We start from the raw sequence: 138677 nt of genomic DNA on the forward strand, positions 1-138677 counted from the left end.
ACCGCGCCACTCGGGCCGGAGGTCGCGGGCTCAGAGGAGCTCCTGGAGGACCGCGCTCTTCTGAGGGCTGACTACACTCGTGGCGGAGTGGGGACGTGGGGAATGTGTTACCATTGTGAGCCCACAAATAATTATTTATTCCACACCCCAAAGTTGGAAGTGACCCTCCTGTTCAAGGATGAAATCAAAGCTGCCTAGCCAGAATGAAACCCAACAAAAAAGATACGTAACGCTTTTCCTAGGGTGTGCTAATTATGGATTTTATTAAAGGTTATTCAGTTTCACAAAGGAATGAACAGTTTGTGGCTGGCGGGTCATCGCTGTCCAACCATGATTCACATGCTCTGGCCCCATGCAACTCCGGGGATGCCCGCCCACCCCACCCCAACAGGACCCAAGCCAGGGGTGGGGAACAATATAGCTGAATGCATCAGTCAGGTAGGTACCAAACTCAAACCACAATGGTAAAGGGAAATAAAAGTAGCAAGAAAATTACAAATTCAAAGGATACAAGTCATTTAACTAAATTCATAGCAACTGGAAATAAAATGGTATTTACCAAATACTCAGCAGTCTAAATATTATGTGGAAGATTACACATTTGCTACCCCAAAAATGATCTATCAAACAGTCAACACTATTGTAGCAAAACAACTTATTTTGGTTCAGAATTCTTAAAATCACTCCCAATTTTCCATGATCTTCCCAAGACAACTAATGGCCCACTTAAATTTATGGCCAAACCAAACCAAAAATCCCTGGAATCTGGAATTTGCAACATCTAGTAACTCTGAAAAAGGTTTAGTATATGTTTCTGTGTTTACTATCATAGACTACAGGAATAGGCACTCAAATTTCTAAGTGTGGCCAAAAAAGCAAAACTCACCTTCGACATTTTAAAAGAAGTCATTTTAGTAATTTACAGTGGCTTTTTCTAATCTTCCAAGGATGCAGTAAATAGTCCACCAGCTGAGATGACCTCCCTGCATTATTTCATGGAAATGATCAAAACCTTTATCTAAGTCAAGACAATCACCAAGACTTGGTCTCAGGTAGAATCATCAATTTCTTAGCACAACTCTCTCTAGCTGTAGTAGCAGCTACTGCTTGAGGACAACATATAAACTCAAGGTATACTCTCCACACATATAAAAAGATTCACAAGTGTTATAGACCACCCACATTTAAATTCACTTCCTTTCTAATAAAAGGGATGGAAAGAACTCAAAAAGAGAGGAGGGACTTTGAGCAGCAGGTGCCTAAAGACTTATTCTTAGAGAACTCTAGGATTATGAATTTGGACAGTTGTTTTTCTCCAGCCAAAGCCCCGAGGTGAAGAAAATGCAGGAATTAAGATTTAACATATTGGCTAGGTGCAGTGGCTCACACCTGTAATCCTAGCACTCTAGGAGCCCAGGCAGGAGGATCGCTTGAGCTAAGTTTGAGACCAGCCTGAGCTACAATGCCACTGCACTCTAACCCAGGCGACGGACACTCCAAAAAATGAAAAAAAAAAAAAAATTTAACATGTTAGCTTTCGGAACTATAAAATACCTCCAGGTATATGTAATTTTTTTTCTGGAGAGAGTCTCAGTCTGTTGCCCAGGTTAGAGTGCCGTGGTGTCAGCCTAGCTCACAGCAACCTCAAACTCCTGGGCTCAAGCGATCCTCCTGCCTCAGCCTCCCCAGTAACTGGGACTACAGGGTGCACCACCACATCTGGCTAATTTTTTTGTTTTTAGTAGAGATGTGGTTTCGCTCTTGCTCATGGTGAGCCACCATGCCTAGCTCCAGGTGTATGCAATCTGAAATTACAAGTAGTGAGTTCTCAGAAAGCATGTGAACACAGTTAATGTTGCAATTAAGTGAATGTTCTGAAGATAAGCAGAGATTAAGCTGTGATATGTTCTGAAGACAAGAACATGAAGGGGCCCAAAGGCTTTGGGACCAACTGTGCTTTGAGGTCACTGATGTCCAAATAATGAAACACACCTCAGTATGTATCTAGTAGAGCATAAAGTAGAGCTCCAAACACTTGAGGAAGAAGAATCACCCTTCACCCATTGCAAATAGCGAACACATCTCTATTAAATGTCAAATTTTCAATTTTGTATACTGTTCAGAGTATTTTTTTAAAGGCTTAACTCAGTATTACCTAACAGAAAAATCTCATTGATTCTACTCGGTATTTATCATCATTTTGGAAAAAGCTAGGTTAACATTTGTATTTGCACTTCTTGTGAAAATGGCTGCCAAAACGTTTAACCCAACACACCCAAACTTATCAGGGGTAGTGTGGCTTAATAGGGACAACTACCTGGACCTGTTGCTCCTTTAACTGCAGCCAACAAACATGTACCAAGGTCTCTCGAATGACTCTCACAACTACAGCAATTACAGCTGATTTATAGCTGTCTGTTCAGGCAGGTGTCATGCCTGCAATTTTTGTTCTTAGTGTTACCTAAACCTAATATACCTATATTCCAAATTTCTTAACGTAAACTTATTTTTAATTGTGTGGCATGCTCTTTCTCAACAACACAAATCAGTGAGGTTTTACTTTATTTTTATTCTTTGATTACAATGAATAAAGTTCAAGACAAAACATTCCAATGTTAATAAAAATAGTATCAAATGTCAGATTTAGCTTTTAAATAAAACTTGAGGTGCTGCATTGAAGGTGGCTCTGTAGTGTTTACAATTCAAACCTGCCAAGATAGACCCCAGATCTACGCAGGTGGGTGTCATTTCAAACATCCTCAGATCCTGGCCACAGATACATTCATCTGTGAATAAGGTATTGAAACACTAATTTTGAAATAATTCTACATTTAAAAGGTCAATATTAAGCCATTTAAATTTACTTTGTTATTTTCTAGAATCTGAACTACTTTCAAGAGACTCAAATGAGATTAACACAGAGTTAATCTTCAATATTAATTATCAATTAGTTCTCCCAGTGGAAAGAGTAAGGCTGTGTCAATATACAGTATTTCTGCTGTAACCTAAAAATCTCATATTATCACTTCTCCTGAGATAGACTTTATGTCAGGTCCCAAGAGAGGAATTGTTTCCAATGAATTATACTATATTCTCAGGACTGATTCTAGAACAACTGGTTTCATGAGGCCGATGTCACAGACATAAACAGGTAAAAAAAAAAAAATTTCAAGTGACTTATGATGTTTTACACGGATTTTAAGAAAAAAATTAAGAGGCACATTTAAGTTTTAAATATAGAATGATTATAAAAATTTCAACTGAAAGGACAATTTAGCAATTCAGATTAAGCTCCTAGAAATATAATGAAGACAAAGCTATACATTCAATAAAATATGGAATCTGAGAAACATTCATTTATCCTCTAGCCATAGTTTCAATGATTAATATTTTCTGAACCAAGAAGCGAAACATGGTTTGCGTCAAAGGGTGTTATTTCTGTGTGTAAGGTGACCTACACCTTAAGTGACATTTTCTGAATGCCAAATACTGTAACCTCCAAGTATTTTAATGCCAAGATGACAAATATTTGAAATCTGGATTGTCCTAGAAAATCTAGTTAATATCATTCCTACAGTTACAGCAGTACCATAGCTGAGAGCTCTCCCTACATTTGTTCTATTAAGAAGGAACTGTGATTTTTTCCCCCTCTTTTCTTTAGTATCTCTTCCAGGAAAGTGTGGGGGGGGTGTCAAATAGCACTGATTGAGGTCCCAGCAGTTGCCAAAAGTCCTATGTAGATAACTTTGCTACCTATTCCTTCCCAAGAAGCTGGAGACAAAGGGAGTTGTAGTGCTACTAGAGCAACAATTTCAGGATCCTTCAAATGAAATATTAATTCATAATTACAGGAGACAGTGGTTCTGCAGTAGGTCTATGCTGAAAAAGTCCAGTTGTTGGAAAAATGCTACTATGAATAGTTAGAACATAGAAGCAATCCATCAGCAAAGGAGGACAAGCAGCAGAAGCTCTAACACAAACTCACTCACATTAAGTTTTCTGGTTAGTTTTTTTCCTTCGAATCCCTTTTCTTCAGTCCTGTTGTTCAGCCAGCCCCCACAGTAGGAATGGTAGAACATTTAGCATAAAAGCTTTGAAGGGTTCTATCCTACTTCAAAAATACTTTTGCTTAAAAACACTTATATAGCCAATGATTAGCAATTAAAATGTGAAAATAATTAACTACTTAGTAGTTAAACTCTGCTAATTATCAAAAGTTATGGCCTACTGGGATTAGCAGCATTACAAATGCAAGTCATACTGCATTTCTTAAGCTTTTTCTGAATGCTTAACAGATCTCTTTCAGTGTTAATTGCACTTAAAACACATCTGGTTTTTTCATTTAATCTCTGAAATCTGTTCATTTTTTCCCTTCATTTATAAAAAGAGGAAAGGGGTCAATTTATCATTTACTATATAGCTATTTGAATTTGATGAAGATTTCACACAGATTTGTGCATCAGGTATAAATGGAGTTGCATACAGCTGCTTTCTGGAGCAGATTAAACTTGTCCTTGTGACAGGTCAGAGCTTGGACTGCAGTGGCTTCAGGTGCTTATAGTAAGATTCATGGACCTGCAGGGAAGGAAGAGATAAGAAATACTGATAAAGAGGTTGCCAGGTTAAATAGCATACTTTTTTCCTTTATGGACAGGGTTTTGCTCTGTTGCCCAAGCTGGAGTGCAGTGGTGTAATCATACCTCACTGTAACCTTCAACTCCTGGGCTCAAGCCATCCTCCTGCTTCAGCCTCCCAAAGTGCTGGGATAACAGGCATGAGGTGCTACACCCAGTGGCACACTTTTAATTGAGAAATTAGCTGTATCTTATTTGGATCTCGATTTAAAGAAATTGTTAACAAAAAAACAAAACAAGAAAAAAGAAGAAAAAATTGAGCCAGTTGGAGAAATCTAGACATTGGGTATTTCATAATATTAATTATTGTTAATTTGATTAAGTGTAGGAATAGTATTGTGGTTGTTTTTAAAGAGTCTTTATCTTTTAGAACTACATATTGAAATATTTATGGATAAAAGTATCTGATGTCAGGCCAGTGCCATGGCTCACACCTATAATCCTAGCACTATGGGAGGCCGAAGTGGGAGGATCACTCAAGCTCAGGAGTTTGAAACCAGCCTGAGGCAAGAGCAAGACCCTTTTTCTACTAAAAATAGAAAGAAATTAATTGGCCAACTAAAAATATATAGAAAAAATTAGCTGGGCATGGTGGCGCATGCCTGTAGTCCCAGCTACTCAGGAGGCTAAGGCAGCAGGATTGCTTGAGCCCAGGAGTTTGAGGTTGCTGTGAGCTAGGCTGATGCCAAGACACTCTAGCCAGGGCAACAAAGTGAGACTCTGTCTCAAAAAAAAAAAAAAAAAAAAGTATCTGATGTCTTGGATTTATTACAAAATACTTCCCAGGAGGTGGGGGATGGAGCTGAAACACAAATGGCTATGGGCTGATCATTGTTGAAGCTAGACAAAGGGTACATGGAAGTACATCATGGTACTCATTTTTGGTACAAGTCTGAAAATGTTCAATTAATCATCAGATATTCAAGGTATTAATAATTAAAACCTTGCCTATTGCAGGAATGATCAGTTCCCTTCTGAATCTATTGGTCAAGTAAAGTGACTCTCAGTAGTGGCCACAATGCTTTGAAAGCTTTCACAAGTGAATCCCTTTCTAGAGGTCTTTCTTGCTTCAATATTTACATGAAGAATTTAAAAAGGTAAAATGACTTTTTTTTTTTTTACCTCTGCTTTGTTCAGTGGGGATTTCTTGGCCCACTCAAACAAGTTCTCATACACATTCCCATCATAGCGGCCAAGCACAGAGCCAAGGGTCACATCCTGGAAATCAAAGGCATCAACCAAAGCAACAGCATTGGGGCGAATGAGAGTGAGTAACTCCTTTATACGCTGGTTTACTTGGGTAATTTGAGACTCTGTCATGATGTTCCCCTAAAAAAACCAAAAATAACGTGTATGTATACAGATACAACTATCATATAAAGTAGATAATTATTTTTCTTTAAAAAAAAATTAAGACTTTTCCTTAAAAAATACTGACCTGAAGAAAATCCCCTGCCTTCTGACTGATTCCATATAGAGAATACAAGAGACATAAATTCCTTAAGACAGCTTGAATGGATTTATCTTGAATTTTCAGGAGTTTTTCTGAAAAGAGCTTAACTACCACATAGTGGCAATGTGCCTAGATTAAATGAAACACCAGAGTTTGAGAACCTTGGGAAAAGACTCAACACACAGCGACTAGGGCTTCTGCACTGAGAAAATGGGGATGCCAATGCGGGAAGAGAGAGGACTACCACTAACCTCACTTGCTTGAACGAGGTCAACAGAAGTTAGGTTCCATGCTACCTCCTTGCTTTTTCTGTGAATCACTTCAGTTTGAAGGTTTTTCGCAGCAATTTCTACTAATCTGTTAAGAAAACAGAAAACTGGAGGTCTGAGGAAATGATCAACAACACTCTTACCTTCCAGTCCCTCAGGACCCCAGCCCCAAGGCCGCACGTCCTAGCTCTGCAGGTGAGCTTACCTGGCGGCACGAAGTTTATATGCTTCAGTTAGGCTGTCAGGGCTGTTGATATCCACCACAGTAGGCCAGACTGCTACCTGTTGTGGCTGGATGCGCTGACTGGGCAGGTCATTCAAGTACGACACCATGCCACACACCAACTTTCCTGAGTGTACCTGGTCATAACTTTTCATCAAGAACCTAAAAATCACCAGTACACATGCTTTTAGTAACTCTACTCTTGAAATGACTTTAAGGGAGGGGGGGCATGGGCAATATAAGTAATCTTAACACTTGTACCCGCATAATACGCTAAAATAAAAAAATAAAAAAAAAATAAAAAGAAAAGAAAAAATTAGCCAGGCATGGTGGCACATGCCTGTAGTCCCAGCTACTCGGGAGGCTGAGGCAGTAGGATTGCTTGAGCCCAGGAGTTTGAGGTTGCTGTGAGTTAGGCTGACGCCATGACACTCATTCTAGCCTGGGCAACAAAGTCAGACACTGTCTCAAAAAAATAAATAAATAAATAAAGAGTAGGATGGAGGCAAAATTGGGTGTTTCAGGGAAAAAAAATATATGTATATACACACATATGGTAAAGAGAAAACACAGGAAGAGGAACTCATGAAAAGGACTGGAACATTCTTATGAACAGGTAGTAGCAATTGTGAATTTGATTCTCACCTAGCTGTCTGTAGCATCATGACAGTGTTTTCTCCCTCAAAGGTACAGGTTGGGGTAAAAGTGACATAAATATTTGGAAGACCACTGCAATGAGAATAGCCATGCCCACCACAAGCCATCCGACATGCTTCGATAGCGGCATTTGTGGTCCAAGAAGTGAAGGCCTTAAGCCCGGCTGTGAGTGCGTGAAGCTGAGGAGACAAGCACAAGTCAGAACATCTGTGAAAACAGCATCCCCCTACAGCAGCACTGGTCACTGTCAAAACCAGTTGCCACACATGTAAACTAAAGCAGCACAGTTTTCTGACTGGGCTAAAGAATTAATAGCTTTCCCACACCCATTTGAACTGTTCTACTTGGCAAGAAAGCCACCACTTATGTTCCTTTGATTGACAAATGACCAACATGGCACAATATTTCTGATAATACTTAAAAACAAAAACCACATATCTTCATAGCTGAACCATTCTTGATTAGAAAAAGTTCTTAGAATATATAATTCTTTTCAGGCAATATCAACATTTAGTTTTCTCTGGACATTATCCCACAGGCAAAGATGAAACAGAAGGGTGCTCACAAGTGAATGAGACCAAACACATACCTCAGGCAGTTCACTCAGGTCCCCCTGGCCAATGCCTTCATTAATCCGATGATAGGTCTCCTTCATGTACGCTCCTACAAACTGGAAGGCATAGGCAGTAGCCAGTAGTGGAAAGAGTTTATACTGCTGGGTTTGAAAATCCAAAATCTGTGGTTCTGGTTCACTAAATTATACAGTGAAAGGGGGGAAAAAAAGCAAATCCTTATACAGAACTTGCTGTGCGTCAGGCTCTAGTCTAAGTACTTTGATATATTAAGTTATTTAATACTCATAAAGACCCCGTGAGGGAGAGACTATTATCCCCATTTTACAAATGGGGAAACTGAGAGGTTAAGAATCTGCCTGTGGCCGGGCGCGGTGGCTCACGCCTGTGATCCCAGCACTCTGGGAGGCCGAGGAAGACAGATTGCTCAAGGTCAGGAGTTTAAAACCAGCCTGAGCAAGAGTGAGACACTGTCTCTACTATAAATAGAAAGAAAGTAATTGGCCAACTAATATATATACATAGAAAAAATTAGCTAGGCATGGTGGCGCATGCCTGTAGTCCCAGCTACTCGGGAGGCTGAGGCAGGAGGATTGCTTGAGCCCAGGAGTTTGAGGTTGCTGTGAGCTAAGCTGACACCACGGCACTCACTCTAGCTTGGGCAACAAAGTGAGACTCTGTCTCAAAAAAATAAAAAAAATTCACTCAAGGCTCACATTTAAAAGAAAAAAAAAATAAATAAAAAAAATTAAAAAATAAAAAACCAAGTCTCTTAACCTCACAAGAGGAAGGGAAAAGGTCTAGCACATTAGATGGCTAAATAAACTATATTTTGGCCACAATCTTGGAAAAGACCCAATGCATAAAGTTAAATATTTTTAAATGTAAGAATTATAAAGGTATGCCCTTACATATTGATTTACTGTGTAAGAGCAAAAAAGAGTATCAGAGAGGAATTAACTGTGGCCATGAACACAAAAGGGTATCAAATTTATTGCTACTTTCACCAGATAGAATTTATACCTATTAATAGTAATTAGAATTTTTAAACTGCCTTTAGTGTGTTGAACATTTCATTTATAGAGCTCAAGTAATAATATTACTATTTTGCTTAAAAGGTTAATAAGGTAGCTGGGTGCAGTGGCTCACACCTGTAATCCCAGTACTTCGGCAGGCTGAGGCGGGAGGATCCCTTGAGGCTGGGAGTTTAAGACCAGCCTCAGCAACATAGCAAGATCCTATCTCTACAAAAAAAAAAAAAAAAAAATTTTTTACTAGCACTCTGGGAGGCTGAGGTGAGAGGATTGCTCAAGGTCAGAAGTTCGAAACCAGCCTGAGAAAAGAGCGAGACCCATTTCTACTAAAAATAGAAACAAATTAATTGGCCAACTAAAAATATATAGAAAAAATTAGTCGGGCATGGTGGCACATGCCTGTAGTTCCAGCTACTTGGGAGGCTGAGGCACAAGGATTGCTTGAACCCAGGAGTTGGAGGCTGCATTGAGCTAGGCTAATGCCACGGCACTCTAGCCAGGGAAACAGAGTGACACTCTGTCTCAAAAAAAAAAAAAAAAAAAAATTAGCTGGGCATGGTGGTGAACGCCTATAGTCCCAGCTACTTGGGAGGCTGAGGCAGGAGGATCACTTCAGCCTAGGAGCTGGAGGTTGCTGTGAGCTATGATCATGCCACTGCATTGTAGCCTGGGTGACAGAACAAGACCCTGTCTCAAAAAAAACAAAAAAAACAAAAAGTAGTTATTCTTGTCTTTTCTCTTAAGAAAAAGAAGAATGGATACTAAGGTGCAAGGCCAGTACACTGCCACCCTATCTAATTCTGCATGGCCAACGCACCTTCTCTATCCACATTAGGGAATTCGGGTAAATGAATGGTGTCAAAACTAGGTCTTCAGTACTGAGCCCATCTCAGACCCCACCCTTACCCTGGCTTGATTTCAGACTGGCGCCTCACAGCACTATATCGGATGGCAATGGTGCAGGCTTTAGACAAAGACCGAGCGGCTTCTCCCACAAGGAAGGACCTGACAAACACCATGGTCCCGTAAGTCAGCTTGTTACTCAGGGGTTTCACATACGTCCCATCAGGCCTCACCTGGAAGAAGAACACGGCATTGATGCTTTCTTCTGTTAAGCCCATGGCAGTTTAGTGGTTCTCAAAGTGTAATCCCTGGAATAGCAGCATCAGCATCACCTAGCTCTGAAATACTAAATCATATTTCCGACCCTGACCTACTGAATCAGAAACTCTGTGGGGTGGGACCTAGCAATCTGGGTTTTGACAGGCCTCCCCATGACTGTAACACATGTTAAAGCTTGAGAACCACTGGTTTAGCACACCAGGGTATGTTCTCACCCCAACTGCTTCAATTTCACTATCATAATAAAAGAAGCCTCAGAAGTAAAAATATGTTATACTTTCTAAAAGAACAGACCCTGCTAGCCCTATTGTTACCAATAGCCACTACAAGCCCCGTTTGATGCTTCTGCTCTATTTTCTGTCTAAATATACCTGGGCATACTTCATCAGCATGTTTTCTCTGGGAATACGGTAGTTGTCCATCTTGAGGTAGCCATTATCCATCTCATCATAACCAAATTTGGGGCCGATGTCTCCGACAGTAATACCTACCACAGATGAAAGGAAAGTCACAAGATGTTTATGCTCTGGAATTCTTGGCCTTCCCTCCTGTCCTTCAGTTGTGCATTCCACTTTTCATAGAAGAAAGTGTTCAGGTTAATTTTCATCTCGACATCAGATGAACAAATCTTACCTGGCAAAGGCTTATGGGTTCCCATTTCACGAATAGGTACAATGAAGGCATGTAATCCATAGCATTTCCCCTTCGTGATGAGTTGGGCAAGAACTATTGCATGATTTGAAGTCTTTCCAACTGTAACATCAAAGAGAATGGGAAAGAGAAGTGAGCAAATGTTCTTATATTTTCAAAGGGTAGAAACAGAAGAGGGGAAAATGTATATGTTAAATATAACACTAGACCATATCAATAAATTGTGTCCAGAAAGCCTTTCTGCTGATAGTATTACACCTAACTTTCACAAAGTTCACTTAAGCTGACAGTAACTAAAATTTACTAAATTTTGGCAAAGCAATTTTTGTTTAAGGAAAGATCACTTTACTTTCTTTTACTTATTTCTCATGTATTTACATAAACAAAACCATAATTTTTTACAGTAATCATAATACGGTTATTCTAAAATTTTCTTTATGTAACTCCATCTGAAATACATATCCCAAGACAATAACTCAGAATGGAAAAAGATAAAAATGTCATAAAGCTATTTATTTAATAAAGTAAGAATTTGAGGCTGAGCCCGGTGGCTCACGCCTGTAATCCTAGCACTCTGGGAGGCCGAGGCGGGTGGATTGCTCGAGGTCAGGAGTTCAAAACCAGCCTGAGCAAGAGCGAGACCTGTCTCTATTATAAATAGAAAAAAAATTAATTGGCCAATTAATATATATAGAAAAAATTAGCCGGGCATGGTGGTGTATGCCTGTAGTCCCAGCTACTCGGGAGGCTGAGGCAGTAGGATTGCTTGAGCCCAGGAGTTTGAGGTTGCTGTGAGCTAGGCTGACACCACGGCACTCACTCTAGCCTGGGCAACAAAGCGAGACTCTGTCTCAAAAAAAAATAAAATAAAATAAAAGAATTTGAGAGCCGAGCATGGTGGCTCATGCATATAATCCTAGCACTTTGGGAGGCCAAGGCAGGAGGATCATTTGACGCCAGGGCAGGAGTTCAAGATCAGCTTGAGCAACAGAACAAGACCCTGTCTCAAAAAACAAAACAAAACAAAACAAACAACTCAAACGCTGCTTAACAATATGAAAATGACTACTCAAACAGGGAATACTAAGTTATTTTAAATGGTGACTATGGAAACCATGGTAATACATGGGAATGAAAAGCAGAGTAAGGATAGCTGTCACTTTTGTGCTCTGTAAAATGTATAAACATACATAACATGAACCACAGGAAAATGTGAAGTACCTTAAAATGGTTTTAAGAGTTAAAGGTTTTTTTCTATATTTCAAAATGATATTCTCATATAAGTTCTAAGTTCTGAACAAAACCTCATAATAAATCTTCAAAACATCTCATAAATGCTGAAAAATTCACTTACGCCCACCAGGCCACCACTTAATAGAAGTCACAGTAGGACTGTTGAGAATAAATTCTTGGGCTTCAGGGTCATAGGTAGCTGTGGTTTCCAAGCCTCGAAGATGAGTTCCTTCAGAGATAAATTACATTTATTTCAGATAAAATATGGGGAAAAAATAAGACACAAGGTTAATATTTCCTGCCCAGTCCTTTAAGCTCTAGTGTCTCAGAGAAAAAACAAAATCTAACAACAAAACATTTGTAGATGAGCTACAAATGGTTGATAATCAAGATACTTAATTTCCTATACTGTCAGTTTCCCATTAAGCTGAAAATATAAGCATCATGCCTGTCCTGTTTCTCTATTTCATTTAGAGGATTCTAATATTTATTTAGATCAACCAAAAGAAAATGTAAAAGCAGTTTAGAATCATATTTTTATCAGATCACAATATATGAATTAACAGGGAACTTAACTGTCCTTTTAAACCCATCTCTAAGTTGCAAGTATGCCAATTTCAACTCTCATGTATTGTGTTTATCACATCAATTCAACATTCTAGAATTCTGCACTACTGAGAAGAATAAGATAACATGATAGGAAGATACTTCAGCTGAAGTTCTTGTAAATTGAGAATTTCTTTCAGAATGATCATTAGAATGGAAAAATAAAAGCTATTTTATAAAAAGTGTAACTATTATGGGGGAAAAGATCTAGAAAGTGACTTTTTAAAATTACTAAAAGTCCAAAAAGGTCCGAGTTCACCCTATAGATTTCCAATACCAGGCCTTCACTTAGCCCTAGCTGGTTCTTTAGTGTGACAAGCAAGGGTTTCCAGCTGCATATATTACTGGAGAGGGACAGGATTTGTGTCCTAAATTCTAGTACAAATATGCCAAAGTTCTTTGAAAAGAGTTATAGAAAATGCTCTGGGTGGCAAACTCTATAATAATACTGAAGCAAATGAGAACCTTTTACCAAACTGCTTTGATAACACTAACCTCTTAAAAACTAAAAACTCTGTGAAACATTAGAAACTTCCAGTTGATGACAGAAATGGCCAATTTATGTGTGATGTACAACCTCCATTGGAGAGGGAGTCAAGAAACCAGACACATAGACTCCTTTTACCAAAGCAGCAGCTTTTACAGAAAAAAAGATAACATATTAAACAGAACAGATAAGGACAAAATGTTTTCAAAAGCACAACTGAACCAAATAGTATTCCACTTTGAGTCTTGTGAAAATCCTGTAAAATACTACTCAGCACCCAATAAGAAAAAGCAGCTGTACAGACATAAGGAACAAATGGCAAATATACATCGAGCCAGTTTTTCTGAAACCTCCGAGCAAAGAAAGAGAAGCCAGAAGCAAACGAAGCAAACACAGATGCCAATGCAGAACAGGTGATAAAAGGAACAGCTGCCACCTCCAGTCCCATGTAGGCTCATGAAGAAAGGCAGTGGGGGATGGTAAGATAAACGAAAGGCAGTAGATACAGACTTGAAACCAACCGCCTATATTACTTGTCTTAACTTTTCTAATCTCTGGCCAAGCCACCTTCAGAACTTTACTAGATTTACTGAATTAAAGTACAAATAACTTCAAGGCACAAAATGTTGCACACTTTGGTTATAGTAAGATACTCATTTCCCTCAACCAAGACAAAGAGATGCATACTATTAATTTATATTTATATTTCCTCTGGAATTTGTAGAAGTTCCTTAAGGTATCATTAGTGATAGTAACAAAGAATACTAAATGCACAGATTCTATACAACTTCAGTAAAATTGAAAAACCACTTGGCAAATAAGGCCTGACTTGCAATTCTTGACCTATGAAAAAAAATAATCACATCACTATGATAACATAACCTTTAGTTTCCACTGACCAAAGCAATGTGTGTAAGCCAAAACCTGGACTCTGCAGAGAGAGCTCATTTAAACACATCACAGAGCGGTGACATGCCATTGCTAGCACACAGTGGGCACTCCATACATACTAAGCTCAAAGGGACCCACCCAACCCAGAAGGTAGACTGAACACAGCATACCATGACCCATCTCTGTCTGGGCATAAGTGCCAATGATCTCCAAGTTCCAGGCGGGCATGAAGAAGCGCTCTTGCTGCTCCTCAGTTGCCTGGTGAAGCAAGGTAGGCAGGAACATGCCCAAGTGGAGATCCAGAGGCTCAGGCCGCCCTCGGTGCACAAAGCTTCCAATACCAAGGATGGGCATTTGAGAGAAGAGTCATCGGGTGTGAGAGAATCAGCAATTTAAACAGATGGAGCAAGGGAAGGAGAAAAAAAACTTTCTGTAAGTATGAATTAGTTGCATGCACTTTATCATGATAGGAGCACCACCCCTTTCTGTATTACTTTTAACTCTGGACAATTTCCATTCTTCCTAAGGTGGCAAGATTTCCAATACCAGGCAAATCAGAGATTGGCTACTGATTCCAAAGCCTAAGCAGCAACCATGTGTGCAAGGCAGAGGATTCCAACCTAGCAATTAAATCAAAGGAAATAAATTTGAAAAGGTTGTACAGAATGGAGAATTAAGGGGTACAAGGATTTCCTCTGACAAGAAGGTGAGACATGAGAACACTGTAGTTCTCTCAAAGTGACAATATGATCCCCCAGACTAAAGCTTTTCCTAGATGCAATTTCAATAATGCTTCTAAGCCGGGCACGGCGGCTCACACCTGTAATCCTAGCACTCTGGGAGGCCGAAGCGTACAGACTGCTCAAGGTCAGGAGTTTGAAACCACCCTGAGCAAGGGTGAGACCCTGTCTCTACTGTAAATAGAAAGAAATTAATTGGCCAACTAATATATATAGAAAAAATTAGCCAGGCATGGTGGTGCATGCCTGTAGTCCCAGCTACTCAGGAGGCTGAGGCAGCAGGATTGCTTGAGCCCAGGAGTTTGAGGTTGCTGTGAGCTAGGCTGATGCCATGCCACTCTAGCCAGAGCAACAAAGTGAGACTCTGTCTCAAAAAAATAAAAAAATAAAAAAAATTAATGCTTCTAGGCTATGTTGTTTTGTCCACAAAACATCCAGCATAGGTCCACATTCCTCATATAACTCCAATAATTGTATTCAAATTCATGTCAAATATTCAGCTATGCTCTACTGAAATAATACAAAAATTGGCAGTGCTCTTCATCCCAATAATTTATTTCAGAAATTAAAAAAATGCAACTTCTAGGTAAGACCATAAGAATTACGAGTTACAGACTCATGCATAACAAGCTCTCTATTACAATTATATAGGAATTATCACTAATGATAATAAATACATTGGCTTTAGTTATTTTAAATCCACTTTTTTGGGTCATTCTTTTCCATTTAAAATCTGCAGGTGGCTGGGCATGGGTGGCTCACGCCTATAATTCTAGCACTCTGGGAGGCCGAGGTGGGCGGATCACTCAAGGTCAGGAGTTCGAAACCAGCCTGAGCAAGAGTGAGACCCCCATCTCTACTAAAAAGAAAAAGAAATTAATTGGCCAACTAAAAATATATAGAAAAAGTTAGCCAGGCATGGTGGCACATGCCTGTAGTCCTAGCTCTTTGGGAGGCTGAGGCAGAGGATTGCTTGAGCCCAGGAGTTTGAGGTTGCTAAGAGCTAGGCTGATGCCAAGGCACTCTAGCCCAGGCAACAGAGTGAGACACTGTCTCAAAAAAAAAAAAAAAAAAAATCTGCAGGTGCCTTAAACTTCTGTGTGGATTTATTTCTAAGGATAGGAAATACTTCTACATGCTTTTGTATTTTTCCATATTATTAGTATTTTTTTTTTTAACTTCCAGCTCCAAATCAGTTAACTCTATTTGCTCTTATTATTCTATTTAGTTATCTTAGAAGTGAGCCTAAGTAATGCTTCAGTTTTTAAATTTCTCAAACAGTTTGTTCCATCTAAGGTAAAGAGAAAAGTAACCAGGGCACAGGCAAGGGCTGATCAATGACTTCTTCCATTCAGGGGGCTGTGCTTGCAGCCAACCAATCACAAAAATCAAAGAATGTGTGACTTAATCTCTCATTTTACAGAGAAGAAATTAAGGCTGAGATGGATTAAGTGCCTTATTCAGGTAAAAAATAAATAAATAATGGCATAACAAGGACAAGACCCTTGTCACTTAATCCTGTATCCTAGTTGGGGAAATGATGGTACAAGTGCAGCATGGGCTAAGGACTCTGATAAGAACCTAAAAAGACATGCCAAAAAAGCCAGAGCTGTCCATGGAAGCATCAAAAGTGGAAATCCTGCAAGACGTTACAAGTGGTGGCAACTGGAGTACTATTTTTACAACTTCCTATGACTCTACAATCATTTCAAAATAATTTTTTTTTAAAAAAATAGAGGAAATCCCAAGCAAAACACATTTCATGGGGTGAGAGTGCCTTTCAATCACAAATAGGAATCTCAACTGTCCCCAGTTATTTATTTATTTTGAGACAGAGTCTCACTCTGTTGCCTGGGCTAGAGTGCCATGGAGTCAGCCTAGCTCACAGCAACCTCAAACTCCTGGGCTCAGGTGATCCTTCTGTCTCAGCCTCCTGAGTGGCTGGTACTACAGGCATGCACCCATGCCTGGCTAATTTTTTCTATATATTTTTAGTTGTCCAGCCAACTTCTTTCTATATTTTTAGTAGAAATGGGGCTTTGCTCTCGCTTAGGCTCGTCTCGAATTCCTGAGCTCAAACGATCCACCCGTCTCAACCTCCCAGAGTGCTAGGATTACAGGCATGAGCCACCGCGCCCAGCCTCTCCCCAGCATTTAAAGACTAGTAGTGGCCAGGCATGGTGGCTCATGCCTGTAATTCTAGCACTCTGGGAGGACAAGGTGGGCAGATTGCTCGAGGTCAGGAGTTTGAAACCAGTCTGAGCAAGAGCGAGACCCGTCTCTACTAAAAATAGAAAGAAATTAATTAGCCAACTAAAAATATATAGAAAAAATCAGGTGGGCATGGTGGCGCATGCCTATAGTCCCAGCTACTCAGGAGGCTGAGGCAGAAGGATCGCTTAAGCCCAGGAGTTTGAGGTTGCTGTGAGCTAGGCTGAAGCCACGGCATTCTACCCGGGCAACAAAGCGAGACCTGAAAGGAGAAAACTCTAAGTTGGACTGAAACCTGAGGTCAGCCACTTTTAGTGCTGGCTATTAGTGGCTATTTAGTGGAAGGCTATTTTGCTTGATTAGAAATCAGAACAATCCCTGGTGAAAGGGAAGGCCAGGAGGAAGCGCTCATGAGATCATGGAGGTTTGTGTCTGTGTGGTATACCATCAGGGAGCAATGACAAGTGCTACAAAATAACACCCAGTAGGGCAGGGCATAAAAATAGTATAATCAGAGACCGTACTGAGATTGAAGAATGTTTTCAGGAAAAAAATGTCTCTTGTACCTAAGATAAGGATTAATCAGAAGTGGATGAAATTGAGAAATGTTACAAAGGGAAAGTGGCCTGGATAGTTTTTTGACTTAACCCTAGTATTTGTTGTAAAAAGTTAGTTATGTGTGATAAAGATATTATTTTTAAATAACTTATTGTAAAATTACAAAGCACCAACAATATGTTATACTTGGTGAAGCACTAGAGTGAGTTCTTTTAAAACTGTAACATCAAAAGGCCTTGCCAGTCTCTCCTTCCAAATGATACAAGGCTGGAAAGGCTGGCAATCAATACTGAGGAAAAACAATTAGATTAATAATATATGAGAAAGGAAGAAATAAAAATGCATCTCTGTAGACAGCATGGTTATAATCCTAGGAACTCAACAATGACAACGAAATACCAGCAATAATAAATGAGAACAGCTGCGGCTACAAGGAAAAAGAATTGACTGCATCCTTGTCCATTAGGATCATTCAAGTGGAAACCCCAGCAAAGAGAAAGACAGTTTACGAAAGTTATAAAATATCTTATATTTGTTAAATAACTTAGCTCAGACTATTAAAGATTTAAGAAAAAACATAAATACCAAATAGAATGAATAAAAGAAGATATGAATAATATGAAACAAACAGCTAAATTCTGGCTGACAGTAATAAATAAAGGTAACACTTCCCAAGAAAATAGAAGGCTTTAATGTGACATTGATTTAAAACTCCTGTAGAATATTTTTTTAGAACTTGACACATTGAGATCGGAATTCATCTAGAAGAATAAGCAGGCAGGAATACCAAATATGTGAATCTTGAAATGTAATAATAGTGGGCTTATTCTATCAGATTTAAAAATATCTTACCAAGCAACAATGAGCCAAAACGTACAACATTAGAAGAAAAACAAAGAAGAAACAAACATATCAATGTAATACATTTAAGGTTTCAGAAATAAATTTAAACTACTATAAAACAAACCAGAAAGAACATAATGGGAAAAGAGCCACTATTTAATGAACTTTAGAAATCCAGGAAATCATATGGGATTCATTCCCACTCCATCTCATACACAAGTGAAAGCATTAAACATAAAACAAACAAAAATATTGGAAGATAATTATCCAAGTTATGAGAGGGACAAAATTTATACCTATTCAGAGAAGGATGAGTTGAATACACAGGCCCAAACACTTAAGAAAGCAGAAGGTAATGGTAAAAATATTAGACAGATACAATATTATCACATAAGGTCCATATGCAGAATCTATTTAACCAGTACACAAAGGGTAAAAGACCCATTTTATATATAGGAAATGTAAACAGTAAATCAAAATATGTAATAACATCCAAGCTAACTAGCAATGGAAAATTAAAACTTTAATTCTTAGATATATATTTAAGTAGCAAAAATAAGGTGGCCATGTTGATCAGGCTATCAAGATACAGAAAGAGCAGCTGTTAAATTTATTGTAAACTGGCTCTGTGTTTCAGGAAAAGTCTCAAACTATGCAGCAAAAACTGTAAGATGCTCGTTCCGTTCAATGCAGTAATTCATTTCTGAGAAAGATATTTCAAAGTCATAATCCCAAGGAATATAGTTTTCATAAAGAAGTTTATATTTTTTTCCATAATAGTGGGGAGATTGGAAAAGTCCAAGTCTCCAAGGGAGCAAGTTTCATGAGAAGTCCAATAGGGAAGAGAACCGCATGGGGAAAAAAGAACAGGACACTATATAGTATGGAGAAGGAGGGCGGTGAAGATAAGGGAAAGACAGACTGATGACTCACAAATCAAGTTTATCCTCTTTCCAGTTTCAAAGAAATAAAGGTGCTCTTTATTTAAGTGTGTTGGTTTTTTTTTGAGATAGAGTCTTACTCTGTTAGCTAGAGTGCACCCAGGCTAGAGTACAGTGGTGTCATCATAGCTCACAGCAACCTCAAACTGCTGGGCTCCAGCCATCCTCCTGTCTCAGCCTCTAGAATAACTGGGACTACAGGTGCACGCCACCATGCCCGCCTAATTTTTCTATTTTTAGTAGAGATAGGGTCTTGCTCTTGCTCAGGCGGGTCTTGAACTCCTGAGCTCAAGTAATCCTCCCACCTCACATATTTAAGTATTAATGATGGGAATTTACAAGTATACTGTATCATCTTCAAGGACAATGACTATGTATTATATAAGCTCTATATTCCTAAATAAATAATAATAGACAACAAGGCAGAAAGAATCCCTATGAAGTGGCCAGATCATGAAATGATCAAATATCTGTGAAAAGCAAACATACTACCAGCTTTGTGACCTAAAGAAACATGTCAGGAAGATAATGCGGGACCAGATTCCACGAGGCTGTTCCTTCAGCCCTGGAACCCCAGGGAGAGGAGCCCTCCGAGGCTCAAGCCTCTGCCTTTGATTAGGGCTCATAGAACCAGAGCAGGTTATGTGTTGGGATTTCTTTGCGTGTCTTTAGAAAAGGAAAGACACTCCAGAGGGAAGAGATAAAACTGGTAACCAAGCCTTTCTGCACAGGATAGGAACCTAGAATGAGCCTGAGCAACAGAGTCTCAAGTCTCAGCAGCTACCTAGAGGTGAAAGAATCCCAAACTCAAAGTTACAGCTAATTCTGTGAGAATGCTTTAGACAATCATTGTTTGTCAATCAATTTTCCAAAGTCTCAGAATTTAAATAATTAGATCTCATTCGGTACAAGTTGCTTTATTGCCAATCTCCTTGATGTTGAAGGACTTTTTACATATTCTACATAAGGCAATACTGTCTGTCTGGCTGGTCTGACCAAAGTGGGTTATCAAAACTCACTAACATTAGTGTCACTAAAGTTGGTAAACAACCCTACACAACCCCGATTTGACTGGCTTATTATAATAAAAAAAATTTTTTAAAGGCAATACTGTCATATGATGCAAATTAACCAACAAATTGCCTGGCTTCCATGGAAAAGAATAGTCAACAAAGAACACCAAAATGAATTAACCAAATTCCAACAAGAAGCGAGACCTAATCTTACAACATTGCTCTCTAAAGTAAATTACAACTACAGACTAAACTACAAGACAAAGTTGGTTCAAATATAACAAAATATTCAAAACAAGAAGGATTAAGGGAAAGAAAAGTCTAATAAATGCAAATTCATATAAAGCAACATTAAGATCTTAGCCCAATTTCTGTTCTCCTCAAACCAGTAAAATTCAAGACTTCATTTCTTCCTCTCTCCTTTTAAACTTTAGGGCAAATATATTTATGATGTACTTTATAGAGACAGAGGCATTAGACCAACAAGAGATATACACAACAGACCCATCAGCCTCAGAATATTTCACATCTTAATCTTATGCCTCCTGTGAATAGCATGATTTATTAAGTCAAATAAATCTAACAATGATGAGTACTAAAGCAAAAAAGGGTTCTATACCACAAAGCTATTTCAAAATTATAAAACACACAGACATAAATATACATTCAAGAGAGGAAGATGACATGAAAGAATGTTATCTTTCTTCCCTTAGGAAACCTCTCTTCAAGCTTGTAATTTCAGCATTGGCCTTCCAGAAGCTAAAATCTTGGGTGTTTAGTAAGGTGTTTGTAATGTCAGACCATTACCAGAAACTGCAGTTCCCGTGGAGAGTATAAGAAAGACCATTTTCCTTAATCTGATTCATAAACCAAAAAGCAAATCGAAGACAAAATGAAGTTTCCCTGATACTTACATCCCTTCCTCTTTCCCTTTTACTCCTCCCATTTTGATAATTAGATATGAAGCCGGGCAGGTGAAATCCAAAATACTCAAACTCACCAATGGCCTTGTCTATGAAAATAAACCTATTTCACATTAAGACCAAAAGCAAAACTTTTTGAAACAAGTCAGGCTTTTAAGGAACAATTTAATCAAGAATTACTGGCAGAGTAATTAATAGAGTCCCTGGGCACATATGGAAAAAAATGTACAAGACGGCTGGAGTTAGAGGAAAAAGAATTATAGAGTTCTCCAAACTGCCTTATAACCCTGCTAGTAGGCAATGAAAAAAAGTAAGACATGTAGCTGCCATCACCATTTGCCTCCATTAAAACCCACACCTTTAACTTTATTAAAGCAGAGAGGCATCTTCCAGATACTGCTGAGGCATTAACCCTCTGAAGAACTGCCAACAGTCTTCAATAAGTAGAGCAACATAACGGGTGCTTTGCTACACTTTAAGCCCTAACTTTCCAAACTGTTCAGTGCCCATTAAAATGGAGTATACGTAGCAATGATAAATCGCTTTAAGAAAAAATATGGAATGCCGTTTATAGGCCAGAACTTTGGACCAGTTTATGGTGAAACGACCCAGGAGAAAACGAGAAGCTGAATTCTGATTGAACAATTTTAAAAATAAAATCCCGAATATGTAGCAGCACACAAAAAATCAAATGTCAGGAGTCACTGTTAATTGAAGTCCTCAGGTGGGTTACCCAGGGACCGTCAAATGTGGACTAACCGTGGCCTATTTCCGTCTGGGCGTAGGTGCCAATTATCTGGAGTCCTTTGGATGAAAGCAGCCATTTCTCTTGCTGAGCAGTGGTGCCCTGATTCAGCAAGGTGGGAATAAACATGGAGTAATTGAGGCCCACAGGTTCCACAAAATTGACCAAATGTAGTCTACAGGAGAGAAAAGAAAAGGATCTCAGCCTTATTCTGGAAACTGTATTCTATCAACCATCCTTAACAAGCAGCTTTGGCTCTCAAGATAAAGATTAGGAAAATTTAAACCCGTTTCTTATGAAATTAAATGTAAAAATTTATTATGTTGATACCTAGAAAGCCAAAAGCAGAAACTGGTATCTCCTCTTCCTTCAATCATTACAGAGTGAGCCAGAATGCCTTCTGAAAGTCTACACTTAATTCAGGAAGCAAATTCTACAAGGTTTAGCCTAAAGACCTCTTTTGTTTTTGATTTTGTTGGTATTTATCTGCTGGTTTAATTGGCTGGATTTTTTTTGAGTGTGTGTTTTGTTGTTGTTTTTGCTTTATTTTAGTTTGGAACTCCACAGAACACTTATTCGTAGAGTTGTTAACAAAAGCTCCTAAAGAAGAATAATTTAAACTATCTTTCCCTAGATAATCTAAGCAAACATTCAGAAAGTAAATACATATCCAGGGCAGAATCATAGGTCTCTAAGGGTCTTGAGCATTTACAGATGGGTAAATAGGTAACACAAGTGTATTAAAAATTTATCCCTGATGGTCAATGAACATTACTCCAGATTATGGGAATTCTATATCACATTGAAATTAATTCAGTCCTCAGCTACCTTTTCATGAAATAGAATCCATGAAATGGTCAAAATGCAAATTACGCACACTAGTCAGCCTGAGCTATGCTGTGTCATAGGTTTTACTGGGTCAGTTGTACAAAATATATCTCATCTAATGAATCTTCATGGCTTCTCACAGAATGACTAGGAAGCAGTGTCACCATCAGGTTATCTAGGCCTCTACAACGAATTAATTAAAGAATTAAAGAAAAGAAGGGGTGGGCTGCCATTCGGATTCTGGGCCGGGGTGGGGGGGTTGGCTTGAAACCATCCTACAACCTTAAAAGAAACAACAGTAAACACAACATACCCTCTTCGTTTTCCTATTTCCTAAATAAACACTACACAAATTATCCCATTTTCCTTTCTAATACAAATCATAATCCACTTGGAAACAAAAAACTCTCAGTGAATGCTTTCAGATATGACTATTTCTAATTAACCAAAATTAATTAATCATGACAGTTTCTACCAGAGGGAATGACATCTGTGCCCTATGTTCTGTGTAAAAATCAACAGAAGCTGCTCTCATTAGTATCAGTAAAAAATGTTTTCTCAGTGCCAATAGTTAGTTGTCAGGCACAAGCTCAGGGTAGGAAACCACTTTTCAGGGATGCCAAGGACAGACTTGTCCAAACATCCAAGAGATGACTGACTAACCAACACATAAAATGCCCTGAGATTCTAGGATTTGAGGGAATTAAGATAAAGGAGTAGGCCGGGCGCGGTGGCTCACGCCTGTAATCCTAGCTCTTGGGAGGCCGAGGCGGGCAGATTGCTCAAGGTCAGGAGTTCAAAACCAGCCTGAGCAAGAGCGAGACCCCGTCTCTACTATAAATAGAAAGAAATTAATTGGCCAACTGATATATATAGAAAAAATTAGCCGGGCATGGTGGCGCATGCCTGTAGTCCCAGCTACTCGGGAGGCTGAGGCAGAAGGATCGCTCGAGCCCAGGAGATTGAGGTTGCTGTGAGCTAGGCTGACGCCACGGTACTCGCTCTAGCCTGGACAACAAAGTGAGACTCTGTCTCAAAAAAAAAAAAAAAAAGATAAAGGAGTAGTATGAACAGAGCAGCTGAGTCAGTTTCCAAGGAATTTAGGTAAGCAACAGCTTATTCCTGTAGTATACAAGTTACACATGTCGCAAAATGCACATCTCACTGAAGTGGGCACCAACAGCCCACTTCAGTGGGCTGATGAGATAAAGAAGTAAATGTAGAAACCACTCTCAAAAGCAAGAGTAACGCAGCATTCCCTACAATCACGTCTTACCTAAAACCAAGAAGTATTTAGACATTTGCTATTTCCTTTTGTTAAGTATATAAAGAGGAAATAAACATACAATTTCTGAGAAATAAAAGCAGTAATGTAGGTACTAAAAATGATAGAAATATAACACACTCACATTCTCATAAGGGAACTGAGAAGGCTGAGTAATTTCATAAAGTACTCTAAGGCTTATAAAATGATATTAAAACATGAATAATTCTAGGAAACTGAGAGTGAAAATGTGACATAAAATAAAGACTACCAAACATTTCTATTTCTACTTATTTATTTATTTTTTTGAGACAGAGTCTCACTTTGTTACCCAGGCAGGAGTGAGTGCTGTGGCATCAGCCTAGCTCACAGCAACCTCAATCTCCTGGGCTCAAGCAATCCTCCTGCCTGCCTCAGCCTCCTGAGTAGTTGGGACTACAGGCATGTGCCACCATGCCCGGCTAATTTTTTGTATATATATATATTTTAGTTGGTCAATTAATTTCTTTCTATTTTTAGTAGAGATGGGGTCTCGCTCAGGCTGGTTTCAAACTCCAAATCCATCCGCGTTGGCCTCCCAGAGTGCTAGGATTATAGGCATGAGCCACCATGCCTGGCCTTATTTGATTTTTTTTAAGAGTCTCACTCTGTAGCCCCAGGTAGAGTGCAGTGGTCTCATCATAGCTCACTGCAATCTCAAACTCCTGGGCTCAAGCAATCCTCATGCCTTAGCCTCTCTTGTAGCTGGGACTACAAATGCACGCCATTTTTAGTAGAGACCGGGGTCTTGCTCTTGCTCAGGGTGATACTGAATTTCTGAGCTCAAGCGATTCTCCTGCCTCGGCCTCCCAGAGTGCTAGGATTACAGGCCTGAGCTACCGTGCCCAGCCTAAATACTTATATTTTTAATAAAAATACTGAAGTGTTTTTTTCAGGTCAATGAAAATCAACTCAAGAACAAAATCTGAGTGCTTATTTTTAAGTTTGGCTTAATCCCTTTTAAAGATTCTTTTCAAGGAACCCAGCTTTAAAAACCTAAGGAGGATAACAAAAACTATGACTGATCCTCATTAGAATTTCAAATTACTTTTAAGAACATTTTACAGTTTTCTTATTGTTAGCATAGTATAGTTATGACAAAATTACAGGAAAGATCGGGAAAACAACTTTAATGTTCCTCAAATAGCATGGTCTCATTTTCTCATGGACTGGAGAACAATTCTTTTACTGTTTAAATTGAGAAATTTCAAAGTATTTTACTAATATTCAATCAACTTCAAAATATTCTCATAAGTTTTATTTTGTGATAGGAGAAATGGAAGAGAACAGTTAATGCCCCAAATCCTCAGAAATATTACTGTGTTTCATCAATTCTAGCATTCTCTTCCATTTTACCATTTAAGAAATCCAGTGCGGCCAGGCATGGTGGCTAAGGCCTGTAATCCTAACACTTTGGGAGGTCGAGGCCAGAGGATCGCTCAAGATAGCAGTTCGAAACCAGCCTTAGTAAGAGCAAGACCCCATCTATACTAAAAATAGAAAGAAATTAATTGGCCAATTAAAAACATATAGAAAGAATTAGCCAGGCATGGTGGTGTATGCCTGTAGTCCTAGCTACTCAGGAGGCTGAGATAGGATTGCTTGAGCCCAGGAGTTTCAGGTTGCTGTGAGCTTGGCTGATGCCAAGGCACTCTAGCCTGGGCAACACAGTGAGACTCTGTCTCAAAAAAAAAAAAAGAAAAAAAAGAAATCCAGTACATCTCACAATTAATGGTATGTCACAGTTAACTGGCAGCATTATCTCTTTCTTAGTGGTACACAAAACACTGGTGTGAGTTATAATCGATGAGATTGGATAATGAAGGCTTTGACTCAATGGCATACAGTAATTGCCAAGATTAATTTACACTACCCTTCTCTAACTTGATTGCCTTGTATATCCTAGGCACATTGGAAGGGTGTCAAAGGGTGTGTTAAAGTTTGTACTTTAATACTTCACAGGAAAAATGACACAGAAACAACTGGCTGGTGTCCATGGATCTTTAACCACATAAAGGACTTTGTTCTATTTCACTGTGACTTCATAAATTAGGAACAGGTCTCAGATTATGAAATCTTCTACATCAGTTCTGAAATGCATTGTACCACCCACGTAAAACCAAACCACACAAACACAAAAACCCTTTTCTTTCTTGTCATTTTAAGAAAGTATGGAATCTTAACTAATTTTTAAAAGTTTACAAATCCAACTCAGGCCATTTAGTAACATAATATTCTAGGAGTTATTCTACCCTCAGTATTTCCACAGCAATGAGTTACAAACTTTAAAAGCCAAAAAGAGCATTTGGAAGTTGGTGAGTACTCTGATTTGACCTACAAAAAATAAATATTTTTATAACTAAAATTCAATGGAGGCTGGGCGAGGTGGCTCACACCTGTAATCCTAGCACTCTGGGAGGCCAAGGCGGGCGGATTGCTCGAGGTCAAGAGTTCGAAACCAGCATGAGCAAGAGCGAGACCCTGTCTCTACTATAAATAGAAAGAAATTAATTGGCCAACTAATATATATAGAAAAAATTAGCCGGGTATGGTGGCACATGCCTGTAGTCCCAGCTACTCTGGAGGCTGAGACAGTAGGATTGCTTGAGCCCAGGAGTTTGAGGTTGCTGTGAGCTAGGCTGACGCCACAGCACTCACTCTAGCCTAGGCAACAAAGTGAGACTCTGTCTCAAAAAAAAAAAAATTGAATGGCGTTTTCTGGAATATTAAGGACCAGAGTAAACCATTTCATCTTCACAATAACCAAAACAAATTGAAAAGAGATACTAAATGCACTAAAGCCAGTGACCATTAATACTAGAAAGGCAGAACATGTTCCATTTATCTTGGTTCTTGACTATACATCATTCATATGATTTAATACTTATTGGAATTCCTCTAAAATGTGGAAACCTAAAAGAAGAAATGCTGAGGAATAAATAAGTATAAGAGATGCTATAGGCCAAAATAATATTTTAATAAGTTTACATAATAACAGTGTGTTTATTTAGATGAAGGCAAAAAAGTCCCTATTTTTCTAATTGAAAAAAAAAAAACAACGAAAATGAATGGTCTGAAAAAAAAAGACATACTCAACACTAGGACCAAGCAAGTTTTTATGAGGGCTCTCTCATAAAAATAGCCACTTAAAAATTGTCACCAATTCAAAAATACAGGGTTCTTATAATACTTTATATTGACTCTGAGGCCTGAATGAATGTTCTTTATCCATTCCCTTATGTCCCATTATTTTAAACTTGAGATCTATCCTATCACATGATATAATCCGCTAGTCCTCAAATATATTTAAATGTTTGGTCTTGCAATAGAAAAAAAATCCTTCCAAATTCAGAAATTTAGCAGGTCTCCTTATATATAAAGAGCAAAGTCATTTTGTATGTAAATCACTCAAAACTGAAATGCACAGGACAGAAAACAAATGTTTTATAACATTCTTGAGACTGAATTCTTGAGAACGGAAAACTCCAGCACGGTCATTCACTATCATCATTCTACAAATATGTTATCCCATTAAAAGGCTTGGATACAAAAATAACCACATTATTTTCCATACATATAACCTTAAAGTGTCATGAAAATACACTAGTTTTAAGTCTTCAAACGCCAAGCACAAAGACAAAAGGCCATCACAGCCTGCAGCTTCAAAGTTTGGGCTTACAGCAGTTGTTCGGTGCTGAGGCATACCTACTTTTTAAACCACATGATTTCATCAGGGTCTGCGATGCCAAACTCCCTCATCTTCTTCACCATGTTGGCACTCTTCCGAACTGCCACCTCGTAACGCTGGCTGCGAGAGAGGAAGTTCAAGTCCTCATGCTGGAAGTCTGGGTCGTTCAGAATCAGGTTCTCTGGAAGGGAGTTAAAGGACATCAAGAGGAAGACAGACATTCACGTCTCCGTTACACCCTCCCTGAATCACAGCGAGCTTCAGACCTCGCAAAGGGCGATATCCTCCCCTCCCAGCCCACAGGCTGCCCGGCTCGTTTAATGCTGAGCAAGAGCCAGCGGCCCAAGCCCCACAGCGCCCCCCGACTCACTGACAGAGTCTCAAGCATGAAGGGGGAAGGAGGCCTCGCCGGTCGCCCTCACCGATTTCCCGGCGGCGCCGGGTGTTCTCGGGGCTGCCATCCAGGATGTGTGTAAGCAGCTCCGGATTGAAGCTGGCGGAGTCCCGCTCCCTGCGCAAGTCTGGGTTCATGGTGACCGCCAGCGGCAGCAAAGGAGACAGCGACGGCAGCAGCAAAGACAACCAGCGTCCGCACCTCCACCGCCCGCCCGACCCTAAGAACAGCCCTAAGAGGAGCGAGTCCCCGCCCCCGCCCCCGCCCGCCCCAGCCCGCCCGGGTCCGCCCCAGCCCGCCTCTTCCTCGCAGCTGCCGCTCGGCACGTGACCGACCGCGGCTCGGGCAGAGAAGGAAAAGGTGGCCGCGCCTTGACCGCTGCCGGCCACGGGGCCTAAGAATCCTCTGCTCCCGGACACTAGAGGCCCCCGAGCGGCCCCTCCGGAAAGGAAACTTGTAAAGGGTTAAGAAATTGCCCCGCGGGAAGCGGGGAGGAGTGAAGCTATTTTGCTATCCCGCCCCTCCCCCGTCACGTGATCACTCGGGCGGAAAGAGGGAACCTGAACCTCAGGCAACGCTCAGAACAGGTTGGCTGGGGGCTTGGGAAGGGGCGGGACAACGAGGCTGAGGAGGGGCTGCGCCTGCGCCTTGGGACTCGCCCTCCTCAACACTTCCGGGTCGGTGCGCAAAGGCTTCCGCGGAAATGAGGGGGGGAGGGGACTCAAGGGCCCGGGAGCGGGTTGAGAGGGCTGTGAGCCATACCGACTTTCTAGAGGAGGTCGTTAGGATTTTCCCAAACTCTTCCAGACTGGGGGAAAAAAGGGACTGGGACCAAGGTCGCATTGGGGAGTGGCTCCAGTTACCTTTTGTTAAGGTAATGGCGTCCGCTGCTAGAGGCGTGGGTTGCTGGGGCCTGGGTGTGGGATTGCTGGCGCTTCCTTGTGTTTGTAGGGAGGACGTAGACTTTGAACGAGACCGAGCTGGCAGTGTTTCTCTGAGATTTCTCTGTCATCTGTCATAGAAACCAGACTTTTTTTCTTTCCCCTGATCCTGGCAGTTCTTAGAAGTCTTGGAGGCCAGACTTTTTTTGTTTTCTCTATAATTATCATCTCCATTAAAGTGGGAAGTGCATACGTTATTTTAAAACCTAATGTGGGAGGATTTCTAATGAAAAGCAAGAATTCCCCATCCTCGGAAGCAGTCAGTTTTCACCAGTTCTGTATTCAGATATAATTCCTGAGAAATAGCTAAATAAAATACTTAATTTGCTATTTCTTGATTTGTTCGTTTAGTTACCATTTGACTTCATGCCATGATTGTTAGGATACAGCACACTGCAACATCTCTTTCTTTACTAAACTCTGCCTAATTTGCCTTTGTAACTTCAAACATGCTTAATCACCTGCTCGTTTTTCTAGTAACACTACTGGGTATAAGGTAAGATGACCATTCACCTTGGACACAATTTAAGGACGCGCAAAAAAAAAAAAAAAACCTCAAGATTAACATTAATGCGGCACCTTTCTTTTTTTCTTTAAAGAGACGGATCTTGCTCCCCCAAGCTGGAATGCAGTGGCATGGTCATCGCTCCAACTCTTGGGGTCAAGCAATCCTCTGGCCGTAGTCTTCCCATAGGTGGAAATACAGGCATGTGCTACCATGCCTGCCTAATTTTTAAAATTTTTTGTAGAGACGGAGGCTTGGTCTTGACCTACTGGCCTCAAGTGATCCTCCTCCCTAGTCCTCCCAAAGTGCTGGGATTATAGGTGTGAGCCAGTTACCCTGGCTGATGCAACATTTTTAAAAATTAAAATTAATGCAGAAAAATCCATGACAAACAAAATACCAATATTTTAGATGAAGACAAGATCATCATTGCTGATTTTTCCTTTTGTCTCAGGTTCCAATATACTGATAGTGTTTTTTTAATGCCCCCCCCAGGCATTTAGATTGGTTACTGTTAATTTCATTCGTCTTGTCAACAAAAGCTGGCACTCCAAATATAACCAACATAAGTTGTTCTTAAGACAAAACTGAGTTTATTCTTTAAAGGAGAACACTGCTTGGCAAAGTTTTGGCACTATCTCAGAGAGGGGAAGGTAAGATCAGAATTTGTTGAGAATTGGAAATTTGGTTTAAGGCAGGTCTTTCAGTTGAAGGTCTTGAGTAAGATTAGGTAAGAACCATAGTCCAAAATTGGTGCAAATGTCAAGGTAAGGGAATTCAGAGACTCCCAGTGGACAAACTGTTAATGTTCAAACCGTTTGCCTAGGCTAGTCAGTTTAGGAAGAGTAAGTACTGACAATGAGAATCTATTCACCCATGTGAGAAATATTTAATATTAATAATGTCCCATGGCTGGGCGTGGTGGCTCACACCTGTAATCCTAGCACTCTGGGAGGCCAAGGCGGGAGCATCACTCGAGTTCAGGAGTTCGAAACCAGCCTGAGCAAGAGTGAGACCCAGTCTTTACTAAAAATAGAAACAAATTAATTGGCCAACTAAAAATATATAGAAAAAATTAGCCAGGCATGGTGGCACATGCCTGTAGTCCCAACTACTCAGGAGGCTGAGGCAGAAGGATTGCTTGAGCCCAGGAGTTTGAGGTTGCTGTGAGCTAGGCTGACGCTATGACACTCACTCTAGCCTGGGCAACAAAGTGAGACTCTGTCTCAAAATAAATAAGTGAATAAACAGAGTTATATTATTTACATTTTTAAACATTTTGTTGTGGAAAATTTGAAACATAAAGGGAATAATGTAATGAACCCCATATATACTCTCACCCAGATTCAACAATCATCAACCATACCTCCACCCACTCCCCTACATTAATTTTAAGCAAATCCTATGTCATATCATCTGTAAATACTTTCAGTATATATCTTTAAAGAGTTTTTAACAAAATCTCAATACTGTTATGACACTTGGTAATATTAACAAAAATTTTTTAACTTCATCACAGATTCAATCAATAATCAAGTTTCCAGTCAGGCACAGTGGCTCGTGCCTGTAATCCTAGCACTCTGGGAGGTTGAGGCAGGAGGATGTCTTGAGACCAGGAGTTCAAGATCAGGCTGAGTAAGAGTGAGACCCAGTCTCTACAAAAAATAGAACAAAATTTGCCAGGCGTGATGGCATATGCCTATGGTCTCAGCTACTCGGGAGGCTGAGACAGGAGGATCGCTTGAGCCCAGGAGTTTGAGGTTGCTGTGAGCTAGGCTGACGCCACGGCCACTCTAGCCCCAGCAACAGAGTGAGACTCTGTCTCAAAAAAAAAAAAAAATAAATAAAGAAAGATTCATATCCAACAGCTGCAGCTGCAACATGTGTGTGGACCTTTTTGGACCCAGATTTAGACAAACCAACTGCCACTTTCTTTCTTTCTTTTTTTTTTTTTTTTGAGACAGAGTCTCACTGTGTTGCCCGGGCTACAGTGCTGTGGCATCAGCCTAGCTCACAGCAACCTCAAACTCCTGGGCTCAAGCGATCCTACTTGCCTTAGCCTCCCAAGTAGCTGGGAGTAGCTATTTTTAGTAGAGACTGGGTCTGGCTGTTGCTCAGGCTGGTTTCGAACTCCTGACCTTGGCCTCCAAGGCCCGCCTTGGCCTCCCAGAGTGCTAGGATTACAGGCGTGAGCCACTGCACCCAGCCTTCCAACTGCCACTTTCTATGAAACAATCTGGGAAACTTGACTTTTTTTTTTTTTGAAACAGTCTCTTGTCTGTCACCTGGGTAGAGTGCAGTGGCCTCATCATAGCTCACTGTAACCTCAAACCCCTGGGCTCAATCCTGATTCAGCCTCCCAAGTACCTGGAACTATAGGCATGTGCCACCATGCCCAGCTAATTTTTTCTATATATTTTTGGTTGTCCAGCTAATTTCTTTCTATATATTTTTAGTTGTCCAGCTAATTTCTTTCTATTTTTAGTAGAGACAGGGTCTCCCTCTTGTCCAGGCTGCTTTCGAACTCCTGACCTTGAGTGATCCTCCTGCCTCGGCCTCCCAGAGTGCTAGGATTACAGGCATGAACCACTGCGCCGGCCTGAATCTTAAGCCTCTTTTATTGTATAGGTTTCCCTGTACATCTTTTTTTTTTTTTCTTAAGACTATGTCATTTTTCCTGTGGAATTTTCCGCAATTTGGATTTTATTATTTCCATGATGTCATTGAGATGTTTCTTTGTATTTTCTGTGACCTGTTATTTAGATTTAGAGGCTTTATTGGATTCAGACTTATGGTTTATGCTAAAACTACTCCCTATGGCATGGCATATTTTCCATTTTAAAGCATCACTCTGATTGTTAGAAAGAGAATGGATGTTAGACAAGAGTAGAAACAAAAAGACTTGATAAAGGCTTGAGCTGGGGTGGTGATCAGGGAGTGAAGTCAATAGACTCACTACCTAGTTTGAAGTTGTGGGGCCAGAAAGGGAGTGGTCCTTTTACCCTTATCATAAAGGGTCATGACCAACAGACACCCCTATAGCAAAAGACAAATTAACGAAAGTATAACAAATTTATCATGTACTTGTGAACAAGAGTCATACAACATACGAAAACTGAGCTGGGCACAGTGGCTCACACCTGTTATCCCAGCACTTTTGGAGGTCAAGGTGGGAGGATTGTTTAAGTCCAGGAGTTTGAGACGAGCTAGGGCAACATATCGAGACCCCATCTCTACAAAAAAAAAAAGAAAATTAGCCAGGCGTGGTGGCACCTGCCTGTAGTCCTAGCTACTAGGGAGGCTGAGGCGGGAGGACTAGTTGAGCCCAGGAGTTGGAGGCTGCAGCAAGCTGTTACTATGCCACCACACTCCAGCCTGGACAAAGAGTGAGACTGTCTCTCTTAAAAAAAAGAATACTCAAAGGGCCGGATGGTTGACACTTAAATACCTTCTTTGTTGGGGAGAGGGAACTCGGGGAGAGGGAATTCGGGGGAATGTAGGCAATTCTTTGAGGGGTAAATGAGTATTAGGGAGAATGAATAGACTCTGAGAGACAGAGTCATTTGCAAATGATTCTTTTTGTAGGTTGAGCCTCCAATAGACATTATTCTTGCATTCCTCAGTGGTTTTTTTTTTCTTCCTCATATATATAGATAGATAATTTTTTTTTCTTGAGACAGGGTTTGCTCTTTGCCCAGGCTGCTGTCGAACTTCTGGGTTTAAGTGATCCTCCTGCTTCAGCCTCCTGAGTAGCTGGGACCACAGGTAAGTGCCAACATGCCTCGCTCAGGCTTGCCTTCTGAAATAGATAATGAGATTTTTTTTGGGCAGGATGGAAGGCAATTGTATTCCTCTTTGGGGGTCTGGTTTCTAGGTAGATGAGGAAACTTCAGAAAACAGCACAAGAGGAAGCTTTGGGAGAGCCAGATTGGGAGGGAGTGTCAAGAAGACCTTCAGGCTACTTTAGTTCAACATGTCAAAGAGAGACATATTTTGGGGTGTGGGTTTTGAGCCCCAGCAAGGTAAAACTGACAGAAATTTGTGATGGATTGGATGAGCCGTGAGAGAAAGGGAAGCATCAGGAAGGACTTTTAAGATTTGAGCAGATGTAAGACTCTGGTGCTGCTGGGCCTTAGAAAACAGGACCCCAGAATGAAGGCCTCAGAAGCAGCCTCAGAGCGAAACTTTTGAAACTTTTTCTCTGACCTTCTCCTGCCCTCCTGCCTCTCCTCCATTCCCCTCTGAGGCAAGCCATAGAAACTAGAATCCCTCTTCCCCAAGGCAGGTGATAGAAACCAGAACCCCTTTTCCCTAAAGCCAGCCATAAAACCTAAAAGTGTTCTGTGTAAAAATTGGCCATAAAAGAAATTATCTGACCTACTTTGTTTGACTGTAGGGCATAAGACCCCCGTTCCAGAAAGGATCCTGCCCCACACCCAGAAAGAAGGAATGCCTGCTCAGAGAGGCCAGAAGGAATCTAGACAGACAGGCCTTGCTGGGTCTCACCACTCAGTCTGTAAACATTAGATCATACCCTTTTGTCCAATCGTATTTCTATTCAGCTGTTCATACTTTGTTGAACCTATGCATAAAAATGGACAATTCCCCTATATCTTTGAGTCTTCATTCTGAAGGCTCCTGTGTATATATACACGTTAAATAAATTAGTATGTATTTTCTCTTATTAATCAGTGATTTTTCAGTGAACTTTTAGGGGGCCAGGGGCCTTGGCCCTGCTATTAGGGCCAGAATTTCAGGTGGCATTAAAAATCAGAAAAACAAGGCCGGGCGCGGTGGCTCACGCCTGTAATCCTAGCTCTCTGGGAGGCCGAGGCGGGCGGATTGCTCGAGGTCAGGAGTTCAAAACCACCCTGAGCAAGAGCGAGACCCCGTCTATACTATAAATAGAAAGAAATCAATTGGCCAACTAATATATACAGAAAAAATTAGCCAAGCATGGTGGCGCATGCCTGTAGTCCCAGCTACTTGGGAGGCTGAGGCAGAAGGATTGCTTGAGCCCAGGAGTTTGAGGTTGCTGTGAGCTAGGCTGACGCCACGGCACTCACTCTAGCCTAGGCAACAAAGTGAGACTCTGTCTCAAAAAAAAACCAAAAACCAGAAAAACATAGTCCAACTGTGCCTATTTCCTCTCCTTCCAGGACTCACCTAAATGGAAAAGAACAGAACAGATGTCCGTGGGCCAGGGCTCTCAGTAGATTCTAGGAAGATGGGAAACACATGGAGCCTAGTGGCAGAATTAACAGAGCAGAGGAAGCCACTATTTCAAGTTCTGGATAATAAGATTAGGGACACTTTTGTCATTGTGACAGGAAAGGCAGATGTTAATAAGTTTGTAGCTAAGAAGCGGTGAGGAGGCGAGTTTGTAGCCTTTGTGTGTGACTCGGTTTTTCCTCTTTGAAGTTCTTGAAAACCCTCTGCCTTGGTCTCTGGAAATTTTCATGCTGTGTTGAAGGTGTGGGTCGTTTTCCATTCATCCAGTTCTGCCCTTTCAACTACAGACTCAAGTCTTTGTTCAGCTCTGTAAAACTTGCTATTACTGTTCTTTCTTTCTTTTTTATTTTTTTGAGACAGGGTCTTGCTCTCTTACACAGGCTAGAGTACAGTGACATCATCATAGCTCACTGCAACCTCAAACTCCTGGGCTCAAGGGATCCTCCTCCCTCAGCCTCCTGAGTAGCTGGGACTACAGGCACACACCACCACGCCCAGCTGATTTTTCTATTTTTTTGTAGAGACAGGGTCTTGGTATGTTGCTCAGGCTCATCTCAACTCCTGGCCTCAAACAGTCCTTCTGCCTCTGCCTCCCAAAGTGCTGGGATTACAGGCATGAGCCACCACACCTGCTCCTATTCCTTGATGGTTTTGGCTCCTCTGTTTTTCCCACTCTCTTTTTGGAACTAATTTATCATGTTTTGGGACTCCTCAAATGCATAGCTTTCTCACCTTTTCTCTAATTTTTATTTATTGGGTTTTTCAATCTATGCACTGGGAGATAGTCTTGATATGATCTTGTAATTTATTATTATTATTTTTTTAAATCTTATTTGGAATTTCCAACAGCTTTTTTTTTTAATTTATTCTAGGAAATATCCTATTTGTATTTTATGGCGCAATATCTTCTTAAATGTCACTGTGGATGCCATTAATGATTTCTCAAAGTTCTGTTCTATTCCCCATGTTATTTCTGTTTCCTCTTAGATCAGTTCTGCTGTTTATTTATCTTGGCATTTTTCTTTCACACTGTGGTTTCGCCTGAATACCTGGTGATCCTTGATTGTCCATACTGAGAAATGAGTCAGCACTAAGGCCCTGGGCACTTTCAGACAAGCAGGCCCCAAAGTGTGGATGACAGGCCTCCACGTGGGGGAGGCACCAGCGTCCAGGATAGTTTCTTATTTCTTCAAAGAAAGTTGTCTTTAGAGCAGTATCTCTGTTTTGACCTTTGGCTGCCTGCTAATCTCTATGTCAGCTAATCTCCTGTTTCTGTGCCCCGTGTCACCCTTGCCCTCCATCAGATCTGTCGACTCACATCCCAGCCACCCCCCCACCCCACCCCCAGGTTCTGCCACACCTTCCCACCCATTCCCTATTGTGATGACCCATGCCCCTTTCTTTTCTCTTTGCGGTTACATTTCTTTCAGTGGGACCTTGAGGAAGAAAGACAAGCAAATGTTCAGTCCGGAGGTGAGGTCACGTCACAGCTACTTAAATGGCAGAGCTGGGACTAGAACACAAGTTTTGTACTTCCTGTTTGCACTGCCTTTAATAAAGTTAGTGCTTTGAAAGTTGAGGATGTCATTGGAAATATATGTATAACACAGGTTCTCCTTCTGCTTAAAAAAGAAAAAAAAAAGATGGACTGAAAAGAGACAGTGTCATCAGAAATGAAAGTGGCATGTACAGAGAGCACCAGGTGCTCCGAAGGCCACTCTGGGGAAGTTTGTGACCTTCCGAAATGTACTCTGCCCCTCCATTGATAAATCAAATAAGGACTTTAGCAGGTGAAAGAAAACAGCGCTTTCCAAAAGGCAAATGGTATTTGAGCTCTACAAGAACATACATTCTGGTACTTGGTTGTGTCTAACCATGACACCTTGGGCCACAGGAGCCTCCTGTGCCCTGTTTAGGAGCTGAGGTGGGACCCCTGAAGAGCAGGGTGTGGTCTGTCTTATTTTCTTTTTTTTTTTTTGGAGACAGAGTCTCACTTTGTTGCCCAGGCTAGAGTGAGTGTCATAGCGTCAGCCTAGCTCACAGCAACCTCAAACTCCTAGGCTCAAGCGATCCTACTGCCTCAGTCTCCCGAGTAGCTGGGACTACAGGCATGTGCCACCATGCCCGTCTCATTTTTTTCTATATATATATTAGTTGGCCAATTAATTTCTTTCTATTTATAGTAGAGATGGGGGTCTCACTCTTGCTCAGGCTGGTTTCGAACTCCTGATCTTGAGCAATCCTCCCGCCTCGGCCTCCCAGAGTGCTAGGACTACAGGCGTGAGCCACCGGGCCGGCCTGTCTTATTCTCTTGACTTGGCTCGGCGCCTGCCCTGGAGGAGCTGCTCAGCAAATCTTTGTTGAATGAACAAACGACTAATTGACAGCAGACTCTTCCAGTTGTAATATTCTAGAAAGTCAGCTGTTCTTAATGTAGTAATGATAGTGGGTATACTCAGCTTTAAATAGAATAGGCTTAGATGAAGAGGTAAACTTGGCAAGTTTTCTTTTTATTTTGAAATAATTTCAAATTTACACAAGAATTGCAAGAATAGAACAAAATTTTCTTTGTCTTCTGTGACTTTAATACTTTTGAAGTATATAAGCCAGTTGTTTTGTAGAATGTCTCCTAATTCAGATTTGTCTGATATTTTTTCATGATTAGATTCAGATGGCGAATTTTTGGCAGGACCACGACAGAAGTGATGTGCCCTTCTAAGTGCATCATATCAGGAGGTCTGGGAAGTTTTGTGGTCTTGTAAAATATATATTTGGTCAATAACCAAACTCAGTTTCTCCCACTAGACTCTCACAGCATGCTTCTGACACCAGATATGTGGGGATTTGTCCCCACCAGCAAGCAAGCAGTCACTTCTGTAGCAGACACCAGCCGGGTGTCCTTTAATTCAATTATTTTCTGATACTATCTACCACCATGCCTGGCTAAGTTTTTAAAATTTTTTGTAGAGTCTCTCTATGTTGCCCAGGCTGGTCTCAAACTCCTGGCCTCAAGTGATCCATCTTCACGCCTCAGCCTCCCAAAGTGCTGGAATTACAGATGTGAGCCACCAGGCCTGGCCCTAAGAATTGCACGAACAGAACAAAGAATTTTCTTGCAGAAAAGCTCACAGAACTAGGGAAACACTTACCTTTACCACTTTATTATTGATTATAGGGGCCAAGGGAAAACTCTTTGCCCTCTGAAGGTTTGCTGAAAATCACTGACAGGAGACAGATTGATTGGAGAAAAGGCATACACATTTATTTGATCATAGTTTTACATGACAGGGGAGCCTTCAGAATGAAGATCCGGGCCAGCAAGGTGGCTCATGCCTGTAATCCCAGCGCTTTGGGAGACAAAGACGATTGCTTGAGTGTAGGAATTTGAAACCAACCTGGACAACATAGCAAGACCTCATCTCTACAAAAATAAAAGAAATAATTAGCTAGCCATGGTGACGTGTGCCTGTAGTCCAAGCTAGTTGAGTGGCTAAGGCAGGAAGATCATTTGAGCCCAGGAGTTCAAGGTTACAGTGAGCTGTGATTACACCATTGCACTCCAGCCTGGCTGACAGAGTGAGTGAGACTTGTTCTCTAAAAAAAAAAAAAAAAAAAAAAAGAATGAAGAAGACCCCAAAATATAGGGGAACTTGTTTGTTTTTATGCTTAGGTTCAATGACGTGTCGATAGTTGTGTGGAAATATTTTTGGACAAATAGGCTATGATCTTTTTTCTCTTTCTTTTCCCTTCCTCTGCATTGCCTTGAAAAAAAGAGTACGATCTAATGCTAGCCAGGGAGGGGAAACCCAGCAAGGCCTGTCCGTCCAGATTCTTCTTGGCCTCTGAGTATATGTTCCTTCTGTCTGGGTGTGGGGCAGTACCCTCTCTGGAATGGGGGTCGTATGCCCTACAGTCAAACAAGGTAGGTCAGATAATTTCTTTATGGCCAGTTTTTACATAGAAAGGTAGAGGGAAAGTTAGAGTACTACTATTTTTAGGTTTTATGGGTAGCTTTGGATAAAAGGGGTTCTAGTTCATATGATTCGCCTTGGGGAAGAGGGATTCTCCCTCAGGGGAGAATGGGACTGAGAGCCAGGAGGGCAGAGAAAACCCTTTTGCTTCTGAGGCCTTCACTTTGGGGTATTGTTTTCTGGGTCCCGGTATTCTAAAGGATATTAGGAAAAACACAGATGAAGAGACGCACAGGGCAAGGTTATGTGGGAAGTGGCGCAGAGCTTCCATGCCTTCCCTGGTTTCACCACCCTCTAGGATTCAGCCATCCCGAAGCTCTTCAAACCCTGTCTTGGTGGGTTTTTATGGAAGCTTCGTTATGCAGGCAGGATTAATTAAATCTTTGGCCATTGATGATCAACTTGACCTCCAGCCCCTGTCTCCTCCTTGCAGGTTAGGGGGAGGAATGAAAGTCCCAAGCGTCTTACCCTGCCTTGGTCTTTCTGGTGACCAGCCCCATCCTGAAGCTACCTAAGGGCTGCCAGCTACCCGTCAAGTGTAATCCCAGCACTTTGGGAAGGCCGAGGGGGGAAGATGGCTTGAGGCCAGGAGTTTGAGACCAACATCAAAAGATACTTACCACTTTGAAGATTTCAAGAATTTTAGGAGTTGCTTGCCAAGGAACAGGGTGGAAGACCATGTACATATTTTATAATATCACAAGGTTCTATTTGCTAGGTTTTTCCACTGTGAAGTAGTAAAGTGGACCATTTCCTTTGCAATTCATAAGTATCTGTGGGGAGATACATTGAGACCATGTAAATGCCCCGTTCTCATCACACATTTACCCGGTACTTTTACCATCCACTGATGCCTTTACTCTGGTGATTACAAAACTTTTTAAGGCACAGTAAAATAATCCTTGTATTTGGCAAGATTCATTTGATTGAGATTACATTTGAGATTTGTAATAATTCCACGTGATGGAACCTTTTGAGGCCATGGTTCAAAGCGTGGGGTATAACTTGAGTTTTAATGTTCAGCATTCACTCATTGGTGCAGTGTTGGCTAACGAAGAATTGGAACTTTAAAAAAATTTATGAAGTTTAAATTTACAAAATGTATGCCCCCCCACCACAAAGAGTTCATCCTACTGTATAATTTAAAAAAATAAACATGAATTTAGTGATGCACATACTGACAGCTTAGCTTATAATGTGTGTGGTGCTTGAGAGTGACAAAATCAATTTTCAAAAGACTGTCAAGTTTCAGCTTTGTGCTAGACTGGATGGGATTGTTCCCTGTGGTCCCAGACAGGAACCATTATATATTTTTTTTCTTGGTTATCTTTTGGTTTGTTTTGTTTTTGCTTCTCTGCCAGAGGTCACTAGGGGTGTCTCATTTCTGGCAGGAATAGCTCTGTTCCCTGGCCACAGCCAGGCAGGACCTCTGCCTCTAGGGGGCTGGCAGACAGCTGAGCCTTGGCCACTTGTTCTGAGCTGTGCACACCAGCCCTGTTCTTGGCCTGCTGCCTTCAGATGCCCTATCGCACACTGACCCGCAGCGCTGCTCGCTGGTGTCTTCACTGCAGGATAATGAAACCAATTGCGCAAGATTCTAGGTTCTGTTAAACTTCTAGACTAATGCTATGTCATCAGGTTTCTGCAGGGATCTGAGGATTATTTAATTACTGTTTATCTTTGTTCCCATTGCTCCTCTTGCGTGTCCTATCAAGAAATAGTTGAAGGCTAAGGCTGTCACCTTCAGGATTCATTTGTCATTGAACTATTATTTCTGGGTTCCCAATTCTCTAACATTTTAAAGAAAATCTAGGGTAGGAAAAATTGTTACGGATAAATTAGAGAATATTTGGGGCCATTACTAGAAAAAAAAAAAAGGAGGGGGCACTTCTACAGTGTGTCTTCATGTAGATGATTTCTCTGGTATGTTTATATTATATTTCGTTTTGTTAAACATACCAGGTCTCCCTAATGGAGTGGTGGGAACCGTCCTTCTGAGCAGCTTACTGTGGCTCTACTTTTTGGCAGGCGGCTGCTCAGCATGTGGTTTTCTATAAAGACTTAGAAAACAGTCACTTCTTTCATTTCTTCTCATCCCAAGGAATAAGCTGCATTTTTTGAGGAGTCCTGGGTTTTCCTGTCTGATCATGGGGGCCAGTAGCCAGTGTTCCCGGGGAGCCTTTCTGTTCCCAGCGGCCTGTCTCCTAGTGTGTCTTGGAGGTGCCTCTTCCCACAGGAAGAGTGGTCGCTAAAGGAAGAGACGTCTTGGTTAGAATCCTTTTCCTCGCCCCAAAGGGTGAAGCTTTCCTAAGCCTGCTGAGCCCATCAGAGTTTCAGAGTGACTAATGCCTCCCACCCACCCCGCCCCAGAGTGGGCTCCAGGACACGTGGGCTTTTTATGGAGTGTTCTTTCATAAGAAAACACACACACAACACACACACACATGCATACGCATACTTACAGGCTGGTTCCTTGCTTTTTTTCCCAACAGTATATCTTGGGGATCTTGCCATATGAGTGCATATAATGTCCCGTCTTCTTAAAAAGTCTGCTGAATTTTGTTGAATTGTTATTACATAAATTATTTAGCCAGTCTTCTCTCTACCCCCCTTTTTTTTTCTTTTTTTTTGAGAGAGAGTCTCACTCTGTTGCCCTAGCTAGAATGCCATGATGTCAGCCTAGCTCACAGCAACCTCAGCCTCCTGGGCTCAAGCAGTCCTTCTGCCTCAGCCTCCGAGTAGCTGGGACTACAAGGATGTGCCACCATACCCAGCTAATTTTTTTTTTTTTTTTTTTTTTTTTTTTTTGAGACAGAGTCTCGCTTGTTGACCAGGCTGGAGTGAGTGCCGTGGCGTCAGCCTAGCTCACAGCAACCTCAAACTCCTGGGCTCAAGCGATTCTGCTGCCTCAGCCTCCCGAGTAGCTGGGACTACAGGCATGCGCCACCATGCCCGGCTAATTTTATATATATATTAGTTGGCCTATTAATTTGTTTCTATTTATAGTAGAGACGGGGTCTTACTCTTGCTCAGGCTGGTTTCGAACTCCTGACCTCGAGCAATCCGCCCGCCTCAGCCTCCCAGAGTGCTAGGATTACAGGCGTGAGCCACCGCGCCCGGCCCAGCTAATTTTTTCTATATATATTTTTAGTTGGCCAATTAATTTCTTTCTGTTTTTAGTAGAGATGGGGTCTCGCTCTTGCTCAGGCTAGTTAGAACTCCTGACTTTGAGCGATCCTCCCGCCTCGGCCTCCCAGAGTGCTAAGATTACAGGCGTGAGCCACCGTGCCCAGCCTCCAAAAAATTTAAAAAAATTTTAAAACACTACCTGCTGGAACTAGTCTTCAAGATGTTGCTGGTCTCATGTGTCTGTTAATCTCTATCTTGTGGTCTGCTTGGTTCATTAGGAATCTTCAAAAATCAATCTCAGTTATTTGGTTGCAGGAACCAATGATGCTGCCAAAGCCTGGGATCTATTACCTGCCCTGGGAGGTCAGCGCTGGCCAAGTTCCGGACGGGGGCACGCTGAGAACATTCGGCAGGTGAGAATGGCTGCTTTTTCACATGGTGGAGGGTTCAGATATCTTCCCCCCACCCAAAAACACTTAACATTGTTTTACAACTTTCACTGATTATTAGAAAACATTTAAAAATTATATGTTCATTGAAAAAAATATAGACAATCCATAAAAGTTTAAAGAAAGCAAAGATCACCTGTAATCCCATTGCCCAGACAAAGCCCTTTGCCGATTATCTTTATACACGTCTCCATGTATGTGTGTGGGTGGGTGTGTATACACCCTATATATGTTTATACATACACACCATGTTACTCATATATTATTACGTAAGCAATTATCCTCAAACTTAAAATGACAACAAATGTTTGTTATCTAATGGTTACTCTGGGTCAGGAGTTTGGGGGAGACTTAGCTGGGTGGTCCTAGCTCAGGGTCTCTCCTGGCACTGTCATCAAGCTGTTGGCAGGGGCTGCAGTAAGTGAAGGCTTGCCCGGGCCTGGAGATCCACTTCCAGGGTGGCTCGGTCACACGTTTGCCAAATTAGCACTGGCTCTTGGCAAGAAGGCTCAGGTCCTGACAATGTGGATTTCTCCACAGGGCTGCTTGCGGGTCCTTGTGAACACAGCAGTCTCTCCCAGAATGAGTGAGCCAAGAGAAAAGCAGGGTGGAAGTCGCAGTGTCTTGTATGAGCTAGCTTCCGAAGTCACGCTCAGTCATTTCTGTGGTACCCTGCTGGTTACACAGGTCAGCCCTGTCCAGCGTGGTAGAGGACACAGGAATGTGAATGCAAGGAGATGGGAATCATGGGAGATCATGTGGGAGATAGTGCACGTACATAAGGAAGTATTTTAACCAAGATGAGAGCCTATTGTATTATTAATACTATATTGGGCCGGGCGAGGTGGCTCACACTTGTAATCCTAGCACTCTGGGAGGCCGAGGCAAGAGGATCGCTCAAGGTCAGGAGTTTGAAACCAGCCTAAGCAAGAGCAAGAACCCTGCCTCTACTATAAATAGAAATAAATTAATTGGTCAACTAAAAATATATAGAAAAAATAAGCTGGGCATGGTGGCACGAGCCTGTAGTCCCAGCTACTTGGGAGGCTGAGGCAGGAGGATTGCTTGAGCCCAGGAGTTTGAGGTTGCTGTGAGCTAGGCTGACGCCACAGCACTCTAACCTGGGCAAAGAGTGAGACTCTGTCTCAAATATAATAATAATACTATATTGTACCATTTGTTTACTTAACTGTGTATGGTAGACCTAGTTCCATGTCAAATGTATAGATGGACATCATAATTTTTAATAGGCCCATTTTATTTCGCCATGTAGGTATTCCATAATTTATTTAGCCATCTCTCTATGGATTTTCAAGAAAGACATCAGTGTAATTTGGTGGAGAAAGGATAGTTATTTCAGCAAATGGTGCTGGAACTACTGGATATTCTTATGTGGGCCGAAAACACCTTGATCCCTACCTCACAACATACAAAAAAATAATAATTGGCACTGTGTCACAAATGTACAAACTAAAACTATAAAATGTCTAGAAGTACACAGAGTATCTTTCCATCTTTGAGACAGGCAAAGTTTTTGTAGATAAGACACAGTAAGCAAAAGCCATAAAAGAAAAAAAAAAAGTGGACATCAACAAAATTAAAAGCTTTGCTTATCAAAAGATACCATTATGAAAATTAAAGGTAAGGGGAAGAAAATTAAAAGGCAATTCCCTCCTAGTCTACGATGTACACTGAAAATTTTTCTCTAATTTGTTGTTGCCATTTTTATTTCTCTTATCAGATTGAGGCCGAACATTTTTTCATGGATTTATTGTCCTCCCCAAACCTTTTGAGTTTCATGGTGGGTCTGTCTGTAGGTAGACATTGTCACACTTCCTCCGCCCTCCAGGTTGTGCCTCTACGATGTGGCCGAGTCCAGAGTGAAGCTGACAGCCCAGCACGGATCCGATGAGCACGAGCTTCTGGTCTGCACCAAGCTGGTGGAGCCATTCCAAGCCCAGGAGGGCTCCCTGTACGTCGTGCTGGGGGAGCTGGAGCCCCAGGAGGGTAAGCCGTGGCCTCACATACGCTTTTCCACGCTGGGTCCCACACTGGGACAGCCTTTTGGGTGACTCAGTTAGGAACGGATCTGGCTTATGACCCAGCGGGGAGTGTCTCACAGGGGTTAACATTTCTTCTAAATCAGCCCATCCATTCAAGGAATCTTGGCAAACAGACATGATTCCACTCATAGCGGACCTGCTGTGTGGTGCCAAGTCAAGGAGTTGGGACAGTGGGCGAGAAAGAGGAGAGAGAAACCGCGCATTGCTCAAGGCCTACAATGCGCCAGGCCTGGCGTGGGGGGGTTTGCTCGGATCCTTTTGAATTGGCTCATCACCCTTTTCGTGTGAGTCGTCTTATTGCTGTTTCATAGATGAGAAAACCAAGGCTTGGAGAAGACAGGGCCGCAGCGCCAGGGTAAGAGAAACAGAACGCAGGGGAAGGCGTACGTACAGCAGCCTGGGGGGATCTCTCTGGCGTGCAGAGTTGAAGGCCTCCCCCCCACTCTGTCTCTGGCCGTCCTGAAGGCTGGGCTGCCGGGCTGGGAGGTGCCACCGAGCCCCAGAGTCAGCGCCTTGCTCTGCTCCTGTGGGGCTTGTCACCCACATCCCATTTGTGTGTGTCACTGCCTCCCCTCCTCTCTTCTTAAGCTTTCACTTCTCCCACCCCATTATCAGAGTACTACGTGCTCACCGTAGAGAATTTAAAGAGGGTAAAGAACCAGAAAAGGTCACCCATAGTCCTCCTCAGAGGCAGCCCCTGTGACTCATTCGGCACATTGCCTCCTAGTCCTTTCAACGCCAAACGGTCGGTATCACACTGTGTGTTTTATTTGGTTATTTTGGCATAACATTATGTTACAAGCATTTCCCCATGTCCTTTTAAATATTTTTGTAGATAGACTATTTAATGTGTAATATTTACACATAATATTTACTGTGTAATAATTTATAGGCTAGATGTGCCTCCTAATTTATTCAACCACTGAACACTTGTTTCCATTTTTGCTCTTATAAATATATTGTACATGTAGCCGGGCGCGGTGGCTCACGCCTGTAATCCTAGCACTCTGGGAGGCTGAGGCGGGCGGATTGCTCAAGGTCAGGAGTTCAAAACCAGCCTGAGCAAGAACGAGACCCCATCTCTACTATAAATAGAAAGAAATTAATTGGCCAACTAATATATATATAAAATTAGCCGGGCATGGTGGCGCATGCCTGTAGTCCCAGCTACTCGGGAGGCTGAGGCAGCAGGATTGCTTGAGCCCAGGAGTTTGAGGTTGCTGTGAGCTAGGCTGACGCCACGGCACTCACTCTAGCCTGGGCAACAAAGCGAGACTCTGTCTCAAAAAAAAAAAAAAAATATTGTACATGTATTGGTATATTCAGTCCAACAGAGTATTATGAAGCCATTAAAAATGGTGTTATAAATCTGTATCTATTGACATAAAAAATATTTACAAGCCAGGCACTGTGGCACACACCTGTAGTCCCAGTTACTTGGAAGCCTGAGGCAGGAGGATGGCTTGAGCCCAGGAGTTCGAAGCCAGCTTGGACAACATAGTAAAACCCTATCTCTAAAAAATAAAATAAAATTTAAAAAAAGAATAAAAACTATTTACAATATATTACTAATAAAAAGCAATTTATAAAACAATATTTGTTATATAATCCCATTTTTCTTTCTTTCTTTCTTTGTTTTTTTTTTTAGAGACAGGGTCTCACTCTGTCACCCAGACTAGAGTGCAGTATCACAGTCACAACTCACTACCACCCTGAACTCCTGGGCTCAAGTGGTCTTCCCACCTCAGCCTCCCAAAGTGCTTAAATTACAGGCATCAGCCACCACACCCTGCCCCATTTTTCTTTAACATTTATTTTTATATGTACATAAAAGTTTGAAAGATTATTTACCAGAATGTTAATAGTGGTTACTTCTGGGTGGTAGAATCATGGGGTTCTTTATACTTTTCTTACCATTTTACAATGAAAAAACATTGCTTTCATAGCCAGAGAAGGAAAATAGTAAAAAAAAAAAAAAAAAAAAAAAATTACTGCTTCAGTTACAGCCTCACACACTAATCTTTGTCTATTCTCTGATGATTTCTTCTTCAGTGTAGTTTCCTAAAGTAGAATTGCTAGATTAAAGGCTAAAACACTTATGTTTCTTGATTTATACTATCAAGTTATTTTCTAAAAGTCACAGTATTTTGTTTTGTTTTGTTTTTTCTTTTTTTTTTTTAAGACAGAGTCTCACTTTGTTGCCCAGGCTAGAGTGAGTGCCATGGCGTCAGCCTAGCTCACAGCAACCTCAATCTCCTGGGCTCAAGCGATCCTCCTGCCTCAGCCTCCCCAGTAACTGGGACTACAGGCATGCACCACCATGCCCAGCTAATTTTTTTTTTTTACATATATATTAGTTGGCCAATTAATTTCTTGCTATTTATAGTAGAGACGGGGGTCTCGCTCTTGCTCAGGCTGGTTTCGAACTCCTGACCTCGAGCAATCCACCCGCTTCGGCCTCCCAGAGTGCTAGGATTACAGGTGTGAGCCACCGTGCCCGGCCCACAGTGTTTTTAACTCTGGACGAAATGCACCAGGAAAAAAAAAGTAATTAAATGGTGCTTACTTTAATTATATTCGATTTAATAAAAGTTAATCTTTATTCAGCCTTAAGCCCTTGAGCTCCCAGAGTCCCTGCCCTCGTGATTGATTTGGGAGAGGCATGGAGGAGGGATGGCGTGGGAACAAAAGGCCTTTGCATAAATGAGTCCCACGCTCCCTGCAGCACCCGATCCCCGCAGCCTCTCTCCTGCACTGCCGCCCACAGCAAGTCCGGAACCCACTGTCCAGGGTGTGGATCTTTAAGTCCCAATCGCAGGTACAGGGAGAGGCTAATACCAAGATGAGACAGCAGAGCCTTGAGTGGACATTTGGAATTATTTCTGTGAAGAAAAATGGAAAACACTTTATAAATTCATCCCATATCATTAAAAATTTAGTATTCGGTCACAAGCATACACAAAAGTGGAATGGTATTAATAGAATGAACCTCCATTTGCCCATCACTCGGATTCAGCAGTGATCCACATTTGACTAATTTGCTCACACCTCGTTATTTATTTTGCTGGTGGACTTTAAAGCAAATCTAAGACATTGTTTCACTTTACCCATAAATACCTCTGTGTGTATTTCTAGCATCACCTCAGTGCCATTACCCAGTGCTCATCTCCAACGCCCAACAAAATTAATAGCTGTTCCTTTATACAATCTACTGCCGTGTCCGTGTTCAGTCTTTCTCAGTTGCCTCAAAAAAAAAAAAAAAATGGCGTTTTATAATGTTTAGTTTGAATTAGGATCCAAAGTCTTCACGTTGCATTTGGATCACATACCTCCAGTCTCTCTTAATTTGTAGCAGTTCTGCCTGCCTTCATTTTGTTTTCATGCCATTTATTTGTCAGAGAAGTTGGGTCATTTGTGCTAGAGAATGTCCTGGAATATGGAATTACTGTTCATGTCCTCCTGGTTGCACCACCCCTGCCCCCCTTCACCTCTAGTTTGTCCTGCCTTTTTGATATGGGCTATATTTCAGGGAAACCAAATGGGTGTTGAGGGAAAATTCTTTAGAGAGGAATCACAGTGAATAAATACAGGAGAGATGCTTAAATTTGAAAGTTACCACTTTATAAGCCCTGAGGAGGCTGGGCGCAGTAGCTCACGCCTGTAATCCCAGCACTCTGGGAGGCCAAGGCAGGTGGATAGTTTGCAGTCATGAGTTCGAGACCAGCCTGAGCAAGAGTGAGACCCTGTGTCTACTGAAAATAGAAAAAATTAGCCAGGCATAGTGGCATGTACCTGTAGTCCCAGCTACTCAGGAGGCTGAGGCAGGAGGATAGCTTGACCCCAGGAATTTGAGGTTGCCTTGAGCTATGATCACGCCACCACACTCTAGCCTGTGGGACAGAGCAAGACTCTCTAAAAAAAAAAAAGCCCCAAGGAAATAACAAACCCAAGCAACGGTCATCGCTGGCTGCTAAAGTCGTTAGGTGGAATATTGATGGGAGGGTTGTATTGGAGGGCGCAGCCAGCAGCTCCAGGGCCTGCACAATCAATGACAACATCACAGCGGTTGGAAGAACAAACACCATGTGCTTCCAATGTAACCCATGGAGAAGACACAAACAGCACCACCTCTGGAGTATTCTTGCCAAAAAAAAAAAAAAAATATGGAACCTGCACCTAATCAAACCTCAGATGCCGCAGGCTTTCACGGGCACTGATTAGTTTACTTCTTCTCGTTCTTTGTATCCCAGCCTGTTTTTTGTTTTCTGTTTTTCCTTAAAATATTTTTTTTCCTTGATTTTCTAAGTAATGTGTGCTCCTGGTTCGCAGCTGGCGCAGGAGGCGAGGATGGGCATGTGCGGGTGGAGGAGCATGGCGCTCGCCGGCCGCACTGACCCCTGGCCGGGGCGGGGGCACCACGTGGCTGCTTTAAACCGCCCTGAGCCAGGCCCAAAGTCCTGTATGGACACAAAGGTCGATCAGACGTGGACCCTGCCCTGTGACCAGGCTGACGGTCCTGATCGGGGACAGGAGAGAGAAAGGCCGCCTAAAGTCACCTTTCTGAAATTTCTGCATGTAAGATGACCAGAAAGGTAAAGAAATACCAGCCACATGATGAAATTTCTGGGATGCGTCAGCAATTCTCCTGGCACCATCCAAGGGCCAGAGGGCGTCCTGTCCACTGTCTGGGGACTAAAGTTTTGGACACATCCCTTCCCCAGAGGCTCTCATGTCACACCTGGTCTGAAGGTTACTGGACCACAGCAGGTGGCTGCCCTCAAGCTCTCGCCGTGAGTCTCACCGCCTTCCGGTTTTCTCCCACCTGCCCTTGTTCCCTGCCCTCAGAAACCTGTCTGCGTGGCCTGTAACTTTCCTGAATCCCGGTGTGGCCCCCGGCCAGCGGTTCCTCCCGTGAGGAGCCCACTCAGGTTCCGAAGCCACACACCCCACTGAGCCCAGAGGCAGGGCCAGGATCCTGCTGGCACCTCAGGTTTGTCGTTGCAGTCATCTCCCCGTATTTCCTCATCTCTTGCAGCCTGTTTCGCCACCGGCACCTCTGCCCCACTCCTGCCTCCCACACCCGCCGCCACGCCTCGGACACGGCTCCCCCGGAATCGCCTCGCCTCCGCGGCCCCAACCGCACCGTCTGCTGTCACTCTTTCTGCCTCTGCCTCTCCTCCTGCGCCCTTCACCCCGCCAGGACCGGCGGACCTGGGACTCCTCGGCTTTGCCCCCTCTTTCTCTCCCTGGCCTCGCTGGGCCTCACTGCCATTTCATCTGCATCTCCCCAGAAGTTTCCCCCTGCCTCCCATCGCTCCTGCCCGGTGAAGCTGCGGCCTCCGCCTCTCGGGTCCTGCCGACTGTTGTGTGCAGAAAGACCACAACGCTCCGTGGAGTCGGGGCACGATGATTTTAGGCTCTCACTGTGCCCCCCCACACACCTAGAAATGCTTCTGTATGTCCTCGTCAACCCCCTCCCAGGCCTGACCACAGCCGGTTGAGGCATTCACCTGCCACGTAAGACCCCCACTTCCTCTCCTCCCTGTCCCTCTCAGCAATTTGCCTTCCCTCTTACATCCCAGCTAACCCTGAGGCCACAGGCGGCGGCCCCTCCTCCTGCAGTCAGACTCCTCCACGGTCTGAGAGGAAGAGGGGTCCCTTGGTTACCACTGGTTCTTCCCTCCAGCAGGAAGGTGCTCAAGCCTCTGCTGTACTGAAATTATAATGCCAGTAATGAGTCATCTGTGCTGTGTCCCCACTGACTGGCATCACCTTCCTTCCCTTCCCAGGCTTCCTCAAAGAAGGTCCGTCCCCATATCGCCCCTTCCTCATCCTGCTCCCGCCTCACCCCGGCGGCGCGTGCCAACTGCGCTTTGTAACCAGCTGCAGGCCCTTTATCTTTGCAAGAAGAAACTCCCCGAAACGACCCTCTCTCCAGCTGTCTCAGCCATGGACTCCATTTCCCCTTCCCCAAAGCCCTTCCAGCGCTTCATTCCTTTTGCAGATGGACTCACAGCTTTGCCCAATGTGTCCCTTGACGTCATCGTATTTCTAAAGCTCACTTCCACATTTGATAACTTTTTTCCATTCCCAGGGAGAAGAAGCAGCATATTCCACAATATAAATCTAGAGAGGAGGGTTTCCCCAGGCTGCAGGGGGCGAGAGCTGATAGGAATACTATCAGGAAAGTTCTGTGACATTGAGTCAGATACCTAAGAACATCTTCATACAGGAAGTTTGGAAACATTTGACATAGGACCCTATTTTGAGATTTTAACAGCTCCCTCTGCAAATTAGAGCTCTCTCATCTCGTCCTTGTTCACCTGTGCTGCAGCTGCTCTGTGACATCTATTTAGGGCTGTGTGTGTCAGTGACAGGTGAAGATTGGGCAAATGATGCCCCATGCGATGAGAGTCATCGATCTACACCAATCAGTAGGTCCAGGTATTGTCACCAGCCCTCTCCTCTCTAAGCCATGCAGTTTCTGCAGGCTAGCACTGGGGCTGACGGAAGCTGATGACACATACGCCACCTCGTGTTTCAAACAAGTTCATCTTCCAAGGCCAGCCTGTGTAGCCTGCTGGAATCTAGGCAGTTTGACACTCTGAATTCTGCCCCCCAGGCTGTGTTAAAATGAAAACTGGCCTAGACTAGAAGGAAGGGTGGGCATAGACTATATCTAATAACCAGAGAGCCTCTGTCTCAAACTGCATGAAGAGAAGACAGCATAACATTCTAGAACATTGGGTTTTTTGTTTTTGTTTTTTTTTTATTTAGAAAACCAAGCTGTTTATTTATTTTTTTCTTTTACTTAGTTTGAATTCTGGAATGTTTTATATCTTTTTTATTTAGAAAACCAAGCAGTTTATTTTTTTTCTTTCACTTAGTTTGAATTCTTGAATGTGTTATATATATATATATATATATATATATATATATATATATTTTTTTTTTTTTTTTAGAAAACCAAGCTGTTTGTTTTTTTTTCTTCTAGAACATTGAATGTATTTATCAAAGTGCCCAGAGAACAGAGAACATGAGTGAATTTTTTTTTTAATTTTAAAAAAATTTTTTAAAAAATCATCTGTTAGGGCAAACCCTAGATGTCCTGTTTGATGCCACCTGAACATTGACAAACCTTTCCATTATGTATCATGTCACCACCATGTCTCCTAGAAGCCCTCTGAGCCCCCGTCCAGGGTGGGGTGACTTGCCTCACCTGGAGCTCAGTCCCTCAGATGTACTAAACATGAGTGCCTCTTTGCCCCCATTTCCAGTGACAGTGGGTCCCAAGATGCCAAGGGGGCCCTTCCCTCAGTACAGCTGGAGAGCCAGGATGGTGGTTGAGAGCCTGCTCAACCCTGGGCACTTGGGACCTAGTAAGAAGGTAGCCAGAATTAGGGTGGCCAAGGAGGGAAGTAGAGGGTACATCTTCCTGGCCCTCCCTCCTTGGAGAAGTGGAATTTTCAGGCTATCTGGTAATTTCCACATGTGTGCCTGCAGTGTGTCAGCCCCACGGTAGACAAATTGCCACCATCCCATATGCCATCCTTCCTGCCCCCACCTCTTGTTGTCAAAACTCAGGACTGAGGCCTGTAATCCTAGCACTCTGGGAGGCCAGTGTGGGAGGATCGCTTGAGGTCAGGAGTTTGAGACCAACTTGGGCAAGAGCGAGACCCTGTCTCTACCAAAAATAGAAAAATTAGCCAGGTGTTCTGGCGCCTGCCTGTAGCCCTGGCTACTCGGGAGACTGAACCAGGAGGATTACTTGAGCCCAGGAGTTTGAGGTTGCAGTGAGCTATGATGATGCCACTGCACTCCAGCCTGGGTGACAGAGGGAGACCCTGTCTCAAAAAACAAAACAAAGAAACACCTCAGCACTGAGCAAGTTGAGGGAAACAGCTAGAATGCACCTGTGCAGTGCGTTGCTTACCCTGGGGTCGTGGTGTTTGTGTCTTTCAGATGGAGGCCCCGTGGTGAAGGCCCGAGTCCTGACCTGTGTGGAAGGGATGAACCTGCCCCTGTTAGAGCAAGCCATCCAGGAGCAGAGGCGGTACCAGCAAGAGAGGAGCACTGGCCCACAGGAAACGGCAGCCACCGATGACACCCCCGACGACTGCTCCTGAGGCCAAACCCACTGGAGCCATGGGAGCTGCACAGAGGTGTAGGCGCTTCCTGAGTGGCAGCCTTTGTCTGGAGCCAGAGTAGAGGGCCGGGTGGATAATCCAGCCCCTTCCCCTAGTTTGGAATTGGCCCAGAAATGAGAGCCCAGAAAGGCCTCTGAACCTGACGCCCCCACCCCCAGGAGACTGCAGGTGGCTGAGCTCCAGGCACTGGGGCTGTGCCTCGTGTGGGGTCATGGAGAGTTCCAGAAGGTCGTCGTGAATAAAGGCCCAGTGGGCGTGACCTTGCGTTGTGTGCACGTGGTGCAGCGCCGGCTGGGGCCAGGAGGGGGAGCCGTGGAGCAGACAGCCCGGCCGTGAGGCTGCAGCCGGATCAGGGCTTCTGGTGAATTCCGGGCTGGGGCCTGAGGGGAGGGTTCCCAGAGCGGCTGGGGGGCCCAGGATGCAGGGCGGGCGCCCCCGCCAAGGTGCTGCCCTCAGAGGCGGCCGAGCATCGCCAGACAGGCCGGGCCTAGGCCCCGGGCTCCGACCATGCGGCCTAGGGCAGGACTCTGGGTTCAGGCCCTTCCCAGCCCCTCATCTGGTCCCTGGGCCCCTGGGTGGCCCTTCCAGGCACACTTGTGCCCCCAGAGCCTCGCCCGGCTGGGCCAAGGCGGGAGCTCAGGCAGGAGAAGTCTGGGCCCTCCTGCGCGCTGTAGCTGGTCACAGGGGCAGCTGGCTGCTGCCCGGGCACTGAGCAAGAAGCCAGGGGGTCCGGACTGGGCTGGGCAAGGGGCAGCCTCAGGGGGTCCTGGCACAAGCCCGGGGAGCTGGGCATCCTGGCAGGGGCTGGGCAGGGTGGCATGTGGGGGCAGTAGGGGGTGTGGGGTGGCGCTGGGTGTGGGGCGCAAATAGCCGGCGCCATCTGTTTCCCAGGCAGCTCTGCCGACATGGATGTGTTCCAGAAGGTCGAGAAGATCGGAGAGGGCACCTATGGGGTGGTGTATAAGGCCAAGAACAAGGAGACAGGGCAGCTGGTGGCCCTCAAGAAGATCAGGCTGGATTTGTGAGTGTGGGGTCAGCCCGAGACACCCCGCCCTGGGTGCCCACAGCCTGGGAGTTCCCCCTCCGTTCACTCCTCATCTCAGGGTTCACACTCAACTTCTTTCCTTTTTCGGCTGCTGCCCAGGTATACTGGCGCGGCCACAAAGGTGCAGCCCCCGCCTGTCCTCACTTCGGTTCACCTTTGACCTGGGCCCTGCTCTGTGGAGCTTGGAGGGTGAAAAGTATGGGCCCAGGAGCACAGGTCCCCAACGCCAGGGACAGGCCACCTGCGCGGATATTAATCCCCCTGGCCGGAAGTGCCCTTCTTGGCTCCTGCCACCACACCACGGCTGGACCCTTGTTTCCTGCAGGGAGACTGAGGGTGTCCCGAGCACTGCCATCAGGGAGATCTCCCTGCTCAAGGAGCTGAAGCACCCCAACATCGTCAGGTGAGTTGGGGAAGGAGGCAGGGACGCTGGGACGGTGAAGGCCACGTCCTGACCGCCACCTCCCCGCCAGGCTGCTGGATGTGGTGCACAGTGAGAAGAAGCTTTACCTGGTGTTTGAGTTCCTGAGCCAGGACCTAAAGAAGTACATGGACTCCACCCCAGCCTCCGAGCTCCCCCTGCACTTAGTCAAGGTACAGAGGGGAGGCCGGGGAAGGAGAGGGGACTCCCCAGGCAGCCAGGCCCTGCTCAGCCAGATCCCCCTCATGTTCATCACTGCAGAGCTACCTCTTCCAGCTGCTGCAGGGGGTGAACTTCTGCCACTCTCATCGGGTCATCCACAGAGACCTGAAGCCCCAGAACCTGCTCATCAATGAGCTGGGTGCCATCAAGCTGGCTGACTTTGGCCTGGCTCGGGCCTTTGGGGTGCCCCTGCGCACCTACACCCACGAGGTATTGCGGGACAGAGAGGAGAGGAGGGCAGCTGAAGGAGTGTCACCTTTGCACTCAGCCACCCTGAATGATGCTGTTTTCTTGCCCCACAGGTGGTGACGCTGTGGTATCGTGCCCCTGAGATCCTCTTGGGCAGCAAGTTCTACTCGACGGCCGTGGATGTCTGGAGCATCGGTTGCATCTTTGCAGAGATGGTAGAGAGGGAGACGTGTGTGGCCACAAGAGGCCACAGGCAGGGTCCCATGGGGGATGTAGGGGCTTCACTGATGCTTCTATTAGAGGTGGATTAAGGGGTGTATGGGACTGGCTAAAGGACTCAGGAAGCCAGCCTTATTCCAGAAAAGGCTAGAATTCTTTGCACAGCCTTGGGAAAGATATCTTGACAGTCCCTCCCTGGCTCTGGTCACTTATGTGGTGTTGGATCCTGTATGATAGAGGGGGTGGACCCCATACTTTCTCTTCTTCCCCCTTCAAGGTGACCCGCAAAGCCCTGTTTCCTGGTGACTCCGAGATTGACCAGCTCTTTCGTATCTTTCGCACCCTGGGGACACCCAGTGAGGCCACGTGGCCTGGAGTCACCCAGCTGCCTGACTATAAGGGCACCTTCCCCAAGTGGCCCAGCAAGGGGCTGGAGGAGATTGTGCCCAGTCTGGAGCCAGAGGGCAAGGACCTGCTCGTGGTAGGTACAGGTGGGCAAGAAAAGCCTCCTAGTTTTAGCTGCTGTTCCAACTAGAGTGTCCCTTTCGTCAGCCAGCCACTTGTATAACCCTGGCTCTTTCTGAGCCCAAGCTGGTCTCTTTCCTGGCCCTTGTAAACGATTGGTCTGTCGTTGGGTGTATTGATTGTTCGACTTGGAGGCCTTCCCAAAGATAAATCCAATGTTCATCTTCCCTTTTAAGCCTTCTCTCAGCTGGCGGCTGTGTCTTCATGCTGTGACACTTGCCCTTTCCCCCCATTGCTTGTGTCTGGTTATCCCCTTGTGGGCACTTCATCTCAGCTGCACGCGTCCCCCGGCAGGGCCACACCTCCCACTGCCTTGGTGTCCCCAGGGCCTCCCACGTCTTCACGTGAGGCTGTTCAGGACGGGCCATTCCCCACCACCTGGGGGAGCGTACTGGCCCCTGCCACATCCTCACTCACCCCTCCTGTGGCACCATCTTGACCCCTTGGGCTGGCCCAGGCCGACTGCCCAGAGGATCTGGGGCAGAGCAGTTGTTCGGGCCCACACAGTCTCCAAGGCACGTTCCTCCCCTTAATCTAGTGTTGGGTGGGAGGAAGCTCAGCGTGTTCATCTTCAGGCATCCAGCCTTTCAGAAGTCCAAGTGTTGGCCAGGCGAGGTGGCTCACGCCTGTAATCCTAGCACTCTGGGAGGCTGAGGCAGGCAGATTGCTCCAGGTCAGGAGTTCGAAACCAGCCTGACCAAGAGCGAGACCCCGTCTATACTATAAATAGAAAAATTAATTGGCCAACTAATATATATAGAAAAAATTAGCCGGGCATGGTGCCGCATGCCTGTAGTCCCAGCTACTCGGGAGGCTGAGGCAGAAGGATTGCTTGAGCCCAGGAGTTTGAGGTTGCTGTGAGCTAGGCTGACGCCACGGCACTCACTCTAGCCTGGGCAACAAAGTGAGACTCTGTCTCAAAAAAAAAAAAAAAAAGTCCAAGTGTTGTCTGCCAACCCGATGGCAGCAGGCAGTGTGGACTTCCCGCCAAGGCTCTTGTAGTCCCGCCAGGCTGCTCCACGGTGGGGGGTCCTTCCACATGCTGCGGGTTCAGGGGCTCTAGGGCAGAGCTGGGCGAGCCTGGGCACTTGCAGCGGTGGCGCCGCCTCCTCTCCCCTGCTCGCTGGATTCCCGCCCCGCTGCAGGTGTGCTCCCTGGACAGGTTGGGCCCTGCTTCCCGTGCACGAGGGATGTTGTGCTCTTCTCAGCCAGAAGCAGGGACCAGAGCCCTCCCCAGGGAAGGGGGACTGACTCAGCCGCAGTCGCCTGAGGAGACCTGGGTGATTCAGGGCCGGACTAGATACTCTTTGTCCTCAGCTTCTAGGAGTGTTCAGGACTGGCTTGAGAGCTGGGAGGCGGTGACTGAGTGCAGTTTGGGTTTGAGGACAGCCACTTTGGCACTTGGGGCCCTCCCCTGGGACCTGGGGGTGGGGTGTTCCTGTCCCCACCCTGGCCGCACTCAGCCCAGGCTCTTTCCTCCTCCTTCCTCCCAGCAACTCCTGCAGTACGACCCCAGCCGGCGGATCTCAGCCAAGGCCGCCCTGGCCCACCCATACTTCTCGTCCCCGGAGTCCTCCCCGGCCGCCCGCCAGTGTGTGCTGGAGCGTTTTTGCCGTTGAGAACGTCAAGGCCCACCCCTTGGGTCCTCCTGGGCAGCTGCTGCCCCAGCTGACTCCCCTCCCATTCCCGAGGGGAGAACAAATCTGGGAGGGAGCGAAGCTCTAAGGCATTTGGCATCAGCCAGCAGAGGGCCGAGCGTGGGTTCGTTCTGCCTGCAGGTTACAGAGTTTTGTTGTTTGTTGGGTTTGATGGTGCCGGTCCAGAATAGGGGCCCAGATGGTCCATGCATGAGGGGGTACGCTAGAGACCGGTCCCCTGGCACTAGAACGATAGGTGCCGTGTGGAAAGCAGGGGCCTGTCTGGCTGCTGGCTGCAGCTGCAGAGCCAGACCCCGAGGAAGGGGCGCCCCCTGCTGGCCATTTTGGATTTAAAATGTTTGGGGGAAGAGTTGGGTCCCAGATTAAACAGGAGGGAGAGAGAGGGCGTTCTTCTGACCCCAGGAGAGGTCAGGGCATGTGTGACTGTTCTAAGGAGTTGTCATTTCACCTAAGATATGCTTATGTTGCTTTGCTTCTGGCTTGACAAACAGAAAATAAACGGGATACGTCTCTGAGTTTTCTGGCAGTGTTCTGCTCATGGGGGACACCTGGGCTTATCAACAAGGGGGACATTGACAGAGGGCCGGAGACAGACCTGGCCTGAGGCAGTGGGGAAACTGAGAGGGCAGGGAGAGGAGCCCGGGTGTTCCCTGATCTCTTTCTGGGACCCGCCACCGCATCCCTGCCCAGATCCCTGGGAACCACAGCCCTCCGGGAACACTGTTTCCCAGGCAGGCACGTGGGCACGTCCATTCCCCACCTGCGGATGGGCCCAGGCAGTGCTGCCCTGAGCTCACACCCCGGACAGATGACAGATGGATCCTGCGTCCCCAACGGTGAAGGAGACTCGGCCCAGGGAGAATCCGTTTATTGGGATCACTGGGTGGGGGAGGGGGAGGACAACACGAGCTGCTGCTCTCCTGGTCTGGGGGTGGGTCAGGCACCAAGGCTGGGGGAGGCCAACACCACAGATGAGTAATAAAATAACAAAACGGCGGTTGGGCAGAGGGAAGACCCACTGCTTGGGATTAGGCTGCTCTGGGGGTGAGAGGTCTGTGCACCCCACCCCCAGCACACACACTGCCCCGGCCAGCGCCAGCGTCAGCGAAGGGAGCGTGGGACGGTGGGGGAGGCCGCGCGGTAGCAGCAGCGGTACCCCTCCAGTGCCGCGGGGAGGAGCAGCAGGCCGCTCACCGGGTCTTTCCTGCAGCGGCCCATGGCCTCCTTGTAGCTCAGCCGTTCCTTGGAGATGGGGTCTGTCAGATCCTTCTCGTAGCTGGACTCGTCCTGCAGGAGCCGGGCCAGCTCCTCGCTGATCATTCCGGAGAGCAGAGCCTGCGGGACAGGGATGCGGCCGGTCCTCTTGGGGTCGATGAGCCCCCCGGTGAGGTGCTGCGCCTGCAGGTGCGGGAGCGCGCTCTCCGCGGGCATCCAGCCCTTCTGGATGGCCTCGCCCACCGACAGCCTCTTCTTGGTGACGGGGTCCTCGATGCCGGTGAAGGCCTTCTGGGCGTTGAGCAGCCGCTGCGTGGAGACATTGTCGATCAGGCCCCGCTCCACGGCCTTGTGCACGGAGTAGCGCTCGCGGCTCAGGAGGTCCACGATGCCCCCTGTGGCCGCCTGGGCCTCCAGCAGCTTCTGCCCGGTGATGGGGTCCAGCATGTTCTTGGCCACGGCCGTCTTGATGCTGCACTTGTTGTCTGTGGTTGTGTCATAGACCCCGGCGATGGGGAAGCTGTCATCGCCGAGCCCCAGAGTGAAGCTGGGAGAGAAGAAACCGGTGCTCTGCGGGGCTGGGGAGGTGAGCGGGGACTTGGAGATGATGGAGCCGATGGAGAGCGAGGAGCAGGGCTTGGTCTCCCCGGCCACAAGCAGGGCGAACTCGGAGATGGGCAGGTGGCCGTCCTTGTACAGGTGGTACTCCTCCTTGGAGATGCGCCGGCAGCGGAGGGCGGCCTCGATGGAGTACTGCTTCCCACTCTTGCGGTCCAGCAGCACAGACTCCTCCCCACAGGGGCCCGAGGTGGTGACCTCCTCCCAGTCGCACTCGAGCTCCTGCAGCTGCAGGTACTGGCCTCGGTCGATGATGCCCCTCTTATAGGCCTCATACGGGGACATGTCCTTCCCCGTGTCAGGTTCCAGGATGCAGATCTTGGTGGAGAGGTTGGTCTCCCGCGTCTGAGTCTCCTGGCTGAGCTCCTCCCGGCTCACCTTGGCGTGGAGGTCCCGGAGCGTTCGCTCCTTCTCGTAAATCTGGTCCTTCTCGTGGAGGATGGCTGCCTCGAGCCGCGAGAGCGCCTGGCCCCGCTGGGTGGCCTTCTGCCGCTCGCTCTCCGTCTTCTGGCTGAGCAGCTTCGACTCCTCCTGCAGCTGCAGTGCCTGCTGCTGCTTCTGCCTCTCCAGCACCCGCAGCTCCTGCTGCAGCCGCCCGCGCTCCTGGCCCGCCTGGTCCCGGGCCTTCTGCAGCTCGGCCTCCTCCCGGGACCAGGTCCTCCCCAGCGCCTCGGCCCTGTGGATCCGCTCCCGCAGGCGCCCCGCCGCCTCCTCCTGGGCCTGCCGGGCCGCGCGCTCCCTGGAGAGCAGCTCCCACACGCGGGCCCGCTCGTCCTCCAGCGCCCGGTCCTTCTGCACCCGGATCACCTCCTTGTAGATGGTCTTCTCCTGCGATTTGGTCTTCTGCAGGACGTCGAGCTGCACCTGCAGGTGCTTGCTCTCCCGGTGCAGCTCCGCCACCCGGGTCTTCTCCTGGTCCAGGTCCCGCCGCAGGGCCTCCGTGGACCTCTCCAGCTCCGGGTCCTTCTCCAGCTTGACCACTTCCTCCATGATGATCTTCTCCTGCACCGCGGGAGGCCGCTTCTCCAGCTCCTGGATCCTCAAGGTCAGCTGCCGCAGCTCCCTCTCGAGGGCCAGCTTCTTGCCGCGGTCCTCGCCGAAGCTGAGCAGCGCCTCCTTCTCCTCCACGCCGGCCCGCAGCTGCTGCACCTCCAGCTCCAGCTGCCGCCGCCGCCCCACCTCCTCGTCCAGGCTCCGGCTCAGCCGGCTGTGCTCCTCGCGCAGCTTCGGGTCCTTCTGGGTGACCACGACCTCCTGCACCACCACCTTCTCCTCGGGCTTCCGCCTCTCCAGCAGCAGGTACTTGCTCTGCAGCTCATAGACGGCGTCCTCGGCGGCCCGCCTCTTCTGGGCCGCCTCCCGCACCTCCTGGCGGAGCCGCTCCGCCTCCTTCTCCAGGACCGGGTCCTTCTCGTGGCGCACCACCTCCTTCTTCACCGTCTTGGTCTCCACCTTGGCCCGCTCCCGCTTCCACTCGTCGCGCTCGCCCTGCAGCCGGATGAGCTGCTCCTGCGAGCGCCCGTGCGCGTTGACCAGCTCGTTGAGCTGGGCCTTCAGGCGGTCGATCTCGCGCAGCACCTCCGGGCTCCTCTCGTGCTTCACCACCTCCTGCGTCACCTCCTTGTACTCCACCGCGGGCTTCTGCGCCCGCAGGGCTTCCAGGTCGGGCAGCAGCCTCTCCACCTCCTTCTCCACGCTGCTCCTCCTGCCGGCCGCCTCCTGCAGCTGGGCCCGCAGCCGCACGATCTCGCGCTCGGTCTCCGGGTCCACCTGGAAGATCTCGTGGACGCGCTCCTGGAGCTGCACTTTGGGCCTCTGCTTCTGCACCGCGCTGTATTTGCTGTGCAGCTCCGTGAGCTCCCTGGCCAGCGCCGCGCTCCGCTTCCTCTCCTCCTCCAGGAGGCTCCTGAGCCTGGAGGACTCTTGGAGAAGGCCCGGGTCCTGCTCCACCTTCTTCACCTCCTTCACAATGACCTTGGGCTCCACCGAGCTGATGGCCCGCTCTAGGTCTTCGATGCGCACCTGCAGCTTGGCCACAGCCTCCTCTGCCCCCTTCCTCCTTGCAGCACCCTCCTCTATCTGCAGCCTCAGAGCCCGGGCTGCCTTGACCATTTCCAGATCCTTCTCCACCTTGACCACTTCTTTCACCACAACCTTCTCCTTCACGTCCACCTCCCTCTGCTCAAGGGCCAGCAGCTCCTTCTTCAGCTCTTCCAGGCGGGCCACGATGACAGCGTCCTCCCCCTGGACCTGCAGGATTCTGTTGCTGAGCTGGGCTGCCTGGCTGTCCAGGCTGGGGTCCCTCTCGATTTGGGTGACCTCCTTGGTCAGCAGATGAGGCTGCATGGTCTTCCTCTTGCTCTCCAGCTGGACGACCTTCTGGGCGGCCGCTTCCAGGTCTGCCTGCAGCCCGGCCCGCCGCTTGCCCTCCTGCTCCAGCTGGGCCTTCACCTTGGACAGGCTGCTCTCCAGCTGGGGGTCCCGGTAGAACTCCACCACCTCCTTCTCCTCCAGCCTCTCCAGGGGCCGCTGGGTCCTCAGCTGCAGCAGCTGGCCTCTCTGCTCCTCCAGCTCGCGCTGCACCTGGGCCACCCGCTTCCTCTCCTCCTCCAGCTGGGACTTCAGGGCCTCTGACTCCCTCCCTGCCCGGGCTGGGCTCTCAGACCCTTGCTTTGCATCGTGGGTCACCTGGATGTCCTCACTGAGTTCCTTCTGCAGAGTGAGGGAAGGGGGAGAGAAGAAGGGGTGAGAGGAAGAAAGACATGAGCTCTGTTTTTCTATACCCCAACCCCAGGATCAGAGACCCCTCCCTGCCGGTAGGTCCCAGGAGGAGCTGAAGCCCTGAGGTGCTTGGATGCAGGATGTCGAGGAGATGCACTCCGTGCTGTGAAGTTAGGACACAAGGCAGTGTGCAGGCCAGGGGTGCGCTAGAAAGTGCAAATAGGACAGGTTCTCCCTGTCCCTTCCATCCAGGCTCCCAGGAATGGGCCCAGACTCCTCTGGGGGATGCTGGATGGAGGCTCACGGTGGTAGAAAAGCTGGCAGGCCACCAAGATCATGAAGAGCTTCCAGCTCCTGGTCCAGCAGGGACAGATACCCAGGTGACCTGCTGCCGTTGTGTCTGGGTCCAAGGCTAAAGACTCTGGGGGATTTCTCTGCCCTCTGGAGTTAGTGGTCCTGTCCCATCAGAAGACTGCCCAGTGGCTAAGCTGTGGCTTCACCGAATGACATCTCCAGGGCCTACCTCTGGGATGGATACCAGCCTATAAGAGCCACTGGGGAGGAAACTGCAGGAGGCAGGGAGCTGCACCCCTGTCGAGCTGCTGGGCCTGCCCAGGGGCTGCAGGCTGCAGGGAGAGGAGGCAGGGAAGACGTGTCAGGTTGACAGCACGGCCATCAGCCATCGGGGGAATGGAGTGCATATTCCTGGCCATTGTGGGAACAGAGTAGGTGTCATCTCTGTACCTTCTCCAGCATCTTTCTAGCAAACTCCAGCTGGTGTAGCTGTTGCTGGTGTGCCGCCACGACCTCAGTATAGGCCTTTGCAAGGTCCTTCTCCTGTACAGGGCAAAGGGAGGGGAAGGGAGGGCAGAGTCAGCTCCCGCCTCGGAGGCTGCAGAGCTGGTGCCAAGGTACGCTGAGCCCCGCCAGGTCCCGCCTCACCTGGGCCTGGATGCTCTCCTGCAGGGGAGCCACTCGGGGCTTCTTGGGGGCTGACACCGCCAGGCTGGGCTCCAAGGAGCAGCGGTAGGTGTCTGCCTGCAGCTCATAGTCCTGAGCAGGGAGGAGAGGACAGCAGGATGATGTCATGGGGGCAGCTGGGCGTGAGGGAGCAGGGGTGGGAGGGGTAGGGTGCAGGATAAAGAGGGACACACTGAAGTGAATCCGCTTACTTGCAGAGCTGCCTGCAAGTCCTGGGAGAGGCGGGATGCCACAGCCCTGTCCCGATCTCGGCTCTGGATCTCTTGCGTCAGCCTCTGCCAGGGAAGAATCAAGAGTCAGGAGGTGGCTGGGTATGGTGGCTCACACCTGTAATCCTAGCAGTCTGGGAAGCCAAGGTGGGAGGATCGCTTGAACTCAGGAGTTTGAGACCAGCCTGAGCAAGAATGAGACCCCATCTCTACTAAAGCTAGAAAAATCAGCCGGGCATGGTGGCGCATGCCTGTAGTCCCAGCTACTTGGGAGGCTGAGGCAAGAGGATCACTTGAGCTCAGGAGTTTGAGGTTGCAGTGAGCTGTGATGATGCCACTGCACTCTAGCCCAGGTGACAGAGAAAGATTCTGTTTCAAAAAAAAAAAAAAAAAAAAAAAAGTCAGAGGCTCCTTCTAGACGCCAATCTGGGCCATGCCTTCCCAGGCCACAGGGGAGAGTCCAGCCTTCTTCCCAGGCCGGGCAGGGCCTGCGTGGTCTGGTCCTCTCTCCCGAGTCCCCCTGTGTCCCCTGACTGCCATTCTTTCTGCTTGGGACATTTCACCCTCTCCCCCAGCCACCTGTCTATCCTCCAGTCTCAGCTTTCGTGGCAGATCCTTCTGCCCCACTTGCCTGGACCCCCATGGGTGTCCCGCAGGTGCTCCCCTGGGGCACTGGCTTCTCCACACAAGCGCTTACCAGCCTGGGGCAGGGGCCCCTGGTGCACTGACTGGTACATAGCAGGGCTTGACAGCGTGAGGAAGACGCAGCAGTGGTTGGAACCCCCATGCTCTGGGGCCTGAGCATGAATCCTACCACCCACCTCAGAGCAGACAAAGATGGGCTGGCCGTTTTCATGGGCAAAGTGGCACCTTTCAGGTGGAGGCCAGGGAAGGGGGTGACCTAAGACCTCTGTGGCCTCACTCTGTGGCCTCTTTTGAGCCTTGGCCGCTAGGGGGCGTCCCGTGCCCAAGCAGCTGTCCCTGGTGGGGTGGAAGCGGCCAGGGAGGAGGAACAGCGCGCCACGTCGCCCACAGCCCAGCCCCTCACCTTCTCTGCTTGCAGCTTGTAGGCGATCTGGCTGGGCCCGTCGCTGGGCCGCACCTGGTTGTGGGGCAGGTGCTCCAGCCAGGAGCTCAGGTTGTCCCTGCAGTTCTTGAACTGCTGGTAGGTGAGGCCCACATCTTGCAGCATCTTCTCCCTGTGGGAGGACGAGGCCCGGAACAGAGGTGACAGCTGCCCTCTGGGGCAGGCAAGGGGTGCACAGAGGCGGCTGGTGGGAGCCTCCTCCCCGGCACAGCTCAGGAGGCCTGGGTGACCTGCCGTGCAGAGCCCCTCCTCTCTGACCCTGGCTGGGGCCGGGCATTCTGAGATGGAAGGGACAGCCTCTGCCAGGCATCACCCTGGGAAGGAAGCACTGTTACCCATTTTAGGGTTGAGGCACCGGAGCCTCCAAGAGGTAAGGCCCCCTCTCCACGCTGACGCAGCGTGTGTGGCAGCAGTGCCCGGGCTCCACCCCGGCCCACACCGTGTGCCCGAGCGCCCCGCCGCTCACCGCAGGTCCAGCTGGTCCCCCACGGCGTGGTAGCGGTCGGTGAGGGCCCGCACCTGGCGCTGCTGGCGCGGCAGGTCTTGGCAGAACTCGTGGAAGTTGTTCTGCAGCGCGGCGCACGCGTGCTCGGCGGCCTTCAGCTCGCGGTGCAGCCCCAGCACGCAGGCCTGCTGCCCCAGCAGCTCCCTCCGCTGGTGCTGGGGACGGGGGACACAGCGCATGCACCCTCGTGCCGCCAGATGCCGGGTCCACCCCACCCACCCCCAAATTGCTCGGCCAGGCTGTGCCCCGTCCCGCCGGCCCCTCACCTGCAGCTGGCTGACCCTGTCCTGCAGCGCCCCGGGGGCGGCAGGGACGGGCGCCTCCTGCGCCAGGGTGGACTCGAAGCCTCCGATGACCCTGTCCGAGTCCCGGATCTGCCGCTCCAGCCCCAGGGCAGCCTTGGCTCTGCCGCGGAGGAGGGAGGGTCAGACACCCCCTCGGCCACACCCCGCTGCCCTGCCCGGGACCCCGAGCACTCACTTCTCCCCGTAGAGACTGCACAGAACCTGCACGTCGCTGTGCTTGTTCTTGACGCTGTTCAGGGCCACGGGCAGCTGCAGGGCGGCGGGGCCCACGGGCCGTGCCGACAGAAACGCCTCGCACTGCTGCTGGGCCGCCTCCTTCTCGGCGCCCAGGCCCTGCAGGCGCTGGGCCGTGCCCTGCAGAAGGGCTGGGGTCAGGCTCCCCGGGCAGTGGGTTCTGCCCAGCTCTCCCGCCAGGCCAACCTAACCGTGCCCACAGAGGCACGTGCTCGGGCGCAGGCCAGAGAACCAGGTACAGGCCTGGCCCCGCTAGTCCCTGTGTGGACGACCTAGGGCAGGTCAACCTCTCTGACCCTCAGTCTCCTCGTCTGCGGGGATGACTGATGGGAGGATGCCGCAGGGCCGCATGCCAGGCTCACCGCTGCCTCCTGTCTACCTCACCTTGTTGTCCTCTCACAGCGGCTTCACTGTCACCCCAGGCTCTGTCACGGGGTCATGGCCCTCATTCCCTCCGTCACACAGGTCACTGTGTAGTGCTGACCCTGCCGGGCACCGCCTCGGCCAGGCTAACCAAGCTTCCCCCGGCCCCCGACATCACTGATGCGCCTGGTGCTGGGGCTCCAAACCCCAAGGACCTATGCGGTGTGACGCCTCCACTGTCAGTCGCTCTGGGGACCACCCTGCCCCACAGGCCAGCCAGTGACGTATCAACGTGGGGTATAGAGGCCCCCGCCCAGCTCCAGAGCTCCCCGCGGGCCGGCTGAGGCCTCGGCTGAGACTGCACTGCGGCAGGGCGCCCCCTCTGCCGCCTGCTTCTGCCCCCTCCCTTGCACAGTGTCTCCCAAGGGACCCCCTAAGAACGCCCGGCACGCTCTTCTTCATCTCAGAGTCGCCCCTGGGCCCTGCCTTGCTGCTGTCCCACTCTGGGAGCAACCCCCTGCCCTGCCCGGCCTCTGACCCAGCAGGCTGCCACCTCCGAATGTCCACAGCACATTGTGGAGAGAAAGTGACAAGTTGCACAAGAATGTGAACGACATGATTCAAATGTTTTAGAGCCAAACACAAAGGATACGATATATTTGAATAGAAACCGGTTTGGAAGGATAACCGGGACCGCTGCCCCCAGCAAGGGGAAGGGTGGCTTTCACGCTTTCACTTTCAGCTCTTTGGGGGGAGGGGGGTTGAGTTCACCCGGCAGAGAACTTGTTCTTTGGTAACGATATTCAGACAACCGTGCAACCTCCCCAGGAAGGATGCCCCCCAATCAAGCCAGGAAGAACCACCCCCTAAAATACCCCAGGCTTCCTTGCTGCTCTCAGGACCTTGGGCAGAACACCTCCTGGGTGCACGGCCTTTACACTGGGTCATGCTAGAACCTTCCCCGGCGTTACTGCACTTCATCCCTGGGCAACCAGACGAGCTGGGCATTACCACGCCTGTCTCAGGGATGAGGCCCAAGATCACAGAGCCAGTCAGTGGAGGACGCAGGGTGAGAACCAGCCTGTCTGAGCCCAGGACTGTCCGTGCCCCTCCTCCACCTTCGATCCTGGCGGCTGCTCCCCGACTTGTGTCGCCTCCCTAGAGTGTGTGTGGGCCCTGCCTGCGGCTCACCCACCTTGTGGCTGTGGATGCGGCCCTCCAGGTCCTCCAGTGGGGAGGTGCGGCTCAGCGGGGTGCGGGCCCAGGCCAGCACCTGCCTCTCTATCTGCCTGAGGTCCCCGTCCAGCCGGGTCATCTGTGTCAGCAGCTTCTGGGCCTGTGGGTCGACCGAGGCCGAGCCGGCTGGCGCTGGGGGCAGAGGGTGCTGGTGAGGGCCCAGGGCCTGTCTCCTGTCTGCAGACGGGTGCTCCCTGGGAGCCCATAGAGGGTCCTTCAGGGGTGTGGCTGCAAGTGGGTGGGCAGGGCCTAACAGAGGGACAGCCCCTGAGCAGATGCCCCTAACCCAGTGTCACCCTATACCCATCACAGCCCCCCAGCAGTGGCCAAAGTAGGAATCCACTCCCTCTAACCCAACAACCACCCCCTCTCGGGCCGGCCCTCGGTACCCTGCTGGCCAGGCCGTATGGCCTCCGTGGCACTGGCCTTCAGACGGCTCTGGACTGTGGCCAGTTTCTGCTTCAGGGCCTGCAGCTCTGAGGCCAGCCTGGAACAGGAGGAGTTCAGATGAGGACGTCCCTCCTCTCTGTCCCTCCCCAGCCCCGGCAGACACGGCTCCTGGTGAAGTCCAGGCTTAAGTCAGGGGTCTGCCAGGCTGTGGCCTTGGGCAGCACAGGGCCTGGTCTGGCTCACAGCCTGCCTCCTCCTCTCTCGTGTCCCTAGGCAGGCCCACCTGGAGGCCCTGGCCACGGCTTCAGGGTCTGGGGCCGGGATGCAGAAGCAGGCGGCTGGGGCACTCTTGGTCTCCCCGCCAGGGCCCTGCACGGCCCAGGTGTGCGGGTCAGCGTTGTCCACCAGCGTGTACCGCTCCCCCCGCAGCAGCTGCACCTGGGGACACATGGGGGGCCGTGCAGGCTCAGGGCATGGGGCCAAGCCCAAAATGGGGTAGGGACTGGGGACAGGGACAGCAGTTGGAACAGGGGCTGAGAAGGGGTGGGAGGTGCTGGGGGGGACAAGGACAGGTCAGAGGGTGGGGCAGAGGCAGGCACAGGAGTGCTGGGGCTGGAGCAGGGTTCGCACTTCTCCTGAGTCCCAGTCGCAGATGCTGTCCACCCGGAGGGGCTGCTGGAGTGGGTTCCTGCGCTGTGGCAGAGGGGCCACCTCCTGGCTGTGCCGCTGCAGGTCCCCAATGGCCTTCTCGGTGATGGCCAGCTGCTTCTCCTCTGCCTGCCGGGGACCCAGGCAGTGGGGGCTCAGGCCAGGCTGCCCTGGAGGCCACCCCTCCCCGTCCCTGAAGGGAGTCCGAGTCTGGCCTTCATGAAGCCGCGGTCTCTAACTCGGCAGAGTAAAAGGAGCCGCCCCAGGGGCCTGGGGTGCTGGGATTGGCTGGTTGTGGGTAGGGGCTGCCCAGCACCACCCAGGCCCAGAGTGGACACTGGAGGGACTCAGAGCTCTCGCAGGCTGCCCTTGTCAAAGAGGGGAAGGGCTTGCTGGTAACTGGCCAGCCTTCCCCTGTGGAGCAGACCCCCGCCCCTGTCCCCAGGCCAGAAAGATGGGCAGGCCTGATCCCCAGGAGTAGGGTGCAGGTGGCCTGTGGGGTTGTCTCACCTCCAGCTGTCGCAACAGCTCTGTGGGGGCACCAGAGAGGTCCCCAGGGGCAGGGCTGTACTTGGTGTCCAAGCTGGAGGTGAGCTTCGCCAAGGTCTGGCTGACCGAGTCGGCCTCTTCCTGGAACTGAAGTTGCTGGGCGGTCAAGGGCAGAGCCCAGGGCAGCCTGCTGCCCGCTGACCCTGCAAACCAGCTAATCCCAACTAACCCTAAACCAGCTGAACCTAAATCACCGCTTTCCCCTACACTATTGGCCTTTTTCTACCCAGGCAGTAGGACCTTTTTTCACTGGAGTTCTCTGCAAATGGGGCATTTTTGGTTCACTGACTTAGAGTCTCGCTTTGTTGCCCAAGCTAGAGTGAGTGCCGTGGCGTCAGCCTAGCTCACAGCAACCTCAAACTCCTGGGCTCAAGCGATCCTTCTGCTTCAGCCTCCCGAGTAGCTGGGACTACAGGCATGTGCTACCACGCCCGGCTAATTTTTTAATATATATTAGTTGGGCGATTAATTTCTTTCTATTTATAGTAGAGACGGGGTCTCGCATTTGCTCAGGCTGGTCTCGAACTCCTGACCTCAAGCAATCCGCCCGCCTCGGCCTCCCAGAATGCTAGGATTACAGGCGTGAGCCACTGTGCCCGGCCCCCTAAAGAGACTTTTTAGACATTTTTTCCTTAAATGCCATCCAACCAACTCCATGAATTTTAATTTCTTTCTTTCTTTTTTTCTTTTCTTTTTTTTTTTTTTTGAGACAGTGTCATGCTCTGTCACCCAGGCTGGAGTGCAGTGGCGTCATCATAGCTCACTGCAACCACAGACTTCTGGGCTCAAGTAATCCTTCCACGTCAGCCTCCAAAGTAGCTGGGAGTACAGGTGTGCACCGCCACGTCCAGCTAATTAAAATTTTTTTTTCCCTAGAGACAGGGTCTTGCTATGTTGCCCAGGCTGGTCTCAAACTCCTGGCCTCAAGCAATCCTCTTGCCTCAGCCTCCCAAAGTGCTAGGATTAAGGTGTGAGCCACCGCACACAGCCCTCATGAAATTTCAATAGCACAGGTATGTTGTGTATCTGTTTAGGTACTGTGCGCAGATCTGTGCTTTATGTATGCAAAAAGTTAAGATATTTTTTCACCCTTAAGAACCAATTTCCACCCTTGTGGGGGTGATATCAACGCGTTGAGCATGCATGCATGCATGACTTTATTTTCCCTCTGGGACCTAGTCACAACCATATAGCTCTGTCTTTTTTAGAGGTGCCTTGGCCCTCACCATGGCAGGTGTCCTGGGGGGCCTCCAGGCACCTGTGCGGCCTGGTGGCCGCCTGCCCCTGCTGCCCGGCCCACAGGCTCACCCTGCGGTAGTCCTCCACGTGCTGCAGCTGGCTCTCCTGGCAGATGCACAGGTTCAGGAAGTTCTGCCACTCCATCTTCAGGGCCTCCTGGTGGGCCTGGGGACAGCAGGAGCCCTGGGACCACGCCCCACCCAGCCGCCCTCCCTCCCTCCCTCCCTCCCTCTCTGCCCAGCCTCCCTGGGAAGTCCCCGCTGAGGGAGGGCACATCTGGGCACGGGCGGGGCCTGCGCACCTGGATGGGCGCCACCGCAGGGTGCCCGAGCTCCACCATGCGCTCCCCGTCGTCTTCCAGCTCGTTCACGCTCTGCTCCTGGCGCAGCAGCTCGTGCTGCTTGAAGTGCTGGGGGCGGGCGGGGGCGGAGAGCGGCGGTGAGGACCGCGATGGCCCTGGGGGCCCCTCGTCCCCCCCCTCCATCCCCCGTCCCCGCCCCCGCCCTCCGCGCGCGGACCTCGTACTCGCGCCGCACGCCCGCGGGGTCGGCCATGAGGTCGCTCCAGTCCTGCTGCACGATGCGGCGCTGCTGCTCGGCCAGGGCGCCCAGCTGCCGCGTGCAGCCCTGCAGGTGCGTGTACAGGCTGCCCAGGCTCTGCCCGCGCCACGACGCCGCCTTCTGCGCTCAGGGTGCGGAGAGGAGCGTGGCAAGAGGCGCCGTCAGTTCGCGCAGAAACACTGGCCCCGTCCAGGGCCCAGGCGGCCACCCCCAGCCCAGCTTGCGCCACCCTGCCCGGGCTCCCTCCTGCTCACCAGTAGGTCCCGGTATTGGCTCCGGATGGTGGTCGCGTCCTGCCTCGACCAAGGGGAGGAACAGAGGCCGTGAGAGGGGGGGTGCAGGGGATGGCACCCGCAGGGCTGGGCCAGCTGTGTCCCACCCACTCGCTCCCCAGGGAGCCCATGGATCTAGCTCCAGCTCCCCTGGGAGAAGCGGGGCTGGGGACTGGGCATGGATGCAGGCCCCAGGGAGGGGGGTCACCCACCGGCCCCACAAGGGTCCGCAGCTGCTGCCCATAGGCCTCGATCTCCTTCTGCAGGATGTTGTGCTCGGCCACCTGCTGCTCCAGCTCTGCCATGCCCGGCCCGTACTGGCCCGCGCAGACCTGCTTCTGCAGGGGAGCCCACTCAGCTCAGCCCACTGGACCCCACAGCACCTCCCGCCGGGGCAGAGGAGTTGGTCATTTGGGCAGGGGGTGGCCAGCTAGGGGAGTGCATGGCCTGCTGCTCCCTAGGGCTCAGCCTCTGAAAAGTCTCCCCACTTTGTCCTGCCTCATCTGTGGCCCCAGCCTCAGTGCCTCCTGCCTGGACACCTCCAGCCAAGCTCCAGGACCCCAGCACACTCTGCTCCACCGGCCCCCTCCCCACTGTCCCTCCATTCCTGTCAGGACATCCCTTCTGTTGTGGCATGAAGGCACAACTCCTCACCCTACCATCAGAGTGACCTGGCTCTGCCCACTTGCCCAGAAAACCCCACTTCACGTCACACCCCAGGCTTCCTCCCGGCAGGAGCCTTTGCTCCTTCTTTCTGGAATGTTCTCTCTTCACCACTTTGCTATGACCCAACTGAGCCCTCTCACCTCCCTGAGGAAGACCTTCTCCTGCAGGAAGCCCTCCCTGACTGCACTGTCTGCTCTGCTTTTGCCCTTCCCGGGCCCCTGAGCCACCCCAGGTGCCAGCATGCAGTCAGGCCCTGGATCAGACGCAGTTCTGTATTGTTCTCTGTGCTGGGGTGACTCTGAACCCCTTGGGGGTGTCTCAGACATTGGGTGTGCCCTAACCTGTTTCTGCTCCAGCACACGCGCCCAGTCGACCCTGGGCCCCACGTCAGGCGGCAGCACCATCTTCTCGTACAGGGCACGGTACTCGGCACACTCCTGGGTCACCCGCTCGTGCAGCTGCTTGATGCTGCCAAGGAGGTGGCCGGCAGGTCAGGCCTGGGCCTGGGGCTTCCCCTGGGACCCCAGCGCCTCCATCCAGGAGCCCAGCCCCGGCTGCTGCCCCACTCACTCCTTCTCGATCTCCTCGGCCTGCGGGTGCTTGAGCCGCCGGGCCTTGTCCACGTCCAGGAACAGGTCCTTGAGCAGCATCTCGGCCTCCTTCAGGCTGCGGCCCGTCTCCTGCTGGTGCTGCAGGGCCTGGCTCTGCTCGCTGTTCAGCCGGTCCTGGGGCCGTGGGACGGGAGCTTCGCTGGGGCCCAGGGCCCCCACACCCTCGCCGCCCCACCTCTGCAGGCCCGAGCCCCACCTTTGGGACCCCAGCTAGACCAGCCAACCTCACGGTCAGAGGGGCAGGCCTAGGACATCTCTGGGGCAGGCAGCCAGGACATGAGGGGAGCCCTGGGCCCCTCCCTTTGACCCCAAGTTTGGGAGCCCAGCAAAGAAGGAAGGCCGAGCCCTCTCGTCCACTGGGTGCCAGGGAGCGGGCAGTGCAGGACAGGGGCTGTCTGTCCCATCTTCAGCATCACCAGTGGGCACTCTGGGTCCACCACGTGTGACAACAGGCCCCCCATGCCACCGGCCTGCCCCCACGCCCCACCCCCTGCTGCGTGGGCCCACCTGCTGCAGCCTCTTCTGGGTCTCCAGGATGTCCCTCTCCACCTGGTCGGCATTGGCTTGCATGCGGGAGATGAGCAGGGCCAGTTCCTGGGTGGCAGCTCTGGTGGGTGGTGGGGACAGAGGGCACCATGGTGGCCTCTCTGTGCCCCACCCAGGTGCTGTGCCCTGCTCTCCCTCTCCCACATCCTGCCCTACAGCCGGCTAACTGTCCGGGAGGGAGGAGTCCATGGCCTGGGGGGACTCTGGGGTCTCTGTCTGCGGGAGACCCTGCGAGATACTCAGTCCCGGGGACAGTGGTGAGAACATTGTCCCCAACACGAGGGTTCAGAAAGTGAGGGTCTCAGGTGTGCGTGGCACAGGGGAGCAGGTGGGCCCGACATCTGCAGCCTCAGCCAGCTGTCCTGGCAGTGAGTTCCTGACCCCGCCCAGCTGCCTGCCCGCTTCCTCGGGTTGGCGGGTGGTGGCCCAGCGAGCTGGTGAGTCACCGGCTCAGCCACTAATACCTGAGAGCCTGGCTGGGCCCCGAGGAGTGGCCGTTGGGCCGGCTGAGGGCAGGGAACAGCGGCATGTCCCCCACCCCACTTCCTCCCACTCCAGGCCTGTCACCCCTCCCCATCCCTCCCCACCCCTCCCCCACCCAGGGGCTGCGCCAGTGTCCAGGGTTTAGCCACCATCTGGAGGAGCTAAGATTGCTGGGGTCCCCAACACTCTCCAGATGTGAGGGTCCAAAGCCCAGCTAGGCATCTGGCTTGCTGTGGGTCACAGGGACAGGAACAGAGGGTAAGCCTGATTCTTAAGCCCCCGGGGTTCTTGACCATGCATTCATTCAGCGGCCTCTAATACAGCACCCACTGTGTGCATTCATTTAGTGGCCTCTAATAGAGCACCCACTGTGTGCATTCATTCAGCGGCCTCTAATAGAGCACCCACTGTGTGCATTCATTCAGCGGCCTCTAATAGAGCACCCACTGTGTGCATTCATTCAGCAGCCTCTAATAGAACACCCACTGTATGCATTCATTCAGCGGCCTCTAATAGAGCACCCACTGTGTGCTTGCACTCAGACTCTGGAAGTCACAGGGTCAAGCAGACCTAAAAGAAATAAGGGCAGGCCAGGCGAGGTGGTTCATGCCTGTAATCCCAGCACTCTGGGAGGCTGAGGCGGGCGGATTGCTCGAGGTCATGAGTTCGAAACCAGCCTGAGCAAGAGTGAGACCCCGTCTCTACTATAAATAGAAAGAAATTAATTGGCCAACTAATATATATAGAAAAAATCAGCCAGGCATGGTGGTGCATGCCTGTAGTCCCAGCTACTCGGGAGGCTGAGGCAGGAGGATCACTTCAGCCCAGGAGTTTGAGGTTGCTGTGAGCGAGGCTGACGCCACGGCACTCACTCTAGCCTGGGCAACAAAGTGAGACTCTGTCTCAAAAATAAAGAAAAAGAAATAAGGGCAGAGTGGTCCGAGCCTCCTGAGCATGGCACCTTGTTGGGGGGGGGTCGTAGTCCCGGGGAAGGGGAAGCCTTCACTGAGCTGGGCCTTGGACTACGGGTCACAGGACAGGACAGGCGGAACGGCAGTGCTAACAGACACATCAGTCGGAAAGAACTCTGTGGCCCCTGGGTTGGATCCTTCTCCATCACAGCTGCTGTGTGACCTTGGGCAAGTTATTCAACCTCTCTGTGCCTGAGGTTTTTCCACTTATAAAATGGGGGTTTAATAATCATATCTACCCCTCAGGGTTATTGTGAGCACTAACCACATTAATCTATCTGTGGCGGCCAGTGCAGAGCCAGGGGCAGAGCGAGCACCCAGCACGAGTTTTCATTCCTCTCGAGGGTAGGCGCCTTGAAGGCAGGGACCGGTCAGTTCTGTTTACAGCAGCAGCGCCAGGGCCAGAACGGTCCTGGACGCAGTGAGTGCTCACGAGTTGAATGAGTGGCTTGCACACGAGGGGAGTGAGGAGCCCTCTTTGGGGCGCTGCAGCCTGAGCCAACAGGGCCCTGAGGACAGAGCTGCCCCAGGCCGGGAGCAAACCACCTGGGAGCCACGGGACGGGACGGGGGAGCTGCGGGCCCTGAGCCCGGGGAGGGGCTGTTCCCACTGGGAGCCGCACACTCCACCCTGGGCTGGGCTCAGGTGCCCCAGGGAGGACGGGTCGCTCGGGTGAGAGTCTTAACTGCTCTTTCCTGTCTGCCCAGATGCCCGGCCTCAGTGTCTCTCAGTGTCTGTCGATGCCTATCGGGTGATGGGCGGCCGCCCCCACGCCAGCCTTTCCTCTCAGCTCTTATCTGGACACCCCGACCCAGGCAGGGCGCTGGAGCCGGCCAGTGGGAAGACACGGCCAAGCCCACCTGCAGAGAGCAGCGTGACCCCAGGCAGGCACAGCACCCCCTCCATACACCCACAGGAAAAGAAACCCCCCAACTCTTTAATAAAATCCCAAAGGCCCAGGCACACCCGCCTTGTCCTCCTGCCTGCCCTGCACCGGGGCCCAAGTGTCAGCCCAGCCAAGCGGAGCCTTGAGGGCACAGCTGCCAGGGGAGCAGGCTCTCCTGTTTCCCGGCCCCCTGGCAGGGGACCCGGAGGCCCAGGCTCCTGCCCAACACCTCTCCCACTCCCTCTCCAACCCGCAGCCCTCAGGCCTCCCCGGAGAACGTGGGGAGCGCCAGGCCATCTCTTGCCTCCCTCCGGGGCTGGAGCTTGGCCTGATCCAGCAGCTCCTGCGCAGGGAGAGAGTCCGCCCCTGGGCCCTTTGGCCTCGGGACACCAAATGCCAGCACTGGGCTGGTCCTGGGCTCCAGGCCGCTGCCAGGTAGCTGGAACACCTGGGACAGGCACCACCCCCACCCTAGCTCCCCAGCCCCACTCACCGGCTATGCTTGCTGGGGGACCCCTTGGGCGACCCCTTGGCTGGGGAGCCCTTGGGGGACCCCTTCCCCTGGGAGCCTTTGCTCAGCCCCTTGAACATGGTCGTAAAGGCAGATGCTGGCCCAGGCTGGGTTTGGCCGGCGCAGGAGGGCAGGTGGGTGGCAGGCGGGCGTCCTCGCTGGCTGGTCAGCAGGGCTCTGGCGCCGTGGGGCGGCCGGGCACCGGGGAAGGCAGTTTCTGGGAGGCCCCTCCCTGCAGGTGAGGCGGCGAGCGGCCTGGGCCCAGGGCTCACCCACGCTGGCTGCACTCACGCCCGCTCCTGCACAACCAGTCTGGGAGGAAAGGGCACGGCCCGGAGGGCGGGGCGCCAGCCTGCCCGACTCCCACAGAAGGTTTGGGCTTGTAACACCCACACGCCCAGAGGGAGCCGGCAGCGATCACGCCCAGGTGGGGCAATGGCCGGGCCTGGAGAGACGGAGCTGGAGACAGACACACAGGCGGGCGCAGGCCCAGGGAGGCCCCAGCCCTGGGGCTCGGGTTAATAAACACCTGCAGGCGCGCTGAGAGGCCCCGCTACCAGGCAGGCCCCCACCCAGGGCTCATGCCCCACCAGGAGGGGTGGGGCCGTCCCGCCAGCCCGGGACTCCAGGTCTCCACTCCCTGTTCCCCACCGACATGATGGGGCAGCCAGGGGACATTCACCCCCCACAACTGGCACAAGGTACATTTGAGAAAGTGGGCAGCGCCCAGCTGCTTCCTCTGACCACGACCCGCAGTCTCAGCGGCCCGTCTTCCTGGCCGGCTCAGAGCTGGAAGCAGTAGGACGTGCGTCACTGGGATCCTCAAAAGATTCTCAGGCCAACTCGAGAGAGGCCAGGACGTGCACTGGACGCCCTCCCCCAGGCGCCACCAGCGCTGGCTGTCAGGCGCTCCCAGCCCAGGCTCCGGCTGAGTCCTGGCAGCCCGCTGCACGTGGGTTTCCCACCCGCCTCTCCCTCTGCCCCAACTCCCCTGCCTGGAAATGTCGGACAGTGATGCCAGTTTATTGGCCTTTGCCTTACCTCCAGGGCCAGGGCTGCTGCCTTGTCCTTCTCCCGTGGTCCCAGGGGTCCAAGACGGGGGTGGATGCCCCGGCTTCTGGGCACTCCTTTCACTGGCCCAGCGCGGTCCCGGATCAGTACTGAAATCCGCAGTTTTGGTGGAAGCGGGGCTTGTGAGGAGCCAGGGGAAGGAAAGGACACACTAGGGTTCAGGCATCAATATGTCCTGGCGGGCCCAGCTGAGGACCAAACGCATCCCAGCAGGAGAGAAAGGGCCCAGCACACTGGGAAGACCAGGGACGGAGGCCTGGGGCTGGCCACATGCCCCAGTGGGACAGGAAAGTCTTGTGTCCCTTTTGGCTGCATCTAGTGGGCCAACCCCTGAAGTGGCGTTGGGGGTACCCAGGAGCCCCCCATTCCTGGAGGAGGAGGGGCTGACAGTGGCAGTTGGGAGGGCAGAAGGGACCCTGATAGGTGAGTAGCAGGAAACAAAGTGGTCTCCTGTGCCTTCCAATTAGTGAGTTGGCACCCCAGCCCCTGGCTCCACTTTATTCCTGGTGACAATTACCTTCTAAGCCCTAATTGCATGACTGCATTCAACTGTTGTCAGAAAAAGGCCATTTGTTTATATGACAGGGCCAGGGGCCAGCTGCTACCACCCCTGCCTCTCTTCTCAAGCCCAAGTCAGCACAGCTGCCTTCAGCTTTGCTACTGGCCCTTCCTGGGGGTGGGTGGCCACTGGAAGCGGGGCTCAGCGGGGCAAGATGTCATCCACCACACTGGGCAGGGGAGAGAACTCTGGGTAGGGGGTGGGCAGCAGAAGGTGGGCTGGGGTGGGGGCGGGCTGAGGTCTGCAACATTTGCACGTCCCCTCTCTGCAGAAGCCGTCCTGGAACTGAATGAGCCCTGCGGGGGCCCCTCACACGCCCCGGAGATTAAGCGCTAACTGATTCACTGCAAGAAAAACAAGAGCTGACTTCCTGGCGTGACTGTCTCACGCTGGATCAAATCAGACCCAAGGGTTGCTGGGCAGCTGGTAGGAGCACCTGGGCTCTCATGCTCCTGCTCAGATGGCAGTGACCCTGGTCCCCAGAAAGAAAACAGGAGAAAGGATAGTGGCAGAGAAGCGTGGGTCTCTCTATGCTTCACCTCTGGTCTCTTGCCCTTTGGAGAGAGAAGAGTAGTTCAGTTAGAGGGCCAGGTTGGGACTGACAGGCTCGATGAAGACCCTTGATGTCACACAAGGAAGCCACAAGCCCTGCTGTGTGTGGCTGCTGAGCGTTTGAAGGTGCTGGGTCCACACTGAGATGCCCTCTATGTGTAAAATTCACGCCGGATTTCAAAGACTTACTATGAAAAAAGAATGTGAAATATCTCATAAATTTCTTGTATTGATCATATATTGAAATATTTGGATATATTAAGTGAATTTTTATTCTTGTTTTTTGAGACAGGGTCTTGCTTTGTTGCCCAGGCTGGAGTGTAGTGGCCGGATAGTATCTCACTGCGGCCTTCAACTTCTGGCCTCAAGTAATCCTCCTGCCTCAGCCTCCCACGTAGCTGGGACTATAGGTGAGCACTACCATGCCTGGCTAATTTTTCTTATTTTTGTAGAGACGAGGTCTCACTATGTTGCCCAGGCTGGTCTTGAACTCCTGGCCTCAAGCAATCCTCCCACCTTGGCCCCCCAAAGTGCTGGGATTACAGGCCTGAGCCACCATGCCCAGCCAGAAATGTATTTTAAAATTTTACCTGTTACTTTTTATTTTATTTTATTTTTTAATATAGCTACTAGAAAATTTAAAAGGACAAACGAGGCTTGCTGAGGACATCTCCATGTGGACCCAGCACCTTCAAACGCTCAGCAGCCACACACAGCAGGGCTTGTGGCTTCCTTGTGTGACATCAAGGGTCTTCATCGAAGCCATTTGTGGCTCATGATAGAGTTCTATGAGACAGCTGACCCAGAAGCCAGACAGCATCCCCTGACCTTTCCCGGCCTCAGCCTCTATCATGTCTCCTTGGTTTTGTAAAAAATTTATTTTTGGTCGGGCGTGATGACTCACGTCTGCAATCCTAGCACTCTGGGAGGCCGAGGCGGGAGAATCGCTCAAGAACAGGAGTTCGAAACCAGCCTGAGCAAGAGCGAGATCCCATCTATACTAAAAATAGAAATAAATTAATGGCCAACTAAAAATATATAAAAAAAATTAGCCAGGCATGGTGGCGCGTGCCTGTAGTCCCAGCTACTTGGGAGGCTGAGGCAGGATAGCTTGAGCCCAGGAGTTTGAGGTTGCTATGAGCTAGGTTGATGCCACAACACTCTAGCCCGGGCAACAGAGTGAGAGTCTGTCTCAAAAAAAAATAATATTTTTTATTTAAATTTTTTTTTTTTTTTTTTTTTGAGACAGAGTCTCACTTTGTTGCCCAGGCTAGAGTGCCGTGGCATCAGCCTAGCTCACAGCAACCTCAAACTCCTGGGCTCAAGCAATCCTCCTGCCTCAGCCTCCCGAGTAGCTGGGACTACAGGCATGTGCCACCATGCCCGGCTAATTTTTTCTATATATATCAGTTGGCCAATTAATTTCTTTCTATTTATAGTAGAGACGGGGTCTCGCTCTTGCTCAGGCTGGTTTTGAACTCCTGACCTTGAGCAATCCGCCCGCCTCGGCCTCCTAAGAGCTAGGATTACAGGCGTGAGCCACAGCGCCCGGCCCTATTTAAAAATTTTTTGAGCTATATGTAGGAAGACAGTGTCTCCTGACCTTGAAGGGCCCAGCTTCTTGTCCTGCCCCTGAGGCCTTGGTGGGCCCTTCTCCTTGCCCGGCCGTGGCTTTCTCCTCTTCGGATTGAGATGAAATGACCCCTGAGGCTCCCTCAGCCTGCGCCAGCTGTGACTGTCAAGGCAGCGCACTCGCTCCCGAGTCTGCAGCCTGAGCAAAGAAGGCTGATCAGATGGAGCCGTGAGCCTCCCAGCTGGAGGATGCCGGGCACGGCCGGGCACACGTGTGGCCACCCACACAGCCAGGCCACAAGGTGGCCACTTGGCAAGTGTGCCAGGGGTTCAGCCTGGGGAAGCCCACTCTCCTCCAGCTTGGGGGGCTCCTGCAGGGAGGGCATTCTTGCTGTTGAAGCAGATGGTGGCAATGGCCTCCTTTGCCCTGGGAGCCGTAGCTGCCAGGCTCCCACGTGCTCCCTGCTGAGGGAAGGCTTTGCTGTCTCAGGAAATTGCCCTCTGTTTATACAAAGCCTCTGCGGCCAGACCCTTGGACCGAGGCTGAGCGATAACCCCTCCTCACTCACTTCCTTGGCCTGCCGAGCAGCGGATGTGCCCGCTACTAGCTTGGCCGGGGGAGGACCCGGCCTGGTGGGGAGGGAGCTAAAGGGATGAGCCTCCTCCCATTGTCTGCTGGTACAGGCTTGGGGGGCAGAGGCTGTGGCCCCAGAAATCCACAGGGCTGTCTGGAGGTGGCTCTTTTGGCTGCACATGTGCCAGCAAGTCTGACAGAAATACCACCGTCTGCCTAGAGGGAAGCCAAAGGTGACATGGCCTTGCCTAACTAGACAGGCTCGGGGGAGCAGATGCTGGTTATCCCTTTGGGGCCCTTTACAGGCAGGGTCTAGCAACTGAAAAAAACCCAAAAGACAAAACCCAATTAAACCTTGACGATGTCATTTAGTATAGGATTCGCTATACTAAATGGCTCGAGTCCAAGGCTACCTCAGAGTCTGTCCCTTCCTAGGAACAATCCCCATGGGACTGGTGCTGGTTCAGCCCACACCTCCCGGCCCCCGCTGCTGCCTGGTGCACGAGCCATCCCTGCATTCCAGAAGGCTGCAGCCTGCCCAGTGCTGTTCAGGAACCGCCGGGCCAGGCTCTGGGCCTCTCTGCCACCTTTAAGACATTGGCTATCCTCAATAGCTAGATCTAGGACCTGCGGCCCTACTGTGCACAAGGTCAGGTCTGAGGGAGGCAGCTGGCTGTGTCCACGGCAAGAACGCACTCTACCAGTAAGGCAACCTCAACAGAAGGGGTCCAGTTGCACCAGGCCCTGTTCACTGGTCTGAGGGAGAAAAAGTTTATAAATCAAGCAGACAAAACAGAACAGCCCTCATAGCTGAGGGCTCTGCCTGCCTGGTCTGTCTTTGTTGCCAGGAAATCGGAAAGGGGAGACTAAACCACCAGGCACATGGGGCAGCTCACTGGACCCAACCTGTTGTCTGAATGGCGTTGCCTAGACTCGGGAGGACTTAGTCCGGGAAGGGGAAGACGGGGCACAGGCTCACCTCCCAGCCCTGTCTACCCACAGCCTGGGGCCCGCAGCCCCACTCTGACTTGGGACCCTGGGCTCAGACCATGCCAGGGGAACCTCCTCACTGTCCGGCTACTGTGAGAAATGTCTGCGCATTTGCTTCCTCTCAGCAAGTTTGAGAAACAGCCGCCGCAGTCTGGCCGGGGACGGAGCGTGCTCAGAGGCCATGCAGCCTGCGCAGGCCACGCAGTCGGTGGACCCTGGGCTCCTGCCTTTCTGGCGGCATGGCTCTTCCCGGGCAGCGTGGGAGGCCCCGGGTGGCCAGGCCTTTGCACAGCCGCGGCCTCCTCATTCCACAGATAAGTCAGAGCTGACGTTATCGGCTTTTGTGGACCCGGGTACCTGCCTGTGGTAACCGCGCTGCTTCCGGTCGGAAGATCCCCGGGAGCAGGTCCGCCTGGCAGAAAGGACGGGTTCTTCCCCACGCGGAGAGGGTTCCTGCAGCCACAGACTGCGCTGCGCTCACCAGAGGTGAACAGAACCACAGAGAAACCAGGCCCCGTGTCCAACACAGCTCGAATCCCCAGGGCAGAGGGGTGGCGGGGTGGAGAGGAGCCGTGCCCTGACTGCCCCGAGAAGTTCCCTGCGGTCTCGGCTCCGTGCAGAGCAGCTCATCACAGATGGCCGCAGCGGGGCGTTAAGGCAGAAAGAGAATCCTGCCACACAGCAGACGCCAAACAAAAACATCAGGCCACAAGCCTTAGGTCACAGACCACTACAGGCTCGGTAAGGTCCCACAATGGGTCCCCACAAGTATCCCACCACAGTATTTGTCATTTGAGATATTTTCTTTAACGTGTACCAAATAATAGTAGCTCTAGCTGACACTTGTAAAGCCCTTAATTGTCCCAGACGGTGCTCAAAGCAAAGGCCAGGGAGGGGACGGTTAACTGCACGGACTGCCTTCCCAGTCTGCTGGGCGCTGCCCGCCCCCCGCCTCAGCCCCTCCCTGGGACACCTAGCACACCAACAGGTTAGATTCTTCTAGGTGGTGCCGGTCAGGATGCAGGCAGTTTCCAGCTTATTCTCTTTGCTTTGGAACATCGATAAATTTTACAGCTAAATCTGGTTTCCATCTCCTCTGTAGCAACAAGTGTCTTCAAACAAAAACTTAGAACCAACACATATTTTTGCTATCTTTGGATATTTTCCTAGACCTGTGAATGTTCCAAGCTTCTCAAGGCTGCAGAGAGCAATGTGCTGTTTAGAATTCTGTGATCAAGTAGGTCTTTGTGTAATTAATGATACCTAGCGTGTGAAAAATGAGCATTGCCACAGTGATGACGGTGAACAGAGCGGTCTCCACCCCTGGCGACAGACTTCCTCCCCTTCTGGGGTGAAGCCATCACCTCAGCTTTTGGGAGGAAAGACCCGGCTCTGGTCCAAGGTCACTGTGGGCTGAGGGTGCACTGCCATCGCAGGCTGTCACCCTCAGGGCCACTGTGAAAAGTCAGGTTGCCACCAGGAGAGAAGGAGACAGGAACCAAGCCCAGCAATGTTTCATTTCAAAAAAAGGGAATCCAAGACATCTCATTTGATTTAATGTAAAACCAGAGAGGAGACAGTACATCAAAACAATGTCTAAAAAGAGGAACAAACCCAGAGACAGAGCCGGGAAGGCCGGCACAGCCCCCCGCTGCTGGGACCCTGACCCAACAGGGCTGGCTGCGCATGTCCAGCCCGGTCCCATCACCACCCAACAGAGGAGGAATCAGAAACTATTCGGCAGCAGAACCCAGGCAGGTTTTCACAGTATAAAGATCCCTAAAGAAGCTTCTCCTCTGTTGATACTCAGACTCTGCCGGGGCCAGAACCAGCTGGCCCTCATGAGCATCTCCTGCCCCGCGGGAAGGCAGGACCGCGTGGCCACCCAGCAAACAGTGTGCCGGGCCCAGGGACAGTGAGGGCCTGACTTGGAACCCGTTCCCATCACAGGCAGAGCCACTTCCTGGAGTTGAGGACAGGATGGGGTCCTGCTTTTGGTGCTCTGTCCCGTGACACAGCCTGCTCAATGTCCAGGGGTCCTACAAGGAGGGCTGTGCGAGCTAAGTGGAGACCTCGGCCCTGCCAGGTATGTCTTCTGCTGAAACATGCGCTTTTTTTTTTTTGAGACAGAGTCTCACTTTGTTGCTCAGGCTAGAGTGAGTGCCGTGGCGTCAGCCTAGCTCACAGCAACCTCAAACTCCTGGGCTCAAGTGATCCTCCTGCCTCAGCCTCCCAAGTAGCTGGGACTAGAGGCAAGCACCACCATGCCCGGTTAATTTTTTCTATATATATCAGTTGGCCAATTAATTTTTTTCTATTTATAGTAGAGACGGGGTCTTGCTCTTGCTCAGGCTGGTTTTGAACCTCGAGCAATCCACGCGCCTCAGCCTCCCAGAGAGCTAGGATTATAGGCGTGAGCCACGGCGCTCACATGCGCTTTTAATACTAAACAGCATCAATGGCTGATAAAGGTGGGAACACTGGGAGGAGCAGAATCCCAGAGTGGCGCAGTGAGAAGGAAGACAAAGCACTAAGAGATTCGAAATGAGAAGGTGTGAATGATCTGCTTCTTCATCTCCACTGCTGGGACTCTGGATCCCCAGGGGCCAGCAATCCAGCATGGGGGGGTTGCAAGGGTGGTGAGCAAGACAAAGTGACATCCTCCAAGGAAGACGAGGACCTAGGAAGCCAGGTCGCTAAGGACCCCCGCCCTGCTCCCCTCACAGCGCCGCACACCCTGGCACAAGGCAGACAGGAGACTGCCCGCACAGTGGGGCCTGGAACCAGGTTCTCAGAGCTGGAGCACAGCACAGCTGTCCCCACAGAGAACGACCCGGGAAGAGGGTGGGGATAAGAGTGAAGCCCCTCAACGTCCCCTCAGCGCAACAGAGGCACTGACCTGGTCAAAACCCAGGACCTCAACCTGAGATCAACTCTATGCTACATCTTCAAGGGGAGGGAGGGAGGAAGGATACTCCTAAATTGTATGGCACAGATGGGGAAACTTTCAATTAAAAATAAGTCAGTTTCCTGAGGCTCTTTGATCCAAAGCAAATCCTGGAGAAGAGACCTCTCAGAGCATCTTGAGGCTTCTTGCCAACATGCAACTGACAAGTCTAATTTGTCTTCCCGCCATCCCTTTTAGCTCCTGCCATGCTTTCCTGAAACTTGCAGGGGAAATGGCACAGCCACACGCACAGTGGGATTCCATCTTGAAGTAATGTTCTCAGATCTTTAATCATATGGCCTTCCCTACAGGCCAACTAGTCTGATGTCTGACACATCTAAGCCAACTTTTTTTTTCTGAGGGTCTCGCTTTGTCACCTAGGCTGGAGTGCAGTGGTATGATCACAGCTGACTGCAGCCTCCAACTCCTGCCTCAGCCTCCTGAGTAGCTGGGACTACAGGCACACACCACCATGCCCTGCTGATTTTTAAATTTTTTGTAGAGGGAGGATCTTGCTGTTGCTCAGGCTGGTCTTGAACTCCTGAGTTCAAGCAAGCCTCCTGCCTCAGCCTCCTAAAGTGCTAGGATTACAGGTGTGAGCTACCACGACCGGCTTAAGCCAACATTTCTCCTGGTGGATTTTCTTTCCTATGGGATAAATGAGTTTTGATCTCCAAAGGGACTCAGAGGTGTCAGGTACATCTCATGTTTAAATCACTTTTATTCTTTGCTTTCTTACATTGCTTTTGTGACTTCTATTATTGATGTTATAATAGAAATAAAAAGGATGACCAAGGAGAAAAAAGGGTAAGGAAGGAGATTGATTAAACTATAATGGCTGCTAAAAATTACAGACTGGGGAACTCTTTTTAAAAACAGTGCCTCTAACACATCCAAATCTGGCATCAGTCTCACCCAGTTGCCAGGAAGTCAGGACACACTTGACCTCATGGGGTCATACAACCAGGTCCCCGAGGAGAGAAGAGGGATGAACATGAGGGAGGGCATGTAAAAAATGGGCACAGTCTCCACCATCTTTGCCTTTTAATAATAAGATTTGGTTTCATCATTTCTGAGTGTAACATATTTCTTCTAAAAATAGAGCTCTCTGCTTGTTCTGAAACTTCTTAGCATTTGCTTGGAGGTGAAGGGGAATACAGGCTGACCGTAATTCTGGGGGTGACGCTGCCAATGTTTCAGTCATAGACAAACTGTTCAAGGGATTCTGGATGCTCACAGCAAGGATGAGTTCACTTCAAATCCATGGTACTGAGGAAACTCGACAGAATGCTCCGAGGCCCCATCCGTGCCCACTGGCCGAAGGGAGTCAATCACGGCTCCCAGTGGCCCCACTTACAGGAAGTGCGGGAGACAGAGCGACCCCAAACACACCTACCAGAAGACGACAGGGTGCCCTCCTAACACACTGGTTAAGAATGTAAGTGCACACACACACGAGATGTAGGAACGCAGGGCTGAAGATGTTAAACTCCCACCCTGGCCCAATGCAGACCTGGATTTAATGGCATGGAACTTGCTGGGATTTTCTCACAATACAGATCAAGAGTTGGCATCTCCCCCTGCCCCCGAGGAAGAGCCTGGTTAGCTCCTGAATCCAAAGATGCCCTTGATGTATCCAGTGAGGCCACTCTTGGTCTTCTGCTCCAACTTGTCCTCAAGAGGTGGGAAGGCCACATGGTTGAGGGCCAGGTCAAAGAACAGAGGCTTGCAAGGGATGGGCTGGAAGCCTGGCGGGAAGTGCACGAGGTTGGCTTGTTTGGTGACGAGGGAAGGATCCAGGCAGAATGTCTCAAACCGTTCAACCAGAGGCTAGAAGTCAAATCACAAAGGGAGGGATCTGGGTGTTAATCACGGAAGACTCTCTGGAACATTCACTACCTGCTGAGTACCCAGTTTGGTGCTGTACGTGTGCCATCTCATCCAATCCCCACGATCTCCCACCTGATAGGCTGGAGTCAGTGAAACCCAGAGCGGGCCAGGCTGGGATCAGGGTAGATGGCCTTTGGACCCAGGAGCTTGAGCTCTACCCATGAGTGCTATGCTACACAGCGACAGGTTCCTCAGCCTTCTTATCTGGGATGAGCTAGAGCCAGGGGTGGGGAACTGTGGCCTCTAGGTCACACGTGGGCCCCAGATCCACAAGTGCAGCCCCTCGACTGAATCCAAACTTCACAGAACAAATCTCTTTTACAGTGTAATTTACATTTTATACAGGGAGCTTTCACAGCTTTGAATAAGAGAAGGGAGTGAAGTGGGGGTTTCCTTAGAAAGTAAGGGTCCACTGCTCTACAAATGAGTACACATTCCTAATGCGCTACTAATCCTACTTTTCATTCCTCAAAAGCCACAGCCCCGACATACCTTATTGTCCTTTACTTGGGAGGAAGTCTCTGTTTGATGGGAGTCGTTGGTATCTGAAAGTTTCACAGAGATTCAATGAGAACAGGATTTAGCACATGGCAGCAAAAAATGAGGCCTGTCACATACATGGCTTCTAAATCCCAAGAGCAAAGGTCACCAGCAGGTGGGGAGTCAGCCCTCTCCCTCCTGGGTCCAAATTCTGCTGCGAAGTGGTGTAAACAGACAATAAATCCCAGCGCTAATGCTGTCAGCCCAGAGAAACTAGCACAGTGGTAGGGAAGGCAGTTCACAGGGAGAAGAGACAATACAGTAGTGTTTCTCTAGATCCTCCTACACAATTCTATGGCTAACGTGGCACGGGGCTCACCGAGAATGGCAGCGGCCTGCAGGGAGCACTTCTCTGACCGCACTTGAGAGATGAGTTCTTGCACATCAGGCAGGTCCTGAAACGATTCAGAAAACATGTTCTCCCAAGCCAGCGCCAGCTCAGAGAAACACACCAAGCTAACCTGAGTGAAGCGATCCCACTGGTATTTTCACAGGATTTTAGACTTTTTAAACAGCTCTCCCTATTAAAACAAAACAAGAAGCTATCCTGTTTTAAATGGGAAAAGCTATGCCATGGCTTAGTAATAATGCCTGGAAACAGTGATGATGATAATGATAATGTTGATACATTTATCACACACTAAACGAATTATCAGCCAGGCATTATTCCAAGCAGTTCACACAATTGGAACTGTGCTAATTTATTCTTCTCAATAACCCCGAGGCAGTTTGCACTCCCATTTTACAGTGAGGAAACTAAAGCAGGGAGAAGTGAAATCAAGTGCCAGTCACACTCCCCCAGCGGTAGCAGGGCCGAGATCCAGAACCAGGTCGCTGGCTCACGGGCCTAAGCCCTTACCCGCCACATCCCACTGCTTCTCCAAGGGGCATGCAATTCTCCTGGCCTCAGTCTTGTACTTGGCACCATGGGAATGATCTGACGAGTTCTGAATACCACAGAATCCTTCATGCCTCCGTCCTCTGACACTTTCCCCAAACCATTCAGCACACGGGGTCAGACAAAATGCCTCTTTCTCCTCTCCTGAGATGACACCCTGCTGTGGCCATGCTGCTGCCACACCCACCTCCTCCTTCCTATCTCTCTGCCTTTGCTTGAGGCCTCCCTTACTTCTTTTGTATTCATACATGGGCTCCTGCATGCCAGTCTGTGGCTGCAACAGAACCACAAGCTCTCTGAAGGGAGACACCAGGTTTCTGCTGTTTCCCTCCTGGGCAAACAGCAAGGGCTCTAGCAGCAACAGCTCTCACACACTGGCAAATGACCACATTAGTAATAACCTTAGTCTGCTTTTCTGAACAGTCTCTACTTATAAAATATACATGGATTCCTTGGACCAGCCAATGTTTTAAAAATCTCTACACCATCACAGCAGTCTACAAGCTTAAGAAGCTAGTTGTCATTCAATAATCAATAAAATAAAACACACACTCCAGTGCTGTACTTAACATCAGAAATTTTTTTTTTCTTTTTCTTTTTTTGAGATAGAGTCTTACTCTGTTGCCCAGGTTAGAGTGCCGTGTAACCAGCCTAGCTCACAGCAACCTCAAATTCCTGGGCTCAAGCAATCCTCCTGCCTCGGCCTCCCACAGTGCTAGGATTACAGGCGTGAGCTACCATGCCCGGCCAAGATCAGAAATTCTTAAGCCTTGGTGGACACCCAAATAACCGGGGGTCTTGTTAAAATGCAGGTTCTCACTCTGGAGGCCCCAGGTGGGGCCTGAGAGTCTGCATTTCTAGCAAGCTCCCCAAAGCTGCCACTGGTATTGGGCACACACTGTGCAGGAAGGCCTCACCCATAGTTCTCAACTTTGCTGCATGTTAGAATCACTGTGAGATTTTAAAAATCTCAATGCCTTGGCTGGGCGTGGTGGCTCACACCTGTAATCCTAGCACTCTGGGAGGCCGAGGCAGGCAGATCATTTGAGCTCAGGAGTTCGAGACCAGCCTGAGCAAAAGCGAGACTCTGTTTCTACCAAAAATAGAAAAAATTAGCCAGGCATGGTGGCGCATGCCTGTAGTTCTAGCTACTGGGGAAGATGAGGCAGAAAGATCGCTTGAGCCCAGGAGTTTGAGGTTGCTGTGAGCTAGGCTGATGCACTTACTCTAGCCTGGGCAACAAAAGTGAGACTCTGTATCAAAAAAAAAAAAAAAAAAAATCTTCCTAGGCAATTTCAACATGTAGCCAAGATTGAGAACAGTACTTCAGGATTTTTGGAGGTTTTTTTTTGGGTGGGGGAAATAGGGTCTCACTCTGTTGCCCTGGGTAAAGTGCAGTGGTGTTATCATAGTTCACTGCAACTTCAAACTCCTGGGCTCAAGTGATCCCCCTGCCTCAGCCTCCCAAGTAGTTGGGACTATAGGTATGCACAACCATGCCTGGCTAATTTTTCTATTTTCTGTAGAGACAGGGTCTCGCTGTTGCCCAGGTTGGTCTCAAGCGATCCTACTGCCTCAGACTTCCAGAATGCTAGGATTATAGGTTTTGTTTTTTTTAAAACCAGAGAAATGGCTTTCTTTCTTTATATCTCAATCCTCCTCAGGCATGGAGCACGGGCTCCCGGGCAGCCAGGGGAAGCCAGCCTGAGCAGGAGCCTAGCTGCCATGTCCTCCACAGCTCATTCCATGACCTCTTCAGCTTAGAAACAAGGAGAGGTCAAGGTCTCACCTTTAAGCTGTTCTTGAAGGCTCCAGCATCGGAATTTACTTCATTTGCATATTTCAGGACTCTATCATACAGGACAAGGGCTTCACTCCACTTCTTCACCAACACGTAGGACTGAGCAATGAAAAAACACCTAAGGGAGGGGGGAAAGGAGCCAAAGCATTCTCAAGCAACAAGTACCCAAGACCAACGCTTTCCTTGCAGTTTGGGCTAAAATTTTACATTTGGAAATAGGTTTCTAAACTCAAGAGCAGTACATGAGAGACCCTTGCACTGTAAATGTTCAAGTTTGCTCGGCTAACCTGCAGGCTCTTCCCAGAAACCAGAGATGACGACCATATAGGTCCAAGACTGAGCCACTGTCTTTTACTTACTGGCTGACTCCGCAAAGAAGGGGCAGTTTACAAAATGGGTCAAGGACAGGCAAGAAGGCAGAATGTTGTCTGGCTCAAATATAAATCCCACCCACCCCTGTCTATACATCCAACTCCCAATCGTTCTTTCCTAATGGTCCTAATCTCTTTTCCAAAAACCAAATCCAAAGCTTATTTCTTTTTTTTTTTTTTTTTTGAGACAGAGTCTCACTTTGTTGCCTAGGCTAGAGTGAGTGCCATGGCATCAGCCTAGCTCACAGCAACCTCAAACTCCTGGGCTCAAGCAATCCTTCTGCCTCAGCCTCCCAAGTAGCTGGGACTACAGGCATGCGCCACCATGCCCGGCTAATTTTTTCTATATATATTAGTTGGCCAATTAATTTCTTTCTATTTATAGTAGAGACGGGGTCTTGCTCTTGCTCAGGCTGGGTTCAAACTCCTGAACTCGAGCAATCCGCCCGCCTCGGCCTCCCAGAGAGCTAGGATTACAGGCGTGAGCCACCGCGCCCGGCCCCAAAGCTTATTTCTTTTTTTTTTTTTGAGACAGAGTCTCGCTTTGTTGTCCAGGCTAGAGTGAGTGCCGTGGCGTCAGCCTAGCTCACAGCAACCTCAAACTCCTGGGCTCGAGTGATCCTTCTGCCTCAGCCTCCCGAGTAGCTGGGACTACAGGCATGCGCCACCATGCCCGGCTAATTTTTTTTATATATATATCAGTTGGCCAATTAATTTCTTTCTATTTATAGTAGAGACGGGGTCTCGCTCTTGCTCAGGCTGGTTTTGAACTCCTGACCTTGAGCAATCCGCCCGCCTCGGCCTCCCAACCAAAGCTTATTTCTAACTGAAGTTCCTCTACTGGGCTCAGCACAGTCTGGGCGCCGCTGGCCCCTGACAGGACTGAGGGGGGCCACATAAGTGAAGACGGGGCACCCTCAAGAGCCAGAGCACACTGGAGTGTGAGGGCCAGAAAAGGGCATGAATGCACATGGCTGTACTCTGCCGTCTACACCTCCGCTCGGCTACCCAGCCTCCTTCCAGGTCACAAATAATATAATTCATTTAAGTAACTGAGAAGTTGAGCTTTATCCCAATTCAGTTCAGGTGCCCTTAACTGGCCACTCTGGTTCTGTTAATTAACACCCCTTTTAGTGCTTGTCTCTTTTCCATGGGAAGGGAGGAGGAGAGAGGAAAACAAGTTTAATGTGTGGGCACTCCGACTCCCTGACCAAAACAAAGAGTAAACGAGGTGCACTGGACACTACTGGCCGCAACCTTTAGTAGACATTTTCTTTGAACACACAGGCAAGGCGACCACATTGTCAAAGGCTGGTGATCCCATCTTCCACAGGACAGGACATGCTCCAATGCAGACAGAACCACTGGAGTCCAAGGAAAGCAATGCCAGTCCCATGGTGTTACCTATAAGCCTTGTACACCAGGGTCTTGAGGCCTATCTCCTTCTGGAAGGCTTTGTCCTCCTCTAAGCCAGGAAGCTGGAGCAATTCCACCAAATTCTGTGTGACAGATGCAATAAGAAAATTCATGAAGGAAAGACCTCAGATTGAGTTCCTGACAGACTACCTTAGCTCAGACTGATGGGGAAGTCTATGAAATGTGACTAGGCAGAAGTCACACCTGGCGTGGCCTCTGTTCCCCTCTCTGATACTGAAAGCCTATTTGTCCTTTACGACTCAACTCACATTTCACCCACCTTCAGACACATCTTGGACCCTCCCAGCTGGAAGGGAACTCTTACAGCTCTGAACTTTTACTTCAGAGGAGTCTACTCGTTTGGCACCTACACGGATGCCTTGTGTGTGTGTGTCTTGAAACTACTACTAAGTGGCAAACTATTGGAGCCAAGACAGTGTGGACTCAGGTCTCAGGATGCTCCACAGCACCTGGGAGGGTATAGACACAGGTGAAGTATGCAGTGAATACCTGTGTGTTCACCAGTCTCCACACATTTGAAATACAGGGGCTCACAGACTGAACTAATACAAAACCTTTGTCTTTTACCCAGCTGCTAACAGCTCCTGGGTGTCACAGCTCTTTTGCTAGGCAGAGTTAAGCCATTTTGTGTCCAACACAGGCAAAGGACAGGGGCTTGCCTTCCCAGTCCTCAAGGTTCACCTGTAGAATGATGTCATAGAGCCGGATCAGGTCCTGGGGCCGGGGGGAGCGCTTGCTGTCATCTTCTGGCTGCTGCTGCAGCAGGGCCTTCTGCAGACCTTTGGCCATGTTCTCATTGCGCTTGATTGCTGTTGACAGCTTGATGTAAGTCAGGTAGCTGGAATGTACACATGTCAGTTCCAGTTATGCTCAGAGAAGCTGAGGTGCTGGGAAGACGATGGGTTGAGACTGACCAAGGGGAAGCGTGGGCATGAGGGTGTGTCACACAGCAGGGCCATTTGGCCTGGGCCTCAAGGGATCCTCAATTTGGCTGCGAGTCAGTAGCAAATTTGCAGGGGACCAGCATGAGACTTTATCACAAAATCTGATGTTAGCTCGAATTACAGCCTCTGTATCTTTTTCATCAAGAGCCACAGAGTTACTAATTTCAGAGGACAGTGTTAGTCCTTAAGATGGTTCAAGGATGATGAGCCAGTCTCAGGAGCAAGGACTAGTTCCCTCCCTCGCCCACACTACGAGGACAACACGCTCCCATTATAGCTGCCCCTGCTCATCTGACGACCTTCTCATCTCAGAAAACACCAAGGTACAGTCTCTTCAGATGGTGACGCACACTAACCATGTGTATGTACTTAAGAGACTGTGCCACCTGGAAAGTCCCTTTAAAATCTGTGGATAAAAACATGGTAACTGCTTAAACATCTGTAAGAAGCATTTATGCTTCTAGATCCCTACCACACTCTGGCGGAAGACTGAGACCACTCTGTGAAGGGGATACAAAAGAGGCCTATGGACAGGGGATCCAGGCACAGCTGAGTCCAGGGCTCCATAGTGACCAAGGGACTGTCGAGTAGAGCACTGACCTGCTGCCCTTCTTCTCTACTCGGCTTCCAGAACAACAGCAGGCCAGTGTGTTCCAGGGATCTGACCATCCCGGGAGAAACGTCAAGATTCTGGAGTTGGGGTCCTTTGTGGAAGGGCAGAGCCACTCACAGCAAGGCCCGCACACCTGAGCGGAGCTCCCACCTGACGAGCCTCATTCCTCAACAGGAGTCCCTGACCAAGGGTAACCCGACATTGAAGGAAAACCTCTAACAAGAAAGAGGCCAAAACCAAGAGGGGAAAAATAAGCAACCTGGAGGAACCTGACTCTGCAGGGAGAAGAAAACTTCAAAAAAAAACCCTATTGTTATTCTAACAATCCCAGAAAGATAAGGGAAGACTTTGCAGTTGTGAAATTAGAACAGGATATTATATTTTTAAAAATAATATTCAAAGAACCCAAACGAGCCCTTTAGATGGTATCAGAAACGAGAAGGCCTGTGCAGGGCTGGATGGGAGCAGGCGAGACGGGACAGCAGTGGGGGGTGCACGGCAGGACCACATCCCCAGGTCCAGACACAGCAACACACACGTCATTCATGTGGACGCGAATACCAAAAGAATTTGTTAGAAGAATGAAAAGTGGCTGCTTCTGAGAAACAGGAGAGAATGTCATGAGATGGATTTTCCTTAAAAGCTCTGCAGAAAAATCAGACTCTCAAAGTAACTATTATACACACAAGTGACAGAGGAATTCAGACACAGCTTTACACAGTTTTATTAAAATACAAAAGCTGCCTGATTCTTCATTCATCAATTTACCCCAAAGCTGGTCTTCCATCCTAACTGAAATTCATGATCTTGACACTAGCTAAACCTTAAGGTGGAAGAATGGACCCAAGGGCAAAGGCTTCCAAATTTGAGTTTCCTAAGCCTTGTTGAGGTTTCAAAGGGTCTTTTGAAGGTAAGGAAGTTAGAGTGACTCCTGACTCTTTGTGGCTGTTAACTACAAATGTATCACTTAACCTCCCAGAGCCTCAACTTTCTCCCCAGGTTGTTGAAACAGACAACATCCAAGGGCCACTCTTGCTTGACATTCTCTGCAGTCAAGGCCCCTGGCAGTCAATCTGACCTTCGCATAAAACAAAATTCCTTAAGAATGGAGATTAAGAGTAAAGAAGGGAATATGTGTGGTTTTGTTTTTCTAAAAAAATGGAGAGGGGCAGGGGGATGGCTAAGGACACTGTCAGGTTCACCATACAAATGACAAGCAATGACTAAGAAATGAAAATTTCAAGGTCAGAAGGAAAGAGAATTCGATGAGAACTGGAGTTTTCCCAACCAAGTAACAATCTTTCTCCATTGTACATTCCAAAAAATACCACTCTTCCTCTTTTCTTCTGTGAAACAAAAGAAGGATTCACTTTTTTTTTTTTTTTTTTTTAAGATAGGGTCTTACTGTATCCCCCCAGGCTAGCTCACTGCAGCCTCAAACTCCTGGGCTCAAGTGATCCTCCTGTCTCAGCCTCCAAAGCAGCTAGGACTACAGGTGTGTACCACTACACCTAACTAATTTTTTGTAGAGACGGGGAGTTTCTCTTGCTCAGGCTGGTCTCAAACTCCTGACCTTAAGCAATCCTCCCACCTGAGCCTCCCAAAGTGCTAGGATTACAGGCGTGAGTCACTACACCTGGCCAGGATTTATCTTTTTAAACAATGAAAACTTGACAAAGTGATTTAAAAATGTATATGAAAGAGCAAAGGGATAAGAGTAGTCACAATACACGCAGGGAAAAACCTGATGAGAACTCGCTCTATCAGATGTTAAGACTTGGCACAAAGTTATAATAATTCATTGTGCCCATCCAAGTACAGACACATAAATCAATGGAGCAGAAGAGAGTCCAGCAAAAGCACGAGGAGAAGACGGGCTGCATGCCCAGCAGAGCCGGTACTGCAGACCAGCGGGATAGGATGGAGCAGTCAGTCAATTGTACTGGAACGATCCACTATCCCCACAGAAAAAAGTGAAGCAGATCCTTCCTTACACAAAAACAAACTCCAGATGGAATTCAACTTAAACTTGAAAGGGACAACTTTAAAACATTCAGAACAAACAGAATAAATTTCAGAGCTTGGCACCGGGAAGGAGCGTGACTAGCTCCAGAAGAAGGGGAGGAATGAAACGAAGGAGGAGCCACAGGGAGCTTCCAACACTGCTGTGTTCTAGTTCTGAAGCTATGTAAAAATCTTAAATTAGATATATTAAAATAATATGCAAATGTAGTATATATAGTTTTATATGATGAAATGCAGGTATGTGCATTAATATTATTATATATCAGGAAATTATTAATTAAAATGTATAAAACATTCTATATTCTTTTGTTCCAATGATATATTTCATAATATTAAAAAGTAGAAAAATTACAATAACCCTTACCTGTGCAGGTATTGAAGATTAGACACCTTTCCTGACTCCCCTTCAAGGGTGTAATCTCTCTGTTTCTGCAGAAAGTGAAAAAGGTAAAAACTAAAACAGCTGATCCTACCCTTGACTCTGACCACCTCATTCAAAGGTGTGGTCCCCAAAGTGCCCTGAACATAGATACAGACTGTAGTAAGTTAGGGGGCCTCAAATAACAAAGATGTACTTGACATATCACAGAATGACAGGGTCACTCAGTTGCCAACAGCACCTAAAAACTGGCCTCAAATAAGAAAATTCAGAGTAATAACCAGTTGAAGTTTTCTGTCCACTCTTCCTAGTTTTAATCTTAAAACATTAAAAACAGACATTCCATAGTCCATGGCTCCATTTTAGGGACTGTGGTTTAAGCCTGAGTCACACCTTTTGTGCCCTTGTGCTATCAGAGCTTGCCTTTTGTGGCTGATGAAAAATGGCCCCCAACAATGTCCACATCCTAACCTCCATGGGATCTGGGAAGACGTTACCTGACATGATAAACAGACTGTGCAGATGTGGCTAAGGGCCTCCGGTTATCTTGGATTATCTAGATGGGGCAATGTAATCACAGGGTCCTCAGAAGAGGGACACAGATGGGTCAGAGATGGAGAAGATGTAGGGGTAGAAGCAAAGGGCAGAGAGGAGAGAAGACACTGGGCTACTGGCTTTGAAGATGGAAGAAGGGGCCACAAGTCAAGGACAGCAGGAAGTGCACTCTCTGGAACACTGGGAAAGGCTTCTCCTAGTTCCCCCAGGGCTTCCAAAAGGAACACAACCCTGGGAAGCCGGTTTAAATTTCTGACTTCCAGAAGTGTGAGGTAATAAATTTATGTTGTTTTAAGCCATTAAGTTTGTGGTAATATCACTGCAGCAACAGGAAAAGAATGCATCTTCGTATCACCATGTTCATCACATTCTGCGAGGTGTCTCCCAGACTGCTGTGAATTTTAGGTGAGTGACAGTGATGGAGGCTCGGGCCCTGCAGGCACCGGTGTTAGTGGATGAAGAGAAGCATGATACGTGCAGGCAGCCTAAGGGGAGAAGGAAGTAGGCAACTACATGGAGAAAGTGGTGATTTTTAAAAGAAACATTTATATTCAAGGTACTGTGGCAGGTGATGAAAAAAATATATAGCTGCTTAAATTAAGATGTTTATGATCTTGGGGAAAATATAATGAAAAGGTAAATATAAAACAAGAAACAAAATGTTAAAAGGCAACACGTGAAGCCATTGTTTAATGGGTACTGAGTTCAAATTCTACAAGATGAAGAGTTGGTGAAATGGCGGGTGCTGATGGCTGCACAGCATTATGAATGTATTTAATACCACTGAACTGTACATGCAAAAGGGTTAATTAAGGTGCTAAGTTTTGTTACAGGTATTTTACCATAATTTAAAAAATTATAAATTTTTAAAAAGAGGCAATACATGATTAACTATCAAATAAAAATTATAGCTGTGTATCAGATATTTAGAAAATGTCGAGAGATCTTTGTGGGCTAGGATGGTTACAGGCATGCTCTTCAGAGATGATAAGCTATGAGCTGGACCTTGAAAAACAAGGTGGGGTTTGAATAGGTGAAAAGGGAGAGGAAAAGATCATCCAAGTGTGAGGAGGGAAAGGAGAACAACAGTGTGGTAAACACACGCAGGCGGGAAAGGCATATTCAGACCATGCTAAGCAGAACAGCTTGAGGCAGAGGACTCAAGGCAGAAGAATGTAGCAGAGTAATAAGCCGGACACAGACTGGGGAAGGCCCATGTACCAGCTGAAGGAGTCTGAACCGTGTTTGCTAGGCCAGTGGTCTCTAAAGTAGGGCACATAAAACCTAAGAAGTGTGGGTATAAGAAGAAAATTTGGACTTGTATTTATATTTATCTAATTTTAAAAACTTTATTTTAATGTATCTTATGTATTACAAATCAGTTGTTGAATAATAAAGTATGTAATTTATAGATAAACATATCAGAGGTACATGCTCAATTTTGCTTATGGGGTATACCGCATCATAAAAGTTTGGGCCAGGCACAGTGGCTCACGCCTGTAATCCTAGCATTTTGGGAGGCTGAGGCAGGAAGATCACTTGTGGCCAGGACTTCAAGACAGCCTGGGCAACACAGCAAGACCCTGTCTGTATAAAAAAATTTAGCTGGGCATGGTGGTGCATGCCTGTGGTCCTAGTTACTTGGAAGGCTGAGCCAGGAAGATGGCTTGAGCCCAGGAGTTCGAGGTTGCAGTGAGCTGTATGACGCCACTACACTCCAGCCTGGGCAACAGAGACTCTGTCTCAAAAAAAAAAAAAAAAAAAAAAGTAAAAAACTTTGGGAGATCACTGCTTAACACCTAGAGGAAATCTTTGGGCTTTTAATAATCAGAAAGTCAAATGGGATTTAGAAAGATTCAATTTCAACTTCTAGAAAGAAAGGCCTAGAGAAGGAACCAAGGCCAAGACAGGAGAAGCAATGAGATCTCAGCAGTAGCCTAGGCATAAGACAAAAGGCTAATTGGAAACAGGTGGGATCCCTGGGCTGGGGAGGCCCTTCAAAGGGAGAATAGATAGGGTTTGGTGACAGGGATGAAGGAGACAATCATCTAGGCTGGAAATAATATTCAATAATCACATGGACAATATTTTTGAAAAGGAAGCATGGAAGAGGCCCTTGTCAGCTGACCACTACAACTAAAAAAACCAGTGGCTCAGAGTATAGCATACTTAGACCACTGGGCCCCCACGTGAGAACGAACCTATACTCGGTGGTTCAGCTGATGGTCCTACCTGGTCTGGCTTGAGGTCTTCCCGAACAGCCTGGATGGCATCCCGACACTCACTGAGCATGGACTCAAACAGACGCTCCTTGGTTTCTTCACTTTCAGCCTAACAAAGGCACAACGAGCAAGAGACTTTCTTTGAGTAAATCGGAGTATTCTAACGGGAGGAGGGCATCAGAGCACTGATTCCCACCCCCACATACTCGCACGTGCTCAAAATCTGAGATCATTTTAATTGTTACTATTATCTATCATGTAAGATTTTCTTATAGCCTTATTCATTATTCATATGGAAATGTGAATTATATTTTTAAAAGTAAACATACTGAAAAAACCATCTGTATAACTAATCTAAAAATTTATCTGTCAGGCAGCTGATGCTTTAAATTTCTTTCTGTCACGGTACTTTCTGCTACTTTCCTCCAGCGTGTCCGTCCCCCTCTGCTCAGGACTGGGACCTGGCACCCCTTCAGGGGCCTTACAGACTAGACTTGGGGCATTGCTCCTTCATACCGAAGCATAGCATGCCAAAAGTTCCTTTCCCTTTTTCCTTACAGAACAAACTATCAAGGTCTACTGTATGCCACAAAATTACCCTTTACAAATGTAATCCAACTTATAGATTTGTTTCTTTTAGCAAGTGATAAACATTACTAATCAATAATCAAAAAGACAGTTCTCCTAAATATCATACTAAGTTCTCTTCACCACATTCAGCACTCAGATATTGCGCATGGCTCCTACTCTGAGAACAATTTTTAGGGCAGACAAGGTTGACAAGTATGAGATGACAGTTTTTGTACAGGTACTGGGCGTCACCCCTCTGCTACACAGCTGGGTAAGTGAAAAAGTGATTCATTAACTGAATACCCGCCAAACCACATTATCATCCTAAAGAATCTGACTGAGCAGGTGGGAACAGACAAAAAGCAGAAAGGAGATGAACTTGTATTACTGGCAGACCCACTATGAAATTAAAACATTAACATTCCATTATTATATTTGACTTTCCAAAGAAACTAACACCCAATCTGAAAAACTGTCTCAATATTCAACTGACCTCTAAGAAAGTGCAAAAGAAAATCCAATACTGCCCACTCCTTTAACAGGTGGCTAGGGGAGGCTTAAAGAAAGCCTTTTTTCTGAAGAACTCTTATGTTTTTCCTAGTTTCCAGTGTGAAAACAAGAATCTTCCTATGAATTACCCAATATAAAGCAAACATACTTTTCCACTTATAAGATACTTGACATTCCTGTTGTTCACTAAATTAGGAGCAACCCAGGGGCACAGTCACCCTATAAATTGATTAAGGCAAACACAGCCACCATAACTCACTTAAGCATAGAGCAGCACCGTCCAAAAGAACTTTCTGCAATGACAGAACTGTTCTCTGCCTCCACAGTAGGAGTTAGCCACACACCGAGCACCTGGAATTTTTATTAATTTAAATTTAAATAGCCATATGTGTCGAGTGGCTACTGCACCGGAGAGTAAAGAAATACACATTACAGAACATTGTTAAGCCCCTCAAGTTGACAAGATTCTTTATAATCACTTAATCAAACTTGCTAGCCAAATGTTTCAAAGTACAAATCCTATGGAATGGTGCAGCTGTATGATACTTAACAACTGGAATAAGATAGGCGCAGACTTGGCACTGTTTAAGAAACAAAACCACTAACCACACTCATATACCAGAGCCACATTATTAGGAAGGATGAGCTACAGCATCAGTTTTAATACCATGCAATCCAACAAATATGCCACCAACACCCTTTTTCAGGTAGGTGAGGTTCAGTGGTTGGGGCAATGGGTGTCTAAGTAAGAAAAAAGCAAACTCTGTTTTACCAGCTACACAGGATCTGTCTCCTTTCCTGTAAGTAGGATATGGTTTAAATTAAAATGACACGAAAATGCTAAACCTCTTTACTGCCAAATACATTTGCTCCCTTTGACTAAGTAAACCTCTGCATCAAGGTGCTGAACATAAGCAAACTTCCCTATTGTTTCCCCAAAATTCTAAATTCCATTGGGAATTTTATAAAAGTCTTAAACAACAATGAAGGAAAAAGCATATCTGAAGGGGAGGACTTCAGTCAGTTGTGTTTTTCTTTTGACACCCACGCTACACAGTGACTCAGAGGCCACTAATTTCTGAAGCAGAACTTCTCATGATTCTCCCTGGGCTGGACAAAATGTCTCCAAACTGCAAGCCTTAAATATATTTTACTACTTACACTTTTATGCTATAAACCTATATTCCAGTCCAAGATAATTTCTGAAAGGACAATGCAATAAGAAACACCTCTCAACATGTAGAGGCAGGATTCCGTATCATCTATATAGCAACCTTCCACGTCACCCACTGAACCAACGAGAATGTTCCTAAGCACAGACAGCAACTCCCTGTGTAAAAATTTGTGGTCTGGCTGGACCTTTTTCCCAGGTGTGCCTATGCCCGAGAGAAAGCTTAAGCCCAGAAGTAATGTGGTACTTATTAGCCCTAATAATTGAGTAGATAAATACTAGATCAATTTTTATAAAACTCGAAACCTCCAGAATATGTTTTTTCTACAATCTCAGGCTCAGTCTTCAAGCAGTGTCTCAACGCTGACTGGTGTGGAGGAAACTCAGCTACAGCCTCCTGAGGCACAGACCTCCTGCTAGAATATTAAATACCAGATTCCCAGATTGTTTTCACTTGCCTATAGCAATTGCTGGAAGGTGGTGGTGTGACTAACAGACATACAAGGCAAGTCTGAGCACATTCCCCACCACACCCATACTGTGGGGACAGGAACCAAACCTTCCCCAGCCCTTGAGATCTAGGAAAAAACATGGAAATCTGGTAACAAAGGAGATAAACCTCATTTGAGAATAGTTTTTTTTTTTTTTTAAAGGAAAAAGATGAATAGTTTCCCTTCCACTCATTAAAATATTAACTTGGTAAGAGTCATCAAAAGCCCGTAGATATTTAATATATACCCTTCCTGCACAAAGAGCTACCTAAGAATAGTCCCACAATGCAACTACCAGTGACAATTCAGAAGTGGTCAAGTATTACGAAAGCAATATAAAGCAAGAAGACAGACAATAGTAAGGATGTGAAGACTGAAAGCTTGGCTAAAAAAACTTAGAATTTTGCAACTGTATTTTGGCAGGTGATTAATTCTAAACTCAAGTCTTTTCAGTCTAATATTTTATTTCCCTGAATTATTTTTTCCTTCCATGCTTTTCAGTAAACTGTTATTTTAGTATTTAAATATAAAAACCTCTACAAACAAGCAACAAGCTGGGGTTACCACATTCTTGCATTCCAGTTACTAGAGGGTGGCAAATACCAATATCAGCTATGTTGGGAGACACTGTAATTACATCCAGAATATATAAGGAACTTGAACACTCAACAGCAAAAAACCCCAAGTAATCCAATTTTAAAATGGGCAAATGAGCTGAATAGACATCTATCAAAAGACAATACATAAACGGCCAAAAGGAATATGAAAAAATGTTCAACATCACTAATCATAAGCAAATCAAAACCACAATGAGATATCACCTCATACCTGGTAGAATGGCTATTATCAAAAAGACAAAAAAAAAAAAATAACAAGTGCTGGCAAGGATGTGGAGAAAGGGAAGCTCTTATACACCGTTGGGGTATGTAAATGAGTACAGCCATTATGGAAAATAGTATGGAGGTTCCTCAAAAACTAAAAATAGAACATATGGGCCTGGCACGGTGGCTCACACCTGTAATCCTAGCACTCTGGGAGGCCGAGGCAGGCGGATTGCTCAAGGTCAGGAGTTTGAAACCAGCCTGAGCAAGAGTGAGACCCCGTCTCTACTAAAAATATAAGGAAATTAATTGGCCAACTAAAAATATATATAGAAAAAATTAGCCGGGCATGGTGGTACGTGCCTGTAGTCCCAGCTACTTGGGAGGCTGAGGCAGCAGGATTGCTTGAGCCCAGGAGTTTGAGGTTGCTGTGAGCTAGGCTGATGCCACGGCGCTCACTCTAGCCTGGGCAACAAAAGACTCTGTCTCAAAAAAATAAATAATTGTCCTGTAAAAAATAAATTAAAAAAAAAAGAGGGTCCGGGTACAGTGGCTCATGTTTATAATGCCAGCACTTTGAGAGGCTGAGACGGGAGGATTACTCAAGCCCGGGAGTTAGAGACCAGCCTGGGAAACACAGTGAGGCCCTGTCTCTACAAAAAATTTAAAAAGCAAAAAATTTAGCTGGGGATGGTGGTGCATATGCCTGTAGTCGTAGCTGCTTGGGAGGCTGAGGCAGGAGGATCACTTGAGCCCAAGAGCTATGAGTGCACCACTGCACGACAGCCTGGGAAACAGAGTAAGACTCTGTTTCTTTAACAAAAAAAAAAAAAAGAGAGAGAGAGAGAGATTCAGACACTGAAATTAAGAACTCAGTACCTCTAGGGCGTAGTTCTCATTTTCCAGGATAGTGAACAACTCCATGTAATAATGAGAATTGGCCAGGTGGAGAAGGCCTGTGTTATATCCAGCCAAATGATCTGACAGTGGCATCAAGAGGCAAGCGGTTCTTCTTGGGATTAACCTCAACTGGCCAAAGAGCATTTTTCTATATTTAATGACCCATGATTCACTCAACAGATATTTAATCAGCTCCGATGCTAGACCTGACATCTAAGGATTTAACTAGACTTTATTTGACACTGTACTTAAATTATTTTACTTACTGGCTTGAATTTGGATATATGGCATGATATAGGACATTAGGTATTTAACAGTTTTTAATGTTAAAAGCTTACCAAGATACCCTGGGGCTCAGTAAACATTTTGTTTGACCCACAACTTTTATATCTACCACTTTACTTAAAAGTCTCCAAAACTCAGAAGTGACTTGAAGGCACTTGTAAAATCCTTAGAAGCCAGAGATAATTAGCCAGCACAGTGGCACAAGCCTATAGGCTGAGATGGGAGGATCGCTTGAGCCCAGGAGTTGGAGGCTGCAGTATGCCATAATCAATGATAGCACATGTGAATAGCCACTGCACTCCAGTCTGCAACATAGCGAGAGTCTGCCTCAAAAAAAAAAAAAAAAAAAAAAATTTTTTTAACCCCCAAACCCAGAGATAATTGTATTCACTGTAATTAGCACATTAACGGCACTTAATAGGAGAAAACACTCAGATACTATAAACATTAAAATAAGGGAGTATTACATTATAAACTTTATGCCAATAAATTTAATAATTTATATGAAATCAATAAAATCCTCATCCAAATAGATATGAGATGAAATAAAAAATATAAATAGCCCTATATCTCTTAAAGAAACTGAATTTGTTTAAAACGAGCAAAAAATAAATTTAAAAACCTTTCCAGGCTGGGCACAGTGGCTCACGCCTGTAATCCTAGCACTCTGGGAGGCCAAGGTGGGTGGATTGCTCAAGGTCAGGAGTTCGAAATCGGCCTGAGCAAGAGCCAGACCCCATCTCTACTAAAAATAGAAAGAAATTAGCTGGACATCCAAAAATGTATAGAAAAAATTAGCCGGGCATGGTGGCACATGCCTGTAGTCCCAGCTCCTCGGGAGGCTGAGGCAGGAGGATTGCTTGAGCCCAGGAGTTTGAGGTTGTTGTAAGCTAGGCTAACACCACAGCACTCACTCTAGCCTGGGCAACAAAGAAAGATTTTGTCTCAAAACAAAACAAAACAAAACAAAACAAAACTTTCCCACAAGGAAAACTCCAGGTTCAAGGGTTTCACTGGTAAATTATAACACATTTATTGGGAGGGAAGCAACATTATATAAACTGTTTCAGAAAAGAAAAAGGAGGGAACACCTGGAGGCTATTTTATGAGGTCTGTATAACCCTGATACCAGACCCTGAAAAAGACATTACACGAAAAGAAAATTATACGCCATTATTCCTCATAAAAATAAATATAAACATTAATATATTAACAAATCAAATCCAGCAATATGTAAAAATTATAATATATCATAACTAAGTGGGGTTATCCAAGATCTTCGAGGTTGGTTTAACACTAAAAATTAATCAATGTAATTTACTATGTTAAACGGTTTCAAATATTCTTTCCCCTTAGTCTTTATCTTTCTAAATGGAATGAATAATCTAAAACTGTCCTCACATAGTTCCTTCCATTCCTCTGGTTTTATATACCCTTCAAACAGCCCACTGTGTCTTCTGGGACAGCAATTAAAAACCCATACAAGATTCCTAGTGTACTGGCATCTCACAATTTCTACTGGTGCAGGAGGTCTTAATTATGCTTCCTAATAACCCAATTGGATGGAGGACCGGCTTCATTTGGCAGTGAAGGCCTACAGTAGCTGAGTCACATAACCTTGGCTACAGATCCTGACTTACCGTTAAGTCCAGATTAAATTATTCATGAATAAGAAAGGGAACCCCCTCCAAAACCCCCAAACCCATACAAGTCTTATTCTCTAATTATGTATAAAAAGAGAATGACAAATTCAGATAAAACATTCCTGCACCTTCTCCTCCCACCTGGGAAATTCAACTGATACATAGAAATTGGTATTGTTGTAATCTTCTGCCCTTTAGGCAAATAAAAGGAATATGAGACAGGCACTACACAACACAGACAAGGACACAAATAAATTCTTCAACTGCTGAAAGCTGCCTTCAACCCGAAGTAGCCATTTTGGAGTACATCACTGAAAAGTTTAGGTGCTTAACACGACTTATCAGCACAATTAACAGAGCACCCCCATACCCCATATACAAATTATTCAGGGTGCAATAGATTACTGTGAAGTCCTATGAAATGCCACTGGTCCCTGTTGTTTTTTTTAAGACGCCCTTTACCTCATAGGGAGCTCTATAAAGTGCCTCAATCACTGTCTGCTTCATACAAACCGATATCACCAGGATCTCTTATCTTCTTGGATGCATTTGACTGTTCACACCCACAAACAGGTAATTGTGTCAGTAAGTAGTATCAAATAGTACAGCTTTGTATGAACATTACATGTACACCACAAACAAAGCAAGATATTCTGTTTTTTTTTTTAATTTTTACTTTCTTTACAAGTAACTCCTAGAATGCATGGATATTCTGGTTTAACTAGGCTCTCCTCTAAAGGCCAAGGAATGAGAGGTGAACCCTTAAGGGCTGGCTAGAAGGCTAGGACAACAGGTCAGAGAGATTTCAGCAATATAACAGGTAAGCTGCTGCACCACCTGCTGGGCCAAAAGTGACCTCTTATTTCAAGTTAGCCTCTTACTGCTCCCATTTTTATGTTGACAACTGTCGAGGTGAATTTCTTTGCCCTCTAAACATAAGAACTACTCTATAAACTCAGTTTTCAAAATAATTTAACAGGGTACATCTCCAGACTTATCAAATCCCAAATAGCATTAAGACAAATTTTTGTTTTAGGAGAAATGAACACTAACAAACCACTACATCTTCTTTTTCTGTTTGTTTTTTTTTTTGAGACAGAGTCTCGCTTTATTTCCCAGGCTAGAGTGAGTGCTGTGGCGTCAGCCTAGCTCACAGCAACCTCAAACTCCTGGCTCAAGCAATCCTCCTGCCTCAGCCTCCCAAGGAGCTGGGACTACAGGCATGCGCCACCATGCCTGGCTAATTTTTTCTATATATATTAGTTGGCCAATTAATTTCTTTCTATTTATAGTAGAGATGGGGTCTTGCTCTTGCTCAGGCTGGGTTCAAACTCCTGACCTCGAGCAATCCGCCCACCTCGGCCTCCCAGAGTGCTAGGATTACAGGCGTGAGCCACCATGCCCGGCCAAACCACTACATCTTAAACACACAGTCACAACCCTCAGACACATACAGAAGAGAGTGTAATAGGTATTTCCTCCTTACCTGGGCAATGGCTGCTTCATTATCAGCCAATCCCAATAAAAAGATCCTCACTTTGTCAATCTTCACTGGAACTGTTCTCCCTCTCCATTCCACTTCACTCATGGTAGCTGCCTGTTTGGCTCGAGTCTGAGTGATCAATGCCTGAAAAGTAGTTTTTAAGAGTTAAAGTTTTAACTGTGGATATAAATAACAAAGGTGAAAATAAGTGGAACCTATTGTCTATTTCTATAACCAACATATTATATCCCTTACAAAGTAGAGTACACACCAATTTCTACCTATTTTAAATTCCTCCTTTGTATCATGTATCTTAGCTTACGGAAACTCAAATATTAAAAGGGCACAACAGAAGGTTAAAAAGAGCAACACTTAGTTTTGGTAAGGATACGAGGAGAAAAGCATATCTGTATGCACTGCAAGTAAAAATGCAAATTAGTAGAAACTTAAAGATATTTGTCAATATGCATCAAAGCTTCCAAAACATTTAATTTCACTTTTAGGAATTTATCCTAAGGAAATAAGAATGCATGCAAAAACCAGGGACACAGATATTCACGGTAAAACTATTTGCCACTTAAACATCAATGGGGAAGTGGTTACATAAAACAGACTTCTGTACAATAGAGTCAAAAGACCAAAGTAGAAAAAATGCATGTGACGTTACATTTATTTTTTATTTATTTATTTTTTGAGACAGAGTCTCACTCTGTTGCCCGGGCTAGAGTGCCGTGGCATCAGCTTAGCTCACAGCAACCTCAATCTCCTGGGCTCAAGCAATCCTTCTGCCTCAGCCTCCCGAGTAGCTGGGACTACAGGCATGTGCCACCATACCCGGCTAATTTTTTCTATACATTTTTGGTTGTCCAGCTAATTTCTTCTATTTTTAGTAGAGATGGGGTCTGGCTCTTGCTCAGGCTGGTTTTGAACTTCTGACCTTGAGCAATCCTCTGGCCTCGGCCTCCCAGAGAGCTAGGATTAGAGGCATGAGTCACCGCACCCGGCCTGCCATTACATTTAAAAAGCAGGTTATTAAACAGTATAGACTGAGATCCTGTTTTTAAAACATATGCCTTTTTTCTACACATAGAAAAGTCTATGGCTGGGTGTGGTGGCTCATGCCTATAATCCTAGCACTCTAGGAGGCTGAGGCGGGAGGACTGCTTGAGGCCAGGAATTCAAGACCATTCTGAGCAAGACAGAGAGACTCCTTCTCTATAAAAAACAGAAAAATTAGCCAGCCATAGTGGTGCATGCCTATAGTCCCAGATACTCAGGAGGGTGAGGCAGGAGGATCACTTGAGCCCAAAAGTTTGAAGTTGCAGTGAGCTATGATGCCACTGCAATCCAGCTCAGGGCAACAGAGCGAGACTCTGTCTCAAAACACACACACACACCCCCCAAAAAGAAAGAAAAGTCTGCAAGATATTTAACACATTATTAATAAGTGGTTACCTCTGATTGGTAACCTATGTGATTTTATTTTTTTCCCAATCTTTCAAATTCCTTACTTTTTCTATAGTCTAGATTGCTTACTTAGAAAATAAATGCAAAATGCAATGAGGTTAAAAAGTTGAATACTTTAAGTATTAATTGAAAAAAGGTTTTTGTTAAAACTTTTAACAAATAGATACTTGCCAATATAGATATAAATATGCACACATTAATACCAATAACCCCTAGGGGATGGATGGGATTATGAATTACTTGTTTTTCTGGACTTTTTCAAACCAAAGATTTTTCACAAAAATGTACATAGGTTACCTCCAATTTTTCAGCAAGGAGACCTTCAGTGCCCCCAGACCTCAGTCTCATCTGCATGAGTTCATTGATAGCTGACTGGTCCCCTGAAAGAAAAAGGAAAATCTTCAATGGGCTGGTTTGCTTTCTTGAGAACCAGTAGATTTAACTCAGTTAAAAGAGCTCTTCCCCCTTCACATGCACATGTCAATGAATCTGCAGTATGATCTACTCTCTGAAGAAAAGTCTTTTACAAAGAATGAACCTGGATGAGGCAGTGAAAATACTGTATGGTATGATGATGGTGAATACATGTCATTACATATTTGTCCAAACTCATAAAATGTACAATATCAAGAGTGAACCCTGGCCGGCTGCAGTGCCTCACACCTGTAATCCTAACACTCTGGGACACTGGGGCAGGAGAATTACTTGAGGTCAGGAGTTGGAAACCAGCCTGGGCAACATAGTGAGACCCTATCTCTACAAAAATATTTAAAAATTCTGTGGGCATGGTGGTGCATGCTTTTAGTCCCAGCTACTTGGGAGGCTGATGTGAGAGGATCGCTTGAGCCCAGGAATTCAAGGTTATGATGAGCTATGGTCACACCACTACACTCCTGCCTGGACAACAGAGTGAGACCCTGTCTCTTTAAAAAAATAAAAGAAAGAAAAAATATCACATAGTAGATGGGGCAAAAATAAATAAATAAATAAATAGAGAACCCTAATGTAAAGTATGGACTTGGGAGATTATGATGTATCAGTGTACAGTCATCAAATGTAACAAATGGACTCCGGGGGATGATGATAATGGAGGAGGCTACGTACGTGTGGGGACAGGGTTATAGGAGAAATCTCTGTAGCTTTCTCTCCATTTTGCAATGCGCCTAAAACTGCTCTAAAAAGTTAAAAATGAACTCAGCTGGGGACTCAAGACTGCATTCTTGGGGAGTGTAGAAGATGGCAAGAAACAGAAACAAAAGAACTGCCTTCTATCTACTTTTGTCATCAACCAAAATTCAGGGCAAGGATGGATACAAGGGAAGGGGAAGAACGTTAAATAAATTCCCTGGGCTCTCTGAGCTGAGCTCCCAGCAAGCCACCTGCCAATGCTCAAGCTGGTGCAATACCTCAGTCCCTGCTCACCAATATTGTATGCACAGTAGCGGATGTTGGGTGAGATCTCTTCCACACGCTGGTTATACAAGGTGGCCTGCTCCTCTGTGAAAGCACTGGCTAGCTTCTCGTAGATAGTTCTGCAAGGAAAGAAATGTCAGGTTTTACAGCAGCCTTATATTAAGAAAACAAACTCACAAGGAATACAGTGACTAAAAACAAAACATGGCCGTTGGAAGCTTTTCTACCATCTACCAGGACTGGTATGTTCTAAGGGTGAAAGAGAATAATCAACATTTCTTTAGGAAAAATTTCTTTAAGAAATTTTCAACATTTCTTTAAGAAAAAATCATACTAACTTTCACAGAAGCAAGTCATTACCTGAACTGCAGCCTGAATTTGACTACCTATAATCAAAACTAGTCACAGCCTTTGGAGCACAGGACTTACTTGCATTTGTTAAAAGACTCAATGGCAGCTTTCCACTCCTGATGTTCAAAACGCAGCATTCCGGAGAGGTAAGCCGTGTAAGCCTGTGAAGGGATGAAAAGGAAGAACTGCTTCAACCCCAAACCACCAGCGCTCTGCTCAGTCTTCCTCTACTACTTTCAAACTTTGATATCAAAAACATGGATATAGGCCGGGTGTGGTGGCTCACGCCTGGAATCCTAGCACTCTGGGAGGTCAAGGCGGGCGGATTGCTCGAGGTCAGGAGTTCGAAACCAACCTGAGCAAGAGCGAGACCCCCGTCTCTACTAAAAATAGAAAGAAATTAATTGACCAACTAAAAATATATATAGAAAAAATTAGCCAGGCATGGTGGTGCATGCCTGTAGTCCCAGCTACTTGGGAGGCTGAGGCAGCAGGATTGCTTGAGCCCAGGAGTTTGAGGTTGCTGTGAGCTAGGCCGATGCCACGGCACTCACTCTAGCCTGGGCAACAAAGCGAGACTCTGTCTCAAAAAACAAAACAACAAAACAAAAACAAAAACATGGATATATTCATGTTGATTTTAAAAAAGATATACTTATTCAACAAAAAAACTATGATACATAGGTAATTTGTTAAGATTCATTTACTCTCCAGGAGTGAACTTCAAAATAGAAAAAAATTGTTTTCTTCATTTTATTTAACAACCAATTTTGGGGCTACAACATAAACATCAAAAGTTCAATATAACCTTGCAATCTCTATCATCTTTTTAAAAAAATTCATTTCCAAAAAAATTATTATTTTGGGCTGGGCATGGTGGCTCACGCCTGTAATCCTAGCACTCTGGGAGGCTGAGGCGGGCGGTTTGCTCAAGGTCAGGAGTTTGAAACCAGCCTGAGCGAGATCCTGTCTCTACTAAAAACAGAAAGACATTAATTGACCAACTAAAAAGATATATATACGAAAAGTTAGCCGGGCATAGTGGTGCATGCCTGTAGTCCCAGCTACTCGAGAGGCTGAGGCAGGATTGCTTAAGCCCAGGAGAATGAGGTTCTGTGAGCTAGGCTGATGCCACGGCACTCACTCTAGCCTGGGCAACAAAGTGAGACTCTGTCTCAAAAAAACATAAAAAATTTAAAAAAATAAAAATATTATTTTGGAAGGGTGGGCTGGAGAAAAAGAAAAAATTTTTTTTATTTTGTGAACTTTCCTCGGTACAAGATACAAGCCTTCTATCTACATATCAAAAGAAGTATGACCTTTCTTGAAAAGTTAGAGCTAATTATAAAAAACCAAGAGCTCAAAAACAAGAAACTTGTTTCTAACTTCCTTTACTTTGTAAAAGCAATTCAGAAAGTTTTTTTCTCTCCTATCAATTTGTAACATAAGAAACCCTCTTCTGTTTAACTGTATTTTTTTTGAAGTCACATCCCTAATCTTCACAATATAACAAACTGGATGTTAAGACGCTAACCTGAGCTTCTAACTTGGTCTTGGCGTCCACGCGATTGCTCTCACACAAGCGTTCCAGTTCCTCTGCGTGCTTCACGGCTTTGCGTAGGCGAGATAACAAGTGAAACCGTTTTCGGGGTTCGGTGTTGGCTTCCTGTTTGAGCTGCATGGCATAGCTCCAGGCTCTTTCGGCATCCATTAGAACCAGAAGCAAATATCTGGACCAGAGAAGATGGGAGAGATGAACAATGAAGGCCAGGAGCGCCAGACCCAGATACATTCGCTGAGGTGTATTCTTTAGTGACTCTACCCTATCTCTCTCTTTCCTCCCTTGAAACTACTGTCCTGACAGTATTAGCGATGACTGCCAAATCGGCATCCGTGATCGATCCCAACTCAGGTGCCACCTCAGGTTTCTTACCACCTAGTAGCCACATCTCAGTAAAAAGCCTCTATCACCTCAAACTCAGTAAACCCAGAATCTTGACCTACCACTCCTAAATTCTGTCAAACAGAGGCAGTCTAGGTGCATAATCTGGCCTCATCTTTGAATCAACACCTCCTTTATCCCAACTCAGTTAGAAATCAAGTCCTTAAGAGGCAGTATATTGAAGTGGTCACATGCAAGGACTCCAGAGCTTGGGTGGGTGAGAATCCCAGTGCCATCACTTACTATGTGACTAACCTTTCTGTGCCCCACTCTCCCATGTAGTAATAGAAATAACACACTTAGACCAGAACCTGGCACTTACTAAGTGCTCAGTAAGCTAACTACTTTATTATTATAATGGGGAAGCTTTCTTTAAGTACTGCCTTGATTAATCTTCCTCAAACTTCAGCTTAACCCTGTTTCCAAAATAAAGGATCTTGCTATTGTAAGAGAGTCCAGATTTATTTACTTAATCTCTGACCCTTCCAAACTGGATCTCATTAGATTTAATCATTACTTTCTCCCACATCACATCGTGGTCTCCAGGCTCTACTCTTCTGACCAGGTCCCCACATACCAAGCTCACAGCCTGTTCACTGGCTGAGTAGCAGCTAGCAACTGTCCGGAACATCACAGTTCCTAGACTGTACTCACAGGTATGAGGACATGCTGTTTTCCCAACAAAGAATGTTCTTTCCTCTCACAAGTCCTTCAGTGTCAAGCCTCCTCCATGCAGGCTTACTGACTTCTCTATCACGTACTTCCAAGCTAACCTCTCCCTTCCAAGACTTCAGAATGCTTACTAGTAAACGATACACAACATGACACTTTTGCTATCTTGGAGTGTTCCCTGGTTTTGCATTTGACCAACATCTCTCAGTAAGATCACAGTCAATGAGGTTCAGGAACCATGGCTCCGCTCCCTTTTCTATATCCAATATGGTGTGCCCAGCTCAGCCCTAGCTGGCCTTTGACAGAGGTCTGCCAACTCCTCATCCAGGCAGGAGTAAAGTGCATGTGCTACTCTCTATATCCCTTCTCCTAGTGATGGACACTTGTGGTCCCAAACTCATTGGCACCAGAATAAATAACTCTTCAATAACCATCCTTCCCAGGTCACCAGGTTTACCTGTGTGAGATTCCGGGAGTGGAGTTATTAATATATACTAGACTATGGGGCAGTCAACTGTTTTGTAAAGAGCCTCATAGTACAAATTTTAGGCTTTGCAGGCGATGTGGTCTCTATGTCTAACTGCCATGCTGTTATAGCACAAAAGCAGTTACAAATAATACCTAAATGAATAGGTATGGCTGTATTCCAATAAAACTTTGTTTATACAAACAGGTGTCAAGAGGACAATTTGGCTCCACAGGCTGAGCTTTGAGAAACTAACCTAGAGACCTTCGATATCCATTGCTTGACAAATTAATCCTAGAGCAAATGTTAAGCATTGGTGCATTCAGCATTGAAATGCAGAGCCCTTCTATATTTTTTTTTTGTGTGTTGAGGTAGAGTCTCACTCTGTTGCCTGTGCTAGAGTGCCATGGTGTCAGCCTAGCTCACAGCAACTTCAAACTCCTGGGCTCAAGCGATCCTCCTGCCTTTGCCTCCTAAGTAGCTGGGACTACAGGCATGCGCCACCATGCCTGGCTATTTTTTTCTATATATTTTTAGTCGTCCGGCTAATTTTTTCTATTTTTAGTAGAGGCAGCATCTTGCTCTTGCTCAGGCTGGTTTCAAACTCCTGACCTTGAGCGATCCTCCCGTCTCAGCCTCCCAGAGTGCTAGGATTGCAGGTGTGAGCCACTGTGCCCAGCCCCAACATAGTTCTTGAACAAGGTACTGAACCTCTTTGAGCCTCAGTTTCCTCACCTTAGAATGCAGGAACAATAACAAATGCCCATCCCACAGAGCTGCTAAAAGAGTCACATGAGATCATTAAAGGGTTTGGCACAAAGTCTAGCACATTGTAATTGTTCAATAAATGCATTAGCAAGATGTATTAGCAACTAGCACTGAGCAGTCAATACCTATTATCAGTCAGAAGATCTTCAGTCACTTTTTTTCCTGTGAATTTGTGTCTGTTCCCCATCTTGAAGTTAAGCGTTTTTCGGAGACGTCTTTGTCTACGAGAACAGTAGCCCCTGTAAGAAACCACAAACAAAACTTATTTGGCCAAGCTGAGAGTATTTGGGATATTCTACTTATGGTTACTATAGATATCATACATCAGCTTACAAACATTTTCTGAAAAACTAAAACATGCAGGGCAATATCATTGGTATTACAGAAAAAAACGAAGAGATAGAGGGCACAGTGTCCATTCTCAAGGAGCCCACACTCTAGTAAGAGAGGATTATGTAGATAAACTGACAATCAAAAAAACCAAGGCAAATGTCAAACTTAATGGACCTAAGTAATCAATCATTCTCTTCTTGTTAACACCTTAGGCTGGAGTAGACTCATGGTAGGCACTGAAAGAATGAGTAGGCCAGGCGCGGTGGCTCATGCCTATAATCCTAGCACCCTGGGAGGCCGAGGTGGGAGGATCGCTCAAGGTCAGGAGGTCAAAAACAGCCTGAGCAAGAGCAAAACCCCATCTCTACTAAAGATAGAGAAAGAAATTAACTGACCAACTAAAAATATATAGAAAAAATTAGCCAGGCATGGTGGCACATGCCTGTAGTCCCAGCTACTCAGGTGGCTGAGGCGGAAGGATTACTTGAGCCCAGGAGTTTGAGGTTGCTGTGAAACAGGCTGACGCCACGGCACTCTAGCCCCGGCAACAGAGTGAGACTCTGCCTTAAATAAATAAATAAATAAAAGAATGAGTAGGATTCTAATGGATGCAAAGGAGGGGAAGGAGCATCCTGAAGCAGACTGATGACAGCAAAGACATGGAGAGAAGAAACGCAAGCATGTTTGAACAAAAGTACAAAAGTGATGAGGCCAGTTAAGATATTACCAGGAAACACTATAAATAGCACCTCTATGCCAAGCCTTTCTCCTCTGTGCTCATGCAGCCCTTTGTTCTTACTTCTATTACAGAGTATGGCATTATAATTATATTCTTACACAGCTGTCCCACTAATATAAACCCCTTTAGTGCAGGGACGATTTTATTTTTAAATTTTCCTCAATGCCTTAGCACAGTGCCTGGCACACAGATATTTGATAAACATATTTTGACTAAATTAGTGTAAAAAATACACAAAAAATTTTATTGATCTTTAAATCAAAATAATGTAGCATGCAATTTATAATACAAAATGATATTTAAATATTACTTCATGATATCAGTCTTAAAGTTATTTTTTTTTTTTTTTTTTTTTTTTTTTTTTTTTTTGAGACAGAGTCTCGCTTTGTTGCCCAGGCTAGAGTGAGTGCCGTGGCGTCAGCCTAGCTCACAGCAACCTCAAACTCCTGGGCTCGAGTGATCCTTCTGCCTCAGCCTCCCAAGTAGCTGGGACTACAGGCATGCGCCACCATGCCCGGCTAATTTTTTATATATATATCAGTTGGCCAATTAATTTCTTTCTATTTATAGTAGAGACGGGGTCTCGCTCAGGCTGGTTTTGAACTCCTGACCTTGAGCAATCCGCCCGCCTCGGCCTCCCAAGAGCTAGGATTACAGGCGTGAGCCACAGCGCCCGGCCAGTCTTAAAGTTATTAAGGCATAAGTTATTAAAAAGAAGAAATAATGTTAATAGTCTACATTGAATCTAGGAATTAGATCTTTTCCCCTCAATCCTTAATATCAGCTTTAATTAACATTTACTCTTTTACATAAAAATCAAATAGAACACTCACACATTATGGGTAGAAATATTAATTGGTAAACATATTCTGGCCATATCAAGATCTGGCATTTATCCAGATCCCCAAAATGTTCATACTCTAAATCAGTCTACTTCTATACTACTCAATAGTAAAGAAATAATTGAAACACTGACAAAGAGGTATGAACAGAGATTCATGAGAACAAAATTTTTAAGCCTACCAAACTGGCAACCATGTACATAACCAACCTAGAAGAATACATAAATAAATTGTGGTATGCCTATGCATTGGATTATAATGAAAATCATGCATATGAAACATTTTTATAAGCACAGAGAAATACATATAATGTAAAGCAAAAAAATGGGCTACAAGGTTGTATATACAATAGGACTAAACTTATGAAAATACATAGAAAAAGATTAGAAGACCAAACATACTACTTGGTAGACATAAATTACAAGTGTATTTATGAATTAAAAGAGATAAAAATGGACTAAAGTGTACACAGAGTCATGATATAATTGTGGGAAGAGAATGGCCAGGAGGATGGTGGTTAAAGTGGACTTTAGTTTCCTTTGTCATGTTTGTCAAACATGAAAATTTTAATGCTGTACTTCTGGATATTGGGAATATGGGTGTTTTACTCTTTATACTTCTCTCTATTTTCATTTCTAAAATATGTAACACAAATGGCTTTTAATCATAAGATGCACAATTTCACTTATGATTAAATAAATGCAAATAAGAAAGTCTAAGAGGAAATATATCAAAAAAGTTAATTGTGTTTGGTTATCTCTGAGGCTTTGAAATTACAAGTAGATTCTTTTCTGTTCCTTTGCTATTGCGACAATTTTTTATTTTTTTTGGAGACATGGTCTTACTCTGTCATCCAGGTGTGGTGGCTCATGCCTGTAATCCTAGCAGTCTGAGAGGCCGAGGCGGACAGATTGTTTGAGCTCAAGAGTTTGAGACCAGCCTGAGCAAGAGTGAGACCCCATCTCTACCAAAAATAGAAAAAATTAGCCAGGCATGGTGGCACATGCCTGTAGTCCCAGCTACTCGAGAGGCTGAGGCAGAAGAATCATTTAAGCCCAGGAGTTTGAGGTTGCTGTGAGCTAGCCTGATGCCACGGTACTCTAGCTGGGGCAACAGAGTGAGACTTTGTCTCAAAAAAAAAAAAGGTTAGTTAAGAAATTTCCAGTAGAGGCCGGGCGCTGTGGCTCACGCCTGTAATCCTAGCTCTTGGGAGGCCGAGGCGGGTGGATTGCTCAAGGTCAGGAGTTCAAAACCAGCCTGAGCAAGAGCGAGACCTCGTCTCTACTATAAATAGAAAGAAATTAATTGGCCAACTGATATATATATAAAAAATTAGCCGGGCATGGTGGCGCATGCCTGTAGTCCCAGCTACTCGGGAGGCTGAGGCAGGAGGATCGCTTGAGCCCAGGAGTTTGAGGTTGCTGTGAGCTAGGCTGACGCCATGGCACTCACTCTAGCCTGGACAACAAAGTGAGACTCTGTCTCAAAAAAAAAAAAAAAAAAAAAAAAAAAAAAAGAAATTTCCAGTAGATATAATGCTACAGTGTTGCCAGATAAAAAAGAAATTTAAGAGAGCATTATTGAATATCATAAGACATCAAGGTGTGGCAATATAAAGAATAAAAGAAAAGAAAGAATTTAAGAAATTATTTTTTTTAATAAAAAAAAAGAGAGCATTAAATCATATCTGAACTATCTTAAAATGAAGCTATAATCTAGAATAGAGCACACAACATTTTAGTTGCAGCAGTTACTACACAAGACAAGTTTAGGACTGCTTAAATATTCCAACATAAGGACAGCAATAAATAAGCGTATGTTTACTAGCAACCGTCAGCCTAGAGAGTAACATTTTCCAGGAAGAATCTGTTGTGTAAAGAAAAAGCTGGAGTAGAATTGCTCCCTCAACAATCAGCAAACTAATGGTTCATTCCTACATAACAAATTTTTGTCCCGAAGTCACTTGACTTAAGCACAGTAATTAGGTGCTAACCTAAGCAAGAAAAAAGCATATTAAGACAAAAACAAGACAAGACAATTCACCATTATCCTACAATAAGGAAGTCCTTCAACAAATTAAGAACACCAATTATAACTGGTAGCCATGTTATGTTAGGTGAAAAATACAGGTTACCAAAGAGTCTGTACAGTATGAACCCAGTCTGCTTAAACACAGATACGTGCACACGCTGTGCACACACTCACAAAAATCTTTCCTTTGACCTCATGTCCATACCTAAGGTAACTCCTCATACAGTAAAATTTCTTCAACTCTTGGCCTATAGCTGCTGTCTCTGCTTCCTCAGCTCTCTCTCCTCAACCTACTCCAATCAGGCTTTCATCCTTATTACTTCCTTCAAACTGTTCTTCAAATGTCATTAATGGTGCTAAAATTAAAACTATGACACCACTTAGAATCATTTGAAAAAAGAAATACGTAGAAATCTAACAAAACATGTATAGGACTTGTATGATGAAAACCACAAAATGCTAATTAAGGGCCAGGAGTGCTAAGATTACAGGCGTGAGCCACCACACCTGGCCAATAAACCTGACTTTAAAAAAAGAAAGATGTGGACATGTCAAAGAACACAGTAGCCAACTTAAAGGGGCTTTTCCAAATCTGGGCCAAATCTGGTCAATTAGAGCATCAAAATAATTATATTATCAGATTACAACTCAAAAATTAAATAGGACCCTGTGAGTACACACAGATACAAACAAATGAATATATTGCAAGTTTGATGAAGAATAAAATAATTACATATATTTCCTCATAAACTGCTTAGAAATTACAGAGAAAAAAGGAGTAACTTCCCAGTGGGAAAGCCTGGCCAACCACCTTAATCAAATGATCAAAGTGAACATCAGAAATCTGACACACTGAAATTGTGTGCTGCCGGATGGGCACAATGAGCCATACTCATATCACTTCTGTGATATCCCTGCCAAAGATATATAACCTGAATCTCATCATAAGGAGACATGAAATAAGCCCAAATTGAATGACATTCTACAAAATAACTGGGCTGTAATCTTCAAAAGTGTCAAGATCTTAAAAAACGATGAATGACTAAGGAACTATCCCAGAGTTAAGATTAAAGTGACATGACGATTACATACAATGCACAATTATGAACTGAATCTTTTTGCTATAAAGGAAATGACTGGGGCCGGCGCGGTGGCTCATGCTTGTAATCCTAGCATTCTGGGAGGTCGAGGCAGGCAGATTGCTCAAGTTCAGGAGTTCGAAACCAGCCTGAGCAAGAGCGAGACCCTGTCTCTACTATAAATAGAAAGAAATTAATTGGCCAACTAATATATATATATAGAAAAAATTAGCCGGCCATGGTGGCGCATGCCTGTAATCCTAGCTACTTGGGAGGCTGAGGCAGGAGGATTGCTTGAGCCCAGGAGTTTGAGGTTGCTGTGAGCTAGGCTGATGCCCACTCTAGCCTGGGCAACAAAGTGAGACTCTCTCTCAAAAAATAAAATAAAATAAATAAAGGAAATGACTGGGACAATTAGGGAATCTTGAATGGGGTCTGAGGATTAGATGACAGTAATTTACCATTAGTTCCCTGCTTTTGATTGTTGTGTTGCAATTATGTGGGAGAATGTCCTTATTTGTCAAAAATATACAGTAAAATATTCAGGGGCAATGGGCATCAGGTAGGCAATTTACTCTCAATGGTTCAAGAAAAGCCTGTTATTTGTAGTGTACTTGCAACATTGCTCTAAGTCTGATTGTTTCAAATAAAACAAAATTTAAAGAAATTTTAAAGAAATCAGGGAAAATGAAATAAAGACTATTTTTACAGGCAGTCTGAGTACAGTGGTGTTTATAGCTAATCAAGCACAACCAGTTACAGATTTTTTTTGTTCCTTCTCCACTCCCACTGTTTCAACTAGCCTTAAAAAAAAACAAAACAAAAAACACTTTTTTGAAGATAGAGTGTCACTCTGTCACCCCCGGTAGAGAGCAGTGGCATCCTCATAGCTCACTGCAACCTCAAACTCCTGGGCTTAAACGATCCTCCTGCCACAGCCTCTCTAGTAGCTAGGACTACAGGCACATGCCACAAAGCCTAGCTAATTTTTCTATTTTTTGTAGAGACGGGGTCTCACTCAAGCAATCTTCCCACCTCAGCCTCCCGGAATGCTAGAATTACAGGTGTGAGCCACTGTGCCTGGCCAAAAAAGGGACATTTTTACATCATTTATATCACTGTATAAAATGGTATTAAGGAATTATTGTTAAATTTGGTTAGGTGGGATAATAGTATCTTGGTTAAGTTTGTAAAAAGCTTTATTTGTTGGAGATACAAACTGAAATACTGACGGTAAAATGGTATGATGTCCAGAATTTGCTTTAAAATAATTCAGCAACAGAACATATGATAAAACATACTGCTGGCAAGGATGTGGTGTAATTGTAGCCCTCAAGCACTGCTGTTTGTGCAAACTGGTACAATGATTTTGGAAAACTGTTTGGTACTAAAGCTGAACAAAGCCTATCCCATAGTTTTCCATTCCCAGATACACAGCCAGGTGCAGGCTCACGCCTATAATCCCACCACTCTGGGAGGCCGAGGCGGGAGGATAATTTGAGCTCAAGAGTTCAAGACCAGCCTGAGCAAGAGCAAGACCCTGTCTCTACTAAAAATAGAAAAATCAACTAGGTGTGGTGTTGCTCGCCTATAGTCCCAGCTACTCAGTAAGCTTAGGCAGGGATTTCTCTTGAACCCAGGAGTTTGAGGTTGCAATGAGCTATGATGAGGCTACTGCACTCTAACCCAGTCAACACAGCGAGACCTTGTCTTAAAATATATATATATAACAGAAATAGTTACTTCTCTCCACCAAGACATGTATAATAATGATGACAGCATTATTTGTAATAGCCCAAATTGCAAATTATCCAAATGCCTAGCAACAGTACAGTGGTATATAAATGGTGGTATCTTCACCTAAGAGAATACCAACCATACAGCAATGACACTAAAAGAACTACAACTACAAAAATATGAAAGAATACTACAAACATAATGGTGAAGGAAGACTCTCACAAAAGAATACATGCTGTGTGATGCTATGTAGATAAATTTCAAAAATAAGCAAACCCATTCTAAAGTGTCAGAAGTCATGATAGGGGTGACCCTTGGGGAGGAAGGGTTTGATTAGAAGGGGCATAGGGGGACTTCTGGATGTTGGTGATGTTTTATCTCTTAATCTGGGTGCTGGTTACAGGAGTTCGGTTTGTGAAAAATTCATCCTTTTCTATTCATAAATTATATTTGAATAGAATTTTTAAATCTTTTGATAAAATGTTTTTTAAAAAAATATATGGAAAGAAACAGATTAAACAAGAAGAGCAGAAAGTTGGTCACTATGATGACTGAGTGATGGACTCAAGAGTCACTGTACTATCATCTCTACGTAAGTGTTTGAAATTTTCCTTAATAATTAAAAAAAAATCAGATCATAATAGTTCTCAGCTTAAAACTCTCTCGTGGCTTCCCATCACACCTAGATTAACACCTGAACTTGTTACCATGGCCTGCAGGGCCCTACACACCCTGGCCCTGCCTACTTCTCCCCCATCAGCTTACTTGCCTTGCTCACTCCATCCCAGCCCTGCTGATCCTTCACCACCAGGCTGACGCCTCAGCCTTCATGTCCTCACCTTGAATGCCCCCATCTCAGAAAGGGCTTTCCTGATACACCCCCAATCTAACTCCCTTTCAGAGAAGCTCCTTTTAATTTTCACCATAGCTTGATATTTCTTTTAGTGAATTCCCTGAGATTAAGAACCTTTGCCTGTATTTGTTAATACTCTCCAGTGCATAAAACAGTGTTGGGGACTTGACAGGTGCTCACAAAATGTCTTTTTTTTTTTTTTGAGACAGAGTCTCATTTTGTTGCTTGGGCTAGAGTATCATGATGTCAGCCTAGCTCACAGCAACCTCAAACTCCTGGGCTCAAGTGATCCTCCCACCTCAGCCTCCCGAGTAGCTGGGACTACAGGCATGCGCCACCGAACCTGGCTAATTTTTCCTATATATTTTTAGTTGGCTAATTAATTTCTTTCTATTTTTAGTAGAGACAGGATCTCGCTCTTGCTCAGGCTGGTTTCAAACTAGTGACCTCAAGCGATCCACCTGCTTCAGCCTTCCAGAGTGCTAGGATTACAGGCGTGAGCCACCGCGCCCGGCCCAGAAAATGTTTTTGAATGAATGAACGAATAAATAAGAATCTGAAATATAGAGTATTTTGGTAGTCAAAGCCCATAATACTTACAATATAGAAATAGAGGCATATCTCTGCTTTCAAGTAATTTAACTATATTACAAATTAGGTATCTATTCTATTTTTTAGAGTCATATTAAATTTGTTTTTCAACTTGAAGGCTGTTATAAAAGCTTACCAATAAATTATAATATCACAGAAATTCCCCTAATATAATGTTTAAAATACTGAAAAGCATTGCATTTAACTAAGACAACTGCCTGTTATTTTCAACAGAAGTCTGCAAATGTATCTGTAATATTTGTCATGCAAAATTGATTAAAAAGGTTGAATTATTTTATTCATTATACAATTTTACATTTAAAAATTATGGCCAGCATGGTAGCTCACGCCTATAATCTCTACACTTTGGGAGGCCAAGGTGGGAGGATCACTTGAGGCCAGGAGTTTAAGACCAGGCTGGGCAAGACCCTATCCCTAAAAAAAAAAAAAAAAAAAAAAAAAAAATGAAAAAAATTAGCTGGGCATGGTGGCACGCACCTGTAGTCCCAGCTACTTGGGCCACTGCACTCCAGCCTGGGTGACAAATAAAAAAATTATATAACTTTTGAGGATTCAATATAAATTCAATGCTAGTCTTCTTAGGTACACTTTTTGATATAGCAGAGTAGATAAGTAGGATACTGATAAAAGCAAAACACATTTGAAGATCCCACAATGATTTCCATACATCTTGTACATGATACTAACCTGTACCTCTGAAAATCTCCATGCCGTAAACCATGCTGCTGCTGGGATTCCTTAATAATCTGAAGAACTAAAGTCAAGATTAAGGAAAAGCTTACAATGGCAAGAATCCACGTAAATTAAAACCTATACCATTATCTACATTTTTATCACGCCATAGGACATTAAACATTTGTGAAATATTTAGTGCATTAATGAAATATCTTGTAACCATTTTCAATAGCTATTCTGTCATAGGACAAGGCTAAGCATGCAGAAAAACTGATTGCCTGAACTGTTACTATTTTCAACTAAAAAAGGAGGACACTACTAGCAATTGGGGATTGCTAAAACCCAAAGCTTAAATAAAACTGCTGGATTCTAAATGCTGACTATAATTGGGGTGGTTCCCACTTATTTACATCTGGACCCCATCTTGTACTCATTCAAGCAGATTCCTGTTATAAATGACGTGTACTACTCATCCGTTTGCATAACTTCCTACCTCTGCCAAATCCAACTTTCCTTAACAGCTGTGATGCTTCGAGAGTCTATGATTAGCACATGTCAACCAAGCTAGGCCACAGTTTGCCTAAAAATATTAAGGTTGTCATTTTTAAAGATGAACCCTTAACAGGCTCTCCTTTTAAGAATCTTAAAATATTGTGGGCCAATAGGGAGATCTATCTTTATCTACAGTTTTAGTTTTGTTTCCTCAATGCTTCTCTTTAGACGTATACAGTGAACACTAAAAGGACTCTTTCAATAATTAAAAAGAGACAAAAAGATAGAAGTTTCCCAATAAAATCAGTGCATTCTAACATCCATTTGGAACTATTACCACCAAAAGTAAAACTACAAACCCCTGAGTACATTAAAATGTCAAGCTGAATGTGTTATTTCAGAAATTTGCCTACATTTTCTCCGTTTTTCATTGCAAAAGGTCACAAACTAGTATCACAAGCACTCAGTTCAGGTACACACACACACTAACGAATACTAGAAAGCGATTCCTCCAGCTCATCTAAACAACTCCCAGACAAAAGTATTAAGCCAAAACGTCAAGACTGCGGTTTCCTCTACCCAGTTCACTGGCTCGAGGTGGCACAGCCAGAGCTCAGCAGAGTAGCCAGAGTGTCACCCCCGTCACAAGCCCTCCAACCGGGCAATTGCAAGACAACAGGGGAAACCTGCCAAATACCCCTGTGCCGCCCAGAAGTAAAGGACATTACCCATCCAGGAGGGCGAGGGGGATGCGAGGACAGACCGGTCGAGAGACAGACCCTGGACCTCTGAGTGCCAGAAAGTAAGGAGAGCAACCCTCGGCCTCTCCTGCCCAGGACGTGCCGGGACTCGCCGCCTCTCCCGCCCCCAGCCCTCCAGATCGACACGTAGTCATTCCAGGTTAGGCCCGATTGCTCTAGGATACTCTCCAAACTCAGGCTATCCCCAAATTCTTTGTTTGCCTTCGATCCAGCTGAGGGGCGTTCGTTTTCTTTATTTTCCTCTCCTCCGGCACCGCGCCCTCCGCCGCCACCGCCGCCGCCGCCGCCGCTACCGCCGCCGCCGCCAGGGACCTGCTTCTCAGCAGCCATCTTACCCCCGCGCCGCAGAGCAGGACGGGATAGAGGAGGCGGGACGACCGGGGCCGGTAAGAGCGGGACCCGCTAGGCCGGGCTGATGGGATAGCGGCGGACTCCGCGCCGACGGCCCTTCCTAGCCCCGGGAGCCTTTCGTTGGAGCGCGCCTGCGCGTGGGCTCGGATTCCCGGGTCCTGAATCGTGGCAGGCTAGGGTGGCGGCTCGCAGACACCGGGGAACAGTGGCTGCTGAGGTCTTCTCCGGGGCAATACTACCTACCGTCCACCACGGGCGGGAGGACTGGAGATGGGACCCTCCTGCATCCCAGCACCGGGCGTCCGGCTCACGTCCCGCGCGGCAGAAGGCGAGAGACCAAGGACTTTGGGTTTCAGGGTATCTGCCTGCCCTGGGACTCGGGAGACGGGGTTTCCCTCTACAGAACGAAGCACCCCGCCTGTGAGGGAACCCCCTCTGCATTCTCCTCTGGGGCTGACCGTGGAAAAGCGATGGCCAGCGGAAGCGCCCCAGCATGAAGACTTTCTCATACTGCTTGGGACCTGTGGACCTCTGGACTTTGGGGCGATCGGTCCAAAGAGGGAGAAGTGTTGAGGTATGGGAGAATATGAATCTTTTCTCTGCAGCCGCTAGAATCTGAGTCCTGAAGCTCCAGTCCCTGCACTGCTCCGTCATTACTGCTTGGGAGATGTTGGGCAAGTAACTTAATCTCCCTCATCTGTGAAATGGGGATAACCTATTAAAATTTTGTTAAAACTTTCCCAAATGTCCACTGATAAATGGATTGAAAAGTAGAATGTGGAATATAACCGCACAATGAAATATTATTTGGCCATAAAAAAGGAATGAGGTATTGGATGAACTTTGAAGACATCATATGTGAAAGAAGCCACACACAAAAGGCCACATATTGTGTGACTCCATTTATACGAAATATCCTTAATAGGCAAATCTATAGGAACAAAAAGTAGATTAGTGGTTGTCTAGGGCTGGAGGTGGGGTGGGGTGGACATAGGAGATTGGAAGCTGGCTAAAGGGTAGGGGGTTCTTTTGGTGGGGAAGAAGTTCTAAAACTGTGGCAATTGTTGCATAACTCTAATCATACTAAAAGGGAAATGAACACTTTCAATGGATAAATGGTATGGCATGTGAATTACATCTCAATAAAGCTGCTACCAAAAAATATGAGATCATGTTACTTCTCTAGTCAAAACCCTGCTATGCCTCATTTTGCTTAGACTACAAGCCACAATCCTTAGAATGGAAAAAATCCGCACACATGATGTTTCTCACCTCTTTTGCCAATCTCCTTCTTACTCATTCAGCTCAGGCCATACCAGCCTCCCTGCCTTAGGGACACAGGCACAGTCCTGCCTTAGGGCCTTTGTGTTGACTGTGCCCTCTCTCTGAAATGCTCTTCCCCTAAATATCTGCGTGGCTCGCTTACCTCCTTGAAGTCTTTGCTCAAATGTCACCTTCTTAATGCGATCTGCCTGACTACCCTATTTTAAATTGCACCATCACCACTATCCTGGTACTGCCCAATTCTCTGAACTACTTCTCCTGCAAGTACTTATCAACTTGTAATAGGTTAATAACTTACTTAAATTATGTCTATTTGCTTATTGTCTGTCTCTCCTGCTAGAAAGTAAGCTCCCAGAGCGCCTTGATCTTTGTGGAACTCACTGGTATGTTATATCCTAAGGACACAGAACAGTGCCTGGTGAGGAGTAGGTGCTTAATAAAAGTTTATTGAATAAATGAATGGTAAGCATCTCATCAGCATGAACTGTCAATCACCTTCCTGTTCAGTGAATAGGCAGGCAGGGCAAGGGTGTGAATAAGGTTTCTCAACCAAGAGGAGGAGGTAGCTGTGCTCCTGAGAGGCTGAGATCCTGGGGCATAAAGAGGAAAAAGAATATTCTTGACTGGAACCCAAGGAGCGGGGAAGGGGAGCAGAAAGGAAGCTGCAGACATAGAAGGTGGCGATTTTCAGATTCAGTGAACTGGGAAGCTTACTATTCTACACAAATAGTAATGATTCACTGCCACAAATACTTGATGCAGATACAGAGACACGAATGTTTAAGTTTTATTGCAATGTAAACTCCATCTAGGAAAAGGCTGATGGTGTATGGAACTCGGCTACTGTGAATTTCCTCCCTTTTTAGATACCTGAATAAGGTAAGGAGAAAAAGATTTGATTCATTCAGATTCAACGAATGGGCTTCAGGCCTTTCTCTCTACAGGCCTTCAGGTACTTCTCATTCCCTCTGAGAAGGAAGTGTTACTATTTCCTTATCACAGCAGAGGAAACTGAGGCACAGCGCCAAAGACAGAGCCTGAAACAGTAGATGCTCAATAAATACAGGACTGAATTGGAGGAGAAAACGCCCAATGGGTGAGACTGGGGAATGAGATGAAGCCAACCAAGTTTCCCTGGAACCTTCCTTGCTCCTCCCCACTGCTGCTCCCAGGGGAACTGAATTAGAAATGAATTCCGATGCTCCCTGGAATTAGAAATGGGCAGAGGCGTGGAGCACACTGCGGGGCTGTTCCTTTTCTCACTTCCGGAAAACTGGGGGCCCCCAATCCCGGCCTAGAATTCTTTCGAGGGTGCCCCCCAGCCACTCCCGGGAAGTCTGGCGCTCCCGCCAAGCTGCCGGGAAGCGCCAAGGCGCGTGGGGTTCCCCGCGGGTGCTTCCTGCAGCGCGGCGCACACGCAGGACCCAGGATCGGTCCCTCCACCACTCCAGCGTCTGCCCGGGAAGTCACTTCGCCGGCTTAGCCCAGAACAGCCCGGAGCCGGGGGCTGGAGCGCGGGAGCAGTCCCAAGCCTGGCTCTCCGCCTTTGGGGAGGGACGCGCGCCCCGCCGGGGCTACTCCGTATCCCTTCCCGCAGCGCTGCCGGCCGCGGGGGACAATCCCACCCACCGGCTGCTCGCTCCTCCCCCTGACCCAAGCGCGTCCCCACGCCCACCCCCACCCTCACCCTGACTCCGCCAGGCGCACTCCGCCTGCAGCTCTCGGGAGGCGCGCTGGGCGCTGCAGTGGCCGCGGCCGCGGCAGCTGCGCGCTCGCCAAGACCCAGACGGCTGCAGGAGCCCGGGCAGCCTCGGGTGCGGCGGCACCATGAACGGCTCGGGCGGCCCAGGGGCCGAGAACGCTAGCCAGGCGGGCGGCGGGGGCGGCTGGCAGCCCGAGGCAGTCCTCGTGCCGCTGCTCTTCGCGCTCATTTTCCTCGTGGGCACCGTGGGCAACGCGCTCGTGCTGGCGGTGCTGCTGCGCGGCGGCCAGGCAGTCAGCACCACCAACCTGTTCATCCTCAACCTGGGCGTGGCCGACCTGTGTTTCATCCTGTGCTGCGTGCCCTTCCAGGCCACCATCTACACCCTGGACGGCTGGGTGTTCGGCTCGCTGCTCTGCAAGGCCGTGCACTTCCTCATCTTCCTCACCATGCACGCCAGCAGCTTCACGCTGGCCGCCGTCTCCCTGGACAGGTGAGCGTCTGGCTTCTCCAGGAGTTGGGCACCCAGGCGGGGACTGGAGAAGGAGGCGGGACGCACCCGGGGATCAAGGAGGGGCACGCAGAGAGTGGGAGAGGACACTAAGATGGCAAAGGGACCAGAGGGAGAGAGACTAGCAGGCACGGAGGAGGAGAAAAGGAAATGAGAGTGGGGTGCCGTGGTGTCCCTCGGTTAGGTGCATCCCCGGGCTCACGTCCTGGAGAATTAGGCTCTCCGGCGCTGCCCGCACGTGACAATGCCCAGCGTTTCCCAGTACAAAGAGTTTAATGCCCCCGTGAGGTTGGGATGGGAGAAATTACTGTGCCCAATTTATAGAAGAAATTGAGTTTGTAAGTAACTTGCTCAGAGCCGCCCCTTCAGTAATTGTGTGCGTGAAGCGCACCATCTGTCTCCTAGAGCCAACCTCAGACGCCTCCACCGCACTCGCCTCGAAGCCGCGGCTCGGTTGCTTGGCGCAGTCACTTCGGGTAGGGACTGTGGAACGTGGGTCTTTCTCGAGGACCCACGCCAAAGTCTGAGCGAGCGCGCTTGAGGGTCCCCCCCTCTCTGCGCCCGCCTCTAGGGGGAGTTAGGAGTCAGGAGAGCGGCGGGTTCTTCCTCCCCAGCCAGAGGAGGGCGAGCGAGGTACCTTCCGGAGAGCGCAAGACCCGGGTGAAGCTTGTAAGGACCCTAGGACGGTTCCTGGGGAGGAGATCCGGGTCTGACTCCGGTATCTGCCTCCCTCGCTCCTGGCCTGCGCTAAAAGGCAGGGAGGCGAGGCCAGACACCCCCCCCCCGCCCATTTACACTGAGCGCCCTGGTGAGACCTCAGAGCTCCGGCTTCTCCTAGGAGTTCCCTGAGAAGCTGTCCCTTCCCAGCATGTCTTTTGCAGGCTGACTGCTAGAGCCTTAGGCGCCTGGGTCCTGCCTCCTGGGGCACCATCACTAGTGGGTAATCACAGCCTCCCAGAGCCCAGAGCCTGTTCTCCAACTGTTAATACTCGGCGGCTTTGGGGCGCCCTCCCGTGTGGAGTCTGTGGTCGCAGGAACAGCAGACGAGTGACCTGGGTGCAAGCACCTTTCCTGCTGCCTGTCCCCGCTCCCCAGCTCTAGGCTCAGCCGAGTGTCTGGGACTCACTCGGTTCTGGCGTGTGCGGTGTAACCTTGCGCTAGGGACCTTCTTCAAGAACGGGTGTGGGGCCTGAGGTGCAGGGGTCGCAGCCGCGCCAATTCGCCAGCTCCCCTGACACGCCCCTCCCGGGCCTGACCGCAGGTATCTGGCCATCCGCTACCCGTTGCACTCCCGCGAGCTGCGCACGCCTCGAAACGCGCTGGCAGCCATCGGGCTCATCTGGGGACTGTCCCTGCTCTTCTCCGGGCCCTACCTGAGCTACTACCGCCAGTCGCAGCTGGCCAACCTCACCGTGTGCCACCCAGCGTGGAGCGCGCCTCGCCGCCGCGCCATGGACCTCTGCACTTTCGTCTTCAGCTACCTGTTGCCGATGCTGGTTCTCGGCCTGACCTACGCGCGCACCCTGCGCTACCTCTGGCGCGCTGTCGACCCGGTGGCTGCAGGCTCAGGTGCCCGGCGCGCCAAGCGCAAGGTGACGCGCATGATCCTCATCGTGGCGGCGCTCTTCTGCTTCTGCTGGATGCCACACCACGCGCTCATACTTTGTGTGTGGTTTGGCCGCTTCCCGCTCACGAGGGCCACTTATGCGCTGCGTATCCTCTCGCACCTGGTCTCCTACGCCAACTCCTGCGTCAACCCCATCGTTTACGCGCTGGTGTCCAAACACTTCCGCAAGGGCTTCCGCAAGATCTGCGCTGGCCTGCTGGGCCGCGTCCCCCGCCGAGCCTCGGGCCGCGTGTGCGTTGCCGTGCCAGGCGCCCGCAGCGGCAGCGTGCTGGAGAGGGAGTCCACCGACATGACGCACGTGAGCGAGGCGGCCGGGCCTGTCCCTGTCCCAGAGCTCTCCAGTCATGCACTCTCCAGCCCAGTCCCTGGCCCTTCCTGGAGAGACCAGGAGGCAGGCAATGGCATCCTGCCAGTGACCTGAAGGCACTTAGGGGGTACACTTGGGTGTTAAAGGGTTGGAGCCATTGGTTGGGGATCTTGGGGAGAGTATTGTCTGTTAATAAAACCACAAACCATTTCACATGCAGTGGCATTTCTCATTGTCTTGAGGCTCTGTAGGAAGAAGCCTCGGGGACTTGGCAGATGGCTCAGGAGGAATGGGTGTAGGGCCCTTGGTGAGCTACCCGGAAAGAAAGAGGGCAGCCTGCACCCAAGGCAGCCCGATTACAATCTGCATAAAAATCCCTGAGGCTGGAGAGTGAGGGACGACTGAAGGAAGGCTCTTTTCATGTGGCCATCCGGAAGCGCCAGAACCAGCAGCCACCAGTGCGTGAGACAGAGGCAGGCAAAGTGTTTAAGCATGTTCAATCAAGTCGGTCAATGACAGACACAGACACTATTCGTGCTTCTAGTCCCTTTCGTGCACTACTGTGTGATAAGTCCTTTCCTGCTTCCAGCTGCCTGGGGCCCCTTTTGAGTCTGGGCAGCCCAGTCAGTCCCCACCACTTTTGGCCTTGGTGTTTCCTTCTCTGGCTGCAGCTAGGTCAGGACCAGATCTCCAGTGGCTCAGTTTCTCCCTGGGGCCAGGAAAAGCTGCTCCCCCCCTGCAGTTTGGGCTACAGGTGCACAACAAAGACTCTAAGGCACTGTTGGGCTGGCGTAAGCTGAGAACCCAGTGAGGGAATAGCAATGCACCAGGTCTTTGTTCATAAACTGGCCTCTATCTGTCCCCAGAGTTCTTGAGCAAGGCTCTTTCAAGTGTTTAAGGAGAGGCAGGGAAACTCTCAAGGGTGACCCCATCTCATAGCATTGACCATGGGGCACTTTGACCAAGGGCTTGGTTTCTTAGCCAGACCAGTGCCTGCCACTGAAATACAGGGGAAGCTTGCAGCCCTGATTGGAAGGACCAAGTTCCGGGGAGGTGGAAGTCCCAGGCCCACCTGTCCCTCTCAGCAGGCTTTGTGTGTGACAGCAGGTTCCAGGTGGTGGAAATGGAGCAGCACAGGGAAGTCTAGGCAGGTGCAGGGTGGGCGGGGCTGGGTTCTGGGCTTTGTGCTTGGATGTTTGCGGAACCGAGGTGGGGGATGCCAAGTCCAAGGTCCCAGGGTCCTTGCCCAGAGCAGCTGCCTTTGGCCAACTGCTCAGCTGCTCGGAGAAGCAACTGGAAGAGAGGTGGTAGCTTATGCACCACTGCTCCATGCAGCCACTGATGACGGCCCTGTGGCTTCTGCTCCATCTCACCTCCCTGGGGCTTGGCATCACCCAGCCGTTGGTCCAGGAGCACAGCTTCCAAAGGCCAGCAGTAGGTAGGTGGAGGGTGTAAGGTCATAAGCTTTGGGATTTGGGCCCCAGGGTACCTGAGTGATCTCAACCTTTGTCCCTCAGCCTGGCCATCCCTCTTCAACTTCAACTTGTCCCGGGAGGTTGAGGAAACCATCCAGATTCCAAACAACAGGAATGCACCTCTGCTTGTGGCCGTGCAGGTGTTCGTGTCCAATGTTTTTAATGTGGTAAGCACCGCCCGGCCGCCGGACCCGCCAAGTGCTGAGCTGAGGAGGGGACAGGACTCAGCCCTGACTAGTGCTGGGTCTTTTGCCTCCTTCTGTCACATGGCATCCACCCACAGGATGACATGTTTCCCCCTCCCTCAGGACATCCTGCGGTACACAGTGTCCTCCATGCTGCTGCTTCGGCTGGTGAGCTCGCCTCCCGGGAGAGGTGGGATGGGAGAACCCAGCTGAGTCCAGCTCAGCAGTACTGGCCTTTATCGACCTGCCGAGCTTAAAGGCACGCATATGTGGAGAGTGGGAGCTTCAGTGGCATCCTTGTGTCCCCAGTCCTGGCTGGACACTCGCCTGGCCTGGAACGCCAGCGTGCACCCATGGCGCGCAGTCACACTGCCGAGGGACTCACTCTGGACGCCCAGACTCACCATCCTGGAGGCGTGAGTGAGGCGGGAGCCCTTGTCTGAGGAACACACCATGCACATCCCTCCTTTTCCCATCTAGAGCTGGAGGCTCTTAGTGAATCTTCCCCGTGGTGGTTCTGCCACACTGGTAGGCGAACTACCAGTTCGCCTCCACTGCCTCGAGTTCCCCTTTCCCCGCTGGAACCCTGATGCCAGCTGGTTTGGAGGTGGGATGTCGGGGTCTCCCTTGCCCCAGTCCAAGAAAGGGCTGGGCCCCCGGCTTTGGTACCTCTCCCCACAGGCTTTGGGTAGACTGGAGGGACGAGAGCCCGCAGGCCCGAGTGCACCAAGACGGCCACGTTGAGCTCAACCTGGCCCTCACCACGGAGACCAACTGCAACTTTGAACTCCTCCACTTCCCCCGGGACCGGAGCCACTGCAGCCTTAGCTTCTACGCTCTTGGCAACACTGGTGCTGACGGGGGTGGGTGGGTGGGGTGGGGACAGAGGGGAGGGGTGTCCCAGGTCTGAGTTCACATATGCTTAGGGAACAGCATATGCTTCCCACCCTGCACCTCCCACGCAAACAGCAGCCCATCTCCTCCTCTACTCTCAACTAGCCTCATGGCCTCCCTCTAGGTCACAGTTCCAAACTTAGATTTTGCAGCAGGTCCACTATCTTGTGCATCTGGGGCACGTCAGTCTTCTCTCCTCCCCAGAGCAACTGCTCTCAACAGCCAGGGCTGCACCGCAGTGGCCAGGCCCCTGCATCAAGGCCAGAGGCTTTGGCCTCTTCCTGGAAACCTGAAGGTGTAGTCACCCAGTAAATATCCCATAAACCCATCAGGGACATCTAACTTGGCAGAGAAGTCCTCCCCTTCCCATATCCCTCCCCTCCACAACAGAACGCAGCTGCTGCCCCCCTAATACTTCAGGTGTGAGATGACATACTGGTGGATGAATCTGTGACCACTTCCCCCTCCATGAAGTGATGAAAAGTCCATTTATTTTTACAATGAAAATTCATCTATGGATCTGATAAAGACCTTCCTTTAACTGGAGACAATCTGGCATGTTGCAAAACCCCAAAGGAGTTGGGAAGCCCTATGAACCAGTTTTGCCTCCAAGTCTGCCCCCCGGAAGCCATGAGAAGTCTCCATCAACCGTGGGCTCCAGTTAGCTCCTGGCCCTACTCCCAGGAGAGATTTGGGGCAGGGATCTCTTTTTCCTAGTTCAAGGTTTTCACTCCCACCCCTCTCAGTGATGGAGTTGGAATTCCGGGCCCGCGCTGTGAATGAGATTGTGAGTGTCAAGAGGGAATATGTAGTTTACGATCTGACAACCCAAGTCCCACCCCAGCAGCTGGTGCCCTGCTTCCAGCTGACGGTGAGTCAAGTCAGGACGAGGCTGACAGTGGGTCAATGGAGGCAGGGGTGGTGGGATGCAGAGCCAGAGGCACAATCCCATGCCCCTGCTGCCCACCCCCACACTGCCTCCCCGGAAAGCCCTGGGCTTCCCCTTCCAGTTGAGCCTGAAGAACACGGCGTTAAAGTCCATCATAGCTCTGTTGGTGCCTGCGGAGGCGCTGCTGTTGGCTGACGTGTGTGGAGGGCTGCTGCCCCTCTGGGCCACCGAGCGCATTGCCTATAAAGTGACGCTGCTGCTGGGCTACCTTGTCTTCCACTCCTCTCTGGTGCAGGCCCTGCCCAGCTCCTCGTCCTGCAACCCACTGCTCAGTAAGCCCTGCCTCTCCCTGGGCCTGGGCAGGACCACTCCACCTGGCTGGCCCTGTTTGGCCCACCTGGGCCAGGTGTCTCTGCTCAGCTCGCTGGGCACCAGAGATACAGGTCTGGCCCCTGACCATCCCTCCCTCCTACCTCCAGTTTACTTCTTCACCGTCCTGCTGCTGCTGCTCTTCCTCAGCACCATGGAGACCGTGCTGCTGGCCGGGCTGCTGGCCCGGGGCACCCCCAGGACCAAGAGCAGCCCCAGCTCAGCCTCGAGAGGGGAACAGCAAGATCATGAGAACCCAGGGCCAAACCCTGAAGGTGGGAAAGGGCCAAACCTGGGCATGGGGGCTGGTGAGGAATAAGGCCTAGGAGCAGGTCTGAAGGGGCAAAGCCAGCAGGCTGCATGCCAAGGGCTGGGGATGGGCTCAGGCGTGTGCAGCATTCACCCTGCTGGCTCTGCTGTCCCTGGGCCCCTCCATGTCCTCCTTTGGAAGAAGCAGGTCTGGAGCAGGGAGCAAGCTTGGCCTTCCTAAAAGCCCAGGTAAACTAACTCCCTCCCCCTAGATGACTCCACACCTTGTAAAGCCTCTCTAAGAGGGTGTTTTGTGCAACTGAACATGGCCTGGAGAGGGCTAGACTCAAATTTTCATTAGTTGAGACTCTAAGGAAGGGAGAGATACTGGCTGACAACCGCTGGTGTTCACCCTTTTGCTCATGTTGGGGAGCCCGGAAGTACAGTTCCATTCCCTGCCTCTGCCCACACAGAAGCCCCCAGAGGCGTCAAGGGGTCTAGGAGGAGCTGGGCTGAGACTGCCGACCACATCTTCTTCCTCGTGTACGTGGCCGGGGTGGTGTGCAGCCAGTTCATCTTCGCTGGAGTCTGGATGTGGGCAGCGTGCAAGTCCGACCCAGCCCCTGGAGAGGCTGTACCCCACGGCCGGCAGCCCAGGCCGTAACAGGGCAGGGTCTGGGCCACAGACCTTGGGATGCAGAGGGTTCCCCATGGCTGTGGGGAGGGCCATGACAGGGTCTCTGGAGAGAGGGGAGGAAGAGCAGCTCTCTTCCCTAACCCTGGAGGACCCCAAGCCACCCTGAGCTCTCCCTCTGTTAGCACACAAGCATAGTGCGAAATAAACCCGTCCCCAAGTGCAAGTGCACCTCAAGGGTCTGTCTTCATTGAGCTCAGCTGTTCATACTCGTCCCAAGTAGATGGGGCCCTGCTTCGTGCCCCTGAACCCCACCTTGCTCCTGAACCTCTCACCATTGTCTGCCAGCCTTGCAGCCCCCACGCAGGCAGCCTAGCTGCTCCCTCTGTAACCAGGGCTGCTTGGCCCTGGGCCAGGGGGCGTCAATGCTGGGCACTGGGGGACAGGGGCCTGAGAGGCAGGCCACGGAGGGTGGGTCAGACCTTCTCCAAATACCTCCTTCAGTGTGCTAGACCCCAGAGGGAACAACAGCGAGCAGTTCTACCCCTAGATACCTAGAGGACCCCTGGGAGATGGAATGTCCCCAGACCTCAGGACAGTGGGTGACGGGGAATGTTTTCTACACTACATCCTAGGGAGTAGGTCAACCCTGACTGCTCTTTTTCCAGGTCCTCTGGCTGCTCCTCTAAGCCCTACCCACATTCTGGGCTGAAGGGGGGGTTCTCTGTCCCCAGCTCGGAAGCAGGCTGAGGTGGGGTTGTTCTGCCCGCCTGTTCTTGGTCCACAGGAAGCAGCTGTGGGTACAGGCCTCTGTCTTCCTTCTCTCCTTTCCTGTTTCAGAAGTCATCAGGGTCACAAGACCCAAGGTATGAAGGGACCCCAGCATTCTCAGAGAGTGCTGGCTTGGATGGAAATGTGGGCTGGAGGGGAGAAGTGGACACCAGCACTAGAGGGCTCAGCGACAGGGCTCCTGGATGGGGCAACGAAGACAGGTCTCTGTCCCAAAGGACTTCAGACTCACCCGGCCCAGAGGCAAGTTAACACTGGTTTATCTGTCCAATGACATGGTTAGTCTGGTGGAACCAGGCACAGATGGGAGCAGGCTCAGGCAGAGGTGTCGAAAAGGCGATCGATCATGTCGCCCACCTGCTCCACTTGGTACTTGATGTATTTGTCGGGGTTCTTGGTGAAGGACACATTGCCGAACCTGACCAGGCACTGCAGTCAGGCGGAGGGGGAAGGCTGACCCCTTCCCAGCACCACCCTCAGCCTAAGGCGCTCCTGATGGACTCTCAGAAATGGCATGGGGTGGCCCTGAGTGATGTCCCTGTCTGGCCCCACCCCAAAGCCCAGGGCACTAGATCTGCTGCCCAAACCCACCATACTCTCCCTTTTGTTCTTGAGGAAGAGGAGCACACAGAGGCCCAGCTGGGGAAATGGGCAGCACAGGCAGGAGGCCAGCTCACCTGTGCAGAAAGGCCCCGTAGGTCTCCTTGACAATGTTTTTCTGAGCCTGGCGAATCTTGTCCCTCTGCTCTGTGTCCGGAATGGCCCAGGCCTTCTGGATCTTGCACAATTCTTCAAGGCCATCATTGAAGCCCTGGACACCAAAAAGGTGGAAAAGAAAGGGACCCAGAGACAAATGCTTTGGGTCTGTGTCGCCTCAACAGCAGCAACAGCAGCAGCAGCAGAGGGAAGAGGACCTGACTTACCTTGAAACGCTCCTTGATCATCTGCCGCTCTTTGTCCCGGAGCTGGGGGAGCCAGGAGAGATGGTGGGGAGAGTTTTCCTCAGAGCAGAACCGCCAGCCCCTCTGTTTCCCCAAACGCCGCTGGCCCCGTCCTCTCTCCTGCTGCCCTGCTGCCCACATGCATCCTTTGCTTTCTGAAGGACACTTGTCCATTTTTTGCCAGAGACACCCCTTCCCAGCCCAGGCCCCAGCCTACCTTGACTCCTGATTGGAACACAGGTAGATTCTTCTCTGCGATATAATCGGTCACCTTTAACCAACTGCCGGATGGGGGGAGAGAAACGTGAGGGCAGAGGAGGGACAGCCTTGGGCAGCTGCTTCCTACCTGGCACTGGCTTGTTTTGCTTATTAAATCTCTGGACCCACTTAGGGGGGTGGTAGGAATTGATTTGGGTCACAACCAAGCAAAACAACTGAGCTATTTTTCCCTGGGAACAGAAAATGCTTAAGCAACTCGCTTTTGAAATCAGAAAACATAAGGAAGCATTGAGTGTTCAATAAATTGAACAAATACTATCAACTGCACTTCACATCGATACCATTAGGATGGAGAAACAGGTGAAGAAGAAAGGTGTGAGTGGGGGACAGACAAATGGGGAGGGAGAGGGAGACACACTCAAAGAGAAACAGCAGCGAGGAGGAGAGGGGACTAGAGGAGCAGACCACCAGAGAGCAAGCCGCACCAAGTTCAAGTGCTGCTGCAACCTTGCTCTTCTCCTGGGCTAAATGTTACCCACATCTTTGACAGTCAGCTCGTCAACTGTTCTTTGCTTTGGCTCTTGGCAGACCGCCTCAAAAGCAGCAAGCCATAGCAGCCCCAGGGAGCAGGCAGTGGTAGGGGAGGGGATTTTCCTTTCCACCCCATGAATTTGATTATAAAACAAGTGGAGATTGGGGTCCACAAGGCAGTAGTGCCCCATTACCGACCCTGCTCCAGAGGGCCCGTGCCCTGAGGTGCCAAGAAGGAAGCATGAGTGGTGGGGACAGGGGTGGGGTGAGGGCAGGGCAGGCCCAGCCTCTCACCTGCGCTGGTAGGTCTGGATCTGTTGCTCAATGTGTTCCCGGTAGGAGCGCTCAGCAGTCTTCTGGGTCACAGCCACCAGCTGGATCAGCTCAGACCTGGGTGGAACAGAGGACAGAGTAGACAAGGACAGAATTTAGGCCAGGCATGGTGGCTCACGCCTATAATCTTAGCACTCTGGGAGGCTGAGGTGGGATCACTTCAGCTCAGGAGTTCCAGACCAGCCTGAGCAAGAGCAAGACCCTGTCTCTACTACAAACTGAAAACTTAGCCAGATGAGGTGGTGGTGCCTGTAGTTCCAGCTACTTGGGAGGCTAAGGCAGGAGGATCACTTGAGCCCAGGAATTTGAGGTTACAGTGAGCTATGATGATGCCACTGGACTCTAGCCAGAGTGACAGAATAAGATTCTGTCTCAAAAAAAAAAAAAAAAAAAAAAAAAAAAAAGAATTTGCTACTGGGGCCCCAAAGACTGTTGTCCTCTGCAGCGACATCAGAGGCTGCCCACCCACCCCAATCTTTAGGAGCTCTAAGGTGGCAGTGCACCCTCCTCCCAGGTCCTAGGGTGGAGAAGAGTGAAGCGACCCCTCCCCACCTGTCCACAAGAGAAGGAGGCTGCAGAAGGCACAGCCAGCCTGGGCAGGGAGATGGGGCTGTCACGGCTGCATGGCTGAGGGGAGGTGAGAGTCGCAGACCTGCAACTGCAGGCCACTTACTTCTCCAGGGACTTGAGGATGTAGTTGTAGTTGTTGTGCAGGAAGATGGCACTCAGAGCTGGGTCCTCATACACCTTGGACTTGCTGAGCAAGTTCAACTGCAGGTTGCCCAGGACTTTACCTGTGCAGGGAAAGATGGGGCCATGGCCACCATGGCAGTTTGACTCAAATGGCCCAATCTGGGACCCACTACCCGACTCCTATTCATCAACCCTGGTCCTTCCTCAGGAAGCCTTAACCCAACTCACCTGGGTCCCTGAACTAGAAGTTAGGTTGCAATTCCAAAGGTCAGGTGGGGCTCAAGGGGAAGGACCCAGAAATAGCCAGAGAACACAAAAAGAAGGATGGGAAGAGGCAGGGCAGTGGGCGTCAGGGACACTCACAGATATAGGTGCTCAGCAGTCGCTTGCTGAATTCGGAGCTGTAGCTGGTGGCTGAAGAACTGGTTTCTGTGAGAAGAGAAGTCCTGCTATGGCAGTGGCAGTGGCTGAGACCCTCAATGGTTCTTCCCCCAGCCCGAGGAAATGCTGGGACAGGCCCCTGGGCTTCCTCAGGCAGACAGGACCTAGCGGCGCTCGGGCAGAACAGTGCCTGCTGAGTTACGGGGCTGCCTCCGGCCACGGGGAGCACTGACCTTGGACTCTTTCTGGAACCCAGAGCCACCCCTCTATGACGGGTGGCATGGTTAAGGAGCTGGCCCATGTCAGCAAGAAGGCTGGCAAGACAAGAGTGGGATTCCAGACCCCTACCCCTGGTACCAACCCACCCTGGGTGGTGTCTGTAAGGCCATTTTTCCCATTTGCCAACAGCAAGTCTTAGAATGGGCTCCCCACAGCCTCCCCACCTTCTCCCTACACTTCCAACAGTCCCCTACCAGGCCCTTCTGAACAGAGGGGAGCTGCTGCCTGCAGAATGGGAGGCCCAGTGGGGAGGGGAAGGAAAGGGGAATGGGCTGAACGGCCTGCAGAGTGCTGGCCCCAGAGGGTGCTGCTTGGATAAGCTCAGAGACAGAAAGTGGCCATCAAGGGAGCTGAGAGTTGAGGGCACCCGGGAAGCACTCATGTCCTCTCTGACCCTGTTCCCCAGTAGGTCCTGCGAGTCGGTCCCCAGGGAACCTCACCCACTGGGCTTTGGAGGGAGAAGATGGGGCTACAGAGCCGCACTGCTTACCTCGGGGGTCTAAAGGAATATTGTATGTGTCCCCAAGAACTACGGAGTGAAAGGCAGTGCACACAGAGGGGACGGAGGGAGACAAAGGAGGGAGAAAGATGCAAAGGGCAAAAAAAAGGTTAGAAACAGCGTGTCAACCTGAGTCAAGCAGACCTCTCCCCATGACAGCCAGAACACAGACAGCAGGACACACCAGGTGGAAGCCTCCGGAAACCAGAGAACACGCCGGAAAGTAGAGATCCGGAGAACCACAGGCTAGAGGCCGTCCCTTGGCCCTTGCCCCGAAATGGGAAAAGAGGGGAGGGCCCAGGGCCTCAAAGCCAGGAACGAACTGCAAAGGCTCTCTCCTCCTCCTCACATGCTGACTTCCTAAGTGCCAGTCCCAGGGCAGTGGCCGGCAGGAAGACACTCAAGTGACCCTGCGATGCCACCCGCTGAAGGGCCAGCTAGGGGCGTCAGGGTGCCTTCCAATCAGCCACTGCCATTCCCACAGCAAAGACGGTCAATGGGGCCAAGGGAAGGGCCTGAGGTCTGGTGTCCAGTCACATAAGGCACAGGCAGGTCTCATTCTCCCGACCCTCAGCCCCGACCCCTCCGCAGGCCACACCTCAACCCCTCCACAGACTGGAGAAACCTCCTCACCGAGCCCTGCCCTCACCCAGATGGGTCGGTGCCTCCTAGGGCCTAACCCCACGTCTCCAAGCAAGGGGACAGTGGGGCAGGGGGCCCAGCCGGGAGATGCCAAGTACCTTGGGAGGCCAGCATGGCCCCTGCCGTCTCCTGGAAATCCAGAAGCTGCTGCAGGAAGAGGATGGCCTGGGTGGGGAGAGGACAGGTTGAGGCAGAAGGTGAAGTGGCAGGACAGGTCTGCCAGCCTCCCACAGTGAGCCCTCTGACCAGGGCAAGTCCAGGGAAAAGGGCAGCAGGAAATGTCATCTTTCACCCTCTGGGCTTTGGTCTGCCAGGAAAGGCCCCGTCTGCTGGAGACGCTAAGCATGTCACCATCCACCCCACCATCAGTGACCGCTTGTGCAGGTGCAAGTCACTCTGGGCCGGGCTAGGTCCCTGTCACTGGTGCTGCGGCTTCTCCAGGGCCCCTCCCCTGCTGCCTCCCCTCCCCAGGTGTCCTCAGGCAGCACCTACGTTGCTTGTGAGCTCGTGCACAGTGCCGTCCTTGGGCATGTTGTATTCCTTGTCTGGGTCATTCTGTGGAAAAAACAGCCTCAGCCTCTGCTTTCCTGAAGCAGCCCCTACAGCAGCCTCAGGCCCACCCCATACCCCGTCTGCCCGCTCACAGCGCCACCTCCTGGCAGACAGGTGTTAGGATGCCCCTCAGGCACAAAGGGTGAGTAAGACAGGACCAAAAGAGAGAGGGGGCTTCCAGTGGCAAGGGCCCAGAGCCCCCGGGAGGGAAAGCGAGGCTCATGGGTATTGACAAGAGGCCGGAAGGCAGCTGGCTTCCCTATAAGGTAAACCCACCCCTCTGGGAGGCCTGCTCTCTGAAGGAGTCCCCGGGGCCAGGTCACTGGGGGCTGGGAGTGGAAGGAGAGACGGCCACCTTGATGTTGTCTGCAAAGTCCTCCAGCGCTTTGGCTCCAATGGTCTCCATAGAGGTGATAAGGCCAGGTAGCTTGTTCTTGGTGCTGGCGGCCGTGCCCTGAGGAAGCACAGCACTGTACACCCTGGCCAGAGCCTGGCCCTCCAGGACAGCCGGGGCCTGGAACCCACCCATTCCAGTCCTGGGCACCCTGGGCACCGATCCTCGGGCACATGGGAGCCACCAGCTCTTCTCCGATTACCCTGCAAGTGTCTTGATTCACACAGGGCCCTACAGGAGCTGTTTCCCTTTACCTTGGAGCATAGGTGTGGGGGCGGGGAATGGAGTTCTCCCAGTGAGGGTGGAGGACAGCCATGCTGGCCAGCGGAATTCCACTTTCCCATGTCCCCAAGGGCCAC

At 48.2% G+C, this 138677-nt stretch overlaps 8 protein-coding genes across 24 annotated transcripts in view; 4 read left to right on the forward strand and 4 right to left on the reverse strand.

Annotated features, from left to right (window-relative positions):
- Positions 1-2545: 2545 nt before the first annotated feature.
- On the reverse strand, positions 2546-28264 carry ACOX1 (acyl-CoA oxidase 1). 3 transcript variants are annotated; one of them, XM_075994759.1, is made up of 14 exons: positions 28048-28264; positions 27647-27806; positions 14003-14163; positions 11970-12077; positions 10598-10717; positions 10336-10451; positions 9749-9918; positions 7826-7988; positions 7225-7415; positions 6562-6741; positions 6339-6444; positions 6073-6216; positions 5757-5963; positions 2546-4575 (listed from the first exon to the last, which is right to left on the reverse strand). In XM_075994759.1, the coding sequence occupies exons 1-14, from the start codon at positions 28154-28156 to the stop codon at positions 4525-4527; spliced, it is 1986 nt and encodes a 661-aa protein (XP_075850874.1). In that variant the 5' UTR covers positions 28157-28264; the 3' UTR covers positions 2546-4524. The 3 variants fall into 3 exon arrangements, with proteins under 3 accessions (XP_075850874.1, XP_075850877.1, XP_075850875.1); XM_075994762.1 differs by lacking the exon at positions 14003-14163 and adding an exon at positions 21821-21981; XM_075994760.1 differs by lacking the exons at positions 27647-27806; positions 28048-28264 and adding an exon at positions 21821-23593.
- Positions 28265-28324: 60 nt separating this feature from the next.
- Positions 28325-52720, forward strand: TEN1 (TEN1 subunit of CST complex). Of its 7 annotated transcripts, none has more exons than XM_075994765.1 (5): positions 28325-28606; positions 33142-33230; positions 42113-42210; positions 44096-44253; positions 52272-52720. In XM_075994765.1, the coding sequence occupies exons 3-5, from the start codon at positions 42119-42121 to the stop codon at positions 52433-52435; spliced, it is 414 nt and encodes a 137-aa protein (XP_075850880.1). In that variant the 5' UTR covers positions 28325-28606; positions 33142-33230; positions 42113-42118; the 3' UTR covers positions 52436-52720. The 7 variants fall into 7 exon arrangements, with proteins under 7 accessions (XP_075850880.1, XP_075850879.1, XP_075850882.1 ...); XM_075994764.1 differs by having other exon boundaries at positions 33146-33230; XM_075994767.1 differs by having other exon boundaries at positions 33164-33230.
- Positions 52700-57252, forward strand: CDK3 (cyclin dependent kinase 3). The gene is made up of 8 exons (XM_012778854.3): positions 52700-52817; positions 53348-53477; positions 53827-53904; positions 53975-54095; positions 54184-54354; positions 54447-54548; positions 54830-55033; positions 56571-57252. The coding sequence occupies exons 2-8, from the start codon at positions 53362-53364 to the stop codon at positions 56694-56696; spliced, it is 918 nt and encodes a 305-aa protein (XP_012634308.1). The 5' UTR covers positions 52700-52817; positions 53348-53361; the 3' UTR covers positions 56697-57252.
- Positions 57253-57633: 381 nt separating this feature from the next.
- On the reverse strand, positions 57634-74969 carry EVPL (envoplakin). The gene is made up of 22 exons (XM_012778858.2): positions 74524-74969; positions 71652-71751; positions 71104-71258; positions 70875-71001; positions 70080-70205; positions 69850-69888; positions 69554-69715; positions 69337-69444; positions 69105-69200; positions 67758-67883; positions 67230-67376; positions 66883-67037; positions 66599-66696; positions 66169-66341; positions 64552-64730; positions 64338-64476; positions 64033-64226; positions 63528-63678; positions 62462-62545; positions 62232-62342; positions 62034-62126; positions 57634-61280 (listed from the first exon to the last, which is right to left on the reverse strand). The coding sequence occupies exons 1-22, from the start codon at positions 74619-74621 to the stop codon at positions 57837-57839; spliced, it is 6105 nt and encodes a 2034-aa protein (XP_012634312.2). The 5' UTR covers positions 74622-74969; the 3' UTR covers positions 57634-57836.
- Positions 74970-83509: 8540 nt separating this feature from the next.
- Positions 83510-121964, reverse strand: SRP68 (signal recognition particle 68). The gene is made up of 16 exons (XM_012778859.2): positions 121753-121964; positions 120348-120414; positions 111560-111673; positions 109121-109316; positions 107665-107747; positions 107245-107354; positions 106120-106202; positions 104359-104499; positions 96492-96590; positions 93690-93754; positions 90425-90581; positions 89711-89805; positions 87924-88053; positions 85556-85631; positions 85189-85241; positions 83510-84636 (listed from the first exon to the last, which is right to left on the reverse strand). The coding sequence occupies exons 1-16, from the start codon at positions 121916-121918 to the stop codon at positions 84409-84411; spliced, it is 1863 nt and encodes a 620-aa protein (XP_012634313.1). The 5' UTR covers positions 121919-121964; the 3' UTR covers positions 83510-84408.
- A 2963-nt stretch (positions 121965-124927) lies between these two features.
- Positions 124928-127585, forward strand: GALR2 (galanin receptor 2). Its single transcript, XM_012778866.2, has 2 exons — positions 124928-125418; positions 126698-127585. The coding sequence occupies exons 1-2, from the start codon at positions 125051-125053 to the stop codon at positions 127482-127484; spliced, it is 1155 nt and encodes a 384-aa protein (XP_012634320.2). The 5' UTR covers positions 124928-125050; the 3' UTR covers positions 127485-127585.
- A 1126-nt stretch (positions 127586-128711) lies between these two features.
- On the forward strand, positions 128712-132095 carry ZACN (zinc activated ion channel). Its single transcript, XM_075993982.1, has 9 exons — positions 128712-128808; positions 128888-129012; positions 129154-129198; positions 129340-129446; positions 129712-129881; positions 130671-130795; positions 130935-131145; positions 131293-131457; positions 131905-132095. Exons 1-9 carry the CDS (start codon positions 128712-128714, stop codon positions 132093-132095), a joined length of 1236 nt encoding a protein of 411 aa, XP_075850097.1.
- Positions 132096-133097: 1002 nt separating this feature from the next.
- EXOC7 (exocyst complex component 7) overlaps positions 133098-138677 on the reverse strand; it is an 18728-nt gene continuing 13148 nt past the window's right edge. For 4 of the 9 annotated variants that reach the window (XM_020281131.2, XM_020281129.2, XM_020281128.2 and 1 more), the window contains 10 exons: positions 138280-138378; positions 137865-137927; positions 137471-137537; positions 135935-136000; positions 135552-135672; positions 134840-134935; positions 134013-134076; positions 133778-133819; positions 133532-133665; positions 133098-133272 (listed from right to left, as the gene is read on the reverse strand). In XM_020281131.2, the coding sequence (XP_020136720.1) occupies positions 133170-133272; positions 133532-133665; positions 133778-133819; positions 134013-134076; positions 134840-134935; positions 135552-135672; positions 135935-136000; positions 137471-137537; positions 137865-137927; positions 138280-138378 (855 nt within the window). In that variant the 3' untranslated portion in view covers positions 133098-133169. Of the gene's footprint in view, positions 133273-133531; positions 133666-133777; positions 133820-134012; positions 134077-134839; positions 134936-135551; positions 135673-135934; positions 136001-136185; positions 136267-136721; positions 136761-137470; positions 137538-137864; positions 137928-138279; positions 138379-138677 lie in introns of all 9 variants that reach the window. The other 5 variants (XM_020281130.2, XM_075994772.1, XM_012778861.3 and 2 more) reach the window with 2 other exon arrangements.

Source organism: Microcebus murinus, chromosome 18 (genome assembly GCF_040939455.1).
Source record: "Microcebus murinus isolate Inina chromosome 18, M.murinus_Inina_mat1.0, whole genome shotgun sequence".
NCBI classification, from domain to species: domain Eukaryota; kingdom Metazoa; phylum Chordata; class Mammalia; order Primates; family Cheirogaleidae; genus Microcebus; species Microcebus murinus.

Bases quoted from the DNA above. Each gene is read 5' to 3' on its own strand.
- TEN1 (XM_012778855.2), top strand. From the start codon at position 28,723: ATGAGGGGGGGAGGGGACTCAAGGGCCCGGGAGCGGGTTGAGAGGGCT. The intron at 42,211-44,095 runs GTGAGAATGGCT...TCCGCCCTCCAG, and splicing joins ACGCTGAGAACATTCGGCAG to GTTGTGCCTCTACGATGTGG. The intron at 44,254-52,271 runs GTAAGCCGTGGC...TGTGTCTTTCAG, and splicing joins GGAGCTGGAGCCCCAGGAGG to ATGGAGGCCCCGTGGTGAAG.
- GALR2 (XM_012778866.2), top strand. From the start codon at position 125,051: ATGAACGGCTCGGGCGGCCCAGGGGCCGAGAACGCTAGCCAGGCGGGC. The intron at 125,419-126,697 runs GTGAGCGTCTGG...GCCTGACCGCAG, and splicing joins GCCGCCGTCTCCCTGGACAG to GTATCTGGCCATCCGCTACC.
- ZACN (XM_075993982.1), top strand. From the start codon at position 128,712: ATGACGGCCCTGTGGCTTCTGCTCCATCTCACCTCCCTGGGGCTTGGC. The intron at 129,447-129,711 runs GTGAGTGAGGCG...CTCTCCCCACAG, and splicing joins AGACTCACCATCCTGGAGGC to GCTTTGGGTAGACTGGAGGG. The intron at 130,796-130,934 runs GTGAGTCAAGTC...TTCCCCTTCCAG, and splicing joins TGCCCTGCTTCCAGCTGACG to TTGAGCCTGAAGAACACGGC.
- SRP68 (XM_012778859.2), bottom strand. From the start codon at position 121,918: ATGGCTGCTGAGAAGCAGGTCCCTGGCGGCGGCGGCGGTAGCGGCGGC. The intron at 107,748-109,120 runs GTTAGCGTCTTA...ATCCCTTCACAG, and splicing joins AGACCAAGTTAGAAGCTCAG to GCTTACACGGCTTACCTCTC. The intron at 84,637-85,188 runs GTATGTCGGGGC...TTTGACTTCTAG, and splicing joins CCCAAGTAAAGGACAATAAG to CCTCTGGTTGAACGGTTTGA.
- ACOX1 (XM_075994759.1), bottom strand. From the start codon at position 28,156: ATGAACCCAGACTTGCGCAGGGAGCGGGACTCCGCCAGCTTCAATCCG. The intron at 10,718-11,969 runs GTAAGTGAATTT...TTGATGTTACAG, and splicing joins TAAGTGGTGGCCTGGTGGGC to TTGGAAAGACTTCAAATCAT. The intron at 7,416-7,825 runs GTATGTGTTTGG...TTGTCTCCTCAG, and splicing joins ACCTGAGTGAACTGCCTGAG to CTTCACGCACTCACAGCCGG.
- CDK3 (XM_012778854.3), top strand. From the start codon at position 53,362: ATGGATGTGTTCCAGAAGGTCGAGAAGATCGGAGAGGGCACCTATGGG. The intron at 53,905-53,974 runs GTGAGTTGGGGA...CCTCCCCGCCAG, and splicing joins AAGCACCCCAACATCGTCAG to GCTGCTGGATGTGGTGCACA. The intron at 54,549-54,829 runs GTAGAGAGGGAG...TCCCCCTTCAAG, and splicing joins GTTGCATCTTTGCAGAGATG to GTGACCCGCAAAGCCCTGTT.
- EVPL (XM_012778858.2), bottom strand. From the start codon at position 74,621: ATGTTCAAGGGGCTGAGCAAAGGCTCCCAGGGGAAGGGGTCCCCCAAG. The intron at 69,201-69,336 runs GTGCGCAGGCCC...TGCTGTCCCCAG, and splicing joins CTGCGGTGGCGCCCATCCAG to GCCCACCAGGAGGCCCTGAA. The intron at 66,342-66,598 runs GTACCGAGGGCC...CTCTGCCCCCAG, and splicing joins CATACGGCCTGGCCAGCAGG to CGCCAGCCGGCTCGGCCTCG.